Raw genomic sequence first — 117,500 nt, forward strand, 5'->3', positions numbered from 1 at the left:
TAATTATTCTATTTGACAGTAATATGGGTTAAGTAATAGTACACCAAAAAATAAATAAATAAAACAAAAAGTAAATAAATAAGAAAGTAAAACCAGGCCATCTTTCACCTGAGATACCAACCTGTTATAAACAGTTTATTTCTTCTCCCATATATATATATATATATATATATATATATATATATATATATATATATATATATATATATATATATATATATATATATATATATATATATATATATATACGAGTATATATACGTGCATGTGGACATGATCTCGTCTACCCATATGTCCACCCCCAAAGACAGCTGCCCACCTCTCATTTAAGTTTCCTCCACTCAATTTGAATAGCACTGTATGATCTAAATTCTATATTCCTTTGAACAGTATGAGTTTTGTGTATTATTGACGACTTTTACTTTGTTTACTTTTTATTAGACTATCAGTATAATGTTTTCTAGCATAATGGCATCTAACCTGGATGTATTTCTCTGTAATGGCTTTTATTAAAAATGCAAGGTGATTTTCCAGAGGCTCAAAGTCTTTTATATGATGATTCATAGTTGCAAATACAGGCTTGTACAAGTAGTTTTCTAAAACATCTCATTACTTCAGTATAAGTTACTTTGAAAAGATGACACAAAATGATTGATGACACAAAATGTTGCATGCATTCTGAAAACCATGTATGCACAGGTCGTGCATACATCAATGACATTATCTGATGGAAAAATCAGAGCTCCTCTACTCTTCACCATAACTAGAGAATTTATATCATTATGATTGGTACTTTCTAATGCGTCTAGACAGGCTTCATATTTTAAACACTGCTTTAGTTTAAATACTACAAATCCAGCTATATATGCAACAGTTTTCTGTGAGCATAATGATAATATATGTTTTGGGTGGGGTACATATGCATAGTCACGATCACAATGAGCAGAATCTTGGGCATTTTCCTCAAGTATTTTGCTTCTAGCAACAGATAAATTTATTGAGTAAGCAGATGGTGGTTCTGGGTCTATATTATCATCCCTGGAGCAGTTATTAGAAACTGTTAAAATGGGAACTGATTGCAGTGGCAGACTGTTTCCACCTAGTACATCTTGTGTATCATTGTGTACAAATAATTTTTCGTAAGCAGACTTGAACTGCCTCGCCATTGGTTATTATTACTCCCTCGAAGTCTGCGTAATTTTCCAAAAAACAGCTCAAGATGATCTTGACTTAATTTATAAAAAAAAAAAAAAAAAGGTCATTCCATGCTGTTGAGAAGAAACTATGGTGTCATACAAAGCTATTAAGCTGTCTATACAAACAATAAATCCAAGAAATCCAATTTCCCTGTTGCTTTCCAGAAGACAAGTGTAAGTGTTTGTTGCTTCAGTGACATTATATAGCTCTTAGCTTCCTTCAGAAAATCAACTTACTTCTTATGATTTTTGTTATTGATTGGTCATTTGCATTCACATGCTTTAAGATTCCTTGAGTTTAGAATGCCAAAGAGTCTGTTAAAATTTCTGATGAATTTTATTGTCGCCTCACAACCTTCAAATTCTTTAAATTTTTCATGCAAACAAAATTCAAGAGAACAAGCCACAGATTCACTTAAAAGTTGGGTTGCTAACTTCACATTCACTTTCTGTTTCATCCATTCTATTTGTTTATTTTTTTAGTTTATTACCGAAATGAAGTCCCTCTTGTTGCAAATTGTGCAGTTTATCAATACATTCCCATTTTACGTACTTATTCTCATTGCCGACCAAACAGCATTTTTCAGCCAACGTATTTCTCACTAACTTCAGCATATAACAGGGGTCCAAGAACACATAGATAGGCTTTCCAGTTCAAAGATGAAAAAAGAAAGTTTTTAAGTCATTAGGGTCAAGTTTGCACCCAAGGTTCATTACCACTGCTACATTACATCTTGCACCATCAAAATTCAAAGAAATAACATTAATATTCACTGCATCAAGCTTCTCTAAGCACTTCAATACTAGATTATTTTTTTCAATTCCATTTAGTCCATCTGTAAGGAAGTATCCAACTGGGAGTTTCCAGTGATCATTAACAGCTACCATCATAAATGTAAGGGCATTCTTTGCTACAGGTAAGGTGTCACTGTCCAGCTGAGTCCCCATATCTATGTGCCCATGATATTTTCTTTTTTTCTTTTTTTTCTATCCCATCCTACGTTCTGGCGTATTGCTACTTCCTCTATCACGAAGGAACAAAGTAATTGTTTGTCATTTGCAGATACAGCAGATGATTTAGACTGTCATATATTATTAAAGACTGTTGAAGTAAAACCTTGGTCTCTGGTACCATTTCTCTATTGTCCTTGGATGTGGTAAACAAGTGTCAAAATAATTAATGTTTTTCTGACATACCTGTATGCATGTGGTGAATAAAAGTGTAGAATTAATGCAAAACTTTTAAGCTCAGGTGAATATGATACTGGTACAGGTTTGTTTGATTTTTTTTTTTTTTTTACCACGTCTTTTTAGGTGTACTCCTCCAGCACAATCCTCCAAAATATCCAAACTATTAGTACTAAGCAAATCTTTGTGTTTTAGTTCACTAATAATATTTTGTAGTTTAGTATTTCTTTTTAATAAAGGTCTTTTTGACTGCTGTAAAGTTTTAATTTTGTTTCTAGCTGATACAAGGTTTGTTTGGCTTAATGATCATTTTCTTTTTAATTTAGCTTTCTCAGGAGAGACTGAAGACACCATGGGTAATTTTGAAATTCTATGAGATTCAGTATCCAGAGGGGGATTATAAATCCTTTCCTGTACAGTAGCAGCAGTCTCCTTTGAAGTGTGATGACTAATTTCCTTTGAATTTATGAAATGGGACAACTGGCCGGAGCCCAATTGGCCGCGGGAGACTGGCCGCGGCCTACTGGTCGCCATGTGGAACTTTTTTTTACAAAATCGATAAAATTGTGATAAAGAAAATTATAAAAATTTCTTTATAAAGTACTTTATTGGTAAAAATAAAGTATTAGTGGTTATTATTGGTAAAAAATAATTTCATAGTGTCTTTATTGATTAAAAAAAAGAAGATGCAACTGCAGAAATCTATGAAAAGTTATGGGCAATTCCCCTAAGGTATTCATCATCCTCAATGGATGTGGCATCATTACTACATTTATTTGCAACATCAGTATTTATAGTAGCATCCAATCTAGCTTCGACAGCAGGCCTAACTACTGTTTCTACTAGCACCTCACGTTTGGCAGCTGCTTTCCTAGTCTTTCCTTTCTTCAAAATTACATAGTATGGTGTGCTTCTGTCAAAATCTTCTTCCATAAAATGTCCAGAGCAAAGAACTGCCGACCTAGAGGGATTGAAATTCAGCCTACGTGTGGCAAGTATCCACTTCCTCCGCAACATCTCTAGGGAACCTGGCGGAAATAAACGCAAAAACAACCACCTGGATAAGCCATTTTCGTAATAACATGAAACACTAATGGACGACGATCACAATACGGTACAGGGATGCAGTACAGGACACGACCACCATACAATGGCCACTAAACCAATCACATCCACACTAACATATATATCATATATATTTGGTTATACATTTCTCAACTCACCTGTGAAATTATGTAGAAACACTACGCCATATGTTGAACAAGCAGGCACTGTATGCACTTTCAGTGCGTCCACTAGATCAGCTGATAGATGTTTTGAGTTAAAGTGGGGAAGGCAGACAGCGGACCAATAGTGCGTTGGCTTCGCGTTCGTGACGGCATGGCGGCTCCTCTTGTAATACCCCCTTGGTATACAAACACACACGCAGTACTATTACAGCCATACTAGACGCCCTGACCTCTCACTATCTTGTACTTCCTGCTCTCGACCCATCAAGGCATCTATCTCGCCCTTTACATATTTACGTTACGTGCTCAGTAAAGAAAACAATTATCGTAATAGTAAATTCAGTGTTAGTTACCCGTGAAAATAAAATAAAGTAGAAAAAGGCAGGTGGTGAGCGACAAAGGTTTCCGCCTGGCTGGTTCCTCTGCATATACATATTCTCTGCAACTATAATATACGTGGAGAAGTAGGCACCTGCCGAAATGATAATTACTCCCAGTAAGGTCTAAAGCACTGGATCATGGGGTGCTGTGAACTTATTAAACCCAGCTGTGACCTCACTGTGAACGTTTTCAATTGTGTCTCACAACACAGGGGGCGGTCACAGCCTTCCCTCTAAAGACAACTCTCTTCCTTCACAGAAAACTACATACACCCTTCACTCAAAATTCAAAATTATCATGGTGATTCCTACACCAGCCTCGGAGTCCCCATCTGGGGAGGGGACCACAAATGTCCCTAGGTCGGACTGCTCTTCTGGTATTAACCCCAAGTGTCCTGACACCCCTCCTCAACTTTTTCTTCCTTAACTTCATGCAACATTCGCAGTCTTAGATCTAATTTTCAATTTGTAGAACACCATCTCTTCTCTATTAAACCTCATCTTCTTTCCCTCATTGAAACACAGATGTCTGAGGCAACTGAGAGTAGCCCTCTTTCTGTTCCCTTCTACTTTCTCTATCCTCATTTTCAATTCAAAGCTGGATGTTGCGTTTATATGCACAACGACTTAACCTGCTTTTGTGCCCACGCTCTTGAATCTTCCGAGTTTTCCACCATCTGGCTACAACTACGGAGTCACTCTCAAACTGAATTTATCTGTGCTGTATACCTCTCACCTAACTCCTCTGACTACAAGAAATTCTTTGACTACGTAACTTCCAAAGTGGAACACATTCTGACTCTCTTCCTTCACTGGCCTCTTCCTTCACTGGCCATCCTGGTGAACTAGCCTATAATTTTGCTTTTGCACGACCTAAAACAATTGGTGCAACACTCTATTCATTTTCCTGACCGTCTTGGAGATACGCCCAACATTCTTGAGTTTTTCCTAACCTCTAATCCTTCTGATTATGCTGTCAGCCTCTCTTCTCCATTGGGCTTCTCCCAGTGTATCATGTCCTGTCGTTCCAATCCCTCCTCAGGATCCCCCTAAGTGCAGGTGCCTCTGGCGTTTTGCCTCTGCTAGTTGGGGGGACCTGAGGAGGTATTTTGGTGATTTTCTTTGGAATGTCTACTGCTTCCGTGTCAGAGACCCGTCTCTGTGTGCCGAGCGCATAACAAAGGTGATAGTGTCTGACATGGAGGCGTAAATTCCTCACTCTTTTTCTTGACCTAAACCTTCCAAACCTTTGTTTAACATAGCCTGTTCTCGTGCTATATATGATAGAGAGGTGGCCCACAAAAGATACTTGAGTCTTCCATCACCAGAATCTCATGCGCTTTTTATTTCTGTCTGGAATCATGCAGGACTGACTGTCTGCTCTCCAACTAACCAAAAACTCCTTCATTAATAGAAAGTGTCAAAATCTTTCAAGATATAACTCCCCTCGTGTCTTCTAGCATCTAGCCAAAACATCTCCAATAACTGTTTTTTCCTTCTCTCCTTTATTTCAACCACTGTTATCACATCCATCTCTAAAGTTGAACTCTTCGCTCAAACCTTTGTTAATAACTCTACCTTGGACGATTCAGGGCTTGTTACTCCCTCTTCCCCAACCCTCTGACTACCTCATGCTACCTATCCTCAACAGGAAGATTCTTAAACACTTCATAACCATCTTTCTGATCGCCAGTATGGGTTCCATCAAGGCCGCTCTACTGGTGATCTGGCTTTCCTTACTGAGTCTTGGTCATCCACTTTTAGAGATTTTGGTGAAACTTTTGTTGTTTCCTTAGACATATCAAAAGCTTTTGATAGAGTCTGGCACAAAGCTTTGATTTCCAAACTACCCTCCAACGACTTCTATTTCTATTGATGCTGTGGTTGACGGACACTGTTCTTCTCCTAAATCTATTAACAGTGGTATTCCTCAGGATTCTGTCCTGTCACCCACTCCCTTCCTATTATTCGTCAATGATTTTCTAAACCAAACTTCTTGTCCTATCCACTGCTATGCTAATGATACCACCCTGCACTATTCCACGTCTTTTCATAGATGTCCAACCCTTCAGGAAGCCACAGAAAATTTCTGATTGGGGCATAGCAAACTTGGTATTGTTCAATGCCTCAAAAACTCAGTTCCTCCATCTATCAACTCGACACAGCCTTCCAGACAGCTGTCTCCTCTTCTTCAGTGAAACTCAACTGTCCCTCTCTTCTACACTGAGCATCCTCGGTCTGTCCTTTTCTTATAATCTAAAGTAGAAACTTCACATTTCATCTCTAGTTAAAACAGCTTCTATGAAGTTAGGCATTCTGAAACATCGCCAGTTTTTCTCAACACCTCCAGCTGCTAACTCTATACAAGGCCCTTACCTGTCCATGCATGAAATATGAAGCTTCACATGTCTGGGAGGGGGGGTTCCACTCACACTGCTCTTCTAGACAGTGTGGAATTAAAAGCTTTTTCGTCTTATCAACTCCTCTCCTGTAACTGACTGTCTTCAGTCTCTTTCTCATCCCCACACTGTTGCATCTCTAGCTATCTTCAGCCGCTATTTTCTTGCTAACTGCACTTATGATCTTGTTAACTGCATGCCTCCCCTCCTCCCGCGGCCTTGCTGCACAACACTTTCTTCTTTCTCACATCCCTATTCTGTCCACCTCTCTAATGCAAGAGTTAACCAGTATTCTCAATCATTCATCCCTTTTCTCTGCCTGGTTCTGTATTTTTACGTTCCTATGACTTAAATTCCTTCACGAGGGAAGTTTCAAGATACTTATCCTTCAATTTTTGTCTACCGCTTTGAACCCTGTTCAGGGATCGACATCTCAGTGGGCTTTTATTTTATTGGATTTCTGTTGCCCTTGGCCAGTATTCCTCTAAACCTTCTTGACTCTTGTTACGGGCCATTGAATCCTCCCTGCTGTGGCTGGTGACCAAGTGATGGGTGGGGGTCTTTATAACTACCTGACTGGGAGAAAGAAACCGGTGTTCTGCTTATCTAGACTGGCCTCTGGCTCCGTAATGTGAGGGTAGGGGGAGGGAGACGAGAGAGACGGCGGATGCTCAAAACTCTCCCTTAGCGCGCCTTTAAAGGACATTCAGCCACGATCACTTTAAGGGCGATCTCTGAGTTCGATGCTCAAAACTCCATTTACCCTGTCGTTAGCTTAAGGAAGCACTGTGTTGGGGGATACATTTATTACGGCAGCAGATGACATCTGAGCGGCTTGGCCAATCAAGTGCTTATGATGTCACCCTCTTTTCTCCATTGGGCTTCTCCGATCACAATCTCACATCTGTATCTTGTCGTATCGCTCCAATCCCTCCTCAGGATCCCCCTAAGCGAAGGTGCCTCAGGCGTTTTGCCTCTGCTAGTTGGAGGAACCTGAGGAGGTATTTTGCTGATTTTTCTTGTTCTTCTAAGTCTATTAACAGTGGTGTTCCTCAGGGTTCTGTCCTGTCACCCACTCTCTTCTTATTATTCGTCAATGACCTTTTAAACCAAACTTCTTGTCCTTTCCACTCCTACGCTGATGATATCACCCTGCACTTTTCCACGTCTTTTCATAGACGTGCAACCCTTCAGGAAGTAAGCATTTCACGCCTGAATGCCTGATTTTTTATCTCTTGAAAATTTCTGATTGGGACAGACCAAACTTGGTATTGTTCCGTGCCTTAAAACTCCAAATATTCTTTCAAATATCAACTTGATACAACCTTACAGACAACTATCCCCTCTTCTTCAGTGACACTCAACTGTCCCCCTTTTCTACAATGAACATCCGGTCTGTCCTTTACTTATAATCTGAACTGGAAACTTCACATCTCATCCCTAGCTAAAACAGATTCTATGAAGTTAGGTGTTCTGAGACGTCTCCGCCAGTTTTTCTCACCCCACCGGCTGCTAACTCTGTACAAGGGCCTTATCTGTTCATGTATGCTGTATGCTTCTCATGTCTGGGGGGTTCCACTCATACTGCTCTTCTAGACACGGTGGAATCAAAAGCTTTTCGTCTCATGAACTCCTCTCCTCTAACTGACTGTCTTCAGCCTCTCTCTCTCATCGCCGCAATGTTGCATCTCTAGCTTTCTTCTACCGCTATTTTCATGCTAACTGCCCTTCTGATCTTGCTAACTACATGCCTCCCCTCCTCCCACGTCCTCGCTGCACAAGACTTTCTTCTTTCTCTCACCCCTATTCTATTCACCTCTCTAATGCAAGAGTTAACCCGTATTCTCAATCATTTATCCCTTTCTCTGGTAAACTCTGGAACTCCCTGCCTGCTTCTGTATTTCCACCTTCCTACGACTTGAATTCCTTGAAGAGGGAGGTTTCAAGACACTTATCCTTCATTTTTTTACTACCGCTTTGGACCCTTTTCTGGGACTGGCATCTCAGTGGGCTTTTTTTTTTTCTTTTTTCTTTCCGGTGTCTCTCCTACTTAAAAAAATAAAATAAATAGTCACATGCAGCCGACCACATTCAAGGAACCTGATCACCTATTTGTAAACATTAGTGGACACGAGGAAGAACGCACCATGGCAAGCAAAAGGTTTAGAAAAAAAAAATCAGCGATGAAGAGTGCTATGTATTCATAAGAGAAGTACAAGAGAGGAAGGCAGTCGTGTTGGGAGCGTTGAGTGCTATTGTCACTACATAAATGAAACGCCGTGCGTGGTCAACTGGGGCAACGATGGTGAATGCTGTGGGTGGTGAGGGCAGGACACCAGCAGAATTCAGGAAGAAATACGTTAACTTTAAGAATGTGGTTAAGAAGAGGGTCGCAAGTATAAGACAGCATGAATTACAAACAGGTAAATAATTATGGAAACATTCTGTATTATAATGAATACTTAAAATTGTTCACCATAAATTTACCCTCAAGTATTTAGTGATCAGGATGACGTACCAGAAAGAAAATAACAAATAAGTCAAATTAACCTATTAACATAAAGTAAATCAAGAACTATTAGGTACATAACTTACTTAAATGGAAATTTACCATATTCATAACTATTCATACAGCCCAACTCACGGTTATGGGCATAAATTCACTTATTTCACTTGATTACCCTTAACAAAGATTATTTATAACAGAGAGATGACATCAGAGATGCTTTTCTTCCCTCAAAGAGAGAGAGAGAGAGAGAGAGAGAGAGAGAGAGAGAGAGAGAGAGGTGCCTGCTACTCCACACTCAAAATTACTTTTCATTAAGCAAACCTACCTCGAAGATAATCATTTTGCAAAATTAATTTCCTCTTAGATCTTTTTTAGTCATTATTTGCTGATAATGTTAGCTCATTCTATAATAAAAATTTTTGGAGATTAAATAATCGTCAAAGTTTCCCAGTGGAGAAGAAATTATCCTCACAACTTTTTATTGTAGTAGTCACATTAAGTTGTATATTCCACTGTTTTACCATTTTATGATAAATCTTAATTGCTATTAGAATGGTGTAATTCAGGAATTTTCAACTTTCCTCCATCATTAACCCCCTTGGCTTGATTTATTTTCTCCACTTACCCCCTTACTTCCATACAAAAATAAAAAAAAAAATCATAGCCATTCTTCTCTCTCTCTCTCTCTCTCTCTCTCTCTCTCTCTCTCTCTCTCTCTCTCTCTCTCTCTCTCTCTCTCTCTCTCTCTCTCATTTTACAATATGAATTTTAATTGAATTATTCAATTATCAGGTTTATCAGTTATTTACCTCCCACCATGTATTTTTTTTACCCCCCAAGGAGTAAATTTACCCCTGGTTGAGAATCACTGGTGTAGTTTGTCATTGTCACAAAGCATGTTCTGTTTACTCAGAATTAATTAGGCACTATTTAAGCATGTTGAATCCTGTTGTGTATAAAATAATATGGTGTATTTGGAGCAAAAAACAGATTTGTTTCCAAGATAGAACTTCATACAATTTAGGTTATTTTTTTTAATACTCAAAATAATACGAGAGAAAATAAATAATGTCAGTCTGCAATTACTCGGTTAACACTGATATCCTATTCCTAGATGGTGGACCATCTGCCACTTCCATCAAGCTGACTTCTGTGGCAGAAGCAATGGCTGCCACACTGGAAGTTGAGTCAGTGGAAGTTCTGCAGGTGTTGCAGAGACAGACGTTTCGCCACGCCTCGGTAAGACATAATGTTTGTAATCCTTTCATATGATATGATTAAAATATGATTAATCAGAGGGTAATAGAAGGCCATACATAAGGTTGTGTTTTGCTAGGATGCTTATCTGTCATAATTATTTCATGAGCCTGTGGCAGATTAGCTGCAATATTCATAGTAAATTCGTCCCATATTTCTGCAAGGAATACTAAAAAAAGAGAGAACCAACAGTTGTGTAGGCATTGTGCTCCTTCCAGGATTCAAATCTAGGCATGAGTCATTATGAACTTTGCAGTATCACTAATGACACAAAGCTAGAAGTGTTGTGTTTAGTGGTAAAATATGATATTTGCTGAAGTGGCTAATTATGCGAAGCACAGAATAAATAATTCATTATTTGGGTGTTGGGCATGAACTCACCAAATGTTATTTCTTAGGAGGTAAATTTATGGGTTTATTTTAATTTTTATTTATTTTTTTTTCGGCACACAAATTATATTATAATTTCTTACTGTAACAGTAGTGCATATGACCTCAAATGCTCACAACTTTCTGCTGTTCCCTTGTTTTCCTCAGGCATTGCTCCCAGTGTCACAACTGTTTCTTAACGTATGATTTGCTGTTTTCTTAAATGTATATTTTTACATGTCTCAGAGCCAACTAAACTTCCATCTTCTGTTGAGATCGTGCTGGAGGAAAAGGAAGGTGTTGTTGTCCTCAGCCCTGCTACCTCTTCAAGTTCCCCGCAGGGAGACGCAGTGGATGGTAACACAGCTGAGGAAGCTCAGCAGGAGCCTCCAAAACCACCAAGGCGACGGAGGGCTCAAATGGAACAACAAAGAAATAATAACGAGGGAGTAGCATTGCACATGTTGCAAATGCAAACTGACGTACGAATTTTTTTGTATGATATGCGTCATGCATTTGACCGACTGACAAATATTCTTGATAACTTTGTTACACTCTGGCAGGCTAGAGAAAAGAGTATTTAAGCCTTTCCTATATATAGTTAAATACCCAAAGTTATAAGGTAGGTTTTAACAATTAGCATTAACTTTAGTACAATTAGTATTAACTTTAGTACAATTAGCATTAACTTTAGTACAATTAGCAATAATTTTAGTCTTAAGAAATAATCATTATTTAAATATTTAAGGCATAATCATATTTTATATTGAATTTGTAATTTTAATATTAATTTAATTAATATCAATAATAGAAATTCTTTTCTACCTAACTTCCAAAGTGGAGCACATTCTGACCCTCTTCCCTTTTGCAGAGATCTCCATTCTTGGAAACTTCAATGTTCACCACCAGCTTTGGCTTTCCTCTCCCTTCACTGACCATCCTGGTGAACTAGCCTACAACTTTGCTATCCTCCATGACCTAGAGCAATTGGTGCAACACCCTACTCGTATTCCTGACCGTCTTGGAAATACGCCCAACATTCTTGACCTTTTCCTGACCTCTAATCCTTCTGTTTATGCTGTCACCCTTTCTTCTCCGTTGGGCTCCTCCGATCACAATCTCATATCTTTATCTTGTCCTATCACTCCAATCCCTCCTCAGGATCCCCCTAAGCGAAGGTGCCTCTGGCGTTTTGCCTCTGCTAGTTGGGGGGACCTGAGGAGGTATTTTGCTGATTTCCCTTGGAATGTCTACTGCTTCCGTGTCAGAGACCCGTCTTTGTGTGCTGAACGCATAACAGAGGTGATAGTGTCTGGCATGGAGGCGTACATTCCTCACTCTTTTTCTCGTCCTAAACCTTCTAAACCTTGGTTTAACACAGCTTCTTCTCGTGCTATACATGATAGAGAGGTGGCCCACAAAAGGTACTTAAGCCTTCCATCACCAGAATTTCATGCACTTTATATTTCTGCCCAGAACCATGCCAAATCTGTTCTCCAACTAGCCAAAAACTCCTTCATTTACACAAAATGTCAAGACCTTTCAAGATCTAACTCCCCACGTGACTTCTGGCATCTAGCCAAAAATATCTCCAATAACTTTGCTTCTTCTTTCCCACCTCTATTTCAACCAGATGGCACCCACTGCTATCACATCTATTTCTAAAGCTGAACTCTTCGCTCAGACCTTTGCTAAAAACTCTACCTTGGACGATTCTGGGCTTGTTTCTCCCTCTCTTCCACCCTCTGACTATTTCATGCCACCTATTAAAATTCTTCGCAATGATGTTTTCCATGCCCTCGCTGGCCTAATCCCTCGGAATGCTAGTGGACCTGATGGGGTCCATCCTATTGTTCTCCGAAACTGTGCCTCCGTGCTTGCACCTTGCCTAGTCAAACTCTTTCAGCTCTGTTTGCCAACATCTACCTTTCCTTCTTGCTGGAAGTTTGCCTACATTCAACCTGTTCCTAAAAAGGGTGACCATTCTAATCCCACAAACTACCGTCCTATTGCTTTAATTTCCTGCATATCTAAAGTTTTTGAATCTATCCTCAACAGGAAGGTTCTTAAACTTCACAACCTTCTATCTGATCGCCAATATGGGTTCCATCAAGGTCGCTCTACTGGTGATCTGGATTTCCTTACTGAGTCTTGGTCATCTTCTTTTAGAAATTTTGGTGAAACTTTTGCTGTTGCCTTGGACATATCAAAAGCTTTTGATAGAGTCTGGCACAAGTCTTTGATTTTCAAACTACCCTCCTACGGTTTCTATCCTTCTCTCTGTAACTTCATTTCAAGTTTCCTTTCTGACTGTTCTACTGCTGCTGTGGTAGACGGTCACTGTTCTTCTCCTAAATCTATTAACAGTGGTGTTCCTCAAGGTTCTGTCCTGTCAAGTTTCCTTTCTGACTGTTCTACTGCTGCTGTGGTAAGCGGTCACTGTTCTTCTAAATCTATTAACAGTGGTGTTCCTCAAGGTTCTGTCCTGTCAAGTTTCCTTTCTGACTGTTCTACTGCTGCTGTGGTAGACGGTCACTGTTCTTCTCCTAAATCTATTAACAGTGGTGTTCCTCAAGGTTCTGTCCTGTCACCCACTCTTCTTATTATTCATTAATGATCTTCTAAACCAAACTTCTTATCCTATCCACTCTTACGCTGATGATACCACCCTGTACTTTTCCGCGTCTTTTCATAGACGTCCAACCCTTCAGGAGGTAAACATTTCACGCAGGGGAGCCACAAAACGCTTGACTTCTGATCTTTCTAAAATTTCTCATTGGGCAGAGCAAACTTGGTATTGTTCAATGCCTCAAAAACTCAATTCCTCCATCTATCAACTCAACACAACCTTCCAGACAACTATCCCCTCTTCTTCAATGACACTCAACTGTCCCCCTCTTTTACACTAAACATCCTCGGTCTGTCCTTTACTTATAATCTGAACTGGAAACTTTACATCTCATCTCCAGCTAAAACAGCTTCTATGAAGTTAGGTGTTCTGAGACGTCTCCGCCAGTTTTTCTCAACTCCCCCCCGCTGCTAACTCTGTACAAGGGACTTATCCGTCCATGTATGGAGTATGCTTCACATGTCTGGGGGATTCCACTCATACTGCTTTTCTAGACAGGATGAAATCAAAAGCTTTTCGTCTCATTAACTCCTCTCCTCTAACTGACTGTCTTCAGCCGCTCTCTCACCGCCGCAATGTTGCATATCTAGCTGTCTTCTACCGCTATTTTCATGCTAACTGCCCTTCTGATCTTGCTAACTGCATGCCTCCCCTCCTTCCGCGGCCTCGCTGCACAAGACTTTCTTTCTCTCACCCCTATTCTGTCCACCTCTCTAACGCAAGAGTTAACCAGTATTCTCAATCATTTATCTCTTTCTCTGGTAAACTCTGGAATTCCCTGCCTGCTTCTGTATTTCCACCTTCCTATGACTTGAATTCCTTCAAGAGGGAGGTTTCAAGACACTTATTCATCAATTTTTGACCACTGTTTTGACGCTTTTATGGGACTGGCATTTCAGTGGGCATATTTTTTTATTGGATTTTTGTTGCCCTTGGCCAGTGTCCTTCCTACATGAAAAAAAAAAAAAAAACTCACCAGCTTCACGACATCCGGGTGTTCCCGCCACTCCAGTAAATGTCCCTATAGATTATATGACATTCTTTCTGCTGCGTTGCTTATGTACACTGCTCTTCACGAGCCATCTTTACAGGGCACACTATTTAAACAGTGCTCATCCACACACTGAGGACACTACTTACATAGCATTAAAAATCATTAATCAGCTACACGGACACACTGATTCTAATATTATCTCAAACTTCTATGATCTCGATACTTACAACAAATTAGCCTCTCAAGACACAAAAGGCGTGAATATTTTACATACAAATTCCAGATCTCTCCCCAAAAACACTGACAATATTGTAAATCATCTTACTGCCCTTTCCACTACCCGGGACATTTTGGCAGTCACCGAAACCTGACTAAACAATAACAAAAAACACGTTCATCATTTTCCTGGATATCATTCTTATCATCTCGCTAGAACCAACAGACTTTACAGTCAGAACAGCTACATGACCTATCTCTAATTAATGATAAAATCAATACGTCAAAATCACTTCCATTTATACTTTGTGCATTATACAGACTACACAGCAAACATGAATTTGTGAGAGAATTTATCAACACCTTATGTACTCTACTACAAAAAGATACTGTAAAAAATAATTAAAAAAAAAATAATAATGCTCATAGGTGATTTAAACATCAGTTTACTAGAACATACTACTCATATCCCAGCAAATAATTTTCTTGTAACCCTTCAAACCATGATTTTCTTCCCTCACATTTTTCTAGACCAACACGTTTTCCAGACAGCTTGAATTTAGGTGAACCTTCTGTACTTGAATATATTTTTAATAATTTTCAACTCTGCATCAGGTATAATTCATTACCCAATATCAGATCACCTGTATGCCAGTTTTGCTAAATGTTATTGTCCCATCGAAATAAAAAAAAAAAATATCCTATCCATAAAATTGAATTTCGGTTAACAGATCACACTAACAAGCATAAATTTACTAATAAAATCAGTAAGATCGCTTAGAATGCTCTCCTTTCTCAACATGACGCCAGTGATAATTTATTTTTTTTCTAAAACGAAATTAACAAATTTTTTGATGATTGCTTTCCAGTCAAAGTTGAGCGAGTGCTGCCACGGCGCTATAATGCCCGCCAGATTGTGAAACAATTTAATTCACAAGTCCACATTCCAATTATATGACATTTTACCACAAATCTGAGTACAACATCGTATTCAGGAAAGTTTGTTCTACAAAATGGGATCGTTTATATTAGTAATTATTGCAGCCAGTGCAAATTGCTGCTATAAACTAAATGCGAAATAAACATTTCAGACACGCTCATTCACTTTAACTCATCATATTTCTGTTAATTTCATATTTGCAAAGTGTTAAAATCGTGCTTAGCTTCAGCTATAATTACTGAGTGTAGCGATATGATACAGAATGGCTACCAAAAATATCAAAGTATTTCTGTGATGCCACACAGTATTTTTTTTGTTTAGGACTCACTTGGGAAACGGCACTGGCAGCAAAACGGAGAGTGGACAGTCAAATTTGGTGTAGTCTATGCCCCAACATTCTCGACCTTTTCCTAATCTCTAATCCTTCTGCTTATCCTGTCACTCTGTCTTTTTCATTGTACTCCTCCGATCACAACTTCATATCTGTATTTTGTCATATTGCTTCTCAGGACCCTCCAAAGCGGAGGTGCCTCTGGCATTTTGTATCTACTAATTGGGGGTACCTGAGGAGTTATTCTTCTGATTTTTCTTAGAATGACTATTGCCTCCGTGTCAGTGATCCGTCTCTGTGTGCTGAGCGCATAAGAAAGGTAATAGGGTCTGGCATGGAGGCGCACATTCCTCTCTTTCTTTCATTCAAAATCTTCCAAACTTTGGTTTAAGACAGCCTGTTCTCGTGTTATACATGATAGAGAGATGGGCCCGCAAAAGGTACTTGAGCCTTCTTGGACTCTCTCTCTCTCTCTCTCTCTCTCTCTCTCTCTCTCTCTCTCTCTCTCTCTCTCTCTCTCTCTCTCTCTCTCTCTCTCCTCAATTTTTTGTTGTCCTTGGTCAGTGACCCTCCTGCATAAAAAAAAAAGTTAGTGACCCTCTTGCATTAAAAAAGAAAAAAAAACATATAAACCTAATTTCTTCAAGTAAGTATTAAGACAGCGATCTAGCCATATTTCCTATACTTAAGAGGAATCATTACAATTTTAATTTACGTATGGTATATGTCACGTCCCGGAGTACTACTACACCTTTTTCCGACCTCACGTTCTGACCCTCCTCGCTCCTGTTCTCGTGCCACGTAGCTCTTCATATCTGTCCGACCACCAATATCGAAGCCTCGGCACTCCTCGATACGCCACGTCACCTCACCCTTGTCCCTCGTTTCCCCGTCCTTTCCCGTTGTTTACGAGTCAGCCCCGTTTCACAACTTTGTTAATTCATTTCTGGACTCAATGGCTCATGTTCCCTCTTGGGTTTAACTGCAGACTCTCACAAGGACATTGCACTACTACCCTGCCCGTCTTTGGCTAAGTATAGTATGCACCATGTTTACCCCCCACCCTCCCACCCCACCGTGTCTCTCAGTGTTAGGATTAGCTTTTAGTCTTAAGTTTTCCCCCGTGTTTTTGTGTTACTATTTGTGTGTGTATTAATGTTTAGATTGGTGGTGAATTTACTTTTCTTGTGCATTTATGTGTTATTGTCCCATGTGTCTTTTTGTTTGTGTTATTAAATTCAAGTAAGGGTTACCACAGTTTTGACTACCCGGCACCAAGCTTGTTCGACCTGTTAACCTTATTCCCTTACAACTTCCCTCTCTTTATTGTTGTGTGTGTTGGGCTCCTTCAGGGTAGTCTTCTGCTTGTACTCCACGGTCTAACCCTCAATCGTAACTAATATTTATCATCACACTTTGACCTCGAGTGCGTTCATAAATAATGTTAGCCAAAACAAAATAAACCAGAATAACACAACTCATGATCATCAATTAAATATATTCTTCCAAATAATCCCCATCACCTGAAAATTGTTAAACGTTTTCATATAAACCTGATATATACTCGTACATCCTAATCTAATATACTCATACACTCCTGCAACTAATCCCAGTTCAAGTCATAGTTAGCAAAATTCTATACTAATCTCTTCAAAAGCTCATTAACACCCGGAATAACCTATAACCTTTAAAACACCAGGCAAAATTCTTAGTCTGGCAGTGGGATCTGACGTGTCCTTTAGATAATCAGATGAAACAAAGAATTAGGGAATTTAACCAAGAATGTTAAAATACTGTTCTTATATCAAAGTTTGTGTAAATTTCCTCCTTACATATACGTATTCTTATATTAACGATAATCTTTGTAGATAAGTTAAGAAAACTTATAATAAATCTATAAAAACCATATACGCTACAGCTTGAACACAACCAAAAACCCAAAACTAAACCCAAGTTTATGGTAACAATATAAACTAAGTATAAAACTTACAAAAAATAACTTCAAAATTTGTAAGGATTTATTATATTTTATCACTTATAATGAAGGAAAGGTATTTCTCAACATTAACAAATTATAACTTGAAAGTTTTTAATGATTATGTATCATTGAAATTAATATAGATAATTCCAAAAACCATTTACTTGCCACAAGCAATTGAAATTAATAAATAAAAAAAATAATATTAATAATAATAATAATAATAATAATAATAATAATAATAATAATAATGATAATAATAATAATAATAATATAATAATAATTATTATTATTATTATTATTATTATTATTATTATTATTATTATTATTATTACTATTATTATTATTATTATTATTATTAACAAAATAATAACGATAATTATTATAGTGATAATATTAGTAATAATAATAATAATAATAATAATAATAATAATAATAATAATAATAATAATAATAATAATATAATAATAATATGTTATGGGAACGGAAATAAATTCGCCCCATAACATTTGTCTTTTTTCACCTCCATCTCCAGTAATAATAATAATAATAATAATAATAATAATAATTTTCCAGTAGTAATAATAATAATAATAATAATAATAATAATAATAATAATAATAATAATAATAATAGGATTGATATTAATAAATAATAGTTATGATTCATTATTGAAATAATTATACGATATTTAATTAAAATGAACCCAACCTATTAAAGTAAACTGTGTACTTGGTAATCAATATGCATCTAGTATTATAAAATCCAGTCTTGATATGGAACTCCGGAAACGGCTGTCATAGTAAATAAAATTTTAAAAACCAAAAGAAAGAAAAATAAAAGTTGCAGAAACTAAAATTCTTACATTTCTAAAAATTTGTCAGTATTTGTAGCGGCGAAAAAAAAAATTGAAACCGTTTTTCTCCCTTGAAAAGTCAGAAATTTTTTTTTTTTTTTTCCATTTTCGAAATTATTACTTTAATTTATTTTCGAAAATTACCTTGATATATGTACGTCTTTTTAATTCTACTTACTCGTCTAGCGCACACATTTTCCATGAGCTTAACCTCACTTCTCCAAGCAGTTTTTTTTTTTTTTTTTCATTAACAAATGGTTTATTTTATTGCTCCATGGATATAACTTTACTTCTCCAAACTTTAGAGAATTATTTCTCTAAAGTTGTTTTTTTTTTTAATAATATCAGCTGATTTATCAACATTTTTATTGTTCTCTTGTATTATATTCATAATTTTTCTCGGTGGTATATTGGTTTTATTTTTATTATTATTATTATATATATATATATATATATATATATATATATATATATATATATATATATATATATATATATATATATATATATATATATATATATATATATATATATATATATATACAAAAATCTAAAAAAGAAAAAAAAAATGAGATGCAGGTCCTCGAACAGGGTAGCCAAAAATTGAAGGATGTGTCTAGAAACCTCCCTCTTGAAGGACATCAAGTCATAGGAAGGTGAAAATACCAAAAGAGACAGGGAGTTCCAGAGTTTATCAGTAAAAGGAATGAATGATTGAAAATACTGGTTAACTCTTGCATTAGAGGTGGACAGAATAGGGGTGAGAGAAAGAAGAAAATCTTGTACAGTGAGGTAATGGGAGGACGGGAGTCATGCTATTGGCAGGATCAGAAGAGCAGTTGGCATGAAAATAGCGGTAGAAGATGGCAAGAAATGCAACACTGCGGCGATGAGAGAGGGAGGCTGAAGACAGTCAGTTAGAGGAGAGGAGTTGATAAGACGAAAAGCTTTTGATTCCACCCTGTCTAAAAGAGCGGTATGAGTAGAACTCCCCACACATGTGAAGCATACTCTATACATAGACAGATAAGGCCACTATATTAGGAAGAGACAGTAGGTACCTGCTGAAACAATAATTCCTCCCAGTGAGGTCTAAAGCACTGGATCAGGAGATGCTGTGAACTTTATCATTAAACCCAGCTGTGACCTCACTGAATGTTTCCCTTTGTGTCTCTCAACACAAGGGGGCAGTCACAGCCTGCCTTCTAAACACAACTCTCTTCCTTCACACCAAACTACAAGCACCTAATTACACTCACCTCACTCAAAATTCAAAATTATCATAACCACACCTTCACCAGCCTCTGAGTCCCCATCTGGGGAGGGGACCATAAATGTCCCCAGGTCGGACTGCCTTTCTGTCGACGACCCTAAGTGTCTTGACACTCCCCTCAACTTTTTCTTAATTAACTTCTGCAACATTCGCGGTCTTAGGTCTAATTTTCAATCTGTAGAACACCACCTCTCCTTTATTAAACCTCATCTTCTTTTCCTCACTGGAACACAGATGTCTGCGGCAACTGACAGTAGGCACTTTTCTGTTCCCTCCTACTTTCTCTATCCTCATTTTCAATCCAAAGATGGACTGGCTTCGGGGATTGGCATCTCATTGGGCTTTTTTTTTTTTTTTTTGTTGCATTTGGCTAGTGACCCCCTACATAAAAAAAAAAAACAGGACACACTCTCTCTCTCTCTCTCTCTCTCTCTCTCTCTCTCTCTCTCTCTCTCTCTCTCTCTCTCTCTCTCTCTCTCTCTCTCTCTCTCTCTCTCTCTCACACACACACACACACACACACACACATACACACACACACACACACACACACACACACACACACACAAGTAAAACAAAGAAATCTATAAAAATAGACTATTATATTTATCTGATGAGGTTACATTCATTTAAAGACAAAAGACATACACACTTGCCAGCATGTCTCCTTCACATCAGGAACATAGTATCATCAGAATTTCTGTAAACAAAAAGAGTAATATCAGTTTATGATATAATAAAGAACGAAAAGTCAGTATGCTGTATGATTTAAAGAGAAAATAATAAGTGCGGAATCCCGAAAGGATCCTCATTTACCACTTCCCCCAGTGACTGTTGACCAATTTCCAACTTTCCTATTCTTTCGGAAGTGTTTGAGCGGTTATTCGCCGAACGTCTTTCCTCTTTCTTGAATAATCATAATTTGCTGCCACTAACCTAATTTGGTTTTAGGAAAAATCTTTACACGTGATGCACTTCTGATCTTGCATCACGTTCAAGCCTCTCTGGATATTGAACTTGTTTCTCTGAGTTTCTCTTGATGTAGTTAGTCATAAAGCATTACTTTTTAGACTTATGTTTCTCGGTATTAAAAGTTCATTTTCTAATATTGTTACGATCCTGAAAACCCCCTTTCCGCGAATCCTTACCGACACCACGAACAGATGCCACCACTCTCGAGTCAGCTTCCCTAGGCTACACCCAATATCCACATAATACTGAGGTCAAACGATATGCTTTCCTGCAGCCGGTGGGTGAAGCTTCGAGTCCCTCCCAATGACTGGAGGGAGCCACTTCCTTCCCCTATACCCCTATTTCCTCTCGTGCCCGCAGTGCGTTCTCTAAATGAGGTTTAGGGAGACAAAACTCTCTTGTGCTGGTCCTAGGAGTATGTATATCAATCTATACTCACCACAAAATATATTAATAAAAAAATTAGGTATACTTAAGCTTCTGCTTGCGAGTATAGTCGGCTTCTGAGAAGTGCAAACTGCACACCCTTCCTGCTGTGGGATTAATAACTTGTTTTCGCTTGTGAAATTAAATCCATAATTTCTTTGTCACTACATTTGTCAGGAATCAGTGGAAAAGGGTATTTTGTTTCCTGTGTTCCAGATCTCAGCGCCCTTTAACACTGCAAACATGCACAATTGTTGATATGGCAAGGGCAAATCTCGCAAAACTGACTGCGTGGTCAGTGCGAGCGGTAGATATACCCACCACGCTGCACCATAACTCACTATAGCACTAGCTCTTCTGTTACCCTGAGCCTCTCCCTCCGGGTTACGCCCCCGTGATGTGCAGAGGCGAAAAAAAATTTTGTAATGTGTGTTAAGTCTACCTGAGTATTATAAGGACATTGGTTATACCCTGTAGCTTAGTGCGGGGCAAATACAGGGATCCAAACAACCCATAGGCCGTAAACAGCTAAAATCTCTAGGTCGCCACCCCAGCCTCTACTGCACAGAAAATATAACTTAAAAAAGCTCACTCCCCAAATTGAAAAGGACTCAACAGTCATGATCTAGAAAGTAAGGTAGCGACGGACGTCACAGAACAACACACAATATCCTGAGGACACAACCGGCCACAAATGGCAAATTCTCTCACTGTCCTCAGAATATTAATCAGCCTGGTTGTATTCATCTCATCTGAAATCTCCCAGATTATTGTCTCGCCTCCTATAAACTTGGTGGATCAGAAAAGAAAGGAGAGTAACAAACACTACGCAGCAAGAAACAAAGAATAGTCTTCTGGCCAACAAGACGTACACACAATGACAGCAACAAAAATCCAGTAGTATTCAACTAAAGAAACACCAGACAAGAGTCAGCTTGACTCAGAAAACAACTCCAAGCAATTTACCTGGAAAGACAAAGGAAACACAGCAGACGAAAAAAAATACAAGATAAGTGGCAGTCATCTCTACAAAAACTCTACGCTAGACTAGAAGACTAGAGACTAGAAAGCGGTATTTTGGACATCCTTGGATGGCCAGAGCAGGATGCTAAACTTTAATTAAGGTGTAACTAATACCGAAATACTCGTATGACTTATAAAATCAGAATTACACGAATATACCTGCTCTCACAAAGCACACGTTCTTCTCGTCTGAATTTGACTCGCCAACTGATTAAGCTTGGGAGGCGGGCGGATAATCCGTTGACATGCCCCCCTCCCCGGAAATCACAAGATCTTCACTCAACGCTGTTCACAAGCTGTTCCGTTCTCAAAAATTATTTTAAATTCAATAAATCACTTCACTAAAACTATAAGGGCTGGCTGGAATTTTATTCTTTTATGTTGGACTACGACATTCACACCTTCACGGAAGCTGCCATAGATGAATTTAAAACAAAAGTTAATTCTTTCCTGTTAACTTACTAAGTATTTATCTCTTCATTTATTTTGTCTTTTCCATCACTGATTCTTCACATCCATGATTGCTCACTGTGGGGACCTTGCTTGGGTCTATATCAGTTTTATGATTTTCCCCTGATGGGTTTACATGGCATCTCATACTAATACTGACAATAATATATGAATACACTTACCTTTCGAAATCACAACCAAGTTTGTCTTTCGCAAGTGTCATCAAATGAACGTCATTTTCTTCGCCCCTCTGGTCGTCCGTCACCTCTACTGCTGCAGACACTCGGACGCCTGCTGCAGCCAGGCCCTTCAGCAGCTTACTCCACCCCATATCCGATGCTGATGCTTGGGGGAACCTTATGCTATAATACCTGAAAGGTATAGTAAAAGTTTCACTTCCTTTCCCTTATTTCTAATGAGTATGGCGAATTATTTCGACAGAGGTGGTATTAGTTCTGTAGTGACAAAAGAGTCAAGGTCAACCAGAATACCTGTTCCTAAAATGGGTGACCAGTCTAATCAATCAAATTACCGTCCTATTGCTTTAATTTCCTGCCTCTCTAAAGCCTTTTTTTTTTTTTTTATTTACCCACAACAGAAAGATTCTTAGATATCTATCTCTTCACAACCTTATATCTGATTGCCAGTATGGGTTCCGTCGAAGCCGCTCTACTGGTGATCTGGTTTTCCTTACTGAATCTTGGTCATCCTCTTTTAGAGATTTTGATGAAACTTATGTTGTTGCCTTAGACATATCAAAAACTTTTGACAGAGTCTGGTACAAAGCCTTGATTTGCAAACTTCCATCTTACAGCTTCTATCCTTCTCTCTGTAACTTCACCTCGTTTCCTTTCTGACCGTTCTATTGCTGCTGTGGTAGGTGGTCACTGTTCTTCTAAGTCTATTAACAGTGGTGTTCCTCACGGTTCTGTCCTGTCACCCACTCTCTTCCTATTATTCATCAATGATCTAAAACCAACTTCTTGTCCCATCCACTCCTTCGCTTATGATACCTCCCTGCACTTTTCCATTATTTTTTATTAGACTTCCAACCCTTCAGGAAGTAAGCAGTTCACACATAGAAGCCACAAAACTCCTGACTTCTGATCTCTAAAATTTCTGATTTACGCAGAGCAAATGCCTCAAAAACTTAATTCTTCCATGTCGACTCATCCAACTCAACAAACTCAAAAACTCAATTTTTCCATTTATCAATTCAACACACCCTTCCAGGCAAAGATCTTTTTCAATGACACTTAACTCTCCTTGTATCAGTCTAAAAAATTATCATTATTATATATATGTCATATATTCATCCCACGTGTACCATGGCCAGCTGCATACATGTGTTCGCCCCCCTTCTCTATCTCAAGGGAATTTCACACCCACTTCCACTCCTTAGGGATAACACCTGCGTTCGGCCCCCTTTCTCTACCTCTCACCCACTTCCACACCTTAGGGATAACTACTTGCGATCCACTTAGCTCAGATAAATACAGTCTGCATGGTAGCGAGCTCTCAGTTCGGTTCATTTGGGAGTTTAGTCACAGTCCCAGTTAATCACCCAGTCATGAGCAGTCAGTCTTGGTCTCTCATTCAGTTCCGCTCAGTCACAGTCAGTCTTGAGAGACGCTGCTCAGTCATCAGTCATTGTATCATCAGTCTGATGATAATTAGAATATCAATTATTTTATTTATTTTTTATTTCTAAATTAGTTTGTGTATCAGTGTATTTATGTAGACGAGGATTAAGCTCTGTACACGGAGCGCAAGCTATATGTCTTTGTGACGTGGCAGTGGGGAGGTGAGGTGGCGACGAACGGTCAGCCAGGGTTAGGTGCTGCCCACCCTAACCTGAAGAGTGTTGTGATGGATCACTGGATGTAATATTTATTCAAGACTTTGGAAAATTCTATTATGCTGGTATGTATGGCTATGTTTGATTATAATAGTACTGTGTGGTGGTTTATCAGCTGGTGTTCACATAAAACATTTGTGATGTTCATCAACAAAATGAAGCTTATGTATTAGTGATGATCTTTTATGATTACAGTGTTAATGTGATTGTGCGGCCAGCTATTAAGATTGATAGTTACTCAGGATATATTTTATGTATTACAGTTTATGAATCCAACTACTGGTTCGAAAAGTTTATGGAGGTAATCCATATGCGGCTGGAGCTACAGTTGTGAGTTATAATTCTAATGATCATTATAAATGAAAATCAATGTGGTTGATTGGATATCTGATTGATTTTTAATTGTACTTAGCATATGGTGAATTCTACGTACATCTATTCTCAATTTTCATATTGACTGATTGATTGATTATTAATGATTATTATTATATTATTATTGATTAATTATTTAATTATTAATTAATTAATTAATTAATTAATGATTATTATTATATTATTATTGATTGATTATTAATGATGTTTCGGTACCTAAGGTGATACAAAAAAAAAACTTTGTTTGGAATATGTGTTTATTGTAACCCAGCAGATGGGGCGCTGGTTAGTTCTGGGGAGGAGATTAGTAAACTTCTGAATGATTATTTTTTTAACTGTCTTCACCCAGGAAAACATGCAGGATATGCCAGATAGTGAACAGGTGTTTAGAGCAGATGAGTATGAGAAGCTGACTGATATTTCCATAACTAGGGAGATAGTGGAGCGGGAGATAAATAGGCTAAAAAAGTTCAAGTCACCAGGACCTGATGAAATATATCCCAGAGTACTTAAGGAATGTAAAGAGATTATTAGTGAGCCGTTAGTTTCTGTCTTTAGGAAAACACTGGAGTCGGGTGAGGTACCAGTAATGTGGAGGCAGGCTAATGTAGTACCCATCTTTAAGAAAGGAGATAAGACTTTAGCGTCTAATTAAAATGTTAGAGTCAATAATAGCGAGGAACATTAGGGAACATTTAGACAAACATAACTTGATAAATCAGTCACAGCATGGCTTCACGAAAAGGAAGTCTTGCCTGACAAACTTGTTAAGTTTTCACAGTAAGGTGTACGAGGCAGTAGATAATGGTGATAGTTATGATATCTTATATCTGGACTTTAGTAAAGCATTCGACAAGGTGCACCATCAAAGGCTCCTGAGAAAGGTTAGGGCACACGGGATAGATGGTAAGGTGTTAGGCTGGATAGGGTCATGGCTTGGTAATAGGCGACAGAGAGTGGTAATAAACGGCTCGAAATCCGAGTGGGGTTATGTAATTAGTTGGGTGCCACAGGGATCAGTATTAGGGCCATTGTTATTTCTAATACATATCAATGACTTGGATAGTGGAATCAGTAGTGATGTTAGTAAATTTGCGGATTAGGTAGATTAATTAGGTCAGATTCGGATGCCATCGCCTTGCAGGCAGACTTAGATAGAATGAATGAATGGACGGATAGATGGCAAATGCAATTTAATATCAATAAATGCAAAGTGCTTAGCGTAGGTAGAGGAAACCCACACAATAGGTACACATTAAACAACCAAACTCTGGTAGATACAGGGTACGAGAAAGATTTAGGAGTTATAGTTAGCTCTGAACTCCGTCTAGGGAAACAATGAGTAGAAGCCAGAAACAAGGCAAATAGGGTACTAGGATTCATTTTTAGAAGTGTTAAAAGTAGAAGGCCGGAAGTAATATTAAAGTTATACTTGGCGCTGGTCAGACCTCATCTAGACTACGCTATGCAGTTCTGGTCCCCACATTACAGGAAAGATACAGGTCTATTAGAATCAGTACAGAGGAGAATGACTAAAAGGATACAGGGGATGAGGAGTATTCCTTACGAGGCGAGATTGAAGCTGTTAAATTTACATTCTCTAGAGAGACGTAGGTTAAGAGGGAACCTGATAGAAGTCTTTAAGTGGTATAAGGGTTATAACAAGGGAGATGTAAGCAAAATTCTTAGGATCAGCAACCAGGATAGAACAAGAAATAACGGGTTCAAGCTTGAAAAATTTACGTTTAGGAAGGAGATAGGAAAAAATTGGTTCTCAAATAGAGTGGTAGATGAGTGGAACGGACTCAGTAATCATGTAGTTAGTGCTAGGACACTAGAGAGCTTTAAGAGAAGATTAGACAAGTTTATGGATGGGGATAGCAGATGGAAATAGGTAGGTGTGTTTCATACAGGGACTGCCACGTGTAAGCCTGGTCGCTTCTTGCAGCTTCCCTTATTTCTTATGTTCTTATGTTCTTATGTTCTTATGTAATGATTTTGACAGGTCCAAACGCTTGTAATAAAGAAGTTATGGCAGTGTTCAAGCTGTGTTACGGATGTCTCCATACAGTCATACCATTTCAGAGAGAGATAGACAGAGAACAATTATTCATCATGTTACAATTTCGACTCGAATCAAGTGTGTACTATATATTATTAAATCAAGAACATCTCTCATCATCGTGTCTTTTATTCGCACATATTATCTACATCAACTAACTACCCAAGACCTCCAGGCTACCAGGATCAACACTCTCACTACTTATCCTCCACACTACCAAGCATCATCAATCAACTGGGCAAGTAAAAGTCAACTCAGAACAGAGGTGACAATCAATTCCAGAACCAAAAGGGGACAACAAATCTGATACAGCGCTGGTACACAATCTGAAACATCCGCCTCATCTACACTGAACATCTTCGTTCTTTCCTTTACTCTTATAATCTTCTAAATTGGAAACTTCACATCTCATTTCTAGCTAAAACAGCTTCTGTGAAGTGTTCTAAGTCGTCTCCGCCAGTTCTTCTCACTCTCCCAGTTACTAACTCTCTACAGAGCCTTGTCTGTCCATGTATGGAGTATGCTTCTCATGTATGAAAGAAGTTCCACACATTAACGCTCTTTTAGACAGGGTGGAATCAAAAGCTTTTCGTTTTATCAACTCTTCTCTGCTTCTCATGTTTGAGGGGAAGTTCGCACATGCGACTCTTTTAGGCTGGGTGGAATCAAAAGCTTTTTGTTTTATCAACTCCTCTAACTGACTGTCTTCAGCCTCTCTCTCATCGCCACAATGTTGCATCTCTTGCTATCTTCTACTGCTATTTTAATGCTAACTGCTCTTCTGATCTTGCTAACTGCATCTCTCTTCCCGCGGCCTCGCTTGACGAGACTTTGTTTCTCTCATCCCTATTCTATCCACCTTTCTAATACAAGAGTTAAATAGTATTTTTAATTATTCATCCCTTTCTCTGGTAAAGTCTGGAACTCCCTGCCTGTTTCTGTATTTTATCCTTCCTATGACTTGAACTTTTTCAAGATGGAGGTTTCAAGACACTTCTTTAATTTTTTACTTTTTTTTTTTTTCTTATAATTTTCTTGCCCTTTCATGACTTGGAGGATGCTACCAAGGTGTTCAGTTTCTTGCGCCGACCTCACATAACTAATGTATCCCGCTCTCAAATGAATTTCTCGATGTTTCTGTCAGGCTCCAAAACGGACATGATGCTTTTATGATTTGTGTAAATCTTCTTATGTTACTGTTCCATGTCAATGAGTAATATATTATATAGTGATTCAGTCCCTGTGTCCTCCCAATCTTTATCACGGTGCATAAAACGTGCTACGACGTTCACATAATCACAGGGCATAATATTTATTAATTTGTCAGGTCATGCACACTTAGTTACCATTCCGGGAAAAAAGTTAAATGGAGGACTTGTATGCAGTCTTGCACCAGATTTCGCTGCGCTGAGGAGAATCCCTGATTACCCTGACTTTACATTGTGCAAGAAACACTTTGTCATTCTTTTTTTTTTCAACACACAATTAATGTAGTCAATAAACTCGGTATCAGAAGTGTAGGAGATAACAATGGTTTCATAATTTCCAGAAAACCAAACCAGATAGTTCAGCACCTTGCACCACAGATTTATATATATATATATATATATATATATATATATATATATATATATATATATATATATATATATATATATATATATATATATATATATATATATATATATATATATATATATAACATGTAGTCCAAAAGAATTCTCGCCTGCATCTAATAATGTTTAACTTACATCAAAGCCTTTGAAACGTACTCATTTTTAATACGCCTATGTATATATATATATATATATATATATATATATATATATATATATATATATATATATATATATATATATATATATATATATATATATATATATATATTTTTTTTTTTTTTTTTTTTTTTTTTTTTTTAGGAAAAGTCACTGAAGAGTCAAGACAAGAAGACGTTCTTGGGCTGAGATGGGCTTGTTCCTGCCGCCAGCCAGCTACGCTCAAACAGGAGAGACCGAGAATGCAAGATTATGGAGCTGCCTTCAAAAACAAGATTAATTGGATGCACTATCCAGTTTCAGAACACCAGGGGAAGTGAGGAGCAGGGAACAGAAGCATGCGGCGCAGTGAATGCTGCGGTGCATTTCAAATTAAACATTTAAGAACGGTTCAGAGCTCATCTTGATGTAAGGAGTGTGTCTGGCCTCACTTGCCTTGTACACATTTCATGTATATTATATTACATGAGATTTTAGCCAAAAGGCATACCGATGTGCTAAAAATTACTGCGTTTTTGAGACTTAGATGTAAGTTTCCAGGAGGAACTTATTTCGTGTTATCTTGTAAATAAGAGAAAAACTCATATGTTGTAAATTTTAAGAAAAAAACAAAGTGCCAGTCACACCTTGACGATTAAGACAACGAATGCCTAGCGTATGTGAAACGTTGGCGTACGCTGAACTCTTCGTTTTTCCGGCTCGTTTTTGACTTATGCAGAGCGTATGCCAGTCGTATGGGTAGCGTACAAGTAGCAAACTGAACGTGTCCATAACGTATTGTGAACTGATATGAAACGATTACGTAACGTATGGCAACGAATGGGGAACATACTGAGCGTGTGAGGAACGTGTGAGGAACGAGCGCGTAACGATCGAGTACCATACGCGTAACGATCAAGTAACACGTCCATCGATCACATGACGCATGTCACGTGATCATGTATAAAACTGTCACTGATCATGTAAAGACTGTCATGTGTCATGTATAAAAAGGTTGCTGCAAGAATATTTCGTGTCACAACTACGAGTATTCCATCCATGGGCAAGAGATCATCGACCAAGAAACCAACACGGGGCCGCGGCCGTGGCCACAAGTCACCGTCACCTTCACCTCCAGTCTCGGACGGTTCGGGTGCTGAAGATGGGCGTGACCCATTTCCGCCACCGCCAAGAGATGCCTTCCATCGCTTCCTCTGCTGCATCGACCTCTGCTCGACAACCACTGGAGGTGAAAAAGAGAGCCAAAAAGACTCAGTTTTGTTTGGATCCTGAAGAAAAGCAGGTATTGTGTGACTGTGAGAGAAAATGACACACTGTGTGATGTAAAGAAGAATGATTACAGACGTGTATGCAAGAAAACCAAAACTATGAGAAGATCAAGCAAATATTATTGGAAAAACAGTGGATCATCTCCAGGGGTGGTTTCGCTCCCCAAGAGATACCCACACAAGTCTTTATAAGAAGAAGAGTGGGGATAGAGCGCCAGACTTCACACACAGAGAGAGAGAGAGAGAGAGAGAGAGAGAGAGAGAGAGAGAGAGAGAGAGAGAGAGAGAGAGAGAGAGAGAGAGAGAGAGAGAGAGAGAGAGAGAGAGAGAGAGAGAGAGAGAGCAATGGATATTGCAGTTTCGAGTTCTTGAGGGTAGTTGTCAGACATCGGCCACAGCCAGTTAAGAGTGTAAGTATAAGAGAAACTGCACATCAATTTCAGTGTGACTGGAATTGTTGTTGTTCTATACTAACAACTGTCGTATCTGCAGGTCAAGGCCTGCAGATACGAGGCCCATCGAGGCAACCTGGAAGCAGCTGAGAATGCCTGGGCCAGCCTTACTACTTACTTACTTACTTACTTACTTACTCCTCTTCCCAGCGAAACAGCAAGTGTGGCCAGAAGGAGGACGACATTCTTCTGTCCCTTCAGAAGAGAGTAGATGAGTCGGGGAAGATCCTGAAGACTCTTGCAAGCCCCAGGGAACCCATAATGTAAACTGCAGAATTCGCCAGTTATGTCAGGGACAGCTTTATGACTATGTCAAAGCAGAAGTTCAAGAAAGCCCGCACACGATCAACATCATATTGATCCAAATGATGAATGAAGACAGTGACGAGGAAGTGCGTAAAGTCCCCGCGATTGTTGTGCCTGGTCCTGGTGCTGTGCAGCATTCTTTAACTCCAAACACAACTTCCGATAGTGTTAAAAAACACTATCGGAGCTCTGTCAGCCCCCTCCACACATGTGGATGCGTCAGCCTCCTGTTGCATCGGTCTGGGGGTGACAGACGGCCGATCATGTCCACCAGTATCTCCAGCAGCCCCTACAACTGCAGTTTCAGCAGCAGCTGTCTCAGGAGGCCCAACAGAGCTCCAGCGGAATGGCTACTAGCAGCCAGAGTTTTGGTAACATTTCAGGGCTGTCTACGTTGCTTATCTGCCCTTGACGGTAGAAGCAGCCGCAGTGAGCGCCCAAGTGTGGAAATCAGTACCCTTCAACACTCCTCAGAGAATTAGTGACAGGTTTGTTCCAGACAAACCTGTCATGTCATGAGTTGTAAACGTTTTCATTTCGTATGCAAATATACGAAATGCAGTTTTCATTTCGTATATTTATAGTTGTCATGTGGTCCGTTGTAATACTATGTGGCCTTTTCACAAATTAATTTGCTGTGTCAGTTTGTCAGTTCAGACTTTAATAGATATTGTTTGCCAGTTTGAAACTTTAATCGACAACAAAATGCTTGAACTGTGCCAGTATTTTATATCAAATTTATTATATAACAAGAAATTAAATGATTGCAATGGTAAAAATGGTTATCCATATTGTCTGTACAAGAAGTGAATGTCTATAATCTATATCATTCTGGCTTGCCAAGGAACTGCACCAGCGTTAACCCAGTGCTTCAGGAGATTCTTCTGTATCTTTCCCTTCTTGGAGGCAGTGTTGGGGCCACTAGCTGTACGGGTGTACTCCATGTGACGTCCCTCTCGCCATGTTCCTGGAACAAATTCATGGTTCTCATTATCAGGCCTATCTATCAGCTTGTTCTGAAGCCCTGGGTGCCTGGTCCTCATAATGTTATGAAGAATCAGACATGCTTTCACAATCAGCTTTACAGTGGAGGGGTCCTGTTGCATTATAGTGAGCAAAACCTGGAACCTGTTAGCCAGGATGCCAAACGCATTTTGCACTACCCTCCTACCTCGAGAAAGCCTGTAATTAAAGATGCGTTCTTCATTTATCACTCCCCGAAGACTGTATGGCTTCATCATGGACTCTTTTAGGCGAAGGCATCATCACCAGTAAAGTAGGGCACATCCTGGTTGTCATTGGAAAGAGGCATTGGGTCAGGGAAGTTCTAGTTCTTTGCTGTTGATACAGTGTCAAATCTATGAGGTCATTCTGATATGGCAGAACAGCAAGCTGGTACATTTTTTTCCTCAGCACTTCCGGACACTCCATCTCTTCATAGAGGATGCTGCCTGCAGAATGAGGGTTTCCTATGAAAAAGGGGCCTTTTTATAGGCTAACCCCTCTAAAACGTTCCAAACACGGTATTCACGCAATAAGTACGCTTGTAAGATGTTATGTACGTTTTGTATTCGTTGCCATCACGTCCAACGCGTTGGTATGCGTTGCATGGAGGGTGCACATACACGTCCAGTGATCGTTACAAATACGACAGCAATGCCTTCTGGGTACGTTGGCCATCATACTAACGAATACAACGCGTGAGGAACGATCAGAGAACGAATGATAACGATCCCCTAACGAACCTCTAACTTATCCCCAGCGTATGCATAACGTATTGGCCATACGCTGGCATACGTCGAGAAATTTGTACATGCTCAAAATTTCAGACTTTCCCTGCGTACGACAACGTATGGCACCGTACTTCAACGTGCCCCTAACTATGGAACAGCGTACCCATAAGTTATTCAGCGTATGCTGGACGTACGCCACCGTTTTCCATACGCTAGCCATACGTTCTCTAAATCATCAAAGTGTGATAGGCACTTAAGACTTGGTTTTCAAGGAAATATAATAACTATGGTTCTCTTTTCACGGCTCCTATGCTTTTGCTGTGAGGTTTATTGATTACATCAGTTTTGTGAGCTTCTTGCACGAGCGTTGGAAAGTCAAAGTAATTTGGAGCTTTTTTTTTCCAGGCCAGCAGCTTATTACAATGGTGCCGCATAGTGACAGAGAGCTTGGGAAGTCCGCCATTACCTGGTGAAATTCAGTCACTTCTTTCTGTATTAAAAAATGGAACTCGACAGATTCTGTTAAGATGTAGGTACAACAACAGATACAAACAGGAGGGACCTGTGATAATAAATGTGTGGTACTCATGTTAAATTCTAAATATTTTTTTTTAGTTCCTCATTAGTCTAAAGATAGTATTTTTGTTTCCATTTTTATACAATCTAGTCATTGACTATCAAGAAGTTATGCAATACAATCATAATAATGCATTTAATCACGCTTGTGATTTTTTTTTCAGGAACTTAATGCAGAGGAGATGAATTTGATTTAATCACTCAGGGTAATTCCTAAGAGGCATTGGTATAGATGTCTGTACATTTACATAATTCATCCATATATAACCTATGATTTGTGTACAAGTACATCCAGGTACTACTCTCTCTCTCTCTCTCTCTCTCTCTCTCTCTCTCTCTCTCTCTCTCTCTCTCTCTCTCTCTCTCTCTCTCTCTCTCCACTGCTTGGAAACAACAGCGGTAGGAGGATTTGTTTATTTCCATAGACAATTCTATTGTCGGAGTCCCCATCTGGGGAGGGGACCACAAATGTCCCCAGGTCGGACTGCTCTTCTGATAACGACCCTAAATGTCTTGACACCCCCCTCAATTTTTTCTTCATTAACTTCTGCAACATTCGTGGTCTTAGATCTAATTTTCAACCTGTGGAACACCACCTCTCCTCTTCTAAACCTCATTTTCTTTTCTTCACTGAAACACAGGTGTCTGAGGCAACTGACAGTAGCCTCTTTTATGTTCCCTCCTACTTTCTCTATCTTCATTTCCAATCCAAAGCTGGATGTTACATTTATGTGCGCAATGACTTAACCTGCTCTCGTGCCCACGCTCTTGAATCTTCTGAGTTTTCCACCATTTGGCTACGATTACAGAGTCACTCTCAAACTAAATTTACCTGTGCTGTATACCTCCCACTTAATTCCTCTGACTATAAGAAATTCTTTGACTACTTAACTTCCAAAGTCGAGCACATTCTGATTCTCTTCCTTTGTGTAGAAATCTCCATTCTTGGAGACATCAATGTTCACCACCAGCTTTGGCTTTCCTCTCCCTTCACTGACCATCCTAGTGAACTAGCCTTCAACTTTGCTATCCTCTACGACCTAGAGCAATTGGTGCAACACCCTACTCGTATTCTTGACCGTCTTGGAGATACGTCCAACATTCTTTACCTTCTCCTGACCTTCTGCTTATACTGTCACCCTCTCCTATCCGTTGGGCTCCTCCGATCACAATCTCATATCTGTATTTTGTCCTATCGCTCCACTCCCTCCTCAGGATCCCCCTAGGCGGAGGTGCCTCTGGAGTTTTGCCTCTGCTAGTTGGGGGACCTGAGGAGGTATTTTGCTGATTTTCCTTGGAATGACTACAGCTTCCGTGTCAGAGACCCGTCTTTGTGTGCCGAGTGCATAATAGAGGTGATAGTGTCTGGCATGGAGGCGTACATTCCTCACTCTTTTTCTCGACCTAAATCTTTCCAAACCCTGATCTAACACAGCTTGTTCTTGTGCTATACATGATAGAGAGGTGGCCCACAAAAGGTACTTAACCCTTCCATCACCAGAATCTCATGCACTTTATATTTCTACCTGGAACCATGCCAAGTCTGTTCTCCAACGAGCCAAAAACTCCTTCAATAGCAGTGTCAAAATCTTTCAAGATTTCTGGCATCTAGCCAAAAATATCTTCATTAACTTTGCTTCTTTTTTCCCTCCTTTATTTCAACTAGATGACACCACTGCTATCACATCTATCTCTAAAGCTGAGCTCTTCGCTCAAACCTTTGCTAAAAACTACCTTTGACGATTCAGGACTTATTCCTCCCTCTCCTCCACTCTCTGACTACTTCATGCTACCTATTAAAATTCTTCGCAATGTTGTTTTCCATACTTTCGCTGGCCTAGACCATCAGAAGGCTTATGGACCTGATGGGGTCCCTCCTATCGTTCTTCGAAACTATGCCTTCATGCTTGCACCTTGCCTAGTCAGACTCTTTCAACTCTGTCTGTCAATATCTACCTTTCCTTCTTGCTGAAAGTTTGCCTACATTCAGCCTGTTCCTAAAAAGGGTGACCGTTCCAATCCCTCAAACTACCGTCCTGTTGCTTTAATTTCCTGCATATCTAAAGTTTTTGAATATATCCTCAACAGGAACATTCTTAAACATCTATCACTTCACAACCTTCTATCTGATCGCCAATATGGGTTCTGTCAAGGCCGCTCTACTGGTGATCTTCTGGCTTTCCTTACTGAGTCTTGGTCATCCTCTTTTAGAGATTTTGGTGAAACTTTTGCTGTTGCCTTGGATATATCAAAAGCCTTTGATAGAGTCTGACATAAAGCTTTGATTTCCAAACTATCCTCCTACAGCTTCTATCCTTCTCTCTGTAACTTCATCTCAAGTTTCCTTTCTGACAGTTCTATTGCTACTGTGGTAGACGGTCACTGTTCTTCTCCTAAATCGATTAATAATGGTAGTCCTTTGGGCTCTGCCCTATTACCCACTCTCTTCTTATTATTCATCAATGACCTTCTAAACCAAACTTTTTGTCCCATCCACTGCTACGCTGATGATACCACTCTGCACTTTTCCACGTCTTTTAATAGACGTCCAGCACTTCTGGAAGTAAACATTTCACGAAGGGAAGCCACGGAAAGCCTGACTTCTGATCTTTCTAAAAGTTCTCATTGGGGCAGAGCAAACTTGGTATTGTTCAATGCCTCAAAAACTCAATTCCTCCATCTATCAACTCGACACAACCTTCCAGACAACTATCCCCTCTTCTTCAATGACACTCAACTGTCTCCCTCTTCTACACTGATCATCCTCCGTCTGTCCTTTACACATAACTTGACTTCACTTGAAACTTCACATCTCATCTCTAGCTAAAACAGCTTCCATGAAATTAAGCGTTCTGAGACGTTTCTGTCAGTTTTTCTCACCTCCCCCACCTGCTGACTCTGTACAAGGGCCTTATCTGTCCATGTATGGAGTATGCTTCACATGTCTGGGGGAGATTCCATTCATACCGCTCTTCTAGACAGGGTGGAATCCAAAGCTTTTCGTCTCATCAACTCCTCTCCTCTAACTGACTGTATTCAGCCTCTCTCTCATCGTCGCAATGTTGCTGTCTTCTACCGCTATTTTCATCCTAACTGCTCTTCTGATCTTGCTCGCTGCATGCCTCCCCTCCTCCCATGGCCTTGCTGCACAAGACTTTCTTCTTTTTCTAACCCCTATTATGTCCACCTCTCTAATGCAAGTGTTAACCAATATTCTCAATCATTCATCCCTTCCCCTGGTAAATTCTGGAACTCCCTGCCTGCTTCAGTATTTCCACTTCCTACGACTTGAATTCCTTCAAGAGGGAGGTTTCAAGACACTACCGCTTTAGACCCTTTTCTGGGACTGGCATCTCAGTGGGATTTTTTTTTTCTTTTTTTTATTATATTTTTTGTTGCCCTTGCCCAGTGTCCCTCCTACATAAAAAATAAATAAATAAATAAATAAATAAATAATAAAAATTTATCACTCACTAAATAAACATATTGCCTTCAAATTTTTTTTATTAAATTTTCATCTTTATTACACCTACCAGCCTCGAATACTATCATGCTGATAACACCCAAACATCAGTTTTTCTTATCCTTTAAAACTTATTAAATTGCTTTTGGCTATCTCTCACCATCAAGTCACCATCACCGGCACGCCAGCACCGTAATCCCAGCCACACTTACCCATCCGGGCACTGCAGGGCCTTAGCTACAAGCCACGCTTCTTCAATCAGTTGGTCGTTGACGCCGGACAGTAATAAATTTATTTGGACTTTCTTTTTTTTTCTAGTGGGCAACACAGGGGCGAGAGACGAGGGCATCACTTTGGCCACTGGCATATGGATATCTGCAAAAGAAACTTTTTTCAGGCCACTGAACCACACATTGGTTCACTGTAGCGAAACGTTTTTCAGAATATAACAAACGGAAAGATCACATTTAAATGTTCATTTTATTTAATAGCGAAATAAACACAAGCTTCGTTTCTAAAAATATTTTTACAACGATGGCATAGTTTATTTTATGCTTAAAATAGGGATTAGGAAAACATTCTCTTCATTCGTTTGCTCGTTCCTTTATCAACACTCATTCCTTGAAAATGCTAGGGCCCATGGAGTAGATGGGAAAGTTTTAGGCCGTTTTAGCGAGGCCGCGGAAGGACGGGAGGCATGCAGTTAGCAAGATCAGAAGAGCAGTTAGCAGGAAAATAACGGTAAAAGACAGCTAGATATGCAACATTGCGGCGGTGAGAGAGAGGCTGAAGACAGTCAGTTAGAGGAGAGGAGTCGATGAGACGAAAAGCTTTTGATTCCACCCTGTCTAGAAGAGCAGTATGAGTGGAACCCCCCCAGACATGTGAAGCATACTCCATACATGGACGAATAAGGCCCTTGTACAGAGTTAGCAGCGGGGGAGGTGAGAAAAACTGGCGGAGACGTCTCAGAACACATAACTTCATAGAAGATGTTTTAGCTAGAGATGAGATGTGAAGTTTCCAGTTCAGATTATAAGTAAAGGACAGACAGAGGATGTTCAGTGTAGAAGAGGGGGACAGTTGAGTGTCACTGAAGAAGATGGGATAGTTGTCTGGAAGGTTGTGTCGAGTTGATAGATGGAGGAATTGAGTTTTTGAGGCATTGAACAATAACAAGTTTGCTCTGCCCCAATCAGAAATTTTAGAAAGATCAGAAGTCAAGCGTTCTGTGGCTTCCCTGCGTGATATGTTTACCTCCTGAAGGGTTGGAAGTCTATGAAAAGACGTGGAAAAGTGCAAGGTGGTATCATCAGCATAGGAGTGGATAGGACAAGGAGTTTGGTTTAGAAGATCATTATTGAATAATAAGAAGAGAGTGGGTGACAGGACAGAACCCTGAGGGACACCACTGTTAATAGATTTAGGAGAAGAACAGTGACCGTCTACCACAGCAGCAATAGAACGGTCAGAAAGGAAACATGAGATGAAGTTACAGAGAGAAGGATAGAAACCGTATGAGGGTAGTTTGGAAATCAAAGCTTTGTGCCAGACTCTATCAAAAGCTTTTGATATGTCCAAGGCAACAGCAAAAGTTTCACCAAAATCTCTAAAAGAGGATGACCAAGACTCAGTAAGGAAAGCCAGAAGATCACCAGTAGAGCGGCCTTGACGGAACCCATACTGGCGATCAGATAGAAGGTTGTGAAGTGATAGATGTTTAAGAATCTTCCTGTTGAGGATAGATTCAAAAACTTTAGATATGCAGGAAATTAAAGCAATAGGACGGTAGTTTGAGGGATTAGAACGGTTACCCTTTTTAGGAACAGGTTGAATGTAGGGAAACTTCCAGCAAGAAGGAAAGGTAGATGTTGACAGACAGAGCTGAAAGAGTTTGACTAAGCAAGGTGCAAGCACGGAGGCACAGTTTCGGAGAACAATAGGAGAGACCCCATCAGGTCCATAAGCCTTCCGAGGGTTTAGGCCAGTGAGGGCATGGAAAACATCATTGCGAAGAATTTTAATACGTGGCATGAAGTAGTCAAAAGGTGGAAGAGAGGGAGGAACAAGCCCAGAATCGTCCAAGGTAGAGTTTTTAGCAAAGGTTTGAGCGAAGAGTTCAGCTTTAGAAATAGATGTGATAGCAGTGGTGCCATCTGGTTGAAATAGAGGAAGGAAAGAAGAAGAAGCAAAGTCATTGGAGATATTTTTGGCTAGATGCCAGATGTCACGAGGGGAGTTAGATCTTGAAAGGTTTTGACATTTTGTGTTAATGAAGGAGTTTTTGGATAGTTGGAGAACAGACTTGGCATGGTTCGGGGCAGAAATATAAATTGCACGAGATTCTGGTGATGGAAGGCTTAAGTACCTTTTGTGGGCCACCTCTCTATCATGTATAGCACGAGAACAAGCTGTGTTAAACCAAGGTTTAGAAGGTTTAGGACGAGAAAAAGAGTGAGGAATGTACGCCTCCATGCCAGACACTATCACCTCTGTTATGCGTTCAGCACACAAAGACGGGTCTCTGACACGGAAGCAGTAGTCATTCCAAGGAAAATCAGGTCCCCCAACTAGCAAAGGCAAAACGCCAGAGGCACCTTCGCTTAGGGAGATCCTGAGGAGGGATTGGAGCAATAGGACAAGATAAAGATATGAGATTGTGATCGGAGGAGCCCAACGGAGAAGAAAGGGTGACAGTATAAGCAGAAGGATTAGAGGTCAGGAAAAGGTCAAGACTGTTTCAAGACGGTCAGGAATACGAGTAGGGTGTTGCACCAATTGCTCTAGGTCATGGAGGATAGCAAAGTTGTAGGCTAGTTCACCAGGATGGTCAGTGAAGGGAGAGAAAAGCCAAAGCTGGTAGTGAACATTGAAGTCTCCAAGAATGGAGATCTCTGCGAAAGGGAAGAGGGTCAGAATGTGCTCCACTTTGGAAGTTAAGTAGTCAAAGAATTTCTTATAGTCAGAGGAGTTAGGTGAGAGGTATACAGCACAGATAAATTTAGTATGAGAGTGACTCTGTAGTCGTAGCCAGATGGTGGAAAACCATCATGTTTAGAAACATTAAAAGTGGAAGTAAGTAAGTAATATTAAGTAAGTAAGTAAGTAATATTAAGGTGGATCAGACCTGATCCACATTATGCTGTATAGCTCTGACCCTATAATACAGAAAGTATATAAGTCTGTTGGTGTCAGCGTAGATAAGAATGACTAAAAACATATAGGGCCGTTTTTTTGTTTTTTTTTACGCATTAGTAATTACGAAGCAGCAAGCCTCACTGTCGTATTTAGTTTACTAAGTCGCGTTCTTTAAACACTGGATGCAAGCCCCAACGTCGAGTTAGTAAATACTAAGCTCACCATCGCTTTGCGCATAGATTGGCATCTCTAGTTCCCTCAACGACGATGAAAAGTTGCCGAACTTTACGTTATTTCTCATTTAATGGATTCACTTCTCCATTTTCCTTTTACCAGCAGCTAAAGAAAGAGGTGATCTATCCATATATGTCTTCAGAATCACAATACAACATATAATAGAGAAGTAATCTGTGATTGTATGTCGATGTTCGGAGCGATCGCGAGTGGTTTGATCGGAGGCGAGGGGCGGACCTATTTTGGCTTGTAATACAACTAATAGTGAGCGTTTCTAACTGAACATATATGCGGAGACGCGACAGCATTAAAAGAAACGTGAAAATCAATCTAGTTACTTTAAAAATCGAAAGTGAACGCACCTCTGTCGAAGCCAGCGTGATCACCGTCCAGGAGACGAGTCAGAGATTTTATAGTCCTTGATAAATGGGAGATGTAATAGTATTGCTAATATTTTCTTTACCCTCATACTAACGACTGTTGATCATGCTTGCTCTAGAACCAATATCAGTGAAAAATAACTTCCCAAACACGAGTTTGAGCAAAGCTTAAAAGGCATGACATGCCCACAATTCGCATATTACACTGCCTCTGGCCCGTGGCCGCCAACCGGCTATCACGCCTACCGCCTAAAACATCCTAAAAAAAATTAGCCCAATCAAACTAATCTAACCTAGCCAAACTGATTCAACCTAACCAAACTAAACCTAACAACTTTAAAAATTGCTGTCAGCATTATAAATAATTTGCGGTGGATAAATCGTATGGGGTTCAAATTACTCGGAATGAGAAGCTGTATCTTATAAAGGTAAGAAAGGCTATGTTGAAACTCTTGAAAGAATAAAATAATACCGGTAGTTGTAAGGTCACAGTGCGCGCTGGCCAGTAAACAAACTATAACTCTTGGGCTACAAACGCAGTCTTCGAAAGCGGGATTTCCAGCGCCGAAATCTAATAATTTAGATATATACAATTATTTTTTTGCATAGTAAACTTTGGAACATTTTAATATTTTCAACATAACTTTCCGTTGCGTTGTACTAGTAAATATCATTGGGGTTTGCTGTTGACGGGTAGTTCACACCAACATTTCCAATACGATTTCTCTACTAGGTTTTGGTCGACCTAACCCGAAGTGCGGAACTGAAACTGTTAGGAAAAAAAAAAGAAAAATCAAAACGACCACATTAGTATTAGTAAATACAAACACCATGTTTTAAAAATCGGGCCATAGGAAATTTTAAATATTCCCTGCAAGACTGAGGCTTTTGAATTTTTGTTTTCTTAGAAAGGCACAGATTAAGAGGGGATCTGATAGAGCAAGCTTGATAGAATAATATTAAAAGAAAAAAAGAAACAGATAGGAAGAAATTGGCTTTCAGATGGAGTGGTAGATGAATAGAAGATACTCGGTAATAAAGTTGCTAGTGGCGAGTCAGTAAGAGGCTTCAAAAAGGAGATTAGACAGATTTATGGATGGGGATGATAGATGTGTGTTTTATACGGATAGCCACGTGCAAGCCTGGTGGCTTCTTGCAGCTTCCCTTACTTTCTTGTGGTCTTACATTCAAGACAAAGTTATGTTTTAACCCTTTCTCCTTCCTTTCTCCCTCTCAAGGGAATCCACACCTTCCTTCCCTACATTCCTGCCAGTCCTTAGGGAAAACATCTGCCTTCGCCTTCTGAGTCTCTCTCCCTGGCCATTGGTCAAAATAACGACCGCTGTCATTGGTCAGTTCACCCCATTTCCTGGTCATTGCTCATTTTTTCACCCCGAAAGTTGCACCGTGATCCACTTTCACGTAAATAGAGCCAGCATGCGTAGCTAGAATCAGTCTTCCGAGAAAGATGGTCTTGATCAGTCTTCCAAGAGAGTCAGTCTTGATCAGTTTTCCGAGGGAGTCAGTCTTGATCAGTCTTGAGAATCTTCAGTCTGTTCACATCAGTCTGCTTAGTTCATCATCAGTTCATGAGCAGTCCAGTTCATATCAGTTCAGAGAGAGAGAACACGTACAGTATCGTCACATCTGTAATCAATTGTCTCGTATCACACATGTACATTCTATCCATTATTAAATCAAGAGGAACTCTTATAAATCATGTCTTTTACTTGATCAGTTTTCCGAGGGAGTCAGTCTTGATCAGTCTTGAGAGTCTTCAGTCTGTTCACATCAGTCTGCTTAGTTCATCATCAGTTCATGAGCAGTCCAGTTCATATCAGTTCAGAGAGAGAGAACACGTACAGTATCGTCACATCTGTAATCAATTGTCTCGTATCACACATGTACATTCTATCCATTATTAAATCAAGAGGAACTCTTATAAATCATGTCTTTTACTCGCACACATCAACAATATCAAACCACTACACGCAACCTCTATACTACCAACAATATCAAGCTACTACCTGGTCCTCCACACTACCACCACACCAAGCGTTGCCACACACCATGCGTTGCCGTGGCTGGGAGTAAATGAGCCGTACGTCTGGCAGTGAAAATAGGGCTGCGCGCATTTGAATTCAGCGTTTAGGTGTTGTCTTTTCCAAGAGATTCCTCAGCCTGCAGCGCTGCCACACTTGTACCAAGACACACCTCATGTCAAGCACTTCCTACCTCGAAATTAAATGGTGTTGTAGTATATATACACTGTGATGCTCAAAAAAAAAAAAAAAAAAAAAGTTAATGTAATATATGTCTTAATGATACTTGCATTTTTTTCCTTTTTTGCAAATACTGCAATACTTGGCAACGTTTCCTCCAGGCGTTGTCACGTCTCCAAAGGTGGCCGAGTGAGGTCACATGGTTAGAGTGACCGCGTTAATCCATGGTCACTTGCTCTCGCGCCGCCAGCCAGGATGGAAGCTTTCTCTCATGATCGCTCTCCTCACCTCCACAGCCGATAAAAAGAGCTTATTTATTCAGCAAATAAGTTCAGTAAATGAATATTCATTCCAAATAACTTATTTACTGAATAAATACTTATTTACTCAGGAAATAAGTATTTTTCGAAAGAAAAGGCTCACAGAGGGTCATTACTTGACTTCTCAAGACCTGGTGCCAGAACAGCGAAAGCCACCAACGTGCCTTGACTTTTTCCTCAATGGTGGTATGGAAAAAAAAAAAAGTCGTAACTAAAGAATAAAAATATAACTTCATAATTTAAGGGAAATATCATACCTAAAAGGAAATTTATCACATTTAAACGAAATTCATAATGGAGAGAGAGAGAGGGGGGGGGGCCTGAGGAAGAGGCTTGACTGACTGGCAGGCAGATTTTTCCTCAGAGTCTAGAGATTCATAGGCAAGTATAGATCTCTGATAGAAATAAATTTGCATGAAATGTAGATTGTATATGCAGAGAGAGAGAGAGAGAGAGAGAGAGAGAGAGAGAGAGAGAGAGAGAGAGAGAGAGAGAGAGAGAGAGAGAGAGAGAGAGAGGTGGTGGTGGTGGTGTGTGAGGAGCGAGATTATCAGCGACACATAGGCTCTAATCTGATATTTGGCCCAGTACAAGGTTTTGCAATGCCACAAGCCAGGGAATTCCCGGAAAGGATAACACCTAAACGCTCAATTCAAAATGGTCAGACTATAGCTGGTCACTATATGTCCAGCTTATCGTACAGACACTTTTTCGTAGAGCTGGTTGCGGTGAGGTCTGTCAAAGTGTCTGAGTGGAAGGATGTATGTAAGCGGGCGATGTGGTTTGATGTGGATCACTCAGCACGATGTCTCATATGAAGTTCGATTTTGTAGTTATACATTTTCCTGATGCTCTAAAATTTATGTTAACGCTAATAATAGTGTATCATTGGGTACCAGAAATGTTTAGATACTGTAAGGGAAATATTAAGGGAATATGGCTGACGTTCGTCATCGTTCGGTTGTAGCGAGTTATTTTCTTTTTAATTTGTTATTGTAAAAAAAAATATTTATCTGTTATTACTATTGTATCGATTTCAAACAATTTTTAAGATTCATCTTTCCCATTCATGAGAGTCTAAACCTAAACCTAACCTAGCCTAATCCTAACTTAATCCTAACTTAACCTGTTCAAGAGTCGGGCACCGGCAAGCTGCAAGTGGGTGATGCCACGCACGTCTGGCAGCGAACACAGCATTCGGACACCCTGAACATTTCATACTGCCACACCGGTGCAAGTTCACTCGAGATCTATCCAGAATTCGGCATCAGCACATGCGTGAACAGCATGCGAGATGTACGGTTCGATGCCTCATTGCCATCACAGAGTGAGCATCTCCCTGCTTCTCTAAGGATGAATTTGGTAGATAGTATATTCGGCTCATTGTTTCTTGGGACGGTTTGAATAGTCAGATACATTATTCTTCGTGTCTGATGCTATTGTTCTTACATTAGTTAGGTTACGTTAGATGTAGTTATGGTCTGACCATTTTGAATAGAGCGTTTAGCCTTGTCCTTTTTGGGGATTCCCCGGGCTGCGGCCACACTTATAGAAAGACACACCTTATGTCAAGTATTTCCTACCGTAAAATTAAATGGTGTTATAGCATATATACACTGTGATGCTCTAAAAAAAAAAAAAAAAAAAAAAAAAGGCACTATATTTTTCTATAATACTTGCATTTTTTTTTTTTTTTCTTTTTGCAAACACCACAATACTCTGCAACGTTTCCTCCAGGCGTGTCACGTCTTCATGGCTGGCCGAGTGAGGTCACACGATCAGAGTGACCATGTTAATCCATGGTCACTTCCTCTCGCCCTGCCAGCCAGGATGGAAGCTGGAAGCTACCTTTCCTGCTCTCTCTCGTCACCACAGCCGAGAAAAAGAGCTTATTTATTCAGTAAATAAGTATTTTTGGGAAGAAAAAGCTAATAGGGAGTCATTACTTGACACCTCAGGAGCTGTTGACCGAACAGCGAAAGCCACCATTGTGCCTTGACTTTTACCCCAATGGTGGTGCGGAAAAAAAAGTCGTAACTAAAGAATAAAAATATAACATCATATTTTAAGGGAAATATCATATCTTAACTTGATAATTGCCCAGTACAAGTTTGGCAGCGCCGCAGATACCAGAAATGACAACGCCTGAACGCTCAGTTCAAAATTATCACACCATAGGTTATGTTAGGTTTAATTAGGTTAGTACTTAGGTTTGGTTAGGTTAGGTTTAGTTAGATTAGGTTAGGTTTCCCAAGAAACCATGAGCCGAACATATAATCTACTGGTCAAATGAATACGTTTAGTGTTTACAGGCGAATTCGTCCCTTATCTAGTGTGGTCCATTAGAAACCAAAAGAAGGTTTTATTGAAGTAACGAAGATTGCATAAAATGTAAGAACAATTAAACACGAAAATAATGTCTTTGAGTATTCAAACCGTCCGAAGAAACCGCGAACCAAAAATACCATTTCCCAAATTCATCCTCAGAGCAGCAACCGTGCATCTGAAATGCTGTTCGCGCATGCGCTGATCCCCGAGTTCTGGATAGACCACGAGTGAACCTACACCTGTATTGTTTCATCTGTTGTGTTCATGTGTTGTGTTGTAAGAGATGTTACTAGCCCGATTACTCTTTCCTGTGGAAGTTGTGATGATTTAGTTGACATGAGCGTTACGACGCAGCATCGAGAGGCAGTGCTGAGTGAGACTACCTGTGATAATGTGTTGTTTGCCGTTTAGAAAGAAATAACGGATTCAAGCGTGATAGTCAGAAAAAATAAATAAATAAATAAAATAAAAAGATATAGGAAGAAATTGGTTCTCAAGTCAAGTGACAGATAAATGGAACTGACTAGGTAATTAGAGAGCCATTAGAGAGCTTTAACATATTAAATAAATCTATGGATGAGGATGACAAATGAAAATAGGTATGCATGTTTTATACAGGAACTGCCACTTGTAAGTCTTATGGTTTCTTGCAGTTTACTTTATTATCTTATATTCTTATGTTCTCAGCGTTTTGCCTTACGAAAGTCGAATCTCTGGGCCTATTATTCACCACCAGACGCTGTTGAACATCATATTTTAGTATGTGGCCATGAATGTTGGCATTTGTCGCTCCCTGTCATGACAAGTATCACTCCGTCCAGTGCCTCGTTCCCTTTTCTCGCCAGTCTCGCAGGGGTACTTGTGTCCCAGTGATTACTGATCTGTTTCCAAACTTCAGTAAATCACCATTTCTTAGAATAATGTAAATGCGATTATTCTAGTGAAAGGAGTGATTATGCACCTGGTTACGGAGAAAAAAAAACATAATTCTAATCTAATGAAATCCTTTGATTGTTTCCATGACTGGATTGTTCACGCGGTGTTCATTGCGTCAGATTCGCGTGTGGCAGTTAGCCTATTCACCCGCCACATGCTTCACCAAACCGTTCGGACAGCAGAGCACTCCAGTCACGCTGTTTAGTTATTTATTTATTTTTAATTTATTTATTTTTTATTTCTTTATTATATATATATATATATATATATATATATATATATATATATATATATATATATATATATATATATATATATATATATATATATATATATATATATATATTTTTTTTTTTTTTTTTTTTTTTTTTTTTTTTTTTTTTTTTTCGTTCAATAAACATTTGTCACTCTGACGTCTTTTACCTCGAGAGAAAACACTGGCCAGTTTTGTGTGCCTCTTTACGATATGTACACTGTTGCAGTTGAACAGCACAGAAAATAAAATAAATAAAATAAAATAAATAAAATAAAATAAATTAATAAATAAGTAAATGTATATTAATGTGACACACTGGTCTGTACTTCTAAACGTTTTGTTCTCTTACAAATACTATTTTCACAAGTCACAGAGAATCAGGTTCTCATGAGTGTGTTCTCGGATTATGAACGATGGCTCGTGCACAGCAAGCCGCATTCTCTCATTCTGCACATCATTGTTGTCTACTACTGCAATTTCAATATTTATTATGCTACTGGACTTGCGCCGCTTCTGTGGCCTGGCGATTAAGTCTATTCCTACTTTTATCTATCTACCTTTACTAATACAAGCCATCCCAGTGCTACTATAGGATCACAGAAGCTGATGATGATGACTGATGATAATGATGATGATGGTGGTAGTGGTGGTGGTGGTTATGGTGGAGGTGGTCGTGGTGGTGTTGGTGATGATGATAATAATAATGACAGTTGTGATGATGATGATGATGATGATGATGATGATGATGATGATGATGATGATGGTGGTGGTGGTGGTGGTGGTGGAGATGTTGATAATGATTATGATGATGATAATGGTGGTGATGGTGATAATGATAATGATGACTGTGATGATAATGATAATGATGGTGGTCGTGGTGATGGTGGTGGTGGTGATGATGATGATGATTATGATTATGGTGATGATGGTGGTAATAATAATGATTTTTTATATAAGAGGGGTACTAGCCAAGGGCAATAAAATTTAGATAAATGGGCTTGTTTCAAATTGATTGACTACCTCTGCTACAACTGTATCGAATAGTTTTCTGCTACCGTTTGTTTTTGATAGAATGGAAGTGAGTGTTCTTGGCCACCCGTTGCCACTACCTCTTTCTTCTGATGTTGATGTTATCTCTCCACTACTGTTCTTGGTTACTTGGCCATTTGAGTTACTTGAGTTGCTTGTCCAGTTGATAATGATGCTTGCCAATGGTGGAACAAATGAGGAGTTCGGTGTGTTAGTAGCGTGGAGGACCAGTAGTGAGCTTGGTAGTGTTGGTAGCGAGGAGGTCATGGGTAGTAAGATGATATAGTTGACGTGTGCGAGTGAAAGACACGATGATGAGAGTTCTTGATTTAATAGTAGAGAGAATGTACACACTTGATACGAGACGAGACAGATGATTATAAACGTGACGATTGATTGTTCTCTCTCTCGGAAGTTATATAAACTTCTGCACGTGATAATGACTGAGCAGCGTCTCTCAAGACTGACTGTGACAGAGCGGAACTGATACTCTCGTGACTGACTCTCGGGCGGGCTGACTGACTGAGAGCTAGCTACCATGCGGGCTATATGTATCTGAGCTAAGTGGATCACGTTTTAGGTTTTGGGGTGAAGAAATGACCAATGAAATGCCAGGAAATGAAGTGGAGGAGCCAATGGAATAGCTCGTTACTGTAGCCAATGACCAGGAAGAAAAGACTCAGAAGCGAACGCAGAAGTTTTCCCTAAGGACTGAAAGTGGTTGTGAAATTCCCTTGAGAGGTAGAGAAGGAGGAAAAAGGTTAAAAATAAAATAGACTGGCTGGCCATGGGCACACGTGCGATGAATATATGAACACATCGCATGTGGGATGGATAGATGAAATGGTGAATATACATATAAATAATAATAATTGTTAAGACTGATACAGGCGCACTGAGGAGCCAATCTCTAAACGGAAGTAACAAACGATGATGATGATGATGATGATGATGATGGTGGTGGTGGTGGTAGTGGTGGTGGTAATGATGATGATGATGATGATGATGATGATGATGATGGTGGTGGTGGTGGTAGTGGTGGTGGAAGTGATGATGCTGATGATGATAATGATGATAATGATGATGATGATGACAATGACAATGGTGGTGGTGGTGGTGGTGATGGTGGTGTTGATAACGATGATAATAATTATGGTAGTAGTGGTTGTGATGGTGATGGTGGGAGTGATGGTAATGATGATAATGATGATAGTAGTGGTGGTGATGATGGTGGCGACTGTGATAACGGTAATGATGATGGTGGTGATGATGATGATGATGGTAGTGGTGGTGGTTCTGACTTTTTTTTATGTAACAGGGTACTGGCCAAGGATAATAAAAATTGAGAGAGAAAAACGTGCACTGAGAAGCCATCCCCAAACAGCAATAAAAAAAAAATAAAATAATAATAATAATAATAATAATAATAATAATAATGATAATAATAATAAAAATAATAATAAAAAATTAGAGGATAAGTGTCTTCAAACCTCCATCTCAAAAGTATTCAAGTCATAGGAAGGATGGAATACGGAAACAGGCAGGGAGTTCCAGAGCTTGCCAGAAAAAAAATGAATGATGATGATGAAAGTGCTGAGATCGATAATGCTGCTCTTTCTCTGGTCAAACGGATTTCCGTGAGTTCTTGCTATAATGTAGCAGATCGATGCGCGAGACCTACTTAGTTCACGTAAGGAGGGTAGCTGACGGTAACGAGAACGTAGAGCCTTCAGGGCGCGAGCTGCGTGGTCATCGTCAGTGACAGCCAAGTGGACGTTCTCTAGACTGGAAGGAAGTAGAGTTATTCCTTTTTCTGTTAGATTACCAATGAACTCCTCCAGTCTGCTCCTGTGACAAAGAAAAAATTGCATATTAATTTTTATTTCATATATTTTCCATTGTGGTGGAGAATATCCTAGTTAATAGTTTCCCTAAAAGACGATTCGTGATGGAAGACTACTTTCACTTAGGAGATGAAGTGTTATTTAACTGTATTTAATTGCGATAAATTTCGAGCATCGTTACGATTCTCTCTCTCTCTCTCTCTCTCTCTCTCTCTCTCTCTCTCTCTCTCTCTCTCTCTCTCTCTCTCTCTCTCGTCGCGAGAAGGTAGGAAGTGCAGTAAGTTTTATTTTTTGCCAGAAATGAGAAAGGAAAATTCTCACAAATCCTACGAGTATCTGGTATGTAACTGTCTCACATGGACTGGGAAGGCCTCAGCATCGCCTCAACAGTATCCAGATTTGCAAATGCTTTTTAAATGTATTGTGCACACACATGAATATCATGGAACCCTCCAATAATTAGAGAATTTAAATACTGTTGAACATTAATAGATCTGTCTACTAGATGCCTAATTGTTGAGTCATTCAAGACTAGAAGTGCCACAGAAGTGTTTCTTTTACAGATGTTGTATCACACCTTAATCCTTACTTCCTGAAGCCCTGCGTCAGTGAACACAGCGCCTCAACAAAGATTGCTTCTTTCCTGCGTTCAAGCTGACAGCGACGGGATACTCCTACACACTATCAATTATCAAAATTTAATTATCTTGTGAAAGACGGAAATAGGTTGATCTAATAGATATGAATGAATTAAATCGGCTATAAAACATTCGGGATCTACTGGATCTGTATTGTTAATAATACGGGTCGTGAAATTTCTAATGAGTGCATGTATGCCTTAATGAGCTGCAGGAGTCAATTAATTACTTTCTTATGCATATATAATTTTAATACCCCAAGAAGAAAGAGGAAGTGATTACCTATTGTTGGTTCACTCTGACATCCTTTTCGGCAATGCTGTATAGGCTCAGATTGATTCCAAGCACAATTGCTTGCAGTCTGTTTTTCCTTTTGCATTCTCCTCATAGTAATATCATTTTTTTATGAACTCCACTAACGTCAGTTTCTCCAACACCATTACATTGGAGCCATTATCTCTAAATTACACCCATAAAAATAACAAAAAATAAATAAATAAAATAATAAAAACAATAAAGATAATAAATAAATAATAAAATAAAATAGTTCTGACAACTTAAACTCACCTAGGTAGTATCTGCTGCAGGAACAGATCGGAAGTGGTAGTTGGATCCAGGTTTCTGAAGTGATGCTGAAGTGACAAAGAGGTACAGACGTGGCGGCTCATGACAGGTATCAATTCGTCCGTGCTGGTTCCTGGATCATTGTCGTAGTCTATATGTACTTCACAGGGCGGCAGATGAGGAAGCAGAAGTATCAAGATCTTAATATTAGTGTCTTCTATTCTCACTGGACTGATTTCTTTTCGAAAGGTAAGGATAATGTCATCCGAGTCGCCATCTTTATCCTCAGTTATTTTATCTTTTCTCTCTTCCTTTTCAATATTTGCTGTTTTCCCCTTTTCGACTTCTTTTTCTTCACTCCCCTTCCCCATCTCTCTCTCGTCCTTCCTTTGTTTCGCTTTCCTTTCCTCCTCGCTCTTTTCAATATTTTGCTCCTCCTCCTCCTCCTCCTCCTCCTCCTCCTCCTCCTCCTCATCCTCATCCTCATCCTCATCCTCCTCCTCCTCCTCCTCTTCCTCCAAATCTTCTTGTTCTTCTTCCGTTTCCTCCTCCTCTTCTTGCTCTTCTTCCTCCTCTTTCTCTATTTCTTTTTTCGTCTCATCCGGATCAATTTCAGATCTGCAAGTGGCAAAGTAAGGAGCCACTAGACGTATTAAGTCAATATTATTTCTACAGTCTTCCACAAGATCTAACCACTGTTCCCTCGTCTTCATTCCACACTCGTACAGCATATCCACTACCTCCTCTATTATTTTTTGTAACACTATGTCGGACAAAAGGTGGAGTAGTCCTACAACATGGTATAGCACATTTGTTAGCAGGTTCAGTTTTTTATCTAAAGTTCCGAAGACTTCCTCTAGCACGCCCCTGACGGTGGCTGAGGATGATGTAAGCTTGTGGTGGGTGACAATGTGCATGGCAGCGTAGAAATCTTGTAGTCCCTTGTGAGGTGCTGAATACTGCTCGACAATTATTCCTAGGTGTGTCCTTTTGGCTTTCAGAGTGAGAAAGGCTGAAAGTAACTCTTCATGTGGTATCCCCTGGTTTGTGCACGAAACCGTAATCCTTTTCTCGGCCTCAGCCTCAAAGATTAGCTGGGAGTGCCACAACGCCCAAATGGACTCGTGCTGGAGTGTTTTCAACGGTTCTTTTAAACAGGTTTCTAGTATTCGTCGATCAGAGCTGCGTGTAGCACTGTGGCGGGCAAGTCTGTCTAGGAGTTTCTGTTGACAGAGCTGGTAGGTGCTATAGTATAGCTGTGTCTGGGTCGTGCTGGAGGTGATGGCAGAAGGGTCGTGGATGTAAACCCAGGTAAGAAATACCATATTCAAGGGAAGCCTGAAATGTTCTTTCTCCAGCACTTGATGGACCTTTTCCACGAGCTTCTCTGTGTCCTGAGTGTCACCGATCTGGTACTTGATTTCCTCATGGTATCGACGAACAAAGAGAGTACGGCACGATTTAGGAATACCAATAAGATATATGTATGATACTTGGTACTCCTGAGGGATTCTACCAATGAACTTCGTAATGCCTTCAGGTCTGGAAGTAAAAAGAACAGTGCATCCGTTAACAGTTTTCATCTGAGTGAGGATGTCATCGACGAGTTTCTCTGAATCTTCATTAACTTCATCGAGCCCATCTATAAGCATTAGGATTTTGCAGTTCTTGATAAGAGGCAGAACGAGACGACGGAATTTCAGGAAAGCGTCGCGGACATCGTTCTCAAGAAGGCAGTTTAGAGAAGTAATTTTTCTCTCCCGACACTGGACACGTAGCAACACGTCGTAGTAACCAAGACCAGCGATGGTGCGATCCTTAGCGTCTTTCAACCACTCGCCAGTCACCAGTGTAATAAGTGTAGTCTTACCGCTTCCTGCTATACCTTCTACGAGCAGCACCTGAGGCTGTGTTGGTCTCGGCCCCAACCGTGCGGTTTCCACCAGTTTTTCGTACCTCAGATCTTTTCCCTCACCTCTGGCACGTCCCCGAGTCACTTTTATCTCAGTGAACACTTTCTGTACATGAAGGTGTAGCTTGGTGTTGCTTAAGAAAGACATAGGATCAATATTGAGGGAATTCAAGAAGTGTTCCTTCAGAGCCTCATTGGTCACCCTGATAAGATCTTGTTTTAGCTGGGGACCATAGTAGGCCAAAAGGTCTTTTTCTCCAAGAACTTCAAGCATGACTTCATCGAACTCTTTGTTTACCTCCTGGATCTTGGAGGTAAGCTCTGCATCAGGTCTTCCGTATCTAAGCTTTGCAGCGCCGAGGGCATCATGGAACAGTTTCCTGAGTCTGACGGAAGTGTCCAGGAATTCGTTAGTGGTGATCTCTCGAGGCCCATGCACAGAATTGTTACGCTCATCTTTAATGGCGGTGACGTAATATTCCATCTTGGTGCTGGGATTCTTCCAAGCATTGGTGTCATTGTAGTCTGCCACGCCTTCACATGCCAATTTGATGACCTTCCAGAAGAGGGAAGTATCGAAAGTGGTGCAGGCAGTGTCATTGTGAATTTTTTCCAGCTCCGTGGGATTGAATTTCTTCTCTTTACTGGAGACCCGTGGGTAGTTTGCTGTAGAGTTTGGTGGTAGGTGTGCCAAGTACTGATCTAGAGGTGTTGCTTCAGATTTAGTGGGTGTCCCGCAGGCAAATATGTGGCACAACACAACACGTCTCCCTACTTCAAGGAGACTGTTCACTCTGTCGCGATTAAATTTACTACGTTTTAGTGACATTCTGATAAACGCAAGACTTCACTTTTTTGAGGTGGTGGTTTGGCATAGCAGGCATCTACTGCTGGATGTTGAAATGTCCACCTGCAAGAAAAAAGGATCGGTATAAATCAATTGTGTAATGTCGCTGTTGTTCGACTACTAATTGCTGATGATACAGCTCTACTGTCTGACTCAGAGAAGAAGTTGAAAAGACTGGTGGAGGAGTTTGGGCGTATTTCTAGGAGGAGGAAGATGAAAGTATATGTTGGTAAAAATAAAGTAATTAAATTAATTGGAGAACAGCTGGAAGATGTGGATTTATTCAAGTACTTGGGAACAACAGCTACAGTGGATGGAAGAGTTGAGATAAAGTGCAGGGTGAAAGAAGTAGGAAAAGTACTTAGTGGACTTAGAAAGATTTTTAAACGTAGGACACCGAGTATGAGTGTAAAGAGAGGGTAATATGACGGTATAGTGGTGCCCATTGTGGTTTATGGTGTTGAAATAGGGAACATATCGCTAGCGGAGAAGAAATTATTAAGTATAATGGAAACGAAGTACAGTGATGTCTCGGATTCTGAATTTGGTTCGTTCCAGGAGCTAGGCTGTTCAGATGGCAAAAAAAGGTTAAGATTCCAAAACTATTTTCTCCATGAAAAAAAAAAAAAATAAATAAATAAATAAATAACGAAAGTGAATTAATCCGTTTCTGGATCCCAGGAAATTTTTTTAAATTTTTAAAGAACCAATGGTATTTTTATTAACAAATACTAATCTGAAGTTTAATTCAGCGAAATGTTTCCTTAATAGGCTACTAATGCTATTTCTAATTTGATAACTGAAGTGACTGTGGAGGGGCAAAGTCATATATTTAATTTACTTAACTATGTCATTGAATATCCTTTCTGTATATTGTAAGCTAGAAATAGTTCAGTTTATCTGTCAAATATGGAGGATAACCATAAGTTGTTAAATAGTTCTTGTGTTGATTATGGTCACATACCTAGAAAAAAAAAAAGAGAAAACAACAACCAAACAAATAAAACAAAACAAGTGAGTTCAACTACGGTGGGCGGAAGGATGAAAAGGGAATTTACATTTTTTTTTTTTATCTTTTAATGTATTTGGGTATATAAAAAAATTAATAATAATAATAATAATAATAATAATAATAATAATAATAATAATAATAATAATAATAATAATAAAGGAGCGTTGACCTTTATACCTAAACTGGCCCAGTTGGGTGATGATGAATCCTTCCCGCCCTGGCTGGTGACCAAGAGAGGGATGCTCTATACTAGCTAGCATCACTGGGAGAGGGAAACTAGTACTATGCTTATCTGGACTGGCCTCTTTGTGGGGAGGCGAAAGAGACGTGGGCTTAGCTACCTGAGCCAGGAATCGTCACAGCAGGGCAAGCACAGCCCTGTTCACACATTGGCGAATATGGATGGCGAACGCGTGCAACGCTCCGCTGCGACTCGTTCGCAGCGGAATTTCTGCAAGTTGGCAGCAGAGTTGCCGCGCGTTCGCAGCGGAGTGCCAAGCGTTCGCAACGGACTAGCAGCTAAGTCTCCAGAGCAGGCTGAGTCGCAGCGCTTTCCCCAGGAGACGGCGAATGTTTTGAACTGTTCAAAACATTAGCAGCGGAGTCGCCACGGCAGGGAGTCGCAACACGTTAGCCATGGTGTTGCAGCACTGTTGCAGTGCTGTCGCCGCTGTCGCAACGAATTCGCAGTAGTATTGCAGCAAGTTAGCTGCGTTCGCTGCGCTATCGCAGGAGATTCGCCATAGTAGCAACCTCTTCTACATGTCTTTCACACCCTTGTGACTCATCGATGGGGACAGGAGACGCTTTTCATATTTGCGTGAGCTCTCCTTGTGTGCGCACCATCAGGATGCTTCGTAGTGTGGAAAAAAGTCGAAACAAGAACAAATAAATTATGAAAAAATGTCTAATTAACACAAAACCATACAATACTGAGAGAGAGAGAGAGAGAGAGAGAGAGAGAGAGAGAGAGAGAGAGAGAGAGAGAGAGAGAGAGAGAGAGAGAGAGAGAAAAGTCCACCCATCAAGCACATACATATAGATTGATTAGTCTCCAATTCCAGTGTACCTGTATTTCAGGCAAAAATATAACTTTCGTAATTTTTGTTTAACTATTGCAAGATAATTAATTCGGTTTGTTTCAAATTCACAACATTCTGAATTTCCTGTAGATGGAGGACCAAGCACCCACCTTACCCTGGCGGATACCGAGGCACAGCTGCTGGATCCTGTGGCAGTGGCGGGCATGCCTAGCAATCATGAGGCAGAGCAGGAGGTGGTCACAGGTGATTTACTGATGCACCTAACCTTAATTATGTCTATTTTAATCTAAACATTATAGGATCCTGTGTATTAACAGACTCTGTACTGTTTTATATATGTTCATTTAGCAACACACGGCTACTTGATTTTTAAAAGCAACATTATGTTATCCCTCCCACAAATAGTTTGTGTCCTTATTGTTACTCCAGATCTCAGCCAACCAAGTTAATTTGTTCTTGTTAATAAATGAGATTTGTATAGCCCTTCTTATCAAGCACTGCACCACATATATTCTTCCAAATAATAGTCTGTGAATCATTGGTGTTTCAACATTGTTCATCACACAATAAGTAATTTGTGGCACTTTCTCTAGAGAGAATTTCAAAACCTCAAAAGTAAAAATAATATGCAATCTTCACACCTAATTTTTTTGGTTCTGTTATGATCTTTGAATGTTTAATGTTTGAATTATATTTGGGTGTGTTACCTGGTTTCTTCCTTATTTCTAAGAATCGGTGTTATATTATTGTGAATCGTCATTATTTTCAGTCGTTGATGAAGCGAGCCACGTGGAACAATATATTTTGCCTCATCATTCAGCTGTAGTGCCCCTCCCCTGTGTGCCACTCGAAAGCCAGTGATTATTTATTATTTTCTTTCTTTCTTTTTTTTTTTTTTCTTTTTTCTAACTAGTTGGTGAGGAAATATCTACACTCGCTGATTTATGGTCTTTATTTTTCCTTCACTTGTGGTAGCGTTAATACTAATTCACACGTCATTCATATCACATCAGGTAGCGTGAAGTATCCTTTTAGTAGCGCTGAAGATTTCATTCCAATAGTGTAAATACTGGCCGAACTAATCACTTGATATACTTCACACATTCACCAATAACAATAATGGGCATTAGGGTTTGGGTATTACATGAGTGTACAGTTTCATTCACCTGGCGAGGGTGGTATTATTCACGCACGTGATTTGAAAAATAATTCACTGGTGCTTACATAAGAATAAACAATCTCCTTATTACATTTTCCTATAATCCTGGTATACCACAGCCTAATCAGCATTCCAAGGACCGAACCAGGTGATTACGTCCCCGTATGCTAACGAGAAATTCTGCACAACCTTAATAATCCGTGAACCAAACTCTCTGTTCTCACACTATTAAGTCTACCTAACCAAACACACACACGTGGGACGCAGACAGAATTTTCCTTTACTTCCACTGGCTTCCCTGTAGTGTAAGCAAGCCAAGATCTCTCTAAGTGATGTACTGATAAGAAAATATATTTACAAATATGAATATTAATTACTTCAAACTTAGAGCGACGTACCTGTAGTGTAAGCAAGCCAAGATCTCCCGCTTATATTTACAAATATGAATATTAATTACTTCAAACTTGGAGCGACGTACCTGTAATGTAAGCAAGCCAAGATCTCTCGAAGCGGGAAATCAGGCTGGCGTCCCCACGCTACGAGCCTCTGTAGTTTTCAGATTTTTCGTCAAGGTAATTCGCAAATGATTTGTTTCAACCGTATAATAAACGTTTACATAATTTTACTCATATCATGACCTGGTGTATTTGTTCTTCTGAGCAAGAAGGTGAAAAATTCTAGCCGCAAGCTAATACCTTGTATGAAAATAATGCTTTTATTTATAAAGAAAATCGGTCACCCATTTCCCGCGGGCGCCAACATGTTGTCTGTCTGTCTGTATATCTCGGGGATGTATGCATGATGTAATAACGACTAAATTTTACCAATAATTCTTATACTAACTTAATTCTACTTATATTAACCTAATATTACTTATATTAGCTTAATATTACTTCCCGGCACTACACGAGATTTTCCTTCCCAAATAGAATTTTTCACCTACTCCTGAGTCCAACTCTTCCTCCATTTAAGGACATTTTCCTTTTCTAAGTGACAATAATCCCCTACCCTTTATTAACAAATCACTGGCCAGATTTCGAATTTCACCAATGGCTCTGGGAAACAATGCATTCAGCATTCTTTTCTCATATGTTACAACAATATAGTTGACAATGGCCTCATATAACCATAACTCCACAATGTCCCTTGGAGACATGACCCCGAATTCCCTTAACTCTGAGGAAGTTAACCACCCCAGCCAACCTCTTGGTGCTCTGTCAGTATGAAGTCTTAGTCTTGAGACTTCCGCTGCTCTCTATGGCAAGATTCGGCACTTCCAGTAACCCAACTCCTTTCACACATCATCCACACTCTCATTCACACAGCCATTCATTGTGGTCAGGGACTCCTAAAGTAATTTACGAGAGCTTACTACGTCCTGAAGTAGACTACTACAGTGTGACCCGTGTTGACTGTTAGTTACAGTAAAAGTCTGCGAGGTAAAATGGTAACAACCTCTCTCCTCCCTCATTTACCTTATCTCTGAGCCTGGTTTTGTTATTATTACCTAGGTCAGGGCGTGATAATGTTAAGGTAAATATTATACTTTACTAACTTCTATTCATTCTACAACCTTCACTACTCTCTAATATAGCGTCTTGGTCGGTTACGAACCCGTGGAGGTAGTACTTCCGTTTCTAAGTCGGCTTGAAACACATATTCTTCACTTCCACCAAACGGTTTCACTTTCTCAGCCGCTCTTTGTAACATTTGACCCGTAAATGGGTCTTTCACTACATAACCTCCACCATCTCTCGATACTTCCACTACTTGGTATGGACCGTTCTACTTCACACATAGTTTCTTACACACTCCCGACTCATTTACTTCTCGTTTTATCCATACCAATACACCCGGGTTTACCTTTTGTTCTTTGCGTTTTCGATTAGCAACTCTGCGATATTTTCTGGTCATTTTCTCCTGAGTTTCCTTAATAACACGGCGAGCGATGTCAATATGTTATATGTTATGTTCACCGGTTATAGTGGGTAATCTAGTACCCACTACTCTTGGGGCAGGTCTCGAAAAGAACGCAATGTAGGGTTGCTGAGCGGTACTGCTGTTCACGATGAACAGCAGCGTTCATCGTGACTTGGCACGTTTGCAGTAACCTGGCCCACCGAAGAGGATGACCTTGGCATAGTGTGGCCAAGATGGTCTTGAGGGTGCGATGGAGTCTCTCAGTGATCGTGTTCCCTTAGGGATGATAAGGTGTCGTGTAGTAGAGCGTAATGAGGTGTTGCTGACAAAATTGCTGGAAGGCCTTGGATGTGAACTCGCCTCCGTTGTCAAGGGCGATGCTATGTGGAGCTCCAAAGTCTGTTACGTACTGTGCTAGTGCCTCAATGACCCCTTGTGTGTGTTTGGATTTTAATGGATAAAATTTCACATACCTACTGAAATGATCTACAACACTAAGAACATACCTTAACGTCCTGCGATCATATCAGTCAAGTCAATTCCTACTCTCTGTATGGGTTTTCCTACTGAAGGTAATTCTTGGAAAGGTTGTTGTAATCCTGTTTGTCCTTTGAATCTCCGACAAGTTACACATTGTTTTGCATAGTTAGAAACATCAACCTTCAGATTGCACCAGTAGAACAATTCTTCAGCCTTCTTTATGGTTTTCTTTTGTCCAAGATGACCAGAACTTTCTTGTGCTTGTGATAAAGCTTTCTATTTTAGACTATGAGGGACTACCAATGTATATTGTATACTGCCATCAGTTGCTTCCTTTACATAGTATAGAATCTCATCTTTTATAGTGAATTGTTCCAAGATAGTTTTGTGATATTTCTTAGTTGGGATTGAACCTCCTACTAAATACTCCATCATTTCTCTCCACTTTACTTCTCTCTGGCATTTTATAAATTCTTCTGAAGTGAAACCTAGGATAGTGGTGGCTGGACAACGTTGGACTATCCTGACTGGTCGTGAGAGTTGATCTGCCACATAATTGTACTTTCCCTGAACATACTTTATTTCATAGTGGTATTCTCTCATTTCAATGATCCAGCGATTCATTCTAGCTGATTTTGTTTTCCTCTTGAATATACTAGTGAGGGATTGGTGATCAGTTAGAATGGTAAATTTAGTACCCCATTAGTAATGATGGAAGTGGCGGCAAGCTAATACTACTGCTAGAGCTTCTTTATCTGTTGCGGAATACCTGCTTTCAGTTGAGTTTAATTTCTTAGAGATATAACCAAGAGGTTTAACCTCGCCTCTGAGTTTGACTTAGGGCACCTCCTACGTGGGTATTGCTAGCATCAGTTGTGACAATGAATGGTTGGTGAGGTTGGGCTCTCACTAGAACTGGGGCCTTAAAAAGATGTTCTTTCAGTGATTCAAAAGCAGTTTGACATTGTTCAGTCCATTTAAAAGTTTGGGTTTTTCTGGTGAGATTAGTTAGAGGTGTGGCAATCTTTGCATAGTAAGGGATATGTTTTCTGTAAAACCCTGTCATACCCAAGAATCTCCTGACTTCTTTTACTTTAGTCGGTGGTTTCATTTCAAGAACTGCTTCTACATTCTTTGGGTCTGGTTGACTGCCCTCTTTAGATATTCTATAGCCAAGGAAAGTAACTTCATTTTTAGCTATTTCACATTTACTCAGATTTAGTTTAACACCATTTTCTTAAGTAAAGTGAAGGTCTTTCTCAGCCTTTCAGTAAGTGAAGAAAGATCGGGGGCCCAAATTATGAGGTTGTCCAAGTAATTCTTAATCCAACCTTCCTTTAACAAGGGTGATAGAAGAGCAGCCATGTGACGTGTAAAGATGGCTGGGGAACAACTGAGTCCAAAAGGAAGTCTCCTGAATCTATGTAAGGTTACTCCATCACTAAAGGCTGTAAGGTCTCTGCTTTTCTCATCCAGGAAGATTTGAAAATAGGCTTCATGCATGTCAAGGGTTGTATAGAAATTATGACCAGCTGCTTGGTCTACTAGTTCCTCTAACCTCGGTAAAGGATAAATATTTGTGGCGAGATGTTTATTCACATGACGGTAATCTAGACACATTCTTTTACTCCCGTCCTGTTTATTGACCAAAACTATGGGCGAAAGCCAAGCAAATGTTGACTTTTCTATGATTTGTCTGTCCTCCATGTCCTGTAGCATTTCTGCTATTAAGCTTTTTGCCTCCTCAGGGTAACGATACCTAAGAACACGGCTAGGTTGTGGATCAGCTACGTTATTTTTTGCTGGAGGTCCTTTCATTAAGCCTAATTCACTTTTGTCTAGGATGAATAATTCATGGTTGTCTAGGATGGCTGATTTCAGTTCTGGTTTTTGCTCTTGAGTCAGGTGATTCCATTGTTGTTGTCTTATTAATTCAGTGAGACGTTCTGTCCTACTACTATTTTCTTTAGATTGCACTTGATCATTTTTGGGTAGTAAATCATTCTGAATTTCTAGTGGAGGACGTTCAGATGGTGTTTGGATGGTATTAACTGTTTCAAAATTAAAACTTTTGAATGTTCCTAGTAAAGTTCCTTGTTTAACTTCCTTGACACCTTTTGTGTTGTTCATGAAAGGCAAATAAATATTACTGTTTTCATCTACTTTAGTGAGGAATGGCAAGCTGTCAGGATTTATTTTGGGTTGCGAATGAACTAGCAAAGTCTCTCCTGGTTTTTTTGGTACTGGGACAGGTAAGAATTGTGTTTGGTAAGGTTCTATCCTTATAGATTTGGTAAGTCTGATGTCCTTTAATTGGTCATTTTGATCTAGGGTTAGTGGGGTTGCTCTCACTCTTTCTACTTTACTTTGTCTCTTGATGTGACTGATAACATAGGGAGCATTTCCCCATACTATAATGTTTTTGTTTCCGTCCCAATTAAATGGGGCTCTTGATAGAACGTCAGTACCTAGTAATAGATCTGCATCCAGGTAACTGTTTGGAACTACTGGGAACCATTGTTTATGTATATGATCTTCTCCGACTCCAATTTCTAACCAAACCATGCCAAGAATTCTTAATGGTGACCCAGTGACTCCTTGCAAGTTAGGAAGGGCACGTATTTTATTTATTACACTCCCCATTTTATTTACTGTTCCTTCCTTGATAAGGGTGTGACAGTTACCAGTATCAACTACTGCTCTCACAATTTTGTTATTAACAGCTATGCTGATATTTGGGGAGGTGTGAGCTTGAGCTAGTCATGTTGTCTTTGGTTTTCCTGGGCAATATTTGTTTCCTCGCCAACAACCATATTGTTGACAATCAAAGCAGGAACTTCTAGTAGGTTTCCTCCAACATTCTCTTAGACTATGTAAATGAGAGTGGCAGTGTGAGCAGTAACGCTCATTTTGGGGTTGACGTGGAGAAGTTTGTAATTTCCCAATTTGTTTTGTTAAGTATTTGATCTGTTTCTTTATTTCATCAACTTCTGAGGATTCTTTGGATGTAGCATTTGATTGGGATAGATCATTAGGACTTACAGTGTGAGTTTCGGGTTGGATGTCATGTTTGAGTAGATAGTCTTTCTTTTCTGGTTTAACTCTACCTGGTGTAGGTGTATGAGTAGCCTCGAGCCACTGTCGTTCATGTTCTACTCTGTCGACAAATTTATTTAGTGGATAATCCTCATTCAGGAATCCTTCTAGTCTGGCCTTAGCTTCTTAAGGAACACCTTGCCATAGTTTTCTTTTGATAGTTTTGTCACGATTAGGGAGTTTTTCTTTGGCAAATCGTGTTTCTAGTATAGCATAGCGACAGATGAAATTATTAATAAAAGCCTGTGGTGATTCAGACCAATCATAACATTCAGAGACAGTGTCTTCCCATGCTCTGTCAAAGTTAACTTTACTGAATTGGTTGTTAAGAAGCCCTTTGAGGCTGTCCCAAGTATTACAGTTGTGTAAGGTTTGATGGTTATGAATGAAAGCTGCTATCTCGGTACTAATTCTTCCTTTGGCTATTTGTACTCTCCTGGCATCAATCTCACTGCATTGTTCAACTAGCTTAAAGAAAATCTGGAGCTGAGTAGTTGCATTGATGTAGTTGACGTAGTTCTAATACAGGAATGTCACGGGGTTTAGTTGTCGTTATCTGACGCGAGGGAGTTTGCAAGTTAGCACCTAAATGTTGTAGTGCTCGGTTTTGTTGCGCCACTATTTGTTTAAAGCTGTCTATTTCTTGTTCCAACGTACTGATGTTATGTTCTTTTTCTTCTGTTTTTACTGTACTGGTTTTGAGAGGATTAGAGTTAGTTTCCTTTATTTGTTCCCTAGAACTTGTCCCCCCCCCTGTGAGAATATGGGTTGATCATCCATTTTTCAAGACAGGTTGTGGTGAGATGTAGATTACTTAAGTCTAGGGTAGAGCTTCGATCCTCATAAACCTCCGACACAAGAGTATTTTCGTCAGGCTCTCCTAGACTTATCGACCACCACTCCTCACTCACCAACCTTGTCTTCCCCAATGAATCCTTTAATTATCTTCTTAAACTTAGACTCAACTCTCACTCTGCCAGCTCCACTCCAATGTACTCCATCACCACTTAACTCTTCTACAAAGCTCACATTGTTAAAATGAATGTTAGGTTTTTTAAGTGATCTCTTGATTCTGTTATTTATCCCACACTGAATTCTCTTGTAAATTTCTGCAGGAATATTTCTAGCACGAATTCTAGGTTCAACTTGGCAGATATACACTACAGACTGGCAGTTTGTTTAAATTTTTTGGTAAATTTCTTTGATGTGGTTGAAAATTTCTAATGAGTTAGCATCAACATTTATGTCATTACTACCGATCCAAAGGATCGTTAGATCATGTTCCCATTCTAAGACTTTGTTCACACGCGAGTCTTGAAAGAATTCGCTGGCTTTAGCCCCAGGTGCACGGAAAATTCTAATTTCAGTGTTTGGGAACTCAAAATTTTTAGGAATTTGACTGTGTCCCACAAAAAAAAATTTCCACATTATTAGTGAATAACACACACTCCCGGTGAATTACAGCAACTGTACATCCCACCGCTCTTGCCACCAGTGTAATGCCCCTCCCCCCCCCACTGTATGCCACTCGAAAGCCAGTGATTATTTATTATTTTCTTTCTTTCTTTATTTATTTGTTTTTCTTTTTTCTAACTAGTTGGTGAGGAAATATCTACACTCGCTGATTTATGGTCTTTATTTTTCCTTCACTTGTGGTAGCGTTAATACTAATTCACACGTCATTCATATCACATCAGGTAGCGTGAAGTATCCTTTTAGTAGCGCTGAAGATTTCATTACAATAGTGTAAATACTGGCCAAACTAATCACTTGATATACACATTCACTAATAACAATAATGGGCATTAGTGTTTGGGTATTACATGAGTGTACAGTCTCATTCACCTGGCGAGGGTAATATTATTCACGCGCGTGATTTGAAAAATAATTCACTGGTGCTTACATAAGAATAAAAAATCTCATTACATTTTCCTATAATCCTGGTATACCACAGCCTAATCAGCATTCCAAGGACCGAACCAGGTGATTACGTCCCCGTATGCTAACGAGAAATACTGCACAACCTTAATAATCCGTGAACTAAACTCTCTGTTCTCACACTATTAAGTCTACCTAACCAAACACACACACGTGGGACGCAGACAGACTTTTCCTTTACTTCCACTGGCTTCCCTGTAGTGTAAGCAAGCCAAGATCTCTCTAAGTGATGTACTAAGAAAATATATTTACAAATATGAATATTAATTACTTCAAACTTAGAGCGACGTACCTGTAGTGTAAGCAAGCCAAGATCTCCCGCTTATATTTACAAATATGAATATTAATTACTTCAAACTTGGAGCGACGTACCTGTAATGTAAGCAAGCCAAGATCTCTCGAAGCGGGAAATCAGGCTGGCGTCCCCACGCTACGAACCTCCATAGTTTTCAGATCCTTCGTCAAGGTAATTCGCAAATTATTTGTTTCAACCGTATAATAAACGTTTACATTACTTTACTCATATCATGACCTGGTGTATTTGTTCTTCTGAGTAACAAGGTGAAAAATTCTAGCCACAAGCTAATACCTTGAATGAAAATAATGCTTTTATTTATAAAGAAAATCGGTCACCCGTTTCCCGCGGGCGCCAACATGTTGTATGTCTGTCTGTATGTCTTGGGGATGTATGCATGATGTAATAACGACTAAATTTTACCAATAATTCTTATACTAACTTAATTCTACTTATATTAACCTAATATTATTTATATTAACTTAATATTACCTCCCGGCACTACACAGCCACACTGGCTGGTGTAGCTGAGGTATCAGATTGTCCTCACCTCAGGCAGGACCAGCCCATCGTCCCTCATCAGTGCAGCCAACATCACTCTGCACTCGCCCTGTCCAGCCCTCATTACTTCTCACTCTCCCTGTCCAGCCCTCATCACTCCGCACTCTCCCTGTCCAGCCCTCATTACTCCGCCCTGTCCCTGTCCAGCCCTCACCACTTTCATCACCATCTCCCTCTCAAGCTCCTTCACCTGCTTTTGCATCAAGCAGGCATCAAACACCACTGCCATCAAAATCCACCTCTCAGCCTCCTCCACCTGCAGCTGGACCGAGCAGTCAGCACACTCCACTCCTATCTCCATCTCTACCTCAAGCAACTTTGCCAACTGCTGGTCCCAGGCGGAGAGACACAGGCAGAGCAGATCTGCCATTGCCTCAGATGATGGGGATATAGGAATGCATCCTCACGGAAACCAGGAATATGAGAGTTGCCATGGAGAGGTTGGGAAGCCAATTATTAATAATGAATAATAATTTAAATAGGTGTATGGGTGTGATAGCCAGCTGCTTTGTAAAAATTCAAAAAAAAAATTGTTAGATTTTGCTGTTAGTTTTAGGTTATTAGTATGTTCCTTCTAAGTTTTATGATGTTACTTTTTAGTCTTAATTTAATAGTACGTTATTAGCATGTTACTTTTAAATTTAAATTATATGTTATTAGGACATTATTGTTTAATATAACTATAGTAGTAGATTACACTATGTAATACGATTTTTGTCTTTGACAAGCAAGTGTTATTTTCCAAATTTTTTTCATTGCAAAACAATAGAAAATGTCCATTATTCCGGTCAAACTTTGCTTTTGTGGCTTTTAGAATGATTTTTTGCCCCAAAATATTTCACCATTCTCACCATTTTTTGGACAAAACAAAAACAAATTCAAATAACACTTTTTTTTTATTCTGAAACTAATTTTTAGGATTAAAAATTAAGTTTTTTTTTCTTGGTTTGCGTGAATACAACAAATCACTTTCACGTATGAGCCCCCAAATGTAGTCTCCTATCATGTTTTCATTGAAGGATCCCTGAGATCTCTGTTCAAAGTTCATTATATCGTAGTGGAAGCGCTCCTCATGTTCCTCTGAATATGCTCCCATATTCTCCTTGAAGTTGTCGAGGTCAGCATCTAGGATATAGACAGTTGATTTCTTTCTAGAGGAGCTAGTACAGGAAAATCAGCACTGTGTGGTACTGGTGCAAGGGAAGATGAAATGTCTGAATAGAAAACAGCAGGTGCATTTTTCCCAGATCGGGGCTTGGAATGATCCACCATGCAGAAAAAGCAGTCAGTTGAGTGATCAGTAGGTTCACGTCATATTCTATGAATAGCAAATTTCATGGTTTTGTTTTCTCCTCTATATCATTCTGTAAAAGAACAACAGTATGAGTTTCTGTTAAACTTATTTTATTTTTATCATTAATTCTCAATTGAATTTTACTCTTGAAAAACTAATAGCTATTTTACTTCCTAGTGCTCTCTTACAATGCTCACAAGCAAAATGAGGTGCCCAGGTCTTCTCTTGGTCCCCAACTGGCGCAGCAAAATATGCTTTCTAAGCTTCATACGTTTTTTTCAGATGCTATCACAGAGAAATTTTTTGCTCTTGCCTTGATGAATTGACCACATATATAGCAGAATGCATCTGGAAAATGATTGAAGCCTCTTGATGCCATTTCACCTCTTGTTATGTGTCTTCTCAGGCAGCCAAAGCAGAACAGATTGGTGGTCTGCAAGCCCCTACTTGTAACTACTACTATTGTCAAGCAGCACTCTAGAATATTCTTAATCTTTCTAGAATGTGTTCCAGAATGTTCTATCTTTCTAGAATATTCTTGAACCTACTTTCTGAATCATTCTAGAAAATTCTTGTAGATTCCAGAAAATTCTTTATACTTCTATTTTTAGAAAGTTCTAGAATGTTCTGGAAATGTTTACATTAAATAGAATTTTCTAAAATGTTCTAGAAACTTCTAAAAGTGTCTGGTAGAACATTTTGAAAGATTTGAGATTTCTGAAATGTAAGGAAATTCTTCTAAATATGAGAAATTTCTTGCTTGATCTAGTCAGTTCAAGAACAGACATAGCTTTTCTCGAAGGCAGTAAATTTTCTGCATCTTGGAGACAATAACTTAATTGGTGAGGTCATCCGATCAAGCAGTGTAGTTGACAGCAAGAATGATTTTTGTCCAAATGTCTTTGATGATGGTCAGGAATGTGCCCCTAAAGCTCGCCACCCACCTCCACCCTACTGGTTTGTCACATATTATAAGGAAGGTCGAAGTAACTTTATCCATGCTGCCAGGTATCTGGAAAGGGAGACTGGAGTCCTCCTTACGAATAATATTATTACGGCCAACAGGCGGCGAAGGTTATTTTAGACCCGCACGATGACACAAATCGTTTATTGAATCCAACTGAATCCGGTCAAAACCTGAAGATATACATTAATGATCATATACAATATTCTATATGGATAATCTGAGTAATACAGGTATGATTCTGCACGTTACTTATAGGATAATATATTCTTACACAGACAGTTGTTACACTTACGTGTTTGGGTCTTGGGGTAATCGTTAAGTAACGCGCACGCCCTTTCTGACAGGTGTTCTAGGTTGGTCTATCTACTTCTGTCTCTGCAGCAACATACGTCCTCCCTGCACGAGTGTCCTCAGCAAAGTGTCCCTTTCGTCCTCAGTTACTGCCTGGGTTCCTACCCTGTCCATCGTCATTCGTTAGCGACGGCGGTAAGGCCTGCCTCATCTTAGCTTCATGTCATAACAAGCATCCTTCACCTTCTTATATCAACACTACCTCAACACCGACCGTACAAGGAATTCGCTGACTTAGGCCTCGTCTTGACTTCCAGGTCCTTTCCTTCCTCATTGACAAACTTGCTTGCACAACAACAACTTCTTTCACCCGCTTGGCGGTAACAAATATTAAGAAATATGGTAAAGGTGTCTTGATCAGAGGTAAAGATTTAACGCAGGTGATGATGCTCCTCCATCTGCCTTGCCCTTCCATCCTTCCCTTCCCGAATCTGTCAAGCCACACCGAACATTCAGTTACTGTAAAGGACGTATTTACAACCAGGACCTATACAAATTCTCAGAAGATGAAGTCCTTCAGCTATGTCCAGGTAATGTTCAACGATTGGCCAAGATTAGAGGAAATAACATGATTATGCTCAATTTTTATGGTCCTTTTCTCCCTGAACGTGTAAAGATCAGGCCTCTTTCTCTTTCAGTAAAGGCATTTGTTGACTGTCCTTTACAATGCTAGTGGTGTTATGAGTTCGGTCATGGGAGGAAAAACTGTCGAAATCGTCCCCGGTGCGGTTACTGCTCAGCCCTTGACTCACACCATACTCCTGAATGCTTCTACTGCAAAGAGGCTCACCCACTACGTTTCCGACAATGCAAGAGGTACCATCTCGAGCAGGACATCCTCCAGTTGGCTAATTATCAGTTTATAAGTCTAGTTAGTGACAGACGAGAACTTTTCAGACAGAAGGATGGTAGGGCAAAAACATGCACCTCCTCCCTCCACTCTAGTTCTTCCACCTCCACGACAGGTAATAAAGTTGTAACATCTTCCCGCTTCTCTCAACAATTAATTGTTTCCTCCCCTCCTTGTTAAATGTTGCTCCTTCAGTTTCTGTCACCAACAAGTTCTGTATTTTCAAGGCTATAATAAATAAGCCCTCCTCTGCATCTTCAGCCAAGCCGACCCCCTCCTTTTCAGCAAAGCCTTCCACTGCATCTTTACCAGCTACATCACAGTCTCTCTTTACAAAAGTTCAAATTGCTGAAGTCCACACTCCCATGGATTCTCACCCACGAACGACTCAAAAGACTTTCAAGCCTCCACAGACACATACTAACAACTCTCCCACGCTTCCTCCTCAGTCCCACCAAAAACGTTCCCGGGGGTCTGCTGAGTCCCTAGACTCGACGGACGCTCCCCCTAGAAAGTTCCCTTTGGGAGCATCAGATGACGTTAGATATCAAAGTCATTCCTCCACATTCGAAATGGACATGGAGGATTTCTCTGTCCGTCTTCCAAATAAGTACTTCTCCAACTTCCTTCTACATCTATCAACTCGACACAACCTTCCAGACAACTATCCCCTCTTCATCAATGACACTCAACTGCCCCCTCTTCTACACTGAACATCCTCGGTCTGTCCTTTACTTATAATCTGAACTGGAAACTTCACATCTTATCTCTAGCTAAAACAGCTTCTATGAAGTTAGGTGTTCTGAGACCTCTCCGCCAGATTTTCTCACCCCCACCAACCTGCTAACTCTGTACAAGGGCCTTATCCGTCCATGTATGGAGTATACTTCACATGTCTGGGGGGTTTCCACTCATACCGCTCTTCTAGACAAGGTGGAATCAAAAGCTTTTCGTCTCATCAACTCCTCTCCTCTAATTGACTGTCTTCAGCCTCTCTCTCATCGCTGCAATGTTTCATCTCTAGCTGTCTTCCACCTCTGTCTTCATACTAACTGCTCTTCTGATCTTGCTAACTGCATGCCTCCTCTCCTCCCATGGCTTGCTGCACAAGACTTTCTTCTTTCTCTCACCCTTATTCTGTCCACCTCTCTAATGCAAGACTTAACCAGTATTCTCAATCATTCATCCCTTTCTCTGGTAAACTCTGGAACTCCCTGCCTGCTTCTGTATTTCCACCTTCCTATGACTTTAATTCCTTCAAAAGGAAATTTTTTTCCCTTTTGGGAATTCCTTTCAAAAGGAAATAAGTTCAAGACACTTATCCTTCAATTTTTGACTACTGCTTTGGATCCTTTTATGGGACTGGCATCTCAGTGGGCTTTTTTTTATTTATTGAATTTTTGTTGCCCTTGGCCAGTGTCCCTCCTACATAAAAAATAAATGAATAAAAAGCGATACCAATGCATCTCTGTCAAGGAATCCTCTTCCTCCAGTGTTTTCAGAAGTTTAAGATACCCATGTGCGAGTAATTATCCCCACACCAGTTACTCAATCTCAGGTTTCTATGCCTACAGGTATAATAGGAGCAGATAAGCCTCTCAGGCCGAGTAAGGTACCTAGTCAGGTAAGCAAAGGGAAGCTTCTCTCTGGGACTTCCCTGAAAACCCCTTCAAAATACTAATATTTTGCAGTGGAATTGCCATAGTTTGCGTGCGTGCCTCCTGGGAGGAACTCCGGGTATTGACCTATAGGTTTTCTCCTGTCTGTATTTGTTTGCAAGAGGTCCTCCTGCTTTCTTATCCACTCCATTTCCTTGTCAGAGCTATCACGGTGGCACTGTCATCTTTATTCGCAATGATATTCCCTTTATCCACTGCAGATACACTTGCCATTGCAGGTTGTTGCTATTAAGGTTTTTATAAATCGTTTTTCTTCATTGAATAGTCTGTATTTATCTCCCAGTGTTCCTTTCAAGAGAAATTAACTTGATAATCTTTCATAAGCTCTTCCTTCCCCTATTTTATTGGGGGACTTCAATGGACACCATCCTTTGTGGAATGACGCTGTCAACCCTCGTGGTCTTTTAAGTGCTTCTTTTATCGAGGATTTAGGATTGGATATTTTAAACTCTGGAGACGTGACCCATTTCCAATCAAGCCGGTACTTTTATAACAATAGATCTTTCTCTTTGTACCTCTGTACCTTTTCTTGATTTTAACTGGAATGTTTTACCAGATTTACATGGGAGCGATCACTTCCCAATTTTATTGGAGTCAACTGATTCTGCACCATAGTCATGTCCTCCTCGATGGTGGCTAGATAAGACGAATTGGCATCTATTCAAGAAACTCAGCATCCCTACCCACTCAATGGATGAGATAGGAAACTGTGATGAGATTGCAACATACTTCACTGATGTGTTGTACTCCAGTGCTATTCAGTCCATTCCTAAGACCTTTGGCCGGTTTAATAAACGTCCTGTTCCTTAGTGGAATGTGGATTATACAGCCGCTGTTCAAGAAAAGCGTGCTGTCTTTTCTCGCCTTCGACGGCACCGTGAGAATGCCCACTGTTTGAACCTTTTCTACGAACGCGTGCCCGTCCTCGCTGCACCTTAAAGAAGGTTCGGCAAGAGTCTTGGAAGAGTTATGTCTCTTCCATCACAGTTCGCGCACCAATCAGCAAGGTCTTCAACAGAGTCCGCAAAATATCTGGAAAGTACTCTGCTCCTCCCCCACCTGTTTTATCCCATAATGGGGCCACGGTGGCAGATCCAAAGACAGCTGCCGATCTGTTTGCTGAGCACTTTGCAAATGTCTCTAGAAAGAATCCAACTACACCTATGGCAATTCGTCGTCGACATCTGGAATCTGCTGGCATTAATTTTGCTTCCCCTGTTGGAGAGTCTTATAATGTCCCATTTTCTCGGTCTGAGTTATGCATGGCTTTGTCCCAGTACCATTATTTATCCCCGGGTTCCGATGACATCACATATTCCTTTTTGTGTCACATATCAGGTAAAGCTTTTCTCTTTTTACTTGACCTCTGTAACTTTATTTGGAATAACGGTGATTTTCCATCTTCTTAGGGTGTGGCTGTAATTATTCCCATTCTAAAGCCTGGAAAAGATCATCAGCAAACGATCAATTACCACTCCATTTCTTTAACTTCATGCATTTGTAGGATGCTGGAAAAGATGGTAAATATTAGGTTTATGTGGTACTTGGAGAGAGACAATTACTTGTCTCCTGCTCAGTGTTATGACTTCACTGAACGTTTCCGTTTGTGTCTCACAACACAAGGGGGCAGTCACAACCTGCCCTCTAAAGACAACTCTCTTCCTCCACACAAAACTACAAGGACCTAATAACACACACACACTTAACTCAAAAATTCAAAATTATCATGGTGACTCTTACACAAGCCTCGGAGTCCTCATATGGGGAGGGGACCACAAATGTCCCCAGGTCGGACTGCCCTTCTGACAACGACCCTAAGTATCTTGACACCTGCCTCAACTTTTTCTTCATTAACTTCTGCAACATTCGTGGTCTAAGATCTAATTTTCAATCTGTAGAACACCACCTCTGCTCTTCTAAACCTCATCTTTTTTCTCTCACTGAAACTCATGTGTCTGAGGCAAATGACAGTAGCCCGTTGTCTGTTCCCTCCTACTTTCTCTATCCTCATTTTCAATTCAAAGCTGGACGTTGCGTTTATGTGCGCAACGACTTAACCTGCTCTCATGCCCACGCTCTTGAATCTTCCAAGTTTTCCACTATCTGGCTACAACTACAGAGTCACTCTCAAACTAAATTTATCTGTGCTATATACCTTTCACCTAACTCCTCTGACTATAAGAAATTCCAAAGTGGAGCACATTCTGACTCTCTTCCCTTTTGCAGAGATCTCCATTCTTGGAGACTTCAATGTTCACCACCAGCTTTGGCTTTCCTCTCCCTTCAGCGACCATCCTGATGAACTAGCCTTCAACTTTGATATCCTGCACGACCTAGAGCAGTTGGTGCAACACCCTACTCATATTCTTGACCGTCTTGGAGATACGCCCAACATTCTTGACCTTTTCCTGACTTCTAATCCTTCTGCTTATGCTGTCACCCTCTCTTCTCAGTTGGGCTCCTCCGATCACAGTCTCATATCTGTATCTTGTCCTATCACTCCAATCCCTCCTCAGGATCCCCCTAAGGGAAGGTGCCTCCGGCGTTTTGCCTCTGCTAGTATGGGGGACCTGAGGAGGTATTTTACTGATTTCCCTTGGAATGACTACTGCTTCCGTGCCAGAGACCCGTCTTTGTGTGCCAAGCGCGTAACAGAGGTGATAGTGTCTGGCATGGAGGCGTACATTCCTCACTCTTTTTCTCAACCTAAACCTTCCAAACCTTGGTTTAACACTGCTTCTTCTCGCGCTATACATGATAGAGAGATGGGCCACAAAAGGTAATCAAGCCTTCCATCACCAGAATCTCATGTACTTTATATTTCTGCCCGGAACCATACCAAGTCTGTTCTCCAACTAGCCAAAAACTCATTCATTAACAGAAAGTGTTAAAATCTTTCAAGATCTAACTTCCCTCGTGACTTCTGGCATCTAGCCAAAAATATTTCCAATAACTTTGCTTCTTCTTTTCCTCCTTTATTTCAACCAGATGGCATCACTGCTATCACATCTATCTCTAAAGCTGAACTCTTCGCTCAGACCTTTACTAAAAACTCTACCTTGGATAATTCAGGGCTTGTTCCTCCCTCTCCTCCACCCTCTGGCTACTTCATGCTACCTATTAAAATTCTTCGCAATGATGTTTTCCATGCTCTCGCTGGCCTACACCCTCGGAAGGCTTGTGGACCTGATGGGCTCCCTCCTATTGTTCTCCTAGCTTGCACTTTCCCTAGTCAAACTCTTTCAGTTCTGTCTGTCAACCTCTACGTTTCCTTCTAGCTGGAAGTTTGCCTACATTCAGCCTGTCCTAAAAAAAGGGTGACCGTTCCAATTCCTCAAACTAACATCCTATTGCTTTAATTTCCTGTCTATCTAAAGTTTTTGAATCTATCCTCAACAAGAAGATTCTTAAATATCTATCACTTCACACCCTTCTAACTGATCGCCAGTATTGGTTCCATCAAGGCTGCTCTACTGGTGATCTTCTGGCTTTCCTTACTGAGTCTTGATCATCCTCTTTTAGTGATTTTGGTGAAACTTTTGTTGTTGCCTTGGATATATTAAAAGCTTTTGATAGAGTCTGGCACAAAGCTTTGATTTCCAAACTATCCTCCTACGGCTTCTATCCTTCTCTCTGTAACTTCATCTCAGGTTTCCTTTCTGACTGTTCTATTGCTGCTGTGGTAGATGGTCACTGTTCTTATCCTAAATCTATTAACAGTGGTGTTTCTCAGGGTTCTGTCCTGTCACCCACTCTCTTCTTATTATTCATCAATGACCTTCTAAACCAAACTTCTTGTCCTATCCACTCGTACGCTGATGATACCACCCTGCACTTTTCCACGTCTTTTCATAAACGTCCAACACTTCAGGAAGTAAATATTTCACGCAAGGAAGCCAAAGAACGCCTGACTTCTGATCTTTCTAAAATATTTAATTGGGGCAGAGTAAATTTGGTATTGTTCAATGCCTCAAAAACTCAATTCCTTTATCTATCAACTCGACACAACCTTCCAGACAACTATTCCCTCTTCCTCAATGACACTCAACTGTCCCCCTCTTCTACATTCAACATCCTCGGTCTGTCGTTTACTTATAATCTGAGCTGGAAACTTCACATCTCATCTCTAGCTAAAACAGCTTCTATGATGTTAGGTGTTCTGAGACCTCTCCGCCAGATTTTCTGACCCCCACTAGCTGCTAACTCTGTACAAGGGCCTTATCCGTCCTTATATGGAGTATACTTCACATGTCTGGGGGTTTCCACTCATACCGCTCTTCTAGACAAGGTGGAATCAAAAGCTTTTCGCCTCATCAACTCCTCTCCTCTAATTGACTGTCTTCAGCCTCTCTCTCATCGCTGCAATGTTTCATCTCTAGCTGTCTTCCACCTCTGTCTTCATACTAACTGCTCTTCTGATCTTGCTAACTGCATGCCTCCCCTCTTCCCATGGCTTGCTGCACAAGACTTTCTTCTTTCTCTCACCCTTATTCTCTCCACCTCTCTAATGCAAGAGTTAACCAGTATTCTCAATCATTCATCCCTTTCTCTGTTAAACTCTGGAACTCCCTGCCTGCTTCTTTATTTCCACTTCCTATGACATGAATTCCTTTAAGAGAGAGGTTTGAAGACAATTATCATTCAATTTTTTACAACCACTTTGGACCCTTTTCTGGGACTGGCATCTCAGTGGGCTTTTTTTTTTTAATGTATTTTTGTTGCTCTTGGCCAGTGTCCCTCCTACATTGAAAAAAAAAAAAAAGTATGGTTTCCGGAAAATGCAATCTACAACTGATGCTTTATTGGCTCTGAAATCTTCTATTTGTGAGGTATTTGCTAATAAGCAACACCATGTCACAGTCTTTGCTGATTTAGAGAAAGCTTATGACAGCCTGGCGTCATGGCATTTTACTTAGTCTTTTTTGAGTTTGGTCTCCATGGCTGACTCACTCTTTTTATACAACAGTTTTTATCTCTTTTTTTTTACGGGTACAGGTTAATGGTGATCTGTCAGGAGTTCGCACACTTGAAGATGGCGTGCCACAAGGAAGTATACTTAGTTTCACACTTTTCGGCGTACCTATAAACAGTGTTGTTGGTATACTTATGGAAGGAGTTCGTGGTAACTTCTATGTCGATGACTTGTCGATCTCCTTTTCCGCGGCGCAGATGCCTTTGATCGAGAAGAAATTGCAGTCTGCAATTAATGGGATTTCTCATTGGGCGGCAACTCGAGGAATTCGTTTCTCAGCTTCGAAGACATACATTCTTGCTGCCTTTATGATGTTCATCCTGACCCAGACCTATATCTATATGATCGAAGAATCTCTTGTGTGAAGGAAACCCGTTTTCTGGGACTTGTATTTGACAGATACCTGACTTGGATACCTCACCTTCGTTATATTAAGGCAGCATGTATGAAGGCGCTGTCACTAATTAGGGTCTTGGCTCATACCCCGAGTGGAGCTGATAAATAAACCCTCCTTCTTTTGCACCGAACTCCTATTCTTTCAAAGTTGGAGTATAGTTGTGAGATTTATTTTTCTGCTACTGAAGCTCGGCTTTGTGTGTTGGACTCGGTGCACCATACCGGTATTCGCTTGTCAAGTGGTGCATTCCACTCATCCCCAATCTCTAGTTTACTGGTGGATGCTGGTTTCCTTCCTCTGGACTTGCATTGCCACTCTATATTACTAAGGTACTGGTATCATGTTCAACGTCTTCCCGACTCTGTTCCTTGTGTGGCTGTCTCCTGTGATTCACGTTCCCGTTTATATGTGTCTCACCCGAGTTTGCCTAAAACTTTTGGTGTTAGGGTTGCATCTGCTATGGCGGCATTAAACGTACCCTCCGTTTCTGTAATTCCCTGTAGATATCCCAGAGTTGGTTACCGGAAATTCCCAAATATTACTGTCTGCGGCGCTGTTATCCCTAATAAGAACTTATTACCACATTATGAGTCTTATGCATTAAATATTCTTGGAACACTATTCCACACATTCCGACTCCATCCCTGTATTTACAGACGGTTCAAAATCCGAAAAGGAAGTCGGATTTGGTGTTATCTTTCTTTTATTCTCTCAAGGCGGTAGCCTCCCCAGGTGTCTGCCATTATTCTAGCTTTAAGAATTATTTTTACTCTTCCCACCTCATCTTTTACAATTTTTAGCGATTCTCGCAGTGTTCTTTCCGCTATTCAAATTTTAGCCCTTCTTACCTTCACCCACTTGCTTTGTCGATTCTTGAGTAGCTATACCTTTTACAGCGTACAAGTTATTGCGTCGCATTTTGCTGGATCCCTGCACATGCTGGAGTTCAGGGGAATGAAAAGACTGATAGGCTGGCTAAAGAGGCGGTAACTCGGGTTGCTCCTTCCAGCTCCATTCTCTTTCTTGACTTGTACTCCAGTATAAGGGTGGTAGTTCTTGCAGGGCATGTGGAAGGATTTGGTTGCCACCACTGCGATGGATGAGATAACTTCTATAACTTTCCGTCCATGGACGTGTGTCCATGTGCAGGAGCGCCACTCAGAGATTGTCCATCTCCGGACAGGTCACACACGTCGTACTTAAGGTTACCCCATGTCCCGGGAAACCCAACCATTTTGTGGCGACTGCCTAGTTCCGTTTAACAGCCTTTACAGCACGACACTTTCTAGTGGAGTGTCCCAATCTGGTGGAGCTTCAGGAGCGATATCTTTTCCGTTGCCGCGATAAGAATGGGATTTTCCAGATGTCGCTGATACTTGGAGAGAGGGCTCTCTCCCCGTGCCATTAAGTCCTCAATTTTGTGGAGAAGGCTGGTCTACAAAACAAACCTTAGATTACCTTTTAACTGTTCTTACTTTATTTATTTTATCAGTAATATAGTATTGGGCAGAATTTTATCTTTGCACTGAAGAACATGGCGGCAAGTGCGGAAGACACGTAACGAACAACGCCAGGTCTTGGGGTCTGGGTCAGTGGGGTCAGTGTCTTGGGCAAGTAATGAACAACGCCAGGTATCTGGGTCAGTGGGGTCAGTGTCTTGGGTACGGAACGAACAACGCCAGACATAGTGGTCTGGGTCATTGGGGTTAGCATCCTCACACTTTAAATCAAATTAACTAAAACGTTACTACTATACCAACCTTCTCACTTTTATCACTTAAGTTTTTTTTTTTTTATTGCTCTTCCCATTTCCTGTTTTATGTTTACTTTTTTAGTGGTCTTTTAACATTACCATACCTATAATTATCTTTTTAATACCGATATTTTAAGAATTGCAAACTTTGTCGCTTTTAAAGGTTTGTAGCAGCGCCATATGACCGTGAAGTTGCGGCGCCATAAATTAAATCAATCAGTTCATCCTTTTGTAAAGCCTGATTGCATCTCATTTATTTCTCCGCTTTTTTTTTTCAGATATACTAATACCTTTCCTTTAATTAAACTCATGAAGAGTTTATACAAGACATTTGCCAGGGCATTGGGTCTAAAATCTCTTATCTTTGGCGTCTTATTTTTAGTATAAGTAAAGCTGTTGATGTTTTCCAATTGTCAGGAGGCAACCTCTCCTCTTTAATTTTATCATTATCTTGATTAATGCTTTCATACAGATTTTGCTTCTTCCTATCCACTTCCACATTTCAGCCTTTAATTTAGCTAGGCCAAGCTGTTTATTATTTTTCAACCTGTTAAGCTCCCTCCTTATGTCTTCTTCTGTAAAGACTACTGCCTCCATTCTCTGCAGAGGTCTATCATTTATTTCACCTTTTAAAGCATCATTAAAGCAAATGTTCTCTTAACACTTTTGTAACGTTCTCATAGTTTTTCTCTTGTGGAAGTTCCAGTCACATTTCATTACCCGGCAATTCTAGTTTTTGTTCTCTAATCATGCTGAAATATTCTTCTAGGGACTTTGGAAAGATCACTTCTTTTGGTCCGTCATAGTCAATATGAATCACTGATTCTGCTACTTGTATAATTTCCTTTTCATATCCTCTTTTGAATTCATCATTCCACACTTCACTAATATTATTTGAATGTTTCTGATACATATTCGTAAACAAAATAAAGTCATCTCTTCAACAGCTACCTTGAAGTTCCTCACCAGTCTCATCATAAATTTTCACATTTTTGTTTTTTCACTTCCTTTCCTCGCAATCTATTTATATTTTTCCATAAATTTCTACTTGTATTTTTTTCAATCCATAGCTTCAGCAGTCACTTTCCTTTCATGTGTTGTGATAGCTTCCTGAATTTTTTTTTTTTTTTTTTTTTTTTTTTTTTTTTTTTTTTTTTTTTTTGCTTGTTTCTGAGTTTCATATAATCCCTATGTAACTTTTACTTCAGAATCAACACTCTTGTACGACTGATGATGCTTCACAACTTGATGCACTTTGCTTATTTCTGCACCCATTATTTTGTCATCTTGAGATGAAAAATTATAACGGTCTGGCACTACTACGACTGTTAACTTTATGTTTGTTGCAGCGTTCAACTGCATTTTTTCCAGTGCCGCTAATACCCACATCACAACGGCATAGCGTACAATATGCATGAAAGTTACCTTTTCTGCTTTTAGCAATAAATCGAAATTCTTTGGCCCATTCATGGCTAGATGTACTTTTTTTCGGCATTTCTTTAGGGGCTTAAATACTACCGCTTTATTAAAGCAAAAAATAAAGTCAACCACTCCCCCACTGCGGCCTTCGGCAGACTGACCGTCTCGGAGAGTCCGACTCCGACGCAGGGATGTTAACTTTTATAGCCCCGCATTTATAGCCCCACTTTCATAGCCACTTTTATAGCCCCACATTGTCATGCCGAGCAACCAAACTTATCGTATTTTGACGTATATTATCGTACATCCTCAGAAGAAGTAATACACATATCAAAACTGCACTATTGCACTTTATTTAATTTAATATTTCATTCATAGAGATGTTTCCCTTTTATTTTTGTTTCTTTCCTAAGTCTTTTCCCTAAGACGTAAAAAAAAAATAATAAACTTTCGTGTCAATGTGCATGTATGTATCCGCGGAGTCTACGTGTTAGTCTACCCTTTACCGTCACTCTCAACTGTCACCGCCACACTAGGTATCTAAAACCGTTATGATTTAATTGATTATTCTTCTTATGTCTGCTGTTACCATAATATAGAATATTTTACCCTGTTCCCCTATGCCGTTTAACATCAAAGGGAATATAACGGAAAGAAAATGCCTTTCTGCTTCTCCTCACTAAGAGACAAGATTGAAAGAGCAGAGTGACTGCGCCCCCCCCATCTTCTCTCTCTCTCTCTCTCTCTCTCTCTCTCTCTCTCTCTCTCTCTCTCTCTCTCTCTCTCTCTCTCTCTCTCTCTCTCTCTCTCGACCTTTATTTTTTCAATGATATTTTTATTTTTATTTCACAAAATATATCAGTTCCTTATTTCAAATATTAAAATTTTGTTTCCCACCCAATGATCGTATATTTGTGTACGATTCTCAACTCTGTATCGTACATCGTACGAATAGCCAAATTATCGTACAAATACGATAATTATCATACGATTAACATCCCTGCTCCGATGTGTACTTCATTGATATCTTGACTTATCTTGGACACGTGTGTTGGGGCCTCGCGAGTAGTGTTCCCAACGGCAACTACATAAAATTACAATGAAAATACGTCAGTGATTATTATGGCCTTATATTTTAGTATACATAAGATAATTTATATAATTCTTTTTAGACAGGGCCCCAAAAGAAGGATAAGTTAACGTCCTGCTTGAGGTGGCGCAGGACGGAGGACAAAGTTCTCTAAAACACGAGTGTCCTACACACGTGGCCAGGACGTCTGGCCACCTTGTGTGAAGGTGTAATAACGAAAGCAGAGAGAAGAGAGCGTAATTGATTTTGTTCTAGTAAATGAAAGACTATTCACACTTTAAAAATATGTTCACTGATGAAAAGAAAACAATTTTTGACTTATCAGACCACAGTTTGATAACAGTAAGCTTTATATTCAAATCTAGAAACAAATCAATGAAGGGTGAGACTGAAGCAACTGAATATTACAGTGTGAAGAATGAAGAGCTGAAGCAAAAATATATTAAACATCTGGAAAAAAAATATATAGAAAGAATACCAGAAGCAACTTTTGAAATGGTAGAAATGAAGAACCTGATGAAAGAGGCAGCAGGCAAATATTTGAAGAAGAGAACCAGTACAGGAGCAACGGAAGAAAGAAAGGAGCCAGCATGGATCAGTGAGGATATAAAACAGAGTAAAAATAAAAGGAGAGAGTATAACAGAAGGTGAAGGAATACTATAGAAGAGAGAGATAGGGAGAAATGTATGTAAAGAGAGAGAGAGAGAGAGAGAGAGAGAGAGAGAGAGAGAGAGAGAGAGAGAGAGAGAGAGAGAGAGAGAGAGAGAGAGAGAATGTATTAGTTACATAAAATGAATTCCCAGACACATACACATCTTTTGTGTGGAGGATCTCCACATTCAGAGCAACACCCTTAGTTCCACATTCAGAGCAACACCCTTAGCTCCACATTCAGAGCAACACCCTTAGCGCCACACTCAGAGCAACACCCTTAGCTCCACACTCAGAGCAACACCCTTAGTTCCACATTCAGAACACCTCTTCTCTCAAAGCATTTAGTATGTGTTGGGTTAACATTTCTCTTTTTGAGACTTTTTTACTTTGATTGCATGAGTTGATCTTCAATTTCTTGAAATTTTCGTTTGAGCTGCTTTTTTTTTTTTTTTTTTTTTTTTTTGAGTCTGAGGTCTGTAAGCTTCCACTACCTTCATTAGATGGGATCGCATCAGTACCAGGCACATCATTCACTTTCTCATGTTCATTTAAATCAATATCATCTCCAGCCAACACCTCTTTTTTTAGTTTCATCAAGTTAACTTTCATGTCTTTTTTTTTTCTTTCAGAGGAATGTGAGGTAACCAAAAGTGGCTCTGACACAGAATTTTTATCAGAGGGAGCCATTCCATGGTTAGGAACACTACCTAGTATATTAGAGGCACTGCCAGTTTCACTGCATACAGAAGCAGCTACTTTCTTTATGGTAGACTTTCTGCCCTTTGGTGGTTGCTTTTGTAGATGAGAAGGAATTTCTGGAAATACAGAAGGTACTTCTCCCTCTTTTATTTTACTCTGATACATTTTGACCTTTTCTCTAAATCCTCCTCTAAAACGTTATGTGAGGATAGAACTGCAGACTTAGGATAAAAATTTCTCCCTGCGTGTAGCCATGATCCACTTAGCTCTCAATACTGCATCCTTAGGAAACCTGATGATAAACGAAAGCACCATCCAAGCAAATGCACAGGATTTTATTTCCGAACACATTCATAAAAAAATAAATAAAAAAAAAATCATGGCCACTCCAATATGAAATTCTATTTAATTAATCTCCTTTTCATCTCTAGAATATGCATAATAACTACTTGCTATTTTTACAATATTTTGGGCTAGGTTTGGATAAGTTAGGCGATATATTATTTGCATTGATGGATTAAGGGATGGTGATGGCATTCCTGGAATGAGCTTAGAGAAGGCCACCATGGGTCCATGCAAAAAAAAGGGGGCCAAAATAGTCAGGCACTCAAATGTTCCAGATGAGAAAAAAAAAAAAAAAAAAAAGTTGGTCAGGGAATCAGAGGGGCCATGATTGCCTCACTGCGCAGGGCTCAAGACACCCTCAATCCAAATCAAGGTATCTAAAAATTACTGTGTTGATATCAATTACGAAGCCACAAGGAACTATACATTCAGTAATTTGATTACTATTTGTTTATGTAACCATAAGTATCAGTCAAAAAGTGAATATTGTAGCAGAGGAGTTCGTAACATGCAAACGCGCCAAGATTCATCACTTCATTTGTCACTTCTAATAGTTAATAGTAAGTATTCACTGCACTTCTGATGATACATATAGAACTTTGCATTACTTTAATTTGATCTGCTCGCATGTGGATCTCACAGAAGACGAACTGCAAGTAAGATTCTTGAAATAACTCGTCATATAATCTCCCGCGTCTTTTCGGGCACTCATGATCTAACCTAGTTTTCTAGCATTTCATGTGATGATTGGCCATGAAAATCTCTACACCTTACCAGTGAAATGTGTTGCTCTGAATGTGGAGCTAAGGGTGCTGCTCGAATGTGGAGCTAAGGATCATGCTCTGAATGTGGAGCTAAGGATGCTGCTCTGAATGTGGAGCTAAGGATCCTGCTCTGAATGTGGAGCTAAGGATCCTGCTCTGAATGTGGAGCTAAGGATCATGCTCTGAATGTGGAGCTAAGGATCCTGCTCTGAATGTGGAGCTAAGGATCATGCTCTGAATGTGGAGCTAAAGATCCTGCTCTGAATGTGGAGCTAAGGATCATGCTCTGAATGTGGAGCTAAGGATCATGCTCTGAATGTGGAGCTAAGGGTACTGCTCGAATGTGGAGCTAAGGATCCTGTCCTGAATGTGGAGCTAAGGATCCTGTCCTGAATGTGGAGCTAAGGATCCTGTCCTGAATGTGGAGCTAAGGGTGCTGCTCGAATGTGGAGCTAAGGATCCTGCTCTGAATGTGGAGCTAAGGATCCTGCTCTGAATGTGGAGCTAAGGGTCTTCTTGCTTTAAATAAGGAGTTAAGGGTGTTGCTTTGGATGTGGAGATTAGCCTCCCCTTACCTCCCCCCCCCAAAAAAAAATATGTATGTTTCTGGAAATTCACTTGATGTAACTAATTCTCTCTCTCTCTCTCTCTCTCTCTCTCTCTCTCTCTCTCTCTCTCTCTCTCTCTCTCTCTCTCTCTCTCTCTCTCTCTCTCTCTCCCTTTTTTTTTATTTTTTCTCCTTTTTTTTTTTTAGTCACTGGTTAGTCCACCTCTTATCACAATATAATGTACATCAGTGATTGGTGTCTAAACAATTTAATGTCCTCTTTCTTACTATACCAGTGACATATATGACCATATAACATGAATAAAAGTGGCGACGAGTTGTCTCTCGCCACCCAAATATGTGGGTTTATTTTCTTCATTTCTCAATGTATCTTTTTCTCTGTACTACTTTAATATATATGGTATATCACAGAAGCTCTACATAGAAGGCTATATCGGCTTCAGAGATGAAAAGTTTAGTGGATGCTCAGTGTAGGTGGTAAATGAGCACGATTTACGGGTAAAGTTTGTCGAGGAGGCGTGAGTAAATATTAACTTTTCATAGTGTAAAGAATAAAGGAAGGAAAATTTGGCGGTTTTTTCTCTTAAACTTGAAAGTGCAATTCATGCTGTATCCGTTCATTCGTATTAATAATTACTAAACACATGATATATGGAGGAATTAAGGCAAAAATGAAAATTTTTACTGAGGATTTGCGCACGACTCCCTAATGTTTTGGGTAGGCATGCATGGCTCCGCCCACCAGCTTCACTCTCCACTGAAGAGTGGTAGGCGGGAGGGCCTCTCCTTGTATTCTTCCTCCAAGGTTTGTTTACGCTGAGGTGCGTCTACGGGATGACATTTACATTATTTCAAAGACTGAATTACTATCTTACCTACTATCTCTCTTCTCCAAATATATGAATACGAAGGAAATATTTATAGAATCTATAAATTAGTAATGAACGGCAGCTTTTGCTTCGTCTTTCAGTGCTGCAAATAATAAACCGTTATGATAGACTGTTTCGCTCAGTTCATGATTTGACTTATGATAGACGTTCAACGTTATGTCACACATCTGTCATGGCTATGACACATGTTGTAACTTTATGAAGAACAGCTGTTGCTGATGTGACTCGGTTGTTGACAGTTATAATCATTAGACAGTTGATGTCTTCCGGTCACTGAGACTGCACGTCGTCGTGGAGAGCACGACGACGTGCAAGATACTACGCATATTCACATTAAGTGCAATATGAGGTCTTCATCACACATTGAGCATCTATGTGGCCCTGTCATTTAAAAGGCTGAGCACCACTGAGATAGATCAGCTGTCAAAGCAATGTGCAGGTAACAGATGATCTGCATGCTTAATGAGAATTGGAATGTCACTTGTTCATTCTGGCAGTGTTGCTCTCGTCTCTTCCGATATTTTCTACTGCACGACTTGCCATACCAATGTCAATACTGTAAAAGTTGTGTGAGATTCAGTAGTCAATAAGTTATTACAGAGATAACTTGGTGGGGCAAGTTTGATCCCTGCCTTACACACATTAAGAGTATTGCTATGCCTCCAGCGACTTCTTAACGGAAATGGTGCAGTGTAGGTTGAAATAACACAAGAGAGCCACTGAAACTTTGCAGCACTTGAATGCTTATTTTACAAAGACGAGTTACTCGTAATTATCATCAACTATCTATAGGAACTGTACAGACGCTTGGGAAAACAATTCACAAAATATCAACATAATTGCTACCTAGGATACACAAACAGGCATCATACACAAGGAAACGAAGCTGTAAGGCATTTCACCACTGTTCTTATATAGCAATCACACTCTAATGATACTTGCATGTTGTATTGTAAACACAATGATGTGTATTGTAAACACAATAAGAAACTCACGGCAATGTTTAAGACTTAAGGGTAGAAGGAGGAATGCGGAGGCTGGTTTAAAACTAGTTGGCACACTTATAAATAATAACGTAACTGACTGACTCGGTGGCTGATGCAACTCGTGCGACTCTGCCAGACGTAAGACGTTAACCACTGCGCTTCATTACATCCGGTTAGACACCACATTAACACATTATTGTCACTGACCTATCGTTGATATACATATTTAATTTTCACAAATTATTATTTAGTGTATAGAACCAATGTGCAATAATGTTATCATACTACTAACTGCTGATTAATGCATAATTCATGAAGAGTGAGGTATATAAACTGGAGGTAACTCAATATTTTATTTATGATGTTAACTTGTATATAGCAGAACCTCTTTCAAAGAACAGCAGATAATACCAATAGCTGAAGATAAATCATATCATAAACCTCAATTCAACACACACACACACACACGCACACCTCGCCTCATCTCTCAGCCGTCACTGGTGGTGGGTAGGATCCGATAACTTAAGTATTCACAGAATCGATTCCTCGGACTAGCGGATGCGTCGGAACCGTTTCCGGAACTGCTTCCGCGGAGAATCGTGTAGAGCGCGAGGGGCCGGTACCAGTCTTGGAGCCGCCAGTGCGCTGCTCAAATGGTTACCAGGCGGAGCCGGTTCCGGAATCAGTTCTGTGGGAATCATGTAAAGCACTTGGTGAGTACCAAGTCTTGAAGCTGCCAGCGCGCTGTTCAGACGGTTACCAGGCGGAGCCGGTTCCGGAATCGGTTCCGTGGGGAATCGTGACCTCTCAAGAGCTGCTGCCCGAACAGCGAAAGCCATCAATGTGCCTTGACTTTTACCTCGATGGTGGTGTGGAAAAAAGTCGTAACTAAAGAATAAAAATATAACATAGTTTAAGGGAAATATCATGTCTAAAAGAAAACCTATCACATTTAAACGAAATTCACAATGGGGAGAGAGAGAGAGAGAGAGAGAGAGAGAGCGGGGGGGGGGCAGCTTGACTGAAAGGCAGATTTTTCTCAAATTCTAATGATTCATAAGCAAGTATAGATCTCTAATAGAAATAAATTTGCATGAAATGTAGATTGTATATGCAAAGAGAGAGAGAGAGAGAGAGAGAGAGAGAGAGAGAGAGAGGTGGTGTGTGGGGAGCGAAGTTATCATCGGCACATAGACACTTAAGCTTTAATCTGATAATTGCCGAGTACAAGGTTTGGCAGAGTCGCAGGCCGGGAAATCCCTGGAATGGACGACGCATAAACGCTCAATTCAAAATGGTCAGACCATAGCTTCTACATCCTGAATAAGTTTTTTTGAAGGCTGCTTGTGCTGCTCTTACACCTGCATGAACTTATCAGAAGCCTTCACGCTGTGATGGAAAAAAATTAAAATAGTCTTTATTTTTCTTTTAGCTTCTGGACATCCTCATTGTTCTTAATGGAATCATGAACAACTAGATTCAGTGTGTGCAAAGCACGGGGTATGGCGAACATTCATTTGTTTTATTGCTGCTGTCATGTTAGCAGCATTGTCGGTCACAAATGAGTGAATTTTATCTAAAATATTCCATTTATTACAGACAAGTCTTATCTCTTCTGCAATATTATTTGTTGTGTGGGACTTAACCATACGAATAGTATCAAGCACAGCAGACTTGAGGACCCACTCTGGGCATATGTAGTGAGCTGCCATTGTGATGAATGCTTTTGTTTGTCGGGATGTCCATAACATGTCTGTTGTTAAAGCAATACGTTAAGCTTTCTCCAGCTCTTGACGGACTCTCTCTACCTCTCTGTTGTAAATAGAAGATAAGAGAGTCCTACCTATCTATCTCTCTGTGGCTTGGCAAGTCATATCAGGGGTTGTGTCCATTTACTAATCTTTTGAATCCCTTGTATTCAGCAACAGATAGTAGTTGTAAGTCTTCTACTGTCGTCCTGACAGCCAGATCAAGTTCTTTCTTTTTATTCGAGTCATTCTTATAGGGGTGAGCCCTAGTGATGGCCTCGATCAGAGTTGAGTGAGCAGAGGAGAATGGTCTGTGGTGTTTGGCAGCAATTTCCTTATCTGCATCCTCCTTGAACTCCGCATATTCAATGGGATGTCTGGTGCGCAGGTGTTTCATGTTCAATCTACTTCCATTGTACTTGAGCTTATCTTTACACACCAAACATACAACGACCTCAGACGACGTTTGCTCCATGTACGTTCACACTTGAGCTGTTCTATTTCGCTTGGATGCCGTTGTTTTACATGAAATTTAAGCTTAATAAGTGAGATGTACACCTCCGTTTTCTATGCTCTGACGCTGCACATTAGGGACAAACGCGATATGTGTACCTTTAGCACGCTGCCTTTGAAAAGACTTGATGCCTGTAAAAATATTATGTAATAATGTGAGAAAGAAAGGGTTGGAGTACAACGTGCAAGTAAGTTATTTTGAGTATCTGAAAAAAAATAAGGTCTTTATTTATTCATGGGGATGATGGTCACAGGTTCCCTCTCTCTTAGTTTTAGCTCTTAAAAGCAAGTCCGGAACGGAACGGAAAGAGAAAGAGTTGGGGAAGTAAAGAAGAACAATATAGAGAAAGGGAAATATGGGATGAAAGACAGGAAGAGATAGAAAGTATGTGGGCTTTACCACACTGCTAGATTAATTTAATTCATTTTTTCCTTTTTCCCTTCAGGTATCCGCCGAAGCACAGCAGCAAGATTTCTTGTACTTTTTTATTATTATTATTATTATTACTATTATTATTATAATTATTATTGAAGAGCAAGTCGCCAGCCGCGCACCACTATTTATACCCTATGTCATGACGTCACAGGCCAATCAGTGCTGAGAAACTATTACACATATGGCAATTCTAAATCGGTGCATATTACTGGCCACCATGAACGAAATATTTTCATATCATTCATGCGATTTCTTTGAATACTGGATGAAGGGACGCTATTCATGTATCCATTTCGTTCACTTAAAGATACCATTTGCAAAACTTCCTGAATAGTATTCAAGATTACATATTTTAAACACTACATAACTGTTTGTGATTTGTAACTCACGAGTATCAGCCATCAGCACTCACAAGGAACAGTTAACGCGGAACCGGCTCCAAGACTCGGAACCGCTTCCAAGCAAGGTCTAGCGGAACCGTTGGAACAGATTCCGGAACCGGTTCCCGCCCAGCCTTTGCCGCCACACAGCCGTGGCCCAAGACACCACGCAACACGCCCCGCCCCGCGATACCGAAATTACATACAAGTTACCGGCCTGTACTTGATAAGGAATTAATTAAGTTATTCGTCATCTTACAAATTTTCTCTCTCTCTCTCTCTCTCTCTCTCTCTCTCTCTCTCTCTCTCTCTCTCTCTCTCTCTCTCTGTGTGTGTGTGTGTGTGTGTGTGTGTGTGTGTGTGTGATGTTAGTTAAAAAGCATAATTTTACAGCAGTAAATCATATGTAAAAGCTCACTATACTAAGAGACCATAATTTGCAGAGATTTATAAATTGGAATTCACACACACACACACACACACACACACACACACACACACACACACACACACACACACACACACACACATAAGCTGATACTATAAAATGAAAACCAGAGATGTAAAGGAGTATATACCTGGAGAAAAAAAACAATCACAGGAGTGTTACTGACTATACAATGGTGACAGGAGAATTATATGACAAGTTTATGAAAATAAGGTTTGACGAAACCAAAGAATTTTTATGTATCTGACCACAACGTAATAGAAATAGATGTGAGAATAAGAGGAGAGCAAAGAAAAGAGTACAAAAAGAAAGGGTGGACAGAGAAGGAATACTTCAAAACAGATAAAGAAACTGTGGAAAATTTTGTGAAAGAAATGGAAGAGAAGTTGCGAAGAAAACAGCCGAAAGAAATGAATGATTTGGAGATATAAGTAAAAGGAACAGCAGAAAAAAAATTTTAAAAAGGAAATATAGGAGGAAGATAGGGAGAAATGGTAATACAAAAGAACCACCATGGATATCAGAAGAAATAAGAAGTGAGATAAAGGAAAGATGGATGTTAAGCAGAAGGAATACAGAGAACAGAGAGGAAAAAAGGGAGGTATAAAGAGCTCTACATCAACAGAAAATTAAAACACAATCCATCATAAGAGAGGAACCTTATAAACATGAAGAAAAGATAGCCAAAGAAATAAGAGACAGTAAGAATAGTGGAAAGCAGATGTGGAAGAACACAGAACTTGTAGATGTGTCCTCTGAGTTGCTGCTCGGCTGACGTGAGAAGGGTGAGTGAGAAGGGAGTCGGAGTATACCCTTTTTCCAGATATTATTATTGTCTAATTCCTTTTTAGTTGTCCATACAGCTCCTTTTCTTTGTAGGGTATTTTAGAATCCTTCTCAAGGTTAATTAAGACAAGTGGTGTTTTGTCTTTTGCTGAGTCTGGCCTGAAAATGAAATAAGAGAAAACGTTAGTTATTTACAAGGGTAACTACAAACTAAAGGGAAATAAAAGGAAAATTAAAAAGGAATTAAAAATATACACGAAGGATGGTAAAGAGATACAACAAGACCAAACAGGAGAAACAATAAAACAATATTAGTGTAAAATTTATCATAAGCAGAAAAATTAAATCGGAAAAGTATGGAATGCTCATGAAAAAAAAAAAAAAACTATAGAGAAGTATATGAGGCAATAACTGAAAAAGCAAGACAAGGAACGGAGATACGACTAGAAAAGATAAATGTGTGAGACGAAGAAGAAACACTTGCTGTAGAGAGGTGAGGAGAAGACCTGAGAGATCACATGGAGATGGCACTGGCAGCGAAAGGAGGCATCCTTTGGATAGACGAAGACATAATTAATGAAAAAAAGGATAATAAAGTACTTAAAGAAAATGGAGGCAAGGATAGCAACAAGAACAGTAGGAATAAATCCTAAAATATACGAAACATTTTTAAATAGCAAACAACTGATGACAGAACTGCAGAGAAATCTAAGATAATTACTTGAAAATTGGAACATACCAGAGACTTGGAAAGAATCAAGGGCAGTGATGGTGCCTATGAAAAGCAAACCAAAGGTGAAAGAACTTAGACCAATAACTCTTACAAATATATAATATAAATTAGTCATGGCTGTCATAAGAGAGGCAACAGAAGACCACATAAAGAACAATGAGCTTGGAAAAGACACACAGGCAAGATTTACGGACGGAGGAATAGTGGAGAACAACCTTCTGATATTTAGACACTGCATTAAAAACTCATACAAGATGAAACAGTCTGTAATTGTAATAGCAACAGACTTCTCAAAAACATAAGACAGCATAAAATTATTAATATTGTAACAGAAATATATATAGGGGACAAAACTATCATTGACTTGAAGGATGACAAAAAAGTAAACATGGACGTAACAAGTGGGGTACAGCAAGGCTGTACTGGGTCAGCCACGTTATTCAAGCTAATAACATACAAAATTATGCAACACCTGGAAGAAAGAGGCACCTTTGAAGACGAGAGATGTAAGGTCAATACTTTATTTTTGCGGATGATAGACTATTACTGGCCAATAGCAAAGAGTCAGCAGAGAGAAACATACAAGAACTGATGCAGATAAGTGGAAAATATGGACTAGAACTAAAATAAAGACAAGAGCAACATTGTAATATTCAATTTGAGGGAAAAACCAAACAATATTAGATATATAAAAATAACAGACAGCTTCAAATATTTGAGATTACTGTAAATGACACCAAGAATTGTTTCAAGACACATAAAGAAAATATAATGAGGAAAGCAAAACAACTAGCGAATATGACATATCCAATAACTGCGAAAAGCTCCTCAAAAACACCAATTGGAAAGATCTGGAAAAGTGTAGCGTTACCATCAGTGTGACATGGAACAAGTATCATGAGCTTGACAAAAACAGAGATAGAGAAGTTAAAAAGAACAGAGAATAGAGTATGGAGGAAAATATTAGGAGCAACACAATATCCACAAGAGACAGCATTGAGGGGAGAAGTGGGAGCATCTACCACGACAGCAAGAATAATGGAAAGAAGAAAAAGTACATGCAGCATTTAATAGCTGGAAGAGGTAATGGTCTGCTCAAAAGAATAACAGAAGAAATGTTGGGAAGGAAAGACAGGAAGATATATGAAGGAAGTGAACATTCATTTAAGGGAACTGGACAAGATAACAAAAGAAAAGATAAGAGAGAAAGTGACTAAGTGGGACATAAAGAAATGAAGAAGTGAAATGAAAGAAAAATTAACTTTAAGAATACATAGAGAACACAGAAAAGACACTGGAGGACAAAACAAGGTGTATGACAACATACAGCTTCAGCGTTACTATTCAAATGCAGAAATAACAACCTAAGACTGAAAGGCAGAAACAGATTCAGACAAGAAAAACCAACTGTGATTATATGTGGGGCAGAAGTGGAAAATCTAATACACTTTATCTTGAGGTGCCCTGAATACAATGAAACCAGGAAAAATTATTTAAAGCTGCAAAGATCACATATTGAACAAGAAGAGCAGGCTGTAGAGTGTCTTTTAAATAAAAACAATGTATAAGAAACATGAGGAACCTTAACTGAATTTTGGAAGAAAAGAGAAAAAAAGGCAGAAAGAAATTTGGAGCCAACAGTGAAGATTGTCAAGACGAAGCAAATCCTAAAGTGAAGAAAACGAAGAGAATGCAGTAACTACAAGACGAAATTAAGATAATGCAATGACTCCAAGACAAAGCAAAGCAAAAAGTTAAGAAAAATTAAGAAAATGCAGTGAATACACCAGCCTCGGAGGGAGGGGACCACAAATGTCCCCAGGTCGGACTACTCTTCTGGTATCGACCCTTATTGTCTTGACATCCCGGGGTCCTCAACTTTTTCTTCATTAACTTCTGCAACATTCGCGGGCTTAGATCTAATTCTCAACCTGTAGAACACCACCTCTTCTCTACTAAACCTTATCTTCTTTCCCTCATTGAAACACAGGTGTCTGAGGCAACTGACAGTAGCCCCTTTTCTGTTCCCTCCTACTTTCTCTATCCTCATTTTCAATCCGAAGCTGGATGTTGCGCTTATGTACGCAATGACTTAACCTGCTCTCGTGCCCATGCTCTTGAATCTTCCGAATTTTCCACCATCTGGCTACGACTACAGAATCACTCTCAAACTAAAGTTATCTGTGCTGTATACATCTCACCTAATTCCTCTGACTATAAGAAATTCTTTGACTACTTAACTTCCAAAGTGGAGCACATTCTGACTCTCTTCCCTTTTGCAGAGATCTCCATTCTAGGAGACTTCAGTGTTCACCACCAGCTTTGTCTTTCCTCTCCCTTCACTGACCATCCTGGTGAACTAACCTTCAACTTTGCTATCCTCCACGACCTAGAGCAATTGGTGCAACACCCTACTCGTATTCCTGACCGTCTTGGAAATACGCCCAACATTCTTGACATTTTCCTGACCTCTAATCATGCTTATGCTGTTACCCTTCCTTCTCCATTGGGCTCCTCCAATTACAATCTCATATCTGTATCTTGTCCTATGACTCTGTTACTGTACGTAAAGCGTATGTACCTCACGTCATTATTCTCTGGTGATCATAAGTGAAATGTTCAGTAGTTTTCTACTTCCATGAAGACGTGTAATATGTGTAAGTATGAGTATTCAATGCTATACGAAGCACCAAAGCCGATGCTCACTTGTTAGTAGAGTGTGGAACCTGCTGGTCGCCTGGGGGTGTCACTCACGGCCAAGTCGCGCTCAGACAAAGACGGGCAGGAAGGTGACCGAGGTAAATACTTTAATTTTGTAGCAAAAGCTGATTGCCATAGTGCCAAGTTGATTGCATGTGTAGTTAATGAATACTGCAATCTGTTGAAAGTGTTTAATACCAGTGTATAATGTTATTTTATAAGAAATTGAGACTGAGAACTTGTTCGCAGTTCTTACGGTCATGCCTACCTCATTTATAAATGTCAGAGAGAGAGAACTGCCTTTCCTCGACCATACGATGATGGGTGTGATCAATAAAACAGATCACTTGAGAGCTAATGAAGAAATGTCGGTGCAGCTACAGACTCTAATCCCTCCTCAGGATCTCCCTAAACGGAGGTGCCTCTGGCGTTTTGCCTCTGCTAGTTGGGGGGACCTGAGGAGGTATTTTGCTGATTTTCTTGAAATGACTACTGCTTCCGTGACAGAGATCCATCTCTGTGTGCCGAGTGCATAACAGAGGTGAAAATGTCTGGCATGGAGGCGTATATCCCTCACTCTTTTTTCGACCTAAACCTTCCAAACCTTGGTTTAACACAGCCTGTTCTTGTGCTATATATGATAGAGAGGTGGCCCACAAAAGGTATTTAAGCCTTCCATCACTAGAATCTCATACACTTTATATTTCTGCCCAGAACCATGCCAAGTCTGTTCTCCAAAAAAAAAAAAAAAAACTCCTTCATTAATAGAAAGCGTCAAAATCTTTCAAGATTTAACTCCTCTCGTGACTTCTGGGATCTAGCCAAAAATATATCCAATAACTTTACTTCTCTCCCACCTTTATTTCAACCAGAAGGCACCACTGCTATCACATCTATCTCTAAAGCTAAACTCTTCGCTCAAACCTTTGCTAAAAACTCTACCTTGGACGATTCCTCCCTCTCCTCCACCCTCTGACTACTTCATGCTATTTACTAAAATTCTTCGCAATGATGTTTTCCATGCCCTTGCTGGCCTAAACCCTCGGAAGGCTTATGGACCTGATGGGGTTCCTCCCATTGTTCTCCGAAACTGTGCCTTCGTGCTTGCACCTTGCCTAGTCAGACTCTGTCTGTTAACATCTACCTTTCCTTCTTACTGGAAATTTGCCTACATTCAGCCTGTTCCTAAAAATGGTGACCGTTCTAATCCTTCAAACTACCGTCCTTTTGCTTTAATTTCCTGCCTATCGAAAGTTTTTTTTTTTTTTATCTATCCTCAACAGGAAGAGTCTTAAACATCTATCACTTCACAACCTTCTATCTGATCGCCAGTATGGATTCCGTCAAGACCGCTCTACTGGTAATCTTCTGGCTTTCCTTACTGAGTCTTGGACATCCTCCTTTAGAGATTCTGGTGAAACTTTTGCTGTTGCCTTGGATTATATCAAAAGATTTTGATAGAGTCTGGCACAAAGCTTTGATTTCCAAACTACCCTCCTACAGCTTCTATCCTTCTCTCTGTAACTTCATCTCAAGTTTCCTTTCTGACCGTTCTATTGCTGCTGTGGTAGACGGTCACTGTTCTTCTAAATCTATTAACAGTGGTGTTCCTCAGGGTTCTGTCCTGTCACCCACTCTCTTCTTATCATTCATCAATGACCTTCTAAATCAAACTTCTTGTCCTATCCACTCCTACGTTGATGATACCACCCTGCACTTTTCCACGTCTTTTCATAGACGTCCAACCCTTCAGGAAGTAAACATTTCATGCAGGAAAGCCACAGAACGCCTGACTTCTGATCTCTCTAAAATTTCTAATCCGGACAGAGCAAACTTGGTATTGTTCAATGCCTCAGAAACGTAATTCCTCCATCTATCAGCTCGACACGACCTTCCAGACAACTATCCCCTCTTCTTCAATGACACTCAATTGTCCCCCTCTTCTACACTGAACATCCTCGGTCTGTCCTTTACTTATAATCTGAACTGGAAACTTCACATCACATATTTAGCTAAAACAGCTTCTATGAAGTTAGGTGCTCTGAGACGTCTCTGCCAGTTTTTCTCAGCCCCCCAGCTGCTAACTCTATACAAGGGCCTTATTCGTCCATGTATGGAGTATGCTTCACATGTCTGGGGGGTTCCACTCATACCGCTCTTCTAGACAGGATGGAATCAAAAGCTTTTCGTCTCATCAACTCCTCTCCTCTAACTGACTGTCTTCAGCCTTTCTCTCATCGCCGCAATGTTACATCTCTAGCTATCTTCTACCGCTATTTTCATGCTAACTGCTCTTCTGATCTTGCTAACTGCATGCCTCCCTTCCTCCGGCGGCCTCGCTGCACAAGACTTTCTTCTTTCTCTCACCCCTATTCTGTCCACCTCTCTAACTCAAGAGTTAACCTGTATTCTCAGTCATTCATCCCTTTCTCCGGTAAACTCTGGAACTCCCTGCCTGCTTCTGTATTTCCACCTTCCTATGACTTGAATTCCTTTAAGAGGGAAGTTTCAAGACACTTATTCTTCATTTTTTACTAACGCTTTAACCCTTTTATGGGACTGGCATCTCAGTGGGCTTTTTTTTCCCCTTTTGGATTTTTGTTGCCCTTTTCCAGTGTCCCTCCTACATAAAAAAATAAATAAAAAAAAAATAAAAAAAAAATATATATATATATATATATATATATATATATATATATATATATATATATATATATATATATATATATATATATATATATATATATATAGATAGATAGATAGATAGATAGATAGATAGATAGATAGATAGATAGATAGATAGATATAGATAATTTAAGGTATCTCTAATCAGAATGTTGTGTTTTATTTGGCCTCATGTCGTTCTTAAAGGAAATTTTGTTGTTTTTGTTTATAATACTGTAATGGTAGGGGAGAGCGGGTCACATTGAACAAAGGGTCACATTGAACACAGGGGCACATTGAACAAAGGGTCACATTGAACACAGGGGCACATTGAACAAAGGGTCACATTGAACACAGGGGCACATTGAACAAAGGGGCACATTGAACACAGGGGCACATTGAACAAAGGGGCACATTGAACAAAGGGTCACATTGAACAGAGGGTCACATTGAAGAAGGGGCACATTGAACAAAGGGTCACACTGAATAAAGGGTCACATTGAAGAAGGGGCACATTGAACAAAGGTCACATTGAACAAAGGGTCACATTGAACACAAGGGCAGATTGAACAAAGGGGCACATTGAAAAAAGGTCACATTGAACAAAGGGTCACATTGAACACAGGGGCACATTGAACAAAGGGGCACATTGAACAAAGGGTCACATTGAACAAAGAGGCACATTGAACAAAGGGAATTGAGAGAGATAAGGCAGGATGAGGGAGGTGAGGTGAGGTGTGACTGTGTAGGGCAGGAGGAGGGTAGAAGTGTCCGGCAGAGTCGGAAGAGTGAGAAAGGGAGAAATATGTCTGAATATGTTGGAGGGTCAGGTCATGGTGAGATGGGCGAGGTGAGGTCGAGGTGAGTAGAAGATGGAGTAGAGGATGGAGGGGCCGAGATGAAAAAGATTAAGGGAAGTAAATAAAGTAAATGAAGGGAAGTAAACTGGAAACTTCACATATCATTTCTAGCTAAAACAGCTTCTATGAAGTTAGATGTTCTGAGACGTCTCCGCCAGTTTTTCTCATCCCCATCTCCCCCACCCTCAGCTGCTAACTCTGTACAAGGGTCTTATCCGTCCATGTATGGAATATGCTTTACATGTGTGTGGGGGGGGGATTCCACTCATACCGCTCTTCTAGACAGGGTGGAATCAGATGAGTTTTATCAACTCATCTCCTGTAACTGACTGTCTTCAGCCTCTCTCTCATCGCTGCAATGTTGCATCTCTTGCTATCTTCTACCGCTATTTTCATGCTAACTGCTCTTCTGATCTTGCTAACTACATGCCTCCCCTCCTCCTACGGTTTCGCTGCACAAGACTTTCTTCTTTCTCTCACCCCTATTCTGTCCACCTCTCTAATACAAAAGTTAACCAATATTCTCAGTCATTCATCCCTTTATGTGGTAAACTCTGGAACTCCCTGCCTGCTTCCGTATTTCCACCTTCCTATGACTTGAACTCTTTCAAGAGAGAGGTTTCAAGGCATCCTTTAATTTTTGACTACCACTTCGAACCCTGTTCGGGAGCCGGTATTTCAGTGGGCATTTTTTTTTCTTTGTAATTTTTTATTCCATTCGCCAGTGTCCCTCCTACACGAAAAAAAAAAAAAAAACAGAAGAATTCTAGGTACAAATCAAGTGTTACAGTAAACTATACATCAAAGAAACCATAATCTTTAGTCAACCCTGCAGGAGATGCTCACATAGCCCTCCCTAGTTCCTCAAGATACATGCGAAGTTGCTATTCCGCTGCATTTTTAAAACATTTACGTGCGTGTTTGATGGTCCACTAGTAACACGGATGTGTAGTGTTCTCTAAATATGCATAATATATTACCACCTAACATAATATTATAATTAAATGACATATAATATATGTTTCTGATTCGTAATTCAGATTCAGGACTCATAATTACATATCTATATCCAGAATAGCATGAATAATCAGTTACTTCCATTCCCCTGTCTGTCTCACTCAGGCGTAAAAATGAATTCCTGAATGAAACTATTCAAATTCATATGGTTCAGGTTCATGATTCAGGTTTCCTATACATTGTAGTGGCTTACATTCCCTTGTCTGTCTCACTCTCGCTTAATGGACGCTACATAGGAGACTATGTATTAACCTAATTAACCTAATTAAGAATGATCACAAGGAAGCTGCACATGGACAGGTAGGACTATAACTACGTATAGCCTATTATATCTTTCTTTACCTTGTAATTTTGTACACTTTTGTCTGTTGTATACACTTTGCATTTTTACCAGCTTTGAGTGCATTTTTTTTTTTTTTTTTTTTGCCAGTTGTGTGTTGTAATATATATTTTTTTTATTATGCTTGCAGGGTTGTACACTTTTGTTTGTTGTACACACTTTGCATTTTTTAGCAGTTGTGTTCTTGTATTGCTTGTAGGGTTGTTCCTTACCCATGCATCACCTGCCAAAGGAAAGTTCGACCTAAGCAGCAAGCCCTCCAGTGTGATGGGTGTGAACAGTGGCAGCACCGCACCTGCCACACTGGCATTTCCCAGGAAGAGTACAGACAAGCTGTTCAGTCAAAGATAGACATCCAGTGGACTTGCACAGGATGTGGTGATGTCTCCGCTGTATCCACTACCACTTCACTAACACAACCAGAAACACCAGCTACCATGTCACTGACACAACCAGCTACCACTTCACTAACACAACCAGAAACACCAGCTACCATGTCACTGACATAACCAGCTACCACTTCACTAACACAACCTGCAACACCAACTACCATGTCACTGACACAACCAGCTACCACTTCACTAACACAACCAGAAACACCATCACCAGTTACACTTCCATCTACCAGCATACCTACTGCATCACTAACTCGACTTGTCTCATCAATGTATGACTCCTCCTCTGCTTCTGACTCAGAGTCACTCTCAGGTTCCCTACCAATAACACACTTATCCTCCATACCATCATATCTGAATGCAGACTTTTCACCAGATGTCAACTTCTTTCCTTCCTCCGCACCTCCAACAGCATCACCAACATCGATGGAACTTCAGCCTACTTCTCCTGATGTAAATAATATCGAAGACCACCCTGTAATTTCATTCATTCATCCATCTTTACATGAAGAGTCAAACCTGGAACCCACTACTCCTATTCCAGATGAGATACTACCAGAATCTGATGAAGAGGAGTTTACCATCGTAGTTGGAGGATCAAAGCGCGGAGGAGACAACCTTTTCAGTCGTGGTTACTCGTATAACAAGGATGGCAAGGTTAACAAGAAAAGTGACCAACGTTGGAGATGTACTGTCTGCAACAAGTCTGTGAACTGCCTTGCTTCTATCGCCCAGCACGGTGAAACGTTCTAAATAGGGCCTCACCCTCATAGATGTTCTCCGAGAGACTGTGCCCTGCCTGCTGCCAACATCAAGGCCTATGTGCGACAACAAGGAAAAGAGCGCCCATTTGCTTCAGGATCGACCCTTGCGAAAGTAGCAGTACACAGACACCTGCCAGCTGATGCACCTTTGTTCAGCATGCCGAAGATGTCATCTATTGTTCGCACCACCAATCGTCTACGCCAGGCAAGGAGATCAAAATAGCCGAAGGATCTGAACTTCACTTGGGCAACAGAAGAACTGCCCGATAATTTTGTACAGCATGATATGACAGTAGGATCTGCCCACCATGTGATCATGTTCACTTCCCTGCTTCTTTCTCTTCTTTCCAAGGCAAAGACGTGGTATGTGGATGCAACTTTTAAGGCAATCCAGCAACAATTTCAGCAGTTGTGGAGCATCCACAGTTTTATTCGGCAAGGTGACAACATGAAGCAGGTGCTTCTTGTTTATGTCCTGATGTCACGCAGAAGTAAAGAGGATTACGCAAAGATTTTGGATTACATCATGGAAAGAATTCCCAGTAATTTAGTCAAGAGACTTGTCATGGATTTTGAGTCTGCCGTGTGGGGAGCCTTCCAGAGAGTAAAACCCGATGTCACCCTTACTGGATGTTGCTTTCATTGGACCCAGGTAGTGTGAAAAAAGATTAATGAATTAGGATTAGCTCCATCATACCGTAGAAAGATGAACACAAGTAGGTTCCTACGTCAACTTCTGTGTCTTCCATTCTTACCAGCTGAGCAGATACGATCTACCTTCAATGAGTTCAGGAATATAGTGGCAGAAAGTCATACAATAGCCCTCCATAGCTTGTTGGAGTACATCGAAGACTCTTGGTTAGAAGGACGTTTGTGGACACCCAGTCCCCAGGTCAGTCTTTGGCTTAGCAATTAGGACCAACAATGATATTGAAGGATGGCATAATAATTTGAACATTTTGTGTAGCAAATATCGGAATGTGAACGTGTATGAGCTGATAGAGGTTTTGGGTAATTGTCTAGAGTCCTTACCGGGCCTTATTACTGGTCTATTCACTTCAATTCTTTTACACATACCTTCACATGCACCTAAAACATCATTTTAAAGTGGGGGACAAATGCCCCCTTCCCTCTAGTCCAGCAAAATTGGGGACATGTGGGAAGGCGGGGTTTTTGGGTGGGGGAGACATAAATCAGCGAGCGATTTTCGGCCTTTCCACTGCCCCTGTCCCCCCCCAACAAGCTTGGGGACGTGTCGGGAAAGCGGGGGGTATTTAAGGGCGGGGAATGCAAAATGAGGTGAAATTAGCAAGTTGAACAAAGTCTACGGAAATTTCTCTAAACTTTTCAGTAAATATCCCTAAATGCTGAAAATAGGTTAGGTTAGGTTAGGTTAGGTTAGGTTAGGTTAGGTTAGGTTTTTGGTGGATTCGAACGTGATTCGAAACGTTTATTTATTGTCCCCGTAGAAAACAGGACAAAGGACACACTCGTCGCCTGCATTAAGGAGTGGCATTTGTCCCCCACTTTAAAATGATGTTTTAGGTGCATGTGAAGGTATGTGTAAAAGAATTGAAGTGAATAGACCAGTAATAAGGCCCGGTAAGGACTCTAGACAATTACCAGGTTTTGCATGAAGAAGCATAGCTTGTAAATATCCAGTGCCTTTTAGTGTCAGAGGGCAAGCTGCAAGGGTACCAAAGACAAACATACAAGGATTACCAGAAAAAAAATTTTGACATGTGGCAAGAGTACAAAGATGGTGAGCTACAGCCTCAAGATTTACTTCGCCGTGTCTCCCAGTATCACCATCCTCATTATACTAGGATGAAAATATGGAAATGTAGGTTTTAAGTGTATATCTTTTACTGTACAATAAAGTATTTTATTCTGTTATTTGAATAATGATAAATAAATAAATAACGTGAATATCCTAATGTTAATTTTAGCAGAACCGTCGAATCGCCCAAGACTGGAAAATATCCACACCGTTGAATCGTCCAAGACAGACCGTCGAATTGTAGTTCCGTCGAAACGTCCTGTATTCCAACGACTGGCGACGAAGGCACCGACGGCGGGGATCCACGAGGAAGTCGTCAGTCGCGAGGAAATCCATGCCGAGGATCGGTTGGTCTACGTCCGCCACCACGAATGCCCTAGGAAAGCGAAAGGCCAGCAGGAGGCCCAGGCGGAGACGGGTGAGCGGGAAGAGGCGACCCACGGGGCCGAGAGAGGTTGGCGAGAGCGGTCCGGAGTAAGCGGTCCGGAGCAGGCGACGAGGGCGGTTCGGAGCAGGCGACGAGGGCGGTTCGGAGCAGGCGACGAGGGCGGTCCGGAGCAGGCGGCGAGGGCGGTCCGGAGTAGGCGGCGCGGGCGGTCCGGAGGAGGCGGCGAGGGCGGTCCGTAGCAGGCGGCGCGGGCAGTCCGGAGCCGACAGTGAGAGCGAGGGAGAGCACCAGCGGGCGGCGTCGGGCGGGAGTGGAGGTGGTGCCCGACCAGGCGGCGTCGGGCGGGACGGGAGGTGGTGCACGAGCGGGCGGCGTCAGGGCTGGATGGAGGCGGTACACCAGCGGGCGGCGTCGGAGCGTGACGGGAGATGGCGCACCAGCGGACCGCGGCGGGCCGGGACAGGAAGTGGTGCACCAGAGGGCGGCGTCCGGGCGGGACGGGAGATGATGCACGAGCGGGCGGCGTCGGGGCGAGATGGAGGTGGTGCACCAGCGGGCGGCGTCGGGGGGAGACAGGAAGAGGTGCACCAGCGGGCGGCGTCGGGGCGGAACAGGTCACATCACACCACAGTTGTGAGGGGGTGTCCGGGATGCGACACCGAAGCCTTTGTAGAGCCGTGGTCCTTTCCCCCAGCTCCTGGTCGTCTTCTTGCGCCGCCGTTAGTGCTGCGTAGTCGACGGGATGGGGGAGTGTGCCCGTTGCCACAGTGCGTGGTAGGGCGCCGTCGCCAGAGCACGTATCACCACACCATCCCAAACCGCTTCGAGGTGAGGAAAACATGTGGCCACGTCAGGGGTGAAGGCGGGAACGTCACGCATGTTGTATGTGGTCGCCAAGGACACGGAGGCAAACACAGACCATAGTCTTAGGTTTATAGTTGGTGTACAGCAATACCGCTGGTCTGCGAGACGAGAGTCGAGGCGAGACTGACTGCTTCTTCGTGGGTTCCTCCAGCTCCCAGGTGCTTGACCTGACCTGGTTTTGAGTCTGTCCGGTCCCACATCTGGGAAGCTTTAGCATGTTGGAAATCCACGAGGATTAAACACTTTAAACACTTTAAACACTTTATTATGTTTGTCATTTTACAGTTGAGTTAAGAACTTAATATAATTTTATAACAAACAAACAGCCCTTAGCAAGCAACTGCTTTATGGGCAGACAAAAATATAAAAAAAAAATATATATATATATATATATATATATATATATATATATATATATATATATATATATATATATATATATATATATATATATATATATATATATATATATATATATATATATTTAATGCCCTCTAAGGAGTGTGATGTTCCCTTGTGGCACACGATAATTACAAATCCTATCACTGGATTAAGAGAAATACAAATACTGACACTTTTATGATTTTTAATAAATAATGGAATAATCCGAAATAATAATAATAAAAAGAAAGCAATTCAGAAATACGAAATAAATGGTAGCGTACTCTTCAGTTACATAATTCAGAAATACAAAATAAATGATAGCGTACTCTTCAGTTACATAATTCAGAAATACAAAATAAATGGTAGCGTATTCTTCAATTACGAGTACATAAAAAACTACGATGGAGATATTTTCGCGACTACTGAGTTGTGGGGGAGATTATCAGACCGCATGCTCACCTGAGGAGAATCCGAGAGAGACTGGCTTTGCTTGTGAGGAAATCGGCGGGAAACTAAGGATAAAGGTTTCCAATGGGGAAATTTATTAAGTTATAATTTTGTTTTTAGGAGGGGGGGAGCGACTAGGTTGTGAGTTCAGGGATGAAAAATATGAATAATTAAGTTACTGTTTACTTTATAGTTGTTACTTTAAGAAGTTTAATTCAATGGACTTTTGAAATCAATTGGGGAATTAGTCAAAGTCTGGTATCTCTTCCCGGCTTGCGTAGCAACAGTGGTAACAAGGCAGCGAAGCAAAGAAGACTTATCAGATTCGTCAACCTCATTGGCGCGGCGTAATTATCTGGGATTTGTTTGGGCTGGTTTAAGACCTTACCATTATAGAATTAATTTTATCATATTAAGGGCTCCCCATTCTCTGGGATTAGGTGAAAAATTCGCCTCTATAACCTGGCCAAGCAGGAGAAATTACGTTTATTCACGGGGTAAATTTGTTATAGAAGTGGTCAACACAGTGACGCTGAGAGGGGGGGGGGGGAAAGCAAGGACAAAAGGACACTGAGGAGAGGAGGGGAAGGGGAGGGGTTAGTCACATGGTACTGAGATTCTGGTCACCCTCGCACATTACATGGGCCTTAGCCTAGGAAAAAAAAATAGAAATATACATAATTAATTTCCCAGCACTATATATATATATATATATATATATATATATATATATATATATATATATATATATATATATATATATATATATATATATATATATATATATATTAGGACTAATTATAAAAGTAACTTAAAATTAAAAAAAAAATAAAAAAGAAGAAGAACATTTAATCCTATATATTAGAGTAATAAAACACTTGTCCATATAATGAAGAATTATCCTTGAGTTTTTACCTTGTGCAATAACAGGAAATCTAAATTTGTACCTATAATAATAATAATATGGGTATATGAAAATATAAATAAGTTGCTAAGTCTAAAGGAACTCCTCATATGAAGCACAAATTACCTTTGTTAATACCTAATAATACTGATTTTGGAAGAAATTGCACAGAACAGAAGGTAAAATAGCACTTTAACAAATACATAATAATAATAATAATAATAATAAGAAGAAGAAGAAGAAAGATACTGACACTAATAATACAATGTAAATGCATGAAGAATTTATCAATACTAGGAGAAAGTTGAATAAATAAGATACAAGAAAATATAGTATATTATTAGATATACTTTTCACTATTGCCATTTCACATGAATTATTGACTACTGTGATGATACTAGTACATGAGGGTAATGTCTGATGAGCTAGCGTATAACATATAACATATAACAAGCGTATAACGTGTGTATAACTAATAAGCGTATAACAAATGACTCTTTAATTTTGTTTTGAAGCAGGATAGACTCTTTGATTGTTTCATATCACCTGGTAAATAATTCCAAATCTTAGGTCCTATATACATGGTGGAGTGTTTGAACAGTGTTAAATTAGGTCTGGGAATGTAGAGTGAATACTGGTTTCGAGTTTGGTAATTGTGTAAAGGTTGTGTATTGTAGTTACTTAAATTTAATGTTTTGTACATGAATGATGCAATGGAGAGTTGAGATAAATCAGCAAGGTTTAGGATATTGAGACTTTTAAATAATGGTTGAGTATGTTCATTAAAATCACTGTTTGTTAATATTCTAATAATTTTCTTATGAAGTATATTAACCTGGGATAGATGACAAGGGTAGGTTTGGGACCAGATAGGATTACAATAGGTAAGGTGTGGGTATATATGAGCATAGTACAGACATTTAAGAATTTTAATTGGGGCAAAGTGTTTTACTTTGAGAAGTAGGGGAATGATTCTGGATAGCCGTAGACAGAGATTGGAGATATGGTGCTTAAAAGTTAGGTGTTTGTCAAAAATTACACCAAGGAATTTTATTTTGTCTACTTGTAAGATACTTTCATTTAGTATGGTTAGGTTGGGTAGAGGTTGGTGTATGGTAATAGTCTTAGTGAATAGAATATAATGAGTTTTTGTGGTATTAACTGTAAGTTTGTTAGCCAGGCACCAGTTTGAGAATTTTTGAAGTTCTATATTTGTCTTATTAATTAGTTCTGTTGGATTTTCTCCTATCAAATAGAATGTGGCATCATCTGCAAATAGTATAGTGTGGAGAGTGTCAGAAATGTTAGAGATGTCATTGATGTATATAAGAAAAACGATAGGACCCAGTATACTTCCTTGAGGTACTCCTAACTCTACAGGTTTAATTGAGGATGAGGTGTTGTTGAAAATGGTGTACTGTTGTCTGTTATTTAAATATGATCGAAACCAGTCATGGACACAACCCCGGACACCATAGTGGTACATTTTATTAAGGAGGATACTGGATTGGACTGTGTCAAATGCCTTACTAAAATCTATAAAGACTGAAAGTATGGATTTGTTTTTGTTAAGTGCAGTATAAAGGTCTGACGTGAAGGTGTTTATGGCATCAAAGGTGTTTAATCCTGATCTAAAGCCAAACTGCCTATTATTTAAAATATCTCTTTTCTTCAGGTATAGCATAAGTTGATATTTCATTAAAGATTCAAATATTTTTGAGAAATTTGATAATATAGAGATGGGTCTGTAATTACAAAGATCAGTTTTGTTACCAGTTTTGTGTATTGGAATAATTTTAGCAAGTTTAAATTTTTCTGGAAACATTCCTGTGCTAATTGATTGGTTAAAAAGGATTGTGAGGGGCATGGAAAATAATGTATTATATTGTTTTATTATATGGATAGGTATTTTGTCAATATGTCCTTTTTTATTTTTGAGGGCATTTATTACTTGTATTGTGTCATCGGGTGTTACGAGAGGCATCACCATGGAGTGAGGATAGTTTCTGCGAAGGAATGATTTTGGGGAGGTGTCTGTGGGAGGCAGTTTATTAGCAAGTTTTGGGGCAATATTTGTAAAGTGGTCATTAAATGCCTCTGATACTTCAAGTTGGGTGTCAAAAATTTGATTATTGAGAAAAACAGATTTTGTAGTAGAGCTGGGTTTTTTAATAGAGTTAGAGAGTTCATTTATAGTTAGCCATATCTTTTTGGTGCTTAAACGAAAGTCAGAAAATCTTTGTAGGTAGTAATTTTGCTTTGTGATTTGAATTAACTTTGTTAGGTAGTTTCTAAATTGTTTATACACATCAAAATCAATGATCCCCAATTTATAAGATTTATATAAATTATATTTGTGATGTATAGATTTTATAATACCTTGAGTGATCCATGGGTTTTGAAGTCTTTTAGTTGAGATTTGCTTTGTTGCTTTGGAGAATGAAGAGTAATATAAGCTGTAAATTGTGTCTAAGAATACATTGCAATTTATGTTTGTATCATGGTGAGTTAATAGAGAATACCAGTTTACTTCTGTTAGTTTAGCTTGAAATTTAGCACAATTTTCAATATTTTTTATCCTGAAAGATAATTTGTGGGTCTCATTTAACTTTTCTATGATGGGGAGGTTCAGATATATTGGGAGATGGTCACTCAGGGGAGAAAAAAGAATCCCAGGAGAAGAAGGGGCTGTAAAGTTTGTCCATATGTGGTCTAGAAGGGAAGGAGTTGCTGTGGAGTTGTTGTCAGGGAATCGTGTAGGGCGAGATATGTGTGGAATGTAGTTACAAGACTGCATCATGCTCAAGAAGTTGTTTGTTGGTGGATGATCATTGTGTTCCAATAAGTTAATGTTGAAATCCCCAGTTATGATGCATTTATTATTCATGAAAAAATTTTGTGAAAGTAATTCATCCATAAGGTCAGTGAATTCCTTTACTTGGTGGTGTTTACTATGGGGACGGTAAAGGGAAGAAATGACGTAGCTGGTATTTCCAACAGTGATCTTAACTGTGCAAAGTTCGATGTTGTCCGTACACATACAATAATCAATTTGTGGGCTACTGGAGATACTGTCCTTGACATATATGGCAACACCACCATATCCAACAGGTCTAAATGTGTGATAAGATTTAAAACCATTAATTTCATGGAGTGGTGCTGTGTTCGGACTGCGCCATGTTTCACTGAGGCACAGGATATCAGGAATTTTAGGAAGAGAAGTAATAAGGGAAATGAGTTTATCATAATTTTTGTTCAAAGATCGAGTATTAACATGAAATATATTCAAATAGTCTGGGCAATTTGTAGGAAGTGATAGATTGTAGGAGTGAATGTCATGATATTTACAAATATTATCTATGTTAATTGATTCATACATAGCATTGATTATTTCTAGATCTATACTGTTTCTATCATTTATTTCTTCATTGTCAAAGAGAGTGTTATATAAATTTATGTCAGGTAGATTCATAGAATAAGCTGAGAGATAAGAAGTCACTACAGATGTATCGAAATTCCGTACTCATATACAAAAAAAAAAAAATATATATATATATATATATATATATATATATATATATATATATATATATATATATATATATATATATATATATATATATATATATATATATATATTTGGCTTTGCTGAGGCAAAACAATTGGTCATTGACGTAATTTTGATTGGCTAGAATAATGTGTGTGTGTGTGTGTGTGTGTGTGTGTGTGTGTGTGTGTGTGTGTGTGTGTGTGTGTGTGTGTTCTGCATCCAACCCATGGCACAAGTCCACAGTTGTATATAGATAATCTGAGAGTAGATTATGCTTAAAAAATAAATAAATAAATAAATAATAAAATAAATAAATAAATAAATAAATAAAAGAGAAAATAAAAGATTAGTTATCTCGAAATCAATGAAATGCCAGCTTGAGGTCAGTATCTCAGAACGTCTGCTCTGATGGTTAGGTCTTTCATCCACTGAGGCTTTCCGTCGTGGAGGGTGCAAAAAAAATAAAACCACAAAGTGATTTTTATTACACTCCCGCATGGAGACTCTGGTGAAAGGCATATTTAGTATATTCGTTCATTATATTTGTCTTTTTAATGTTGGGGTCTCTTCTGAGAAAAAAATAGCTAGCATAAGATTTCATTAATATTGTAAAAGCTTTAAAGTGTCTCATAGATTTAAAGTTCGCGTGCTTTTGAACTTTTCATTTACCTCAACGGGCGTATTTTTTTCTATATTTAAGATATATTTCTATATTTCTATATTCATATTTCATTCGGGAGGACCGAGTGAAAAAAAATGTGGATTACTTATTAAGGGGATCGAAATTAATTTAGAAAGCTACACAAGAATCATATGAACGTTATGTGGACACTGCCTTTTTTTTTTTTTTTTTCTTAATCAATGCGATTTTAATGTTCATTTCTGTTCACGTGTTTATTACTGGAAAATTACTCCGCTCATAAACCTAATTTTTTTATTGAAGAAAGCTCGCATGCAGATCCGTTGAGGTTCTAAGTAAAAAAAGAGTCCTAGTAGAACTGGGAACAACGTGCATAAATTTTATATTTATTTATTTATTTACTTAGTTGCTTTTTTTTATTTATTAAATCTTTAATTTTATTTTTTGTGTTCCTCACACAAAGTTTTGCTGGTGGGACTAGGCTGCTCAAAGATAACAGTTTCTTGGTTCATAATATACTTATTATTTATTTATTTATTTTTTTTTTTCAGTTACAGTTGTAGTAGATGTAGAATACAGATATTATCATTGGCATCTCGTGTTGTGAGAGCAGACACTTTACCGAAAACGAGGCAAACTCTTACTTGAAATTAATTTGCCCTTCCCAGGTTTCTTATAAGTATCAGACAACGTCAGAAGTTAAAGTGGTCCTTCATTTTTTAGGAATTTTTTTACTATTGTCTTCCTGGACAGGCATTTAGAGTTATTTTCCGTACATTTATCTGCAACCTTTAGGTGTGATTCCACTTGTAAAGAAAAACGGGAAGCTCCGTCAGAGAGGGAAGATTAACTATTGGAGAGCAGCCTGTACACATGGTCTGTCGCTGCCGAGTTGGATGGTGCGGGGTCGGGCGTGCGTCAGCCACCAGAGCGCCGAGACTTAAGCATTGGAAACCGTTAAATTTCAGCAATCTTAAAATTAACCAGGATGTAGGATACAAGTGGCTTTGTGCTTCATAAGCGATCTGCGATCTATAGTAACAAATACAGTTTGGTTTCGATTTTTCATGGCATGGAACCAGTCAGAGGAAACTGTAATATTTATTCGTGCAGGTCAGGCGCCCTACAGGAGCCTGACGCAGTAGCATTTAACACAAAACTAGTTCACTAACAAAAGACAAGACTACAGACGAGTGCCCACTAACACACAGGAGGATAATTCACCGCTTACTGTACAATAACTCGGCCCACATACACACGCAGTCGAGGAGTCACTTCCCTGGATATGGAGTATGTTATACACAACTACACCCTGGCAGGCTACTAAGGAGACTCCTGTACTATGTAAGTAGGCTGGGGCGTAAGGCAGGTAATGACTCACTTATCTATCCCCTTAAAGCGACTAATATTCTCAATCATTCATCCCTTTCTTTGGTAAACTTTGGAACTCCTTGCCTGCTTCTGTATTTCCACCTTCTGTGTGTGCACAGAGAAAGCAGGTTACCAGCGCGCTGGTTTCCAGCGCCAACCCGCGCCGGGAACCAGCGCGATAGGGTGTTCACAGAGGACGCAGGTAACCAGTTTCGACCCGCTCGGTGAGCGACACGGACAGAGGCAGTATCTGTCATCAGTGTACAAGATGTCGAGCTCATCGTCTGACGATGACTTCATGCTGCTTGATAGTGTTCATACAAAAGTCAAGAGAAAAAGAAGAGCAGTACATGAAATAAACTACAAGAGAGGAGTTTGGAGAATATCATCATCTTTTCAGTGTTCTGAAAAGGGACAACGCAAGATTTTTTGAATACACAAGGATGACACAAGAGACATTCAACTACTTTCTCAAGAAAGTTGAACATCGTCTTGTGAAGACATGGTGTAATTGGCATGAGCAACCCATTCAACCTGAAGAAAGACTTGTCATTACTATCAGGTGAGCGAAATTCTGATGCTAAAATCAATTTCATATTACTTTATTAATAAGATGATAATCATAGATGGTATAGGGAACAAATAACTTTTATTTGAATTTTACAGTTTATATCGTATGGTACTGATAAACACAACACTGAACAAAGTAAAGATACATATATCATAAATCCTAATAACAAAACAATTACATAAAATAAGCATTTCTCCTAGTACAGACATATATGTGATACTAAGAATGTTAGTGTACTACATAGGTTGTAAAGTCATATCTGTGGTATGAACTTGAGACTCTATAGGAGAGTGGGCATATGAGTGAGGAGACACCTGTGGGGTATAAGCAGAAGCTGAGGAAGAGGAATCATGGGTATATGGAAGGGGAGATATGGCAGGCACTGGATATGCAAATTGTTGTACAAGTTCTTGTAGGCGGCTTCTAAATGTCAGCTTCTGCACAGCAGGAATTCTTTTGACATGAGGTAACAAACTTTTGAAGAACATCAGATCCTCGTCATCTTCTTTGTCTTGCTTGCGATTTATTTTTTCTTTCAAGTACTGAATTTTTTGTTGTTCAATATCCAGGATGCTCTGGTTGAAGTCATCTGTTTTAGAGCGTTTGTTAGCTCCCTTTTTCTTCGGACGGGTGGCGGGTGAAATGAGCCATTGCTTTTCCATAACTTCATCTTCGCGTTCAAGAGCGTCTTTAGTGTGGGATACGCCTTCCTCTGTAGCCAAGGGGGGCTCCATGGTACCCATTTGGTATTCTATTTGAGGTGATTCTGGTAATGAGGTTTCAACAGTATCATTGGTTAGCACACCTGATAAATTTCCAGTTGAAGCTTTTGCTTTCACGACGTCTTTCAGGAAATGCAGTAATTTGAAATACTGCCACTTTGATGTGGGAGTGTCACCTGCGGCATCACCTGATCGAGCTGGTAGAATTTTCCCGAGCTCAACAGCAAATTGGTCTCTAAGATATTTCCATTTTTTCCTTACCAGTGTCTCTGAAAAGACAAAAGATTTGGGAAGTGGTAAAGAAAAAGACTTGATAACAATACGTATTATGCTAATATGCCTACATACATACATCCTTCAAGACTGTATTCTATAGGCAAAGCGCACACACACATGCATACATTCACATTTTCAAGCCGCGCCAAGGCTAACAACAATGATTATTATAATTCATTACTGTTTATTGACATTGCTTATTATATTATTTGCAGGTATCTTGCCACAGGATCGTCGTTCCGTTCCCTTGCATTTTCGTTTAGGGTCGGAGTGACAACGGTGGGAAAGATTGTTTCAGAGACTGTTATCGCACTGTGGGAAGAACTACATGAGGAACACATGCCAGTACCAACAAAGGAGTCCTTCAAAATGATCGCTGAAGATTTCTACAGCATCTGGAATTTCCCTAACTGTTTAGGCTCAATTGATGGAAAACATATCCGTGTTCAGTGTCCCCAAAATTCAGGATCAATGTACTTTAACTACAAAAAGTTTTTTTCCATTGTCCTTCAAGCTGTTGCAGATGCACACTACAAGTTCATTGCTGTTGATGTAGGAGGCTTTGGAAAGCAAAGTGATGGTGGTACGCTCCAAGCCTCTGATCTGTACAGTGTCTTGACAAAGGGAAAACTAGAAATTCCTGAACCTTCTTACCTACCAAATACAAATGTCAAAGCTCCGTATGTGTTTGTGGGGGATGAAGCCTATCCACTTTTACCTTTCCTACTAAAACCGTATGGTGGACGTAATTTGACTATTGAAGATACCACCTTCAACCAACGTTTATCCAGGTGTAGGAAGACTGTTGAGTGTGCTTTTGGCATGTTATACAGCAAATGGCGTTTACTGTCAAAGTGTGTAGAAACCAAAGTTGATTTGATTGACAACATTGTAAAATGTATTTGTGTTCTGCATAACACTATCATAGATAAAGAGGGCGTTGAACATCATCTAACTGAGACTGCTGTCTCAACTCTTCAGCAAAATGATCATATGTATTGTCGGGGAAGACCGTCAAACGAAGCTGTGAATGTTAGGGAAATCTTTAAATCTTTCTTATTGAAGTATCCTTTAGTATACAAGGACCAAACAAAGCAGTAAACCATGTTTAAGATAACAGAGTTTCACTAGCTGTGTTTTTGCTACTTAACTAATCTTATAACTCCTGTACTGTCCATAGTAAAAAAAATAAAGATAAAATGGTTCATAAGTTTTAAATATTCGTTTCACTGACCTCTATAACTTATGCACTAATTTCGACAAAACATCTTTCTTTTATTATCCTGCAACTATTAAATATCATACAGAGGACTACACACACACACACACACACACACACACACACACACACACACACACACACACACACACACACTAATAATAATAATTATTATTATTATTATTATTATTATTATTATTATTATTATTATTATTATTATTATTATTATTATAATTATAATAAAAATTTGCTTACCTTCACAGTTCAACTCCTGGCTGATTTCAGCCCACAGCCTATCCACAACATTCCTGTTAGCGTGGTGCTTATTCCATTTATTCCATACTGGCTGTCTCTCATACACCTTGCCTATCAGGAGCTCAACATCCATCCTTCTCTCCACTCAGTAGCGTCCACCCGCGCGGGTTGAGCAGGCAAGAATGATCAGAGCAAACAGGAAAGCGGGTTGAAGCAGGCTGCCGGCGCCGACACGCTCGAACCTGCTTCCTCTGTGCACGCCTACACTTGTTTATATGGTTTAATTCTTGGCGCGGGTCGGCGCCGGTTGCCCGCGCTGGCAAACCTGCTTTCTCTGTGCACACACCCTATTAGTAAGGCAGGTAATGACTCACTTATCTATCCCCTTAAAGCAACTGACCCGACTAATATTCTCAATCATTCATCCCTTTCTTTGGTAAACTTTGGAACTCCTTGCCTGCTTCTGTATTTCCACCTTCCTATGACTTGCATTCCTTCAAGAGGGAGGTTTCAAGACATTTATCATTCAATTTCTGACTACCTCTTTAGACCCTGTTCGGGGACTGGCATCTCAGTGTTTTTATTGGATGTTTAAGTGTTTTGAGCTTGTTACATAAGAACATAAGAAATCAGGGAACCTGCAAGAAGGCATCAGGCCTACAAATACCTAACTATTTCCACCTATCATCCCCATCCATAAAGCTGTCTAATCTTCTCTTAAAGGTCTTTAATCACTCAGCACTAAAAACTTGATTACTGAGTCCATTCTATTTATCTACCACTATATATGAGAACCAGTTCCTTCATATGTCTTTTTCAAACCAAACTTTTCAAGCTTAAAAGAGCTTTTCAAGCTCTCTAAGGAATGTAAATTTAACTGTTTCAGTTTCGCTTCGTAAGTAATACCCCTCATCCCCTGTATCCTTTTAGCCATTCTTTTTTGTACTGATTGTAATAGACCTATATCCTTCCTGTAATATGGGGGACCAGAACTGCACAGCGTAGTCTAGATGAGGTCTGACCAGCTCCAAATATAAAATCAATGTTACTTCGAGACTACTACTCCTAAAAATTAATCCTAATAACTTATTTGTCCTATCTCTGGCTTCTATGCATTGCTGTCTTAGACGGAGTTCACAGCTGACTATAACTCCTAAATATGTTACGTACCCTGAAGCAAGCAGAGCTTCGTTGTTTATTGAGTACCTTCTATGTACCTACGCTAAGTCTTTTGCATTTGTTGATTTTAAACTGCATTTGTCATCTGACTGTTCATTCGTTCATCCTATCCAAATTTGCCTACAAGACGATGGTATTCTGTTCTGACCTAATTAATCTACCGATTTTAGTGTCGTCCGCAAATTTACTAATATCACTACTAATTCCACTATCCAAGTAATTGATATATATATATATATATATATATATATATATATATATATATATATATATATATATATATATATATATATATATATATATATATATATATATATATATATATATATCAGAAGCAAGAATAACCCTAAAAATTATCCCTGTGGCACTCCACTAATTACTTAACCCCACTCGGAATTAGGGCCGTTTATTACTCTGTCGCCTGTCGCTTAGCCACGACTTTATCCAGTCTAACACCTTCCCATATATCCCGTGCGCACTAACCTTCCTCAGGAGCCTCTGATGGAGTACCTTGTCAAATGCTTTACTAAATTTCAGATATAGGATGTCATTACTACCACCATTATCTGCCGCCTCGTAAACTTTATTATAAAAACTTAACAAGTTAGTCAGGCAAAACTTCCCTTCGTGAAGCCATGCTGTGACTCCTTTATGAAGTCGTGTTTGTCTAAATGCTTCTTAATGTTCTTCGCTATTACTGACTCCATTATTTTATCTACAACAGAAGTTAAGCTGACAGGTCTATAATTAGACGTTAATGTTTTGAATCTTTTCTTAAAGATGGGTACTACATTCGCCTGCCTTCACATTACCGGTACTTCACCTGAGTCAAGCGATTTTCTAAAGACAGAAACTAACGGTTCACTAATAACCTCTTTGCATTCCTTAAGTACTAGGGATGTATTCCATCTTTTTTTTTTTTTTATGTAGAAGTAACACTGGCCAAGGGCAACAAAAATCCAATAAAAAAAAAGCCCACTGAGATGCTAGTCCCAAAAAAAGGGTACAAAGCGGTAGTCAAAAATTGATGGATAAGTGTCTTGAAACCTCCCTCTTGAAGGAATTCAAGTCATAGGGAGGTGGAAATACAGAAGCAGGCAGGGAGTTCCAGAGTTTACCAGAGAAAGGGATGAATGACTGAGAATACTGGTTAACTCTTGCGTTAGAGAGGTGGACAGAATAGAGGTGAGAGAAAGAAGAAAGTCTTGTGCAGCGAGGCCGCGGGAGGAGGAGAGGCATGCAGTTAGCAAGATCAGAAGAGCAGTTAGCATGGAAATAGCGGTAGAAGATAGCTAGAGATGCAACATTGCGGCGATGAGAGAGAGGCTGAAGACAGTCAGTTAGAGGAGACGAGTTGATAAGACGAAAAGCCTTTGATTCCACCCTGTCTAGAAGAGCAGTATGAGTGGAACCCCCCACACATGTGAAGCATACTCCATACATGGACGGATAAGACCCTTGTATAGAGTTAGCAGCTGGGGGTGGGGGAGGATGAGAAAAACTGGCGGAGACTTCTCAGAACACTTAACTTCATAGAAGCTTATCACCACCACACAACATGCACACCTAACCAAAAAAACAACCATACTAAGGTACCCTTGGCGCCGCGGCCCGCCTCGCCCCGCCGAGCTACGCCGAGCCGGGTCCTGCCCCTCAGCGGTTCAGGTAAGAATTTCCCAGTCAGTGTTTAGCGCAATTTCTAGTATTTTCCAGGTGTTTCCAGGGGTATTATAGGCGAGTCTGTAGTAGTAGGAGGAGGAGTAAGTGGATGTGGAAAGAAGGAGACTGGAGAGGAAGGAAGAGGAGGAGTAGGTACCGAGAAGAGGGCGCAAAAAACATTTCGGCTACACATCATCATTTTCTTCTAATTTATCAGATAAGTTGGCATTGTTTTGATATTTAATTTATTATAAGGAAACAAGAACAAGTTATGATCTAAAGTAGAATTTAGTCTAGCTGTGTTTTTTGTTTGTCGAAAAATTACAGTTTCGTCATTTTATTTATTTTTACATGTTTTCTAATTAGCACGCCAGGGGTTGTTTTGGTATTGGATTTAAGACTTAAAAAATATAAGAAACATGTACCAAGTAATAATATTCAATAAAATCTTGTGTAGCAATGCATATTTTCAAATTTAACATACATCCGTTGCTAAAAATGATAAACTATTTTCTTTATGCGACCAGGAATTCGTGTTTTCTTTATTTATCTGGAAAGGAAAATCTTTTTTTTTTTTTTTGTATTCTGAAAATGTAATAGAATCTAGTCTGGCCCCATTTTGTTTCTAGATATTATAATGTTTTTCGTAGCACCGTTCGTAAAAAAAAATACAGATTGTTTTTCGGATATTTTGATATTATTACTGAGTTCGGTAATCTTTTTATATTTTGGGTATTAGTTAAAGTAAACGGCGTGTCTGAATTTATAGTGCATTCAAGTCTGGGCGCCTTTTTTTCTTCTCGTGATTTTCAAAATGAATTACGTTACGTAAATATAGGCGCCGAGACGAACTTTTTCCCTGCCTCCTTCCCTGTCGGTACATTAATATTTAGCTAAACTTCCGGTTGTTTCGAGAACTAGAAGTGAAGAAAAGTCAGAATTAACCACGGAAATAGATATATAACCCTCTAAATGTCTTAAAGAGGATTTCATGGTGTGGTGGTGTGGTACTGTGGTGTAGTAATAATAACAATTCACTCCCCTATGTGTGTGTGTGTGTGTGTGTGTGTGTGTGTGTGTGTGTGTGTGTGTATGTGTGGCAAAAAGACAGAACTGCTGGCTGAATGGGTGATTACTCTTAATTAAACGTCACATCAACATTACGAAAGGATGCGTAGCGGAATATCTATCATAACGACATCTACATTTTCTCGCTACCTAGGTAAGTTCACCCAGAATTTACTCTTATAATATACAAGGAATAACATACCAATAAGCAGTTAGTGTTCTATTACACATAAATCCGAGATAAGTAATAATCTTCAAAGGAAGTAACCGGACACCACAAGACACCAGCTGGTAATGAAGTGTTACTAATGTGGTGTAGCGGAGGGCCCCCCCCCGAGCTTTTATTGAAGAAAACCACTCGACTTGGAAGAAAAGATGTGATGGGGGTATATAATAATTAAATGTGCCATTATTTATTGTACTTTTGTACTTTTGTGGGGATTAAAAGTTAAGTAATTGTATAGACTGGCAAGTGTCTGTTTTACTGCACTCCTTCCAAGACAGAGTGTCATCAGAGTTAGGTTGATTGTGAAACTGCTGTATGAGATGTAGAAAGTATGATGAAGTGTGTAGCCAAAGATAACTTGAATGCCTATAAACTCGGGCGTTTTAGTGACTATATAGTCATGGATTATAGTGACAGTCAGAGGATTACAGTGAAGAGCGCGGAGGGACGTGTACTGTACAGTGTCATGCAGGGCCGCGACGAAGTGAAATGCAAAACAGCGCAGGACGTAATAGCCTTACTCAGGTGCGGAACAGGTTAAATGCAGTGATGTACAAACTGGTGCTGGATTTGTATGTTTGGAAATTGTTATCGCAGGAAGTACACAATACGAGCGAAGCGAGGCACGGGCGTACCCGAAAGAACAACGCGAACAAGTTAAGAGGGAGCTGGAGGAAAGAGTGGACGGTTTTATCGGTGACTTAAGTGTTCGTGCAGCACAAGTTGGCCACCACGTCTACCAGCCAAGGCGTGAGTGATGTTACTGTTACACCGGAGTCTGACAGTAGTGACAGTGATAAAGATCAACTGTGACTTAGTATTCGTTTTAAATCTCCTCGTATTTCCAACACTCCCTGGTTTCACTGATGGCCAAATAGTGCCTGGTAAACTCCCCAGGTAAAACAAATATTACACCGTGTAAGTCATGTTCTTTATTCATGTCAAAACAAATATCATACAAGTAATTACAGATAAGTACACAAAATATATACAAGATCATAACGACAGTGTATAAACACGTCCCATAGATCAAGCAGAGCAGATGTGTTCTTGTACTCTTAACTGAATTCATAAACTACACGAAGACTGATGCATGAATGAAATCCTGATGGCGAGTCTGGTTCGGTAATTCAGGATGGTTGAGGTAACTACTGCTCACCTTGCTTCATCAGTTTCATGCCATAACTCAGCGCTTCGAGACCTCGCTAGCAGTTCACCCCGGCTTCCATGATAAAGATCTCATTATCGTCCACCACCTCGACAGCAAAACACTCGTAGGTTGCCTGGTCTCGCCTCTCTTTGTAGGTGTAGGTGACGTCTCCCTCCACCCATTGTCCCAGGAACCTGTACTCTCGCTCTGACCAAAGAGGATAATATTATTAGTAACGTTTCCCTTTACAAACAAGTAATAGTAGCTTTTAATTCCAGCAAGGGAGTGTTTAGGAACGTACACTGAGGTCTTTCCTTCTACCAGTCACAGTCTACAGGGAACATTCACAGATAAAGATAATTGGTAACATCCCTCATTGATGATGCCATGTTTTGACTAGAGAGGAAGAGCTTAGGAAGGTATAGTGTCGGATTATTAAGTCTTTCCCTTCTCCCTGTCAGCCACTGGTGGAAAGGAAGACTGGTGAATCATCCTACTACACCCCAGGTAACACATATTGTCTGTATTGTCTCTCATAACTCAGGACTTACCCTCTATTACATGAGAACGGTATAAAACATGATCTCCGGGTTGCTGCAGTCTGAATAAAGCTTGGCACAGAGCATGAGTTGTCTGGAATGACGCCCGTGTATTCTCCTGCCACGGGGCACGGGGACTGCCGGAAACTGTCCCACCCCACACGAACATTAGAGCATAACACAAGAACACATAAACATATGAAGGATAATTTA

At 39.8% G+C, this 117,500-nt stretch overlaps 2 protein-coding genes across 7 annotated transcripts; both read right to left on the reverse strand.

The window, feature by feature from the left end:
- Positions 1 to 20,327: 20,327 nt before the first annotated feature.
- On the reverse strand, positions 20,328 to 84,437 carry LOC135093694 (uncharacterized). Of its 6 annotated transcripts, none has more exons than XM_063993203.1 (6): positions 84,321 to 84,437; positions 50,373 to 53,191; positions 49,005 to 49,108; positions 36,693 to 36,855; positions 22,798 to 22,986; positions 20,328 to 20,444 (listed from the first exon to the last, which is right to left on the reverse strand). In XM_063993203.1, the coding sequence occupies exons 2-6, from the start codon at positions 53,108 to 53,110 to the stop codon at positions 20,414 to 20,416; spliced, it is 3,225 nt and encodes a 1,074-aa protein (XP_063849273.1). In that variant the 5' UTR covers positions 53,111 to 53,191; positions 84,321 to 84,437; the 3' UTR covers positions 20,328 to 20,413. The 6 variants fall into 6 exon arrangements, 4 of the variants coding, with proteins under 4 accessions (XP_063849273.1, XP_063849272.1, XP_063849275.1 ...); XM_063993202.1 differs by having other exon boundaries at positions 49,005 to 49,171; XM_063993204.1 differs by lacking the exons at positions 20,328 to 20,444; positions 22,798 to 22,986 and adding an exon at positions 30,547 to 31,675 and having other exon boundaries at positions 49,005 to 49,171.
- Positions 84,438 to 109,230: 24,793 nt separating this feature from the next.
- Positions 109,231 to 112,409, reverse strand: LOC135093462 (uncharacterized). Its single transcript, XM_063992740.1, has 2 exons — positions 111,467 to 112,409; positions 109,231 to 109,985 (listed from the first exon to the last, which is right to left on the reverse strand). The coding sequence occupies exons 1-2, from the start codon at positions 111,597 to 111,599 to the stop codon at positions 109,231 to 109,233; spliced, it is 888 nt and encodes a 295-aa protein (XP_063848810.1). The 5' UTR covers positions 111,600 to 112,409.
- Between the last annotated feature and the right edge of the window lie 5,091 nt (positions 112,410 to 117,500).

The sequence above is a fragment of the Scylla paramamosain genome, chromosome 43 (genome assembly GCF_035594125.1).
Source record: "Scylla paramamosain isolate STU-SP2022 chromosome 43, ASM3559412v1, whole genome shotgun sequence".
Taxonomy (NCBI): Eukaryota; Metazoa; Arthropoda; class Malacostraca; order Decapoda; family Portunidae; genus Scylla; species Scylla paramamosain.

Bases quoted from the DNA above. Each gene is read 5' to 3' on its own strand.
- LOC135093694 (XM_063993202.1), bottom strand. From the start codon at position 53,110: ATGTCACTAAAACGTAGTAAATTTAATCGCGACAGAGTGAACAGTCTC. The intron at 49,172-50,372 runs GTGAGTTTAAGT...TCTTTGTCACAG, and splicing joins CTGCAGCAGATACTACCTAG to GAGCAGACTGGAGGAGTTCA. The intron at 36,856-49,004 runs GTAGGTCTCGCG...TTTCTTTTGCAG, and splicing joins ACCCTCCTTACGTGAACTAA to ATATCCATATGCCAGTGGCC.
- LOC135093462 (XM_063992740.1), bottom strand. From the start codon at position 111,599: ATGGATGTTGAGCTCCTGATAGGCAAGGTGTATGAGAGACAGCCAGTA. The intron at 109,986-111,466 runs GTAAGCAAATTT...TTGTCTTTTCAG, and splicing joins CCAGGAGTTGAACTGTGAAG to AGACACTGGTAAGGAAAAAA.